This window comes from Saccopteryx bilineata, chromosome 3, assembly GCF_036850765.1.
Source record: "Saccopteryx bilineata isolate mSacBil1 chromosome 3, mSacBil1_pri_phased_curated, whole genome shotgun sequence".
Taxonomy (NCBI): Eukaryota; Metazoa; Chordata; class Mammalia; order Chiroptera; family Emballonuridae; genus Saccopteryx; species Saccopteryx bilineata.
In genome coordinates, this window is record NC_089492.1 from 44,074,653 (window position 1) to 44,218,831 (window position 144,179).

Consider the following 144,179-nt stretch of genomic DNA (forward strand, 5'->3'; position numbering starts at 1 on the left):
TTGCACAGTGATGGGATTCAAATAATTTAACAACCAGTTCTCTGCCCTATGACTGTTTTAAGTATAAAAAAAGATATACCAAAAGGTAGTTTACTATTTCATGTGTTTAATACTTAAATAAGAACAATAAAAGAGGTATACAAAGCTAGATTATGTTATAAGAAAGAGTTTTAAAATATTAATGAATAAATATTAAATAATACCTAACAAAAAACAATAGAACTGTTATTTAAGATATTTCCAATGACAGCTTGTCACCCCCAGGTTGTTTGGCACTTTTTCTCTTTACGTTATATTTTTGTTTACTAAAGTAACAAATGCAAAGGAATTAAAATGTAGTAATTCATCAGAGGTATAATGAGTTTTATAAAATGAATAAATAAATATTACAAGCCTAGTTCCATTGAATTTTTTTCTCCTGTGGATAGAATGAACATTACTATGAGCATTTAGAATATGCTGTTGCACAGATGAATGTTAAAAAAAGAGCAAGGAATGTAAATTTGTGATTCCCACATTGGGCGGCTGACCAGGCGCTCACCTTAGAGAGAACCCTGATTAAAAGTGCCCTTTTAACAACCGGTTTGCTGAATCGAACAAAAAATTAGGTATCAATTCTGCTGAACCAGGGTGAACTGGCTAAATCTCATTACTAGTTTTGTGGAATCCTTGCTGCCACTGGGAGGGGTGGTTTTACTGTTTGCTCACCTGTTGCCACGAGAAGAGATTTTCCCCTGCCTGTTTACTTACCCACTGTTGTGAAAGTTTAATAAATGGGAATGACCTGATGCTTTCCAACTCCGCAGTTCTCTGTTGTCTGCCCGAATCCAGTGCGATCCTGCTTGGCCTCCTTCACCAGCATTACATCTGGCGTAGTGGACAAGATTCCATTAGATCAGTATGGAGCCGCCAACATCCTTGAAGATTAGGATAGAGGAGTGGCCATTGTTCTTTAGCATGTGGTTCCCTCTGGTTATCCTGTTGGGGTCCATGGGCTGTGTGTGTGTTTTTTACAACCTTATGGGCAGAAACTGAAAGCTCTGTGGCAGAAGCCAAGCATCAGCAGTGTTAAGGAGCTGAAACAGTCGATGCAGAAGCAGCTACAAGTTCAAGAACTCCAGTACAAGCTGACAACAGCAGGAACTGGAATGACTGCATGAGAAGAAATTGTGGGTTCAAGAGATCCATTTTGCACTAGAAGCTAAATGCTGGCAGATGAAGTTGTTAGAGAAACAGTTGTGGGTTCAAGAGCTATAGTCTCAGCTTCAGGCTGAGAATCAGTAGCCACAAGAGCTTAAGTGGTTACTGAAGTAGAAGCTGCATTTGTGCCAGCGGAGTGACTCTGAGTCAGTGTTAGTAGTCATTTCTGACTCCTCCTCTGAGGAGAAGAAGGTTAGGGCTCAAACTGCTGTCAGCAGATTCAGAGCCTCGCCAGTGGTCACTCAGAATGTAAAAACCCAGCAGCCAAAAATGCCTCAGGGTCAGGCACAATTTCCTCAAGTGGTTGAGCACTCTGTGGTTTAGCCCTATACCCAGACAGAGTTGGTATACTTAGGGGCAAAATTCAGGCAGAAACCCACTGAGTCTCTGGCAACTTGATTGCTGCAGTTATGGGACATAGGGGTGAATGGCATCGTGCTCTCCAGGACAGACTCCTCCTTGAAGCAGCATCTTCAGAACTGCTATGACAATCCTGGAAATCATACCCTATTAGAATGAGTGATGACTGTCCCTTGTATGGTTTGACAGAATGCTGGAGACTTGCCAGTGGGAGTAAGTTGGTGGCAGTCATATACTGAGCTACAGCAGGTCCTCCGGGAACTAGGTGTGAGAAATGCTGCTTTCAACCTGAATGTCCATGGATCATAGGAGGAAGCATTTACAGCAGGGATGAGGGACCTTTTTCTCTGTAGCATCTTGTCAGCCCTTTTGGGGTCACTAGTGGTTATCTTGAGCACTTATGTGGGGCAACCCATCAATACTGTTACACAGATGGTGGCGGATTTGGGAAAGTTAGAAACAGCGTGGCCCCATGCTCTCCTCCCACCACCACCGACTAATAAGAAAATTATGCCTGTAAAAGTGACCCAAACACAAATGTGGGTAGATTTAGTCATGGCTGGGGCAGATAGAGAGAAATTAGATGGTGGGTCTACTAAAGTCCTGTTAAGGCTTTGGCAGCAGCTTCAACCGGAACAGAGGTTCCAGCTACTAAAAAACCAGGGAAAGTAGCTGGCCCCAGCAGCTACCAATAAAAAAAGTGGTTGGTGCTCAGGTTGAATGGAGACAGCTGAGGGAGAGGACGATCCCCAAGACCTGTTGTTCCAGTTTGAGGAGGGGGAAGGGTGAGGGACCTGTCTAATGGGGACCAGTGGGGGCTGGAGGGCGGCCCATGTATAATTGGCAATCAACTGGTCCCCTTCTAATATGCGGCAGGTGTTGGCCTTAGAAGATAAGTGCTTTTGCAGCAGCTAAGAGAACAGTCAAGGTGGCTCCTATGCCCTGTGAGCTGGCTGAGGGGTTTGCATGAGGCTTGTGGCAATAGACAGAGGACTAAAGGAAAGGCGCTGAGGTGCGTTATCAAAGAGTTGTTTGGCTAGTTGCCTGTAATGGATCTTAAGCTTGGTGATTTGCACAGACAGCTGCACTATCTATCAAGAACTGATTGTAATTATGGTGACCAAGGCCAGGCAGGTTCACATTGGATTCAGGCAGACAGTAGAAAAACTGTGGAGCCTGAAAGAGTTGGGCCATTCCATTTAATAAAGTCTCACAACAGCAGACAAGCACACAGGCAGGGGAAACTGCCTCTCAGGCAAACAGTAAAATAACCCCTCACAGTAACGGGCAGGCAATTTGCACATCCACAATCCCCCTGAGTGCAATTACCCATTGCCTTATATAAGCTATGCACACATGTCCTGGCCACATTCTCATGCACCACTCAGGCAAAGGGCTTGCAACCGGTAAACCAGTGAACAAGACTAACAGAGCTGCCCCACATTCTACCCCTTTAGGGTTGATTGCCTCACAATAGGTACATTACATACATACCAAAATGACAATTACAAAGGTACCCTTCACAATGTCTCCCTGAGCACTCTGCCCAGGTGTCACCTGGAGGCCCACCTCTAACTCCCTATCCCAGGGTAGATAGGAGGGCCTGTTATACTCCAGGGCTGTTTCCATGAAAACTGTAAGTGTTCTTGGTGCATCTCTGCAACTGGATGAGAACCAGTGCAGGAGGGCCTCCAGAGGTGCCGTGAGGCCTCCTCCCCCATCAGGGTGTCTCATAGTACTATCCACAAGCGATATATCCATCCATCAAGGGAGCCAGTGCCCCCCTCTGTTTGCAGTCCAAGAGTCAGTCCACGATAGACAGCCCAGCTGTCTGTGCAAGTCACCAAGGTAAAAGTCCACTACAGGCAACTAGCCATACAGCTCTTTATTAATGGATCTCAGTACCTTTTTGTAGTGTGCTGTCCATTGCCACTAGCCCCATCCAGACCCATCAACAAGCTCACAGGGCCTGGCAGGGTCAAATGCAAACACATTCAAGGTCTGTGTTGCCTTAACAGTTTTCTTAGCTGCTGCTGATGTTAAAAAAAAAAAAAAAAAAAAGCTCCTATTACCTTCTAATGCCAACATCTGCTGCACATTAGAAGGAGACCAGTGGATTGCCAATTTCACAGGGGGCCTCTGTCCCTCGCCATCACTGTTGGACAGGCCCCTACCCTTCCCCCTATTCAAACTGGGACAATTGGTCTTGGGAACCCATTTTTCTGGTAGATGGTGGGGCCACGCACTTCCTCCACTTTTTCAGTGTCTGAAACCTCAGTTCTGACTCAAGCTGCTGCCAAAGCTCCAACAAGACTTTATTAGGCTTGCCATCTTATTTCTCTCTATTTACCCCAGCTGCCATCAAATCTACCCACATCTATGTTTGTTTGGGTAACTTTCACAGGTCATTTCTCTTATTAGTTGGGGTCGAGGACAGTGCATGCAGCAGCCATCTGAGCCTTATGGTCCATCTCTGTTCCAGAGGGTATGATGCTATCCACCCCCTATGTCCCGCAGCCTCACCAAGCAGGCTGCCAGGGGTTCAGTGGGTTTCTGCCTTATTTTCACCCCCAACTCCATCAGCTCTGCCCAGGTGTACAGCAGGGCCACAGAGTGCTCCACTACCTGGGGAGGAGGCTGTGGCTGCCCCTGAGAGACTCTTGGCTGCTGGGTCTTACCTTCTTGGTGACCACTAGCTGGGCTCTGAGTCTGTGGACAGCAGTTGCAGCCTGGGCCTCCCCTTCATAGGAGGAGGAATCGGAAAAGCCTGCTTCTGCCTACTCAGAGCCACTCTGCTGGCAGAAATGCATATCCATCTTCCACGCCCACCTCAGCTCCTGTAGCTGTCAGCTCTCAGCCTGAAGCTGACTCTCGAGCTACTGAACCTACAGTTGTTTCTCCAACAGCTGTCTCTGCCAATGTTAAGCTTCCATGACAAACTGCAGCTTGTGAACCCATAACTCTTTGTCTAGAGACTGCTCCAGTTCCAGGCACCATTGGCGCTCAGCCTGCACCTCACACTGCAACTCAAGGACTGGTTGGCCTCCTTCTTCAGCACTCAGTCCAGTTCACACCATCATTGACGCTCAGTATGCAGCTCATCCTGAAGCTTTCGACCTTGCTCAGCTTCTCACACAGAGCTCTTAGTTTCTTCTCACAGGATTGTAAAATACACCCAGCCTATAGCCCCCAAAAGGACAGCTACTGGGAATCATATGCTGGAGAACAGTGACCACTTTTCTACCTCACCCTTCAAGGGTGTTGGCGTCTCTATACTCATCTGCTCTGAACCCTGCCCACTACACCAGATGTAATGTTGGTGGCCAAGGTCAGGCAGATACACATTGAATTCAGGCAGACAGTAGAAAAACTGTAGAGCTGGAAAGGGCTTGGGCTATTCCGTTTAATAAAGTCTCACAACAGTGGACAAGCACAGTCAGGGGAAACTGCCTTTCAGGAAAATAGCAAAACAGCCCCTCACAGTGGCGGGCAGGCAATCTGCACATCTGCAATCCCCTCAAGTGCAAGCACCCATAGCCTTATATAGGTTATGCACACATGCCTCTGCCAGGTGTTCATGCACCAATCAGGCAAAGGGTTTGCAGCCAGTAAACCAGTGAGCAAGCCTAACACAACTGCCTCACGTTGATTATTGAATGATATAATGAACTCTTGAGCAGAGACTGTGACAAGAGAGGGGCACCAGCTCCCTTGCTGGATGAACATACAGCTTATGGACAGTGCTACAAAAGACCCTGATGGGGGAGGGGAGCTGTGGCACCTGTGGATACCCTCTTGCACCAGGAAGCTGCTCCCATCCAGTTGCAGGTACTCACCAAGGACGCTTTACTCAAGCTGGGCTTTGGGCAGCAGGGCAACATGCTCCTGCCTGCCCCAATAGCCTTACTTAAATAAAGGCCAATGGCTTCAATGGACATGGCCCTCAACTGTACAAGCTCTCCACCTATGATGGGAGGCCTTGTTGGCACTGTAGGTTAGGGAGCTAGAGGTGGACCTCCAGTTAACCCCCTGGGCAACCAGCACCTGGCCACCTAAGGTAGAAATGTACTATCCCTTGAATGCTCTGGGAGACACTGTGAAGGACACCTTTGTAATTAGTATCATTTTTGGTATGGCCTGTGCTGTTGCTGTAGTCTCTACTGTTAATGTAATATACCTCACTTCTCAGACAGGGACCATCACAGAAGGTACCTGTAGTGTAGATTGTGAGGCAAGCAACCCTAAAGGGGGGCAATGTGGGGGAAACAACTGTGTTAGGCTGGCTTACTTGCACTGTGCTTAGGCTATGTGTGTGTGGCCTATATAAGGCTACAGGTACTGTCCCTCTGAGGGGTTTTGTGGATCGCTTGTGTGCCACCACAAGGGGTGGTTTCCCTGTTTGCTCGCCTGCCACTGCAAGAAGTGATTTTCCCGATTGTTTGTTCACCCACCATTCCAAAAATCTAATAAATGGAATGGCCCAATGCTTTTCAGCTCTGCAGTTTGTCCATGGTCTGCCCAAATCCTTGGGAACCTGCTTGGCCTCAACCACCAGCATTACACTGCCCCTCATGGTAACAGCTGAGAAAATCAGGGAATCTCCCCTCGTGGTCACAGGAGAGCGATTTGGAAAAATTGCCCTCCAGGAAACACACCCCTAGCCTTATAGAGGCTACACACATGTGGCTTTGTGCCACATGCTCATACACTAATCATGCAAAGTGCTTGCAGCTGGAACACAAGCACGCAAGCCAAAACACAGCTATTTTCACTACAATATTTTACGCATCCTAACTTGAATCTGATTTCTGGTGTTTGCCTTGCAGAATCTGTGAAATTAATAATATATTTCACATGAAAAGGAATTTAAATGGCTCTTTTCTAAACCTTTTTTTTTTTTGGTTGTGTGTATATGAGAGAGGAAGAGAAATACAAAGAACTTAAGAATATATTTGTGGGGCAGCTGTATTAGGCTTGCTTGCGGGTTTACCAGCTGCAAGCACTTTGCTTGATTAGTGTGTAAGCATGTGGCAGAGGCATGTATGTACAGCCTAGATAAGGCTATGGGTGCTTGTGCTTGAGAGAGATGAGAGATGAGGGATTGAGGATGACGAAGTCTGCCTGCCACTGTGAGGGGCCAAGGGACCATTTTGCTGTTTGTTTGCCTGAGAGGCAGTTTCCCCTGCCTGTGTGCTCATCCACTGTTGTGAGACTTTATTAAGTGGAATGGCCCAACGCTTTCCAACTCTTCCATTTTTCTACTCTTTGCCTGAATCCAATGTGCACCTACCAGGCCTCAGCCACTGGCATTACATCTGGCATAGTGGGCAGGGTTTGGAGCAGAAGAGTATGGAGCTGCTGACAACCTTGAAGGTGGGCTAGAGGAGTGGTTGCTGTTCTCCAGTGTATGGTTCTTTATGGATGTCCTTTTGGAAGCCATAGGCTGGGTACTTTTTACAGCTGTGTGAGAGGAAACCAAGAGCTCTGTGCTAGAGGTGGCCCAAGGTCGAAAGCTCCAGGGTGAGCTGCAGACCAAGTGACAACAATAGCACAAGCTGGAATGGTCACTGGAGAAAGAACTGCAGATCTGAGAATTGCAAGTCAGACTGCAGGCTGAGAACCAGCAATGGTGTGAACTGGAGCCAGCACTGGAGAAGGAGGCCAAATGAATCTGTGAGTTGCAGTTTTCCCTGGAAGTTGAACGTTGGCAGTGGCAGTTGTTGGAGGAAACACTGCAGGTTCAGCTTCAGGCCAAGAGCTAGCAGCCATAGGAGCCAAAGATGGAGCTATGCCAGCAGAGTGGCTCTAAATTGGTGGGAGTATGTGTTTACAGCTCCTCTTCTGAGGATGAGGAGGCTTGGGCTGAAGCTGCTGTCTGTACACTCAGAGCTTAGCCAGTGGTCATCCAGAAGGTAAAAACCCAGCAGCAAGAAGTACCTACTGAGCCCCTGGTAGGCTTGCTGTGATTGTGGGACGTAGGAGTGGATGACATCATGCTATCTGGAGCAGAGGTGGAGAAGTTGCCTGCTGTTGCCATACGCTCCTCCTTGGGACAGCATCTTCAAAGCTTCCATGATGGCAGGGATGAAGGGGGAAGCCTGAGGCACCATGTGAACCTAGTTGCCTGTAATGGACCTTTACGTTGGTGTTTGTGCAGAGAGCTGGGCTGTCTGTCATGGACTGACTCTTGGACTACAACTAGACTGGGGCTCCAGCTCCCTTATTGGATGGACATGCCACCTTTGGATAGTACAAGAGACTTGGATGGGGAAGACCATGGCACCTCTGGAAGCCTTCCTGCACCAGGAAGCTGCTCTCACCCAGTTTCAGAGATGCACCAAGGACACTTTTTGGTTTCAATGGACATGGCTCTGGACTATACAGGCCCCCACTTACAATGTGTGGCCTTGTTGGCACCGTGGGGTGGGAAGTTCAGTTAACTCCATGGGCAGAGTGCTCAGGGAGACATTGTGAAGAGTACCTTTGTAATTGTCATTTTTGGTATATATATGTAATGTACCTATTGTGAGGCAAGCAACCCTACAGGGGTGGAATGTGGGACAGCTGTGTTAGGCTTGCTCATGGGTTTACCAACTGCAAGCATTTTGCTTGATTAGTGCATGAGCATGTGGCAGAGGCATGTGTGCATAGCCTGGATAAGGCTATGAGTGCATGTACTTGAGAAAAGTAGGGGATTGCGGATGCATGGAATGGCTGCCGGCCTCTGTGAGGGGCCATTTTGCTGTTTGTTTGCCTGAGAGGCAGTTTCCCCTGCCTGTGTGCTCATCCACTGTTGTGAGACTTTATTAAACGGAATGGCCCAACCCTTTCTGGCTTTGCAATTTTTCTACTGTCGGCCCAAAGCCAATGTGCACCTGCCTGGCCTTGGCCACCGGCATTACAATATTTTAAAAATTATTTTTTGTTTTGTAAATAAATATAATGCAGACACAAAACAAAATTTTTAACTATTTTAATTGGTCAAGTTTACTTGAGCACAAATTCTGATTTAAAAAAATGACAGAAATATTCTTCTTCTTTTTCTCTTTCTGGTTTATGGTTCAGATCTGTACTTCCTCAGCACCTCCAAAGATGAAGGCAATGTGCCATAATGTTAGGGTTGTCACAGTAGCAAAGAGAAATACAGAATGCCCAGTTAAATTTGAATATTACATTTAAAAATGAATATTTTCTTAGCAGAAGTATGTCCTAGGCAGCATTTGAGACATACTAAAATTCTTTTTGTTGTTGTTTATGTAAAATTCAAAGTTAGCCAGGTGTTCTCTATTTTATCTGGCAACTCTATCTGGCCTCTGCCTGTGCTCTGTTTCTTTGAGCAGCTGATTTGACAGACAATGTTATCTATACTGCTTATCTACCTTGCTGGCCAGAGATCCAGTGTTTTTCAGACTCCTAGCCTCACCAGAGCCACCATGACCTTACATTTATCCAAGACATAAACCTACACGCTGTGTAAATAGAAGCAAGATATTGACTGAGTCTCATTCAGCATCATTACTTTCACATTGGAGATAATGACAGGTAATAATAATAGCTACCCCAGGAAGAAGATTAAATAACATGAAACATATAAAGTACTTAGCACAGTCATAGTGACAGCTATTTACCATTAGTACCATGACAATTATTACTATCACTAACATTATGTACAATCCATTGTGGCAGACAATATAAAGCACTTGTTAAAGAGCTCACAGGCTTTTTAGAAATATACCAATTCCTAAAGAAATAAATGACATACAAGCCAGCAGGTCCTAAGTACCGAATGAGGGTCACAGATGGGTAAACTATAGGAGCTTGGAAATGGAAAAGCCATTGGCCACATCCCTGGAAGCATATGTAGATAGAATAGTTGATCTACAATTTTCTCCTAGGTACTTTCTTCTTAATGGACATCTCCAAATGCAGATAACTGATTACTTATTATACTTTTACCAATTACCTCTATTTCTTCTAAGGAACAGAAGAAGTGTTCTCCCTAGAATCACCATGAACTTTCTCCGGGTTAAATTAAAAGGCTATTATTTATTTCTATATCCTTAAAAAAATTGTTTGACCATTGTCGATTAAACATCATTCTGAACATTCTTTCAAAAGTATACTATGTGTATTTCCCTGCTTGACTCTCCTTTTTCTACCCTTTGCTTTGGATGTCAGTTCCATGCCTTTTCTTTTTACTCTTTTCTATGCTTCGTACTTTTCTTTTTTAGCTCATTCATGCAAATGGTTATTGTTGCTTCTATAGAAATATCTTGTCCTTTCTAAAGCAACACTTTTCCACAAATCCCTAAAACAGTTCAGCCTCTATTATTGATAGTCATTATAATATTTGAAATGTACCTAGTAATGTGGCAAGGGAATATTGGCAAGATTATAATCATACACTAAGAATTAATTCATAATATTAATGTCAATATAAATTAACATTGTGCTGAAATTTATAAAGTTGACAGATGTTCACTTAACTGAATTAATATTTCTAACTTCATTGACGCATTTGGCAAATTTCCTGAGCTGACTGATGGTGTTCTCCATCCTATTCTGTACCAAAAACTATAGGAAGTCATTTTTTTAAATAAGACTAAAAACATCTACAATTGAAATACATCTTCATCATTTGAAGTGTCTTTATAGGCACAATGCTGGGGACAGGATCAGCTGTCAGAGGAAAAGGGTTTTGTAGGTCCTACCACCTTTAGGATCATCCACTTTTCATCTGTAAAAATGGGATGCTGATGACATTCAGGACTTAGAGTTTGCCTAATGCATTTGCCCATTAAAATTCACATTGGTGCCTGAGCAGGCGGTGGCGCAGTGGATAGAGCATCAGACTGAGATGTGAAAGGACCCAGGTTCGAGACCCCGAGGTCACCAGATTTAGCGCGGGCTCATCTGGTTTGACCAAAAGCTCACCAGCTTGGACCCAAGGTTGCTGGCTCGAGCAAGGGGTTACTTGGTCTGCTGTAGCCCCATGGTCAAGGCACATACGAGAAAGCAATCAATGAACAACTAAGGTGTCACAATGCACAATGAAAAACTAATGATTGATGCTTCTTATCTCTCCATTCCTGTCTGTCTGTCCCTGTCTAACCCTTTCTCTGACTCTCTCTCTGTCTCTGTAAAAGAAACAAATAAATAAATAAATAAAAATCACATCGGTACAAGGAATTAATACCACAACTATCCAAATTATATAAAAATAATTATTATAATAAAGTACGTATACTAACTTTGAAGTAAAAACCTAATGGTTTCTTCACATTTGTCTGTAATTCAGATACACCTGTCAATGTGTATGAAGGATTTATTAATTAATTACATACATGTACATGAGCATATTGAACATGGTAATCAATAAATATTTGCTAACAAATTATAAGATGATATTGATTAGTATTGAGATAAAGGTTTCATTAAATAACTGAAGTTTTCATGTGGGTAATATAAAACAAAAGCCCTTCTTAACATTGTTATCTAGATTACATGTGCTTTATTACTGTCATAAAAACAGACATATAAAGCAATAAAACAGAATAGAGAGCTCAGAAATAAACCCATACCTATATGAACAATTAATATTTGACAAAGAGGTCAGAACATACAATGGGAAATAGTCTATTCAGTAAATGATGCTGGAGCACTGGACAGATATTTGCAAGAAAAGGAAAGTAGACAGACTCCTTACACCAGGGGACCCCAAACTATGGCCTGCGGGCTGCATGCGGCCCCCTGAGGCCATTTATCCAGCCCCCCACCACACTTCCAGAAGGGGCACCTCTTTCATTGGTGGTCAGTGAGAGGAGCATAGTTCCCATTGAAATACTGGTCAGTTTATTGATTTAAATTTACTTGTTCTTTATTTTAAATATTGTATTTGTTCCCGTTTTGTTTTTTTATTTTAAAATAAGATATGTGCAGTGTGCATAGGAATATGTTCATAATTTTTTTATAGTCCAGCCCTCCAACGGTTTGAGGGACAGTGAACTGGCCCCCTGTGTAAAAAGTTTGGGGACCCCTGCCTTACACCATATACAAGAATAAACTTAATATGGATAGATTCAAAACCATAAAAACTCTAAAAGAAAAGAGAAAGTAAAATCTCAAACATTTCTCTCAACAATGTTTTTTCTGACATATCTATTCAGGCAAGGGTTACAAAAGAAAAAAATAATCAAATGAGATGTATGAAACTAAAAAGTTTTTGCACAGCAAAGGAAACCAAAAATGAAGAGACGTCCTACTAAATGGGAGAACATATTTGACAATGATACATCTGATAAGGGGTTAATATCCAAAACTATAAAGAACTCAATACTACTCAACACCAAAACAAAAAACAAACAAACAAATAAACCAATCCAATTAAGTGGACAGAAGACCTGAAAGACACTTATTCAAAGAGGACATAAAAAGTTTAATAGACATTTGAAAAGATGCCTACTCTCACTAATTGTCAGAAAAATGCAAATTAAAACCACAATGAGATATGTCATATGAGTCAGAATGCTATCATCAATAAATCAACAAATAACAATTATTGGTGGGAAGGCAGATTGGTTCAGCCACTATAGAAAACAGTATGGAGAGTTTCTTTAAAAAATTAAAAATAAAACTGCCTTTTAATGGAGGATTCCACTATGAAGATTTATTTGGAAAAAAAAATCAATACCTTAATTTGAAAGAATTATGTACCCCTATGTTCATTGCTGCATTATTTATAATAGCCAAGTTATGGAAGCAACCTAAGTGCCCATTAGTTGATGAGTGGATAAAACAGACAATAATAAAATATTATTTATCTTGATTTCTGAATTTTTGGTGTCCTATAAAATTTTACATCTGAAAAGAGTACCTTTTTGTTTGTTTGTTTGTATTTTTCTGAAGTTGGAAATGGAAAGGCAGTCAGACAGACTCCCACATGCGCCCGACCGGGATCCACCCAGCATGCTCACCAGGGGGCAATGCTCTGCCCATCCAGGGCGTTGCTCTGTTGCAACCAGAGCCATTCTAGCACCTGAGGCAGAGGCCATAGAGCCATCCCCAGCGCCCAGGCCAACTTTGCTCCAATGGAGCCTTGGCTGCGGGAGGGGAAGAGAGAGACAGAGAAGAAGGAGAAGGGGAGAGGTGGAGAAGCAGATGGGCGCTTCTCCTGTGTGCCTTGGCCAGGAATCAAACCCAGGATTCCTGCACACCAGGCCGATGCTCTACCACTGAGCCAACCAGCCAGGGTGAAAAGAGTACCTTTCTTGCCTCGCTCTAGTCCCAACCATAGAAGTCATATTGCATGAGGGTGAAATCAGAATTAATGGGGGCATAAGGAATCATCAGAAGTTTCTAAAGAGTACTCTACTTGCCAATAGTGATAAAATACTTTAAAATATTTAGGAAAATAAGAGAAGAAAGATAATGGAGGAGACCAGAAACCATGAAAGGTTCAAAAATAGTTTGGAGACATCAAGCTTGGGAACAGAATTTTTTACTTGTAGTCAGACACAAAGAACACAGATATTTTGCAAACGTGGATAGTTAGAGGAATAAAAGAACACAAGAATTTTGTTGTTGTTGTTCCCTTTCTGTCAATCCCTCTCTCCTGCCATGTATCTTGCCAGGAGAAATCTTAGTTTTCTAATATCTCCAGGTATTTTACACAGCAAATGATAATTGCACAGTGGCCAGTTGATTTCTGACTCACCCCTTTCATATCAGCCCTGCAACTTTGCATTCATTCAAAGCATCAAGCAGTTGAGCAGGGCAAGAGCATAGCCCACCTTCAACAATCAGATAATAAAGTCAACTCATGCAGTTTAAACTAAAATAATCAAGAAACAGATGGCAAAGGACAGAATGTAGTGTATTTAATCTGACCTTTTTTGCAAGGAAACTATTGTCTTCTTAGCTCCAGGAAACAGAGAAAGACACATATGACGCTGTTCATTTATTTATTTTAGTGAGACAGAAAGATAGAGACAAAGACAGAGAAAACAGAGACAGAAAGGGAGACAGATGAGAAGCATCAACTTTAGTTGTTCATTGATTGCTTATCTTATGCGCCTTGACTAGGGTGCCTCCAGCCCAGCCATTGACCTTTTGCTCTAGCAAGTGACCTTGGACTTCAAGCTAGCAACCTTTGGCCTCAAGCCAGTGACTATGAGATCATGTTGATGAGCCCACACTCAAACTGATAACTCCACACTCAATCTGGTGAGTCCTTGCTCAAGCAGGTGACATCAAGTTTTCAAACCTGGGACCTCAGCATCCCAAGTCAATGTTCTATGACACTGGTTTGTGTGTGTGTGTGTGTGTGTGTTTTGTATTTTGTTTTGTTTTATTTTTGCATTTTTATGAAGTGAGAAGCAGGGAGGCAGAGAGACAGACACCCTCATGCACCAGACTGGGATCCACTCAGTAAGCCCACTAGGGGGCAATGCTCTGCCCATCTGGGGCATTGCTCCATTGCAACCAGAGCTATTCTAGTGCCTGAGGTGGAGGCCATGGAGCCATCCTCAGTGCCTGGGCCAACTTTGCTCCAATAGAGCCTTGGCTGCAGGAGGAGAAGAGAGAGATAGAGAGAAAGAAGAGAAGGAGGGGTAGAGAAGCAGATGGGCGCTTCTCCTGTGTGCCCTGCAGGGAATCGAACCTGGGACTTCCATACACCAGGCTGATGCTCTACTACTGAGCAAACCGGCCAGGGCTCTATGACATTTTTATATAGGTAATTTGAAATTTGAAGTTATTTGGCCCTTATCTTGCTGATTTTTTTTTTGGGGGGGACCAAAAAACCAAGTTGGCTCACTTCTTAGGGTAGGCAATACATACAAAGGAGGGTTAGCAGTGGCCTGTTCAATAAACAATTCTGAAAAAAATAATCATACCCAAATGACTCCAATATTGAACCAAGAGAACCTCTCCTGACCTGGGGTGTTCATCTGTAATAACAGAGCTTCAGCACTAATGGGTAAGTGTAAAATAGGTCAGTGTAAATAATTAGGTAGCCACCACTATGATAGAAATTTTATTCCAATTGACTTATTTAGAATCACTGCTGTCCTGGAGAAAAGCTACAGAAAAAAAATGACCTTTCCATTTCTGAGAGGGCAGAGAAATCTGGCTTGAGCCTTTTGCCTGAAATTTATTCTTATTCCAGTACAGGTGGTGCTTGAGTATATTTTAATGATGTATCAATTAAGGCCCATTGCTGACTTCCAGAGTGGAAGCATCCAGTAGAAATCTGCAAGAATGAAGAAGAGCTGAGTAGCTAGAGAATATGAAATGCAATGAGGAAATGGAAATAGGAGTTAAAAAGAAAATAAGGTTCAGGCAGGTTAGTTATTTTTTCTATTAATCATATATAACAGGGGAAACATTAAAAACATTTGCATGCTTTAAAAAGAATTCATTTAAATAGAAAGAACCTGGGGTTTATAAAAAAGTAAACTGGCAGTAGGTCTGACTCTCTCCCCATTGTTCTGCATATACATCCTATAAATTCCAAAGGGGAAAATAGTACTATGGGACTTACGAATAGGTGAAAGCTTTCCCCTTATGCACATAAGCTGGGCTTCATGCTTTGTCTTCTAGTACTATGTATGCTCTCTGTTCTACTATGAGTCAGGAACTAAAAGAAGACAATAAAAAAACCATCTTCCCCTTCTTATTGTATATCTATTCTCAACCATTTTAAGACTTAATGAAGTCCAGTATACTACAATGCTTCCCTTTCTCCTCTGAGTTTCTATCCCAGAGAATATGTATCACACAGCTCAACAATCAGCTTTCTCATGTTTTTATTTACGTTGACTTCATTTGTTCATCCCCTTTGCTCAGTGGTGAGATTCAAATAATTTAACAACCAGTTATCTGACTAATGACTGTTTTAAGTATAAAAAAGATATATCAAAAGCTAGTTTATTATTTCATGCATTTAATACTTAAATAAGAACAATAAAAGAGGTTCACAAAACTGAATTATGTTATAAGAAAGAGCTTTAAAATATTAATGAAAAAATATTAAATAATACTCATGAAAAATCTAGGAGGAATTTTGGGCTTAACACAAAGCTGAAACAAATGACAGCTTCTCATCCCCTGGTTGTTTGGCACTTTTTCTCTTTATATTATATGTTTGTTTACTGAAGTAACAAACGGGAAGGAATTAAAATGTAGTATTTCATCAAAGGTATAATGAGTTTTATGAAATGAATAAATAAATATTACAAACATAATTCAATCAAATGTTTTCACCTGTGGTCGAAATAAACATTACCATGAATGCTTAGAATATATTATTGTGCAGATGAACATAAAAAAGAGTAAGGAATGTAAATTTGTGATTTTCACATTGGGTGACTGCTCAGATGCCAACCTTAGAGTGAATCTATTACAAGCACCATTTTAACAACTGGTTCACCGAACTCAACAAAAAATTAGGTATTGGTTCTGCTGAATAGGTGCAAAATGACTGAATCTTACCATGGCCTTTGCCTAACTGGATCTTAGCTCAAGGGGTAACATGGCAACAAAGATAGTCCTGGTTGCTCTTTTTATAGAACTTACCCTCAGGCCAGGGAGCAGATTTCAAACAAAAGTCCTTAAAAAGAAATATTCTCTTTGCATTCCAAGATTTTGCAAAGACCAAAAAGTATGTTTAAGTGGTTAATCTCTGGGCCCAGCTGGCAGGAAGCCAAGAGCACATTAATTGCCCCAAGTGCCGTTCTTTCTCCTTACAGCCAATCAGCAGGCAGAAGAGCACTACTGTCCACAAGATTTACTACAGGGAACTCATTCTACTTTTCTTTGCTCACATGTGCATGCCTGCAAGAAAGACTGTCCTTTCGGTGACCCTCTCTTATTTAAATGCTTAAAAACATACCACTGAGTATAGAGTTAATATGTTAATGATTCACGTGATGCATGAAGAAGCATGTAGTGCCACTGTGCAATAGCCAAAAAAAACCCCACTTCTACATGCTTAGACATCATTTTTCTCACCCAACTGCCTCTCAAATTCTCCCCAGCCTTTGTTCAAATAGCAGCCTGTTTCTTTTTTTTCTTGGTCCTGGTTCCATTGTATACAAGTTTAATAAAACTTTGCCTGAGCTTTTCTCTGGTGATCTCTTGATTACTATCCTGGGAGATCACAAGAACCCAGGGCACTGGTAACAATTTCTTCTAAAAGTAAGTAATCTCAGGGGTACACCGAGGATTAGCAGTATAGTGGTTCCTACAGTAGGCCTTCCTTCTAAAAATATAGAACACAGATATATAATTTTGATTATTTTCTTTTTTTCCCCATACATGCGAATGTTTAATTGAGGACCAAATCCTATGGCAGTGAACGTATAAGGGAGAAAGGAAGTAAGGAAGGGAAAGAAGCAAAATGGAAATAAGCTAGCAATAGCATTATAAGAAATATAGATTTTGGTCCCAAGAGATGTCTTTGAACAGGTTATACAGAATCACTGTGCCATAGATTAATCCATCAGGGTAGAAGATGGAGAATTTTTTTCTTGGCACCTTACTGTCTCCTATTATTCACTGTTAAAGCTTGAGCCATACGGGTTTTCTTTCCTTTTCTTTTCTCTTCTTTTCTTTTCTTTCTCTCTCTCTCTTTTTTTTTTTTTGCGAACTTGCTTATTGGCTAAGAACCCAAAGTGAGCTGATGCTAGTCATAGCTTCAAGTTCAGTGAAACATTTATTGTTCCCTCTGGTTGGTGTGACCTCCCTTGGAACTTAGTAGAATCCAGCATGTGGGGATAAAAGACACAAATCCACAATGGGTTAGGGAGTGTTGGTGATGGGTCCTCTCTTACTTTTATCACTTGGTTTCTTGTTTAATAGCTAAACCACCTCTTAAAAGGTAGTGTAAAATCCTGAAATAATTTTTTTAGTTTCTTTTTCTATCCTATTTTTTTTGCTTAATTTCTTTACCTTTTTTACAAAACCATCCAAACCCCCTCCCCTCTGACAACCATCAGTCTATTTTCTATATCGATGAGTCTGCTTCTATTATGTTTGTTAATTTTGCTCATTAAGTTTCACATATAAATGAAATTATATGGTACTTATCTTCCTTCCTCTGAGTGCTTTATTTCACTTAGCATAATACTCTCCAGGTCCATCCATGCCATTGCAAAAGGGAAGGTTTCCTTCTTCCTTCTCCTCCTCCTCCTCCTCCTTCCCCTCCTCCTCCTCTTTCTTCTTCTTCTTCTTCTTCTTCTTCTTCTTCTTCTTCTTCTTCTTCTTCTTCTTCTTCTTCTTCCTCCTCTCCTCCTCCTCCTCCTCCTCCTCCTCCTCCTCCTCCTCCTCCTCCCTCTTCCTTTTCTTCTTCTTTCTCCTTTCTTCTTCAACAGTTAAGTAATAGTTAAGTACATTTTCATTGTGTGAATGTACCACAGCTTTTTTTCATTCACTCATCTATTGCTGGGCACTTGATCTGCTTCCAAATCTTGGCTATTGTAAATAATACTGCAGTGGAAACAGTGATGCATGAAAAATATATGAGGCTTTTAAAAATAGGATTATTGTAAACTATAGTTATATCATGGACAGTAAGAAAAAATACTTTCTATGCTATAACAAAATTAGAGATTAGAACCTGTCACTGACTGTGGTTTCAAACATGTGGACAGAGAAAATAGAGAAGCTGATCAGCAGAAAAAGAAGAATGAAGCAGGCACTCAGAAAGGCACAGCAATGAGAGATGCTAACCAACTGTTTTGGTGTACCTGCACTAAAGGGTTTCCAAAGATACTGGATTTCCAGTACTAAAATCAAGAACACTTCAGGCAAGCTGGGATGAATTATTCACCTTACTAGAATTTCCTGGAACCAAGCTTTGTTCTTGAAATTGATTCTAACAGAGATTTATCTTTTTGCTTATAATTTTTCTAATTGTATTTTCGTCACTTACTTGCAAAACAAAATCCTACTAAAGATAATGTTTTATTTTCCACTTTATAAACAATTTTTTAGTCTTATAACAACTCTGAGACAAAGTAGAAAGTACCTCCCTTGTAGAGAGGAAAGAATGGATTTGAAATCTTGAGAACATTTATCAAGATCATATGGCTAATGGGTCATGTAGCAAAGCTGGGTCCTCTGTCTCCTATCAAAAGAGATTTTTAGCCTTGGCCAGTGGATCAGCAGTAGAGTGTCTCCCAGCATGTAGAAGTCTCAGGTTCAATTTCTGGTCAGGGCACACAAGAAAAGCGACCATCTGCTTCTCCACCCCTCCTCTTTTTCTCTCTCCTTTCCCCTCCTACAGCCATGACTCAAATGGTTTAAGCATGTTGTCCCTGGGCACTGAGCATGGCTCTATGGCCTCTCCTCAGGCACTAAAATAGCTCGGTTGCTGAGTAATGGAGCAGCAGCCCCAGAGGGGCAGAACACCAGTAGGGGGCTTGCTGGGTGGATCTTAGTTGGGGCCCATGTGGGAGTCTGTCTCTCTGCCTCCCTGCCTCTCACTTATTAAAAAAAAGAATCTTGTACTTCTGGGAAACCCTCTTCTTAGTGTGCAGGTTTTTTTAGCATCTTGCAGAAATGAGTTTTGTAATGCATGGGCAATCAATTAAAATAAAATCTGCACTTTTAAAGAGATTCTCATCCATACCTCTACCTTGCTATGTCTTGGGTTGCCAACTTCCTAATCCCTACACTGTTTTCAACTTTACCATTATCACCCCTCTTCCTATCTATGGTCTTCATTCAGCTTTACTACATCAAAAAGTGAGAAAGAAAGAATAACCAAAACTTAGATATTATCTTCCTCTGGGGCATAACATACATTATCTAATTGCATTTTCAAATCAATTGTGAAACTCACTATTTATTTTTTAAAATAAAGAATCTGGACCCTGGCTGGTTGGCTCAGTGGTAGAGCGTCGGCCTGGCGTGCAGAAGTCCCAGGTTCGATTCCTGGCCAGGGCACACAGGAGAAGCACCCATCTGCTTCTCCACCCTTCCCCCTCTCCTTCCTCTCTGTCTCTCTCTTCCCCTCCCACAGCCAAGGCTCCATTGGAGCAAAAGATGGCCCGGGCGCTGGGGATGGCTCCTTGGCCTCTGCCCCAGGTGCTAGAGTGGCTCTGGTCACGACAGAGCGACACCCCGGATGGGCAGAGCATCGCCCCCTGGTGGGCGTGCCGGGTGGATCTGGTTGGGCACATGCGGGAGTCTGTCTGACTGCCTCCCCGTTTCCAGCTTCAGAAAAATACAAAAGAAAGAAAGAAAGAAAGAAAGAAAGAAAGAAAGAAAGAAAGAAAGAAAGAAAGAAAGAAGGAAGGAAGGAAGGAAGGAAGGAAGGAAGGAAGGAAGGAAGGAAGGAGAGAAAGAAAGAAAGAAAGAAAGAAAAAAAGAAAGAAAGAAAAAAAGAAAGAAAGAAAAAAAGAAAGAAAGAAAGAGAGAAAGAATCTGAATCTCAAGGATGGTTCAATATCCACTGCCCACAGCAGGAGGTCCGTGCAGCTTGGCTAATGAGAAATGAACTGCCTGAAGTGATCTTTTAATGGCAACTGATTTTCCATATTTGATTCTCAGCTTAGCCAGCTATATTAATATCTAGTTCAAGCATGACAAGGCATTCACAGTTTCTTAGAAAGTTTTATCTGAGAAGACAAACAATATGTTCAGGACTCTTGTGACCATCTGAGGTCATGTCCTGGATTCTCCAGACCAAACTTTGATTAGCCAGGGTCATGGATCTTATAAAAACAAGTTTATGGATAAGTGTTTTCACATTGGACACTTTCTCTTTTTAATTCTATTTTTAGATAGGCTAGGGATGAAAATTATGGGGCAAGAAAAATTGTAAATGTCAAATAAATCTTTTCAGAGAGACCACACATTTACCTCTTTAAAATGGGTTATATCAATTCGTCCTTTTTACTCTTAATGCATTTAAGATATCTAATATGTATTAAGCTCTTCTATCCTTGCCTTAAACAAATCCTATTACTTTGTGAGTCTATCCCATTACACAGTGATTATTGAATAGAGCTCAACTTAATTGAATATATAGTCATGTTCTGGTATGTAGAATTATCATCCAGGAAGGTTAGTACTTATAGTTGTCACTAAATTTCTCTGTTTTTGCTATATTTCACATTTAATTTTCCCCCCTAAATCTACAGTTTTCATTAACATTTTTAAATACCTATAGTATGACCAAATTCAGGGGAGAGTATATCCAAGGGTCATTTGAGTACAAGTTTTGTAGGCAGAGAGGTAAGTATAAGGTAACCTAGCAAGCATTGGTGGGGCTTAAGTATAGGTGAATGTGTGTGTGCACATAGGTGTGAATATACATGCACACACACATAGTGAAACCTTTCATATCCCACCTCACACTCAGGACTTCTATTGCACATCACTGGTTACTGAAAGCCAGAATAATGAATATTTTTTATTTTGGCTTAGATTACTATTACCAATTCTGTGACAACCTCTTCACTTTATTTATACTTCAGTAAAAATGACAATCTCAATCAGGCCTGATATAGGGAACATTGTAATCCTCACAAAAGAAAAAATGTCAGGAGACTGTCTAGGAAAATGAGTGGCTGTAGTTCTCACTCTAAACTGACTGAAGTACAAATGTGTTTCTGTCAATGAGCTAATCCCTGTCTATTCATTACAGGGTATTAACTGTTTCACAAAACTAGACTCAAATGTTTTATCCCATCCCAGCCCTTTAAGAAGAAGTGAGATCACTGCTTTAGAGAAAGGTCAGTCCAGTTACTCCTTTGTCTTAATGTCTTTTCAAATATTCAGTAAACAGTTTATATAGTTTCAGACAAACTGTATCCATTGGCAGTGTGGTTTTCTAACATGAAAACCTTTGCTCTTCAAAATAAAACCTAAGAAATGCTATCATTTTTCTAGAATATCTTTATCTTGAAGTGTTACAAAACTACATCACTCAATGATTAAGAAAATAAGCTCTGGAGTTCCACTGATAAGGCTTTGAACCTCAACTCTGTCACATGTTTTTGCTATGACCTTGGACAAGTTATGTGCCCTTTTGAAGTCTCAGCTTTTCAATAAGTAAGAGGAAAAAAAATAACAGCCATCTCACAAAGCTGTCATGAGAAACAAATTATATAAAGTTTTTAAATGAGTGCTCGAAACATAGTAAGTTTTTATTAACTGTTATTACTGTATTATTATTACTATAATCATTTTATCTGTTTTCAAGACATAGTCAAATTAGCCATAATATATATTTAGGATATAGAATTTTAGATACTTGGTAAGGTCACATATTGAATCCTTAACATTCCATCTCAATTAGATGGTATTCTTACACCTAAGTCTGTCAGTAATACAATTGGATTGAAGATTTTAGAAAGACTCTACCTTTCCATTTCCTTGTTATTTGTTTCTTTTACTTTGTTATAGGTCAGATTCAAACAGGATTAAATTAACTGCAGTCTTTAAATCTTTCCATTTTTAGGTTATTGATAATATGGAATACAAGAATGGCTAAAAATATTATGGATTATTATAGAAAAGAGGATTGACATTAAATATTTTTAAAGGGTAAGAATAAACAATTGTGGACATTCATAGTTTATAGTGTCCAGTTATTCCTAGATAAAAATCTTGTTTTTTCCTTGCTACATTAATAAGATAACCATTTGTCTTGTGTGGTTTTTAAAAATTAGATCAATTAAAATTAAATAAAATGAAAAAATTAGTTTCTAAGTTTCACTATCCACAATTTATGTTTAGTAGCCATGTGTATCCACCATATTGAATAGTGCATATTATGGAACATTTCTATCATCACATAGAGTTCTACTGATTGATTTGTTTTAGAATGCAGGGAGAAATTGACCAGCTTCTGGATAGGTTGAGGCTTAAGTGCTAATCCTCTCCACAGTGCTATGGTAATCACACTATCTTGAAAATGTACTCACTCTTCAAATTTAGAACACTAATTTGGTTTTGACCCAATCCTTGGACCTTAGGCTAGCCTGAATGTACTTTGTGAAACTGGGAGAAAGTCAGGTAAAATGGCTTCAAGGGTAACTCTGTGAAGGATGATTTCAATTGAGTTGTGTCATCAGCTATCTAGTGGTGAGAGAGTGGGGCCCAGAATGTCAATCCTACCAGGTATAAGAAAGGACAGTATAGGATGACGCCATAGGATGGCGTCAGAGTAATGGCGTGGTAGGAAGCGATACCAATAAATCTCCCCCAAAACTCAACAAGATCTTCAACCAGAAACAGAAAAACCTATCCTTGGAGCCTCCAGATGTTTCGCAACACACCCAAAGGTATGGTTGAGTGAAAAATTGGATAAATATATAATCAAACCCCGAAGGAAATAGGGAGTAAGAAATGCTCCATCTTCCTCACTAACCTCAATAGGGCTGCTTTCACTGGGAACTGAGAATATAGAAACTGAGGAGGGCAAAGGGGGTGAATAGATCCAGGCCGCGGCACAAACGGCTGAACCAAGATCCAAGCCGAGGAAAAACTGTGCCTGTGGCAACCCAGTCAATACAAGCTAACATTTGTGCCAAACCCAGACAAAGAAAGACAAGCAGGGCAGCCATTTTCCCCGATCTCCTGGTCGGCGCATGCAGATAGTGGGCAAGAGATTCCTCCGGGTGCCTCAGCAGTGGGCGCTCGTGTTACCCCACAGAGAAGCAGAGTCAGGGGCCTTTGTGTGGGTCAAAAGCAGAATCTCCGGGCCGCCCCAGTGCCCTGAAAAAGCCGCACACGAGGAGGGAGCGAGAGCCAATTCCAACGCTGGAACTTTTCTGTGCGGGCGGGGGTTTCACTCAGAGGGTGAGGCAGCTGGCCTGATATCCTGGTTGGCGCACATGAAGAGTGGGCAAGAGATTCCTCCCAGAACCTCAGGAGTGGGAGCCCATGTTATCCCACCTAGGGACAGAGACAGGGGCCTTTGTGTGGGCCAAAAGCAGAATCTCCAGGCCGCCCCAGTGCCCTGAAAAAACCACGCATGAGGAGGGAGCGAGGGCCAATTCCAACGCTGGAATTTTTCCGGGTGGGTGGGGGTTTCACTCAGAGTGTGAGACTTCCAGCCTGATATCCTGGTCTGTGCACACATAGTGAGTGAGAGTTTCCTACAAGCGCCTCAGGAGTGGGTGCCCGCCCATGTTACTGGACAGAGTGGCAGAGCCAGAAGTCTTTGAGTGGGCAGAAGCCCCGCCTGATTATGCTAGCAGCTCTGACTGACTGAGCCTTACCCAGAGCCCTTTGCTGAGTGGGAATAGAGTGGGGAGTTGCCAGCTCTTTGAGCCTCTTACTATCCAGGCAGAGGCAGCACCAACCCCATAGCTGGATTATCAGGCTACTAATTGAGGAAGGAAAGACTAGGAGAGAGGCTCCAGGAACACACACTCTCTCACTGTCGGAGTCTATAAATGCTAATGAGCCTATATTGCCAACGGGACTGAAGCACAATACATGACATCGCCATAGAGACTTATCAACTGCAAACCTCTAACTGAGCGTGCCAAAGGGGCAGAACCTGGGCACAGAATAACAAACCAGGAAGAGGGAGAGAAAAGAAAAAGCAAGAAGATAACCTCTCAAAATCAAGAATAATCCGCAGTCTTTATAACCTATCCCATTTTATTATATTTCTTTGTTTGTTTCTCTTATCTTCATTCTTAATTTTTTTTTTCCTCCTCCAATTTGGTCGTTTAACTCTCTGCTGGTCTTACTCTCTCTTCTCCTTGAACTACACTACCCATAAGTGTTACATCTCCCATTATATTTTCTTTCCTCTTCCTTTCTCTCTATGAGGGTTGCACTCCAAAACCCTTAACTCTCTCTCTCTCTCTCATTCTCTCTCTCTCTCCTCTTTTTTCTATTTTCTTCTTTTAGTGGTACCCTCTTTTTTTCTCTCTCTCTTTCTTTTCTCCCTCTATATTAGTCTTCCTTTCTCCTTTACACCTTCTCTCATTCAAACCTCAATAGCAAACAAATTATCTTATCTGGGACTCAAAATTATGTTTGTGGCATTTTGGGGGGGTTTTACTTCACCTTTTTAACTCACTAGCAGTGCTCCCATCCCTGGCTCTCCATTTTATCTAGTTCTTGTTCCACTAAATACAATAGTAATTTTTTAATTTGTTGCCCCATTTTCCTGTTTCCCTCTTATTCTTCTCATCATAACTCTTAGTCAACCAACACCTAAAAGAAAATCATTTTATTCTTGACCCAATTTTTTTACTTATTTGCTTTTTGTAGGTCCACACACACTTTTTCTGTTTTTTTGTTTTTGTTTTTGTTTTTGCCCCTTTATAACTTCTCCCCAATTCAGGCTCTCCATTACAGGCATGGTTTGTTCTATTTAGTACAATATAATTAACAGTTCACCACAAAATTTTCTCAAGAAAGAGGGGAGAGAAGAGGAAAAAAGGAGGAGGGGGTATAATTTCCTTTTTTTAATATTTATTTTATTTTTCTTTATTTAATTATTAATTTAAAAAAAACCTCTTTTTTATTTTTTATTTTTATTTTTCTAACTTTTTATTCTTTACTAAATCTCATTAATACTATCAACAAAACCACCCTCAGATGCCATTAAGGAAGAGAAAATCAAATATCATGGATACAAAAGAAAGAGAGGTAACACAGATAGATGAGGAAAAATCTATGGAGAAAAAATTTCATATATTGGAAACCTTGGAGTTAAACGACAGAGAATTTAAAATAGAAATCCTAAAAATCCTCTGAGATATACATGAAAACACAGAAAGGCAATTTAGGGAGCTCAGAAAACAACTCAATGAACACAAAGAATATATTTCCAAGGAAATTGAAACTATAAAAACAAATCAAACAGAGATGAAAAACTCAATTCACGAGCTGAAAAACAAGGTAACAAGCTTAGCTAATAGAACAGGCCAGATAGAAGGTAGGATTAGTGAAAAAGAAGACAAGCAACTTGAGGCACAACAGAGAGAAGAAGAGAGAGACTCAAAAATTAAAAAAAATGAGATAGCCCTACAAGAATTATCTGACTCCATCAAAAAGAATAACATAAGAATAATAGGTATATCAGAGGGAGAAGAGAGAGAAAATGGAATGGAGAACATACTCAAACAAATAATAAATAAGAACTTCCCAAGCCTGTGGAAAGAACTAAAGCCTCAAATTCAAGAAGCAAACAGAACTCCGAGTTTTCTTAACCACAACAAACCTACTCCAAGGCACATCATAATGAAATTGGCACAAACCAATAGCAAAGAAAAAAATTCTCAAGGCAGCCAGGGAAAAGAAGAATACAACATATAAAGGAAGGCCCATTAGATTGTCATCAGATTTCTCAGCAGAAACTCTACAAGCTAGAAGAGAGTGGACCCCAATATTTAAAGTCCTGAAAGAGAGGAACTTTCAGCCACAAATACTATACCCATCAAAGCTATCCTTCAAATATGAAGGAGAAATAAAAACATTCACAGATACAGAAAAGATGAGGGAATTTATCATCAGAAAACCCCCACTCCAAGAACTACTAAAGGGGGTTCTCCAATCAGATACAAAGAACAACAAAAAAAAAACAAAGCCACAAGTAAAAGATCCAAGAAGAACACAATAATACCAAATTTAAACTGTGACAACAACAAAAAGAAAGAGGGGGAGAAGATGGAGATTAACAGTAGCAAAGGACGATGGAGTGCAAAAGTACTCACAAAATAGTGCACCACAATGAACAGAGTAGGAACCCTTTTCATTACTTAAAGGTAACCACCATTGAAAAAACCACCACAGAAGCACATGATTTTAAAAAGATAGCAACAGAGGAAAGATGTATGGAATACAACCAAATAAAAACAAAAGATAGAAAAATGAAAGAGACGGATCAAACAAGACACAAAACTAACAGAAAGCAATCTATAAAACGGTAATAGGGAACTCACAAGTATCAATAATTACACTAAATGTAAATGGATTAAACTCACCAATAAAAAGGCACAGAGTAGCAGAATGGATTAAAAAAGAAAATCCAACTGTATGCTGCCTACAGGAAACTCATCTAAGTAACAGGATAAAAACAAATTCAAAATGAAAGGCTGGAAAACAATACTCAAAGCAAACAACACCCAAAAAAAAGCAGGCGTAGCAATACTCATATCTGATAATGCTGATTACAAGACAGCAAAAGTACTCAGAGACAAAAATGGCCATTTCATAATGGCTAAGGGGACACTGAATCAAGAAGACATAAAAATTCTTAATATATATGCACCAAACCAAGGCGCATCAAAATATATAAGACAGCTACTTATTGACCTTAAAACAAAAACTGACAAAAATACAATCATACTTGGAGACCTCAATACACTGCTGATGGCTCTAGATCGGTCATCCAAACAGAGAATCAACAAAGATATAGTGGCCTTAAACAAAACACTAGAGCACTGGATATGATAGACATCTACAGGACATTTCATCCCAAAGTGACAGAGTATACATTTTTCTCCAGTGTACATGGATCATTCTCAAGAACTGACCATATGTTGGGCCACTAAAACAACATCGGCAAATTCAGAAAAATAAAAGTTGTACCAAGCATATTTTCTGATCATAAAACCTTGAAACTAGAATTCAACAGCAAAAAAGAGGAAAAAAACTCCACAAAAATGTGGAAACTAAACAACATACTTTAAAAAATGAATGGGTCAAAGAAAAAATAAGCACAGAGATCAAAAGATATATACAGACAAATGAAAATGACAATACAATATATCAGAATATATGGGATGCAGCAAAAGCAGTGATAAGAGGGAAGTTCATATCACTTCAGGCATATATGAACAAACAAGAGAGAGCCCAAGTGAACCACTTAACTTTACACCTTAAGGAACTAGAAAAAGAAGAACAAAGACAACCCAAAACCAGCCGAAGAAAGGAGATAATAAAAATCAGAGCAGAAATAAATGAAATAGAGACCAGAAAAACTATAGAAAAAATTAATAGAATGAGGAGCTGGTTCTTTGAAAAAATCAACAATGTTGACAAACCCTTGGCAAGACTTAAGAAAGAAAAAAGAGAAAGAACTCATATAAACAAAATCCAAAATGAAAGAGAAGAAATCACCATGGACACCGTAGATATACAAAGAATTATTGTAGAACACTATGAAAAACTATATGCCACTAAATTCAACAACCTAGAAGAAATGGATAAATTCCTAGAACAATACAACCTTCCTAGACTGAGTCACGAAGAAGCAGAAAGTCTAAACAGACCTATTAGTAGAGAAGAAATAGAAAAAAACATTAAAAATCTCCCCAAAAATAAAAGTCCAGGCCCAGACGGCTATATCAGCGAATATTATCAAACATTCAAAGAATACTTGGTTCCTATTCTACTCAAAGTCTTCCAAAAAATTGAGGAAGAACCAATACTTCCAAACACATTTTATGAGGCCAACATAACCCTCATACCAAAACCAGGCAAGGATGGCACAAAAAAAGAAAACTACAGACCAATATCTCTAATGAATACAGATGCTAAAATACTAAACAAAATACTAGCAAATGGAATACAACAACATATTAAAAAGATCAAGTGGGATTCATCCCAGAATCTCAAGGATGGTTCAACATACGTAAAAACGGTTAACGTAATACACCATATCAACAAAACAAAGAACAAAAACCACATGACCTTATCAATAGATGCAGAAAAGGCATTCGATAAAATGCAACACAACTTTATGTTTAAGACTCTCAAAAAAGTGGGTATAGAAGGAAAATATCTCAACATGATAAAGGCCATATATGATAAACCATCAGCTAACATCATATGAAATGGCACAAAACTGAAGGCTTTTTCTCTTAAATCAGGAACAAGACAGGGTTGTCCACTCTCTCCACTCTTATTTAATGTGGTACTAGAGGTTCTAGCCAGAGCAATCAGACAAGAGAAAGAAATAAAAGGCATCCATATCAGAAAAGAAGATGTAAAGGTATCACTTTTTGCAGATGATATGATCCTATACATCAGGGGTCCCCAAACTATGGCCCGCGGGCCACATGCGGCCCCCTGAGGCCATTTATCCAGACCCCGCCACACTTCCGGAAAGGGCACCTCTTTCATTGGTGGTCAGTGAGAGGAGCATAGTTCCCATTGAAATACTGGTCAGTTTGTTGATTTAAATTTACTTGTTCTTTATTTTAAATATTGTATTCATTCCCATTTTGTTTTTTTACTTTAAAATAAGATATGTGCAGTGTGCATAGTGATTTGTTCATAGTTTTTTTTTTTAGTCCGGCCCTCCAATGGTCTGAGGGACAGTGAACTGGCCCCCTGTGTAAAAAGTTTGGGGACCCCTGCTATACATCGAAAACCTCAAAGAATCTACAAAAAGACTACTAGAAACAATAAGCCATTACAGTAAGGTCGTAGGATACAAAATTAACATACAGAAGTCAATAGCCTTTCTATATGCCAACAATGAAACATTTGAGAATGAACTCAAAAGAATAATCCCTTTCAAGATTGCAAAAAAAAAATACCTAGGAATAAACATAACAAAGAATGTAAAGGACTTATATAATGAAAACTATAAACCATTGTTAAGGGAAATCGAAAAAGATATAATGAGATGGAAGAATATTCCTAGTTCTTGGCTAGGAAGAATAAATATAATCAAGATGGCCATATTAACCAAAGCAATATACAAATTTAATGCAATTCTCATCAAAATTCCAATGACATTTTTTAAAGAAATGGAGCAAAAAATCATCAGATTTATATGGAACTATAAAAAACCCTGAATAGCCAAAGCAATCCTAAAGAAAAAGAATGAAGCTGGGGCCATTACAATACCTGACTTCAAACTATATTATAGGGCCACGACAATCAAAACAGCATGGAATTGGCAGAAAAATAGACACTCAGACCAATGGAACAAAATAGAAAACCCAGAATTAAAACCACATATGTATAGTCAAATAATTTTTGATAAAGGGGCCAACAACACACAATGGAGAAAAGAAAGCCTCTTCAATAAATGGTGCTGGGAAAACTGGAAAGCCACATGCAAAAGAATGAAACTGGACTACAGTTTGTCCCCCTGTACTAAAATTAACTCAAAATGGATCAAAGATCTAAACATAAGACCTGAAACAATAAAGTACATAGAAGAAGACATAGGTACTCAACTCATGGACCTGGGTTTTAAAGAGCATTTTATGAATTTGACTCCAATAGCAAGAGAAGTGAAGGCAAAAATTAATGTATGGGACTACATCAGACTAAGAAGTTTTTGCTCAGCAAGAGAAACTGATAACAAAATAAACAGAAAGCCAACTAAATGGGAAATGATATTTTCAAACAACAGCTCAGATAAGGGCCTAATATCCAAAATATACAAAGAACTCATAAAACTCAACAACAAACAAACAAACAATCCAATAAAAAAATGGGAAGAGGACATGAACAGACACTTCTCCCAGGAGGAAGTACAAATGGCCAACAGATATATGAAAAGATGCTCATCTTCTTTAGTTATTAGAGAAATGCAAATCAAAACTGCAATGAGTTACCACCTCACACCTGTTAGATTAGCTATTATTAACAAGACAGGTAATAGCAAATGTTGGAGAGGCTGTGGAGAAAAAGGAACCCTCATCCACTGTTGGTGGGAATGTAAAGTAGTACAACCATTATGGAAGAAAGTATGGTGGTTCCTCAAAAAACTGAAAATAGAACTACCTTATGACCCAGCAATCCCTCTACTGGTATATACCCCTAAAACTCAGAAACATTGATACGTAAAGACACATGCAGCCCCATGTTCATTGCAGCATTGTTCACAGTGGCCAGGACATGGAAACAACCAAAAAGCCCATCAATAGATGACTGGATAAAGAAGATGTGGCACATATACACTATGGAATACTACTCAGCCATAAGAAATGATGACATCGGATCATTTACAGCAAAATGGTGGGATCTTGATAACATTATACGAAATGAAATAAGTAAATCAGAAAAAACCAGGAACTGCATTATTCCATATGTAGGTGGGACATAAAAGTGAGACTAAGAGACATTGATAAGAGTGTCGTGGTTACGGGGGGAGGGGGTAGAGGGAGAGAGAAAGGGGGAGGGGGAGGGGCACAAAGAAAACTAGATAGAAGGTGACAGAGGACAATGTGACTTTGGGTGATGGGTATGCAACATAATTGAATGACAAGATAACCTGGACATGTTATCTTTGAATATATGTATCCTGATTTATTGATGTCACCCCATTAAAAAAATAAAATTATTTTTTTCCTCATTTACACTATGTATAGTATTTTTATTTATTTTTTTTAAATAAATTTTTTATTTTAATGGGGTGACATCAATAAATCAGGGTACATACATTCAAAGAAAACATTTCCAGGTTATCTTGTCATTTAGTTCTGTTGCATACCCATCACCCGAAGAGAGATCATCTTCCGTCACCCTCCATCCAGTTCTCTCTGTACCCCTCCCCCTCCCCCTCTCCCTCCTTCCCTCCCCCCACCCCCCATAACCACCACACTCCCGTCCATGCCTCTTAGTCTCGCTTCGATGTCCCACCAATGTATGGAATCCTGCAGTTCCTGTTTTTTCCTGATTTGCCCATTTCATCCCACACAATGCTACCAAGACTCCACTATTCCGCTGCAAGTGATCCGATGTCATCATTTCTTCTAGCTGAATAGTATACCATGGTGTATATGTGCCCCATCTTCTTCATCCAGTCCTCTATTTTTTTTTTTTACACAGTGATTAAAAGCCTTTAAATAAACTCTTGGCCAATACAGCAAGAATCCCTAAAAGAGTAGTGTCCTTAACATGTTCACCAAGTCCAAGTTGGCCCCATCACCATGCCAAATTCCTGAAAAATGCAACCCAACCACAGTTCAGTCTGTTAGGAGCTGTCACAGGGAGCAAGAGTCCAGGAATGTTCCCCACAGGAAAAGTTCGCATGGCACTGGAATTGTTGTCACCATTCTATACTTTGCAGCTCATGTCCAAGTCCCAATGACCGCTGCTTCTAGCTGGTAATGATTTAGGTAGACTGGAAAAAGCCATTTGCAGCATGCATGAATATGGAGCTTATGTTCTCCTCTGCCTGGAGAGTTAAGACCAGGTTGCTTTTCCCTGGAGCTCTATGACTGTGGCCTGGTAAAGAGAACCTTGGGATACACTAAGCTGGGTGGCAAAGGTAAATTCATAATACAAGTTGGCAAAAGGAGGAAAGAGAGCTCTAAATTAGGAGTAGGTCCCAGCCTGAAATATGAGTGGGGCATTGAGGTAGGAGGGATAAAGGAAACACTATATATTAAGGAAAGCAGCAGAAAATAGGACTATCAACACCCACAACAGAGATCTTTGAGGGAAGAATAAAAAACCTGACTATTCAGGCAAAACATAGTTAAGTGGCCCTTGTGTGAATGAGATCAGTTTACCTGCTTCTTGGAAGAAATACTCTAGGCTCGTCCACAGTGTCGTAGATGGGGCTGCCGGCCCTGGGCACCTTCAGCATTCAGTGGCAAACCCCAGCTTTCTGGGCAAGGTTAGGTCATAGGTGGCTGGAGCAGGCTGGAAGAGACTGAACCCTACCTTAGAGGAGTGAGGGGGAAGCCCACCTTCCAGTGTCCCTGTTTCCTCACAGCAGAGGCGTGTAAGCCTGGCAGGCTTTAGCTCAATGACCTTCCTTTCCACTATTGAAGCAGGACCCAGATGGCATCTTATGAGACCCCTTTGGGGCGTTGGAGCCTTTAAAGGTGTATCCTAAAAGCTGATAGTTCCCCTGATCTCTATTGGGCTTTTTCTGCCTCTAGGTATCTTAACAGCCATTCCCAGAAGATCTCGCTGAGGGGTTTGAGGATCCCCATCCGCCTATATAAATCTTTTCCATATATCTGGAGCTATTTGGAAAAAAGACAGAACAGTGTTATTAACTAGAGCTAATAAAGAAGGTAGTAGTTTGCAGGCGAAAAAGATTTGGTGTCTCCTGTTTATCAGCATTCAAAAGAAATGTAAATTTTTTTTTTTTTTTTTAGTAAAAAGCATGATATGGTAGACCCGTAGGAGTCATTGGCCTGGTGTGCAGGATTCCCGGGTTTGATTCCTGGCCAGAGCACACAGGAGAAGCGTCCATCTACCTCTCCACCCCTCCACCTCTCCTTCCTCTTCGTCTCTCTCCTCCCACCTGCAGCCAAGGCTCCACTGGAGCAAAGCCACCCTGGGCACTAAGGATGGCGCCATGGCCTCTGCCCCAGTCACTAGAATGGCTCCGGTTGTAACAGAGCAACACCCCAGATGGGCAGAGCATTCCCCCCTGGTAGGCACGCCAGGTGGATCCCAGTCAGGCGCATGCAGGAGTCTGTCTGACTGCCTCCCCATCCCCATCCTCAGAAAAATACAAAAAATAAATAAATAAAAGAAAAAAATACTTAAAAAATAAGGGGGGAGAGGCATTCCCTTGTGCTAAAGCTCCAGGGAGCATGGAGTGAGCTTGAGTATGTCCTATGAAACATGGGGCTCTATGTTGACATATAAGTCTTTGAAGAAGGAGGAACTGCTGAAATAGTTTATCAGCATTTTTCCCTAAGACAGCAGTCTTTATAGTGGGAACACCATACATAAATATTTGCTGTCTGTCTATAGATTAAGGGGGGAATATGGCAAATGCTGAAAAGCCATAATCTTTGTGCCCCTCCCCTCCCCCAACCCCCTCCCTCTCCTCCCCCCACCCTGTAACCCCAACACTGTTGTTCATGTCTCTGAGTCTCCTCTTTATGTCCCACCTATGTATGGAAACATATAGTTCTTAGTTTTTTTCTGATTTACTTCTTTCACTCAGTATAATGTTATCAAGGCCCATCCATGTTGTTGTAAAAGATCCTATGTCATCATTTCTTATGGCTGAGTAGTATTCCATAGTATATATATACCAAAGTTTTTTAATCCACTCGTCCTCTGATGGACACTTGGGCTGTTTCCAAATCTTTGCTATTGTGAACAATGCTGCCATAAATATGGGGGTGCATTTCTTCTTCTCAAACAGTGCTATGGTGTTCTTGGGGTATATTCCTAACAGTGGTATAGCTGGGTCAAAAGGCAGTTCTATTTTTACTTTCTTGAGGAATCTCCATACTGTTTTCCACAGTGGCTGCACCAGTCTGCATTCCCACCAGCAGTGCAGGAGGGTTCCCTTTTCTCCACATCCTCGCCAGCACTTATTCTGTGTTGTTTTGTTGATGAGCGCCATTCTGACTGGTGCGAGGTGATATCTCATTGTGGTTTTAATTTGCATTTCTCTAATCATTAGTGATGTTGAACATTTTTTCATACGCCTGTTGGCCATCTGTGTGTCCTCTTTGGACAAGTGTCTATTCATTTCTTTTGCCCATTTTTGGATTGGATTGTTTGTCTTCCTGGTATTAAGTTTTACAAGTTCTTTATAAATTTTGGGTATTAACCCCTTATAGGACGCTATGTCAAATATATTCTCCCATTGTGTAGTTTGTCTTTTTATTCTGTTCTTATTGTCTTTAGCTGTGCAGAAGCTTTTTAGTTTGATAAAGTCCCATTTGTTGATCCTGTCTTTTATTTCACTTGCCTGTGGAGACAAATCAGCAAATATATTGCTGCGAGAGATGTCAGAGAGCTTACTGCCTATGTTTTCTTCTAAGATGCTTATGGTTTCACGGCTTACATTCAGGTCTTTTATCCATTTTGAGTTTATTTTTGTGAGTGGTGTAAGTTGGTGGTCTAGTTTCATTTTTTTGCAGGTAGCTGTCCAGATTTCCCAACACCATTTGTTGAAGAGGCTGTCTTTACTCCACTGTATTGTCTTACCTCCTTTGTCAAATATCAGTTGTCCATAGAGCTGTGGATTTATTTCTGAGTTCTCTGTTCTGTTCCATTGATCTATGTGCCTGTTCTTATGCCAGTACCATGCTGTTTTGAGTACAATGGCCTTATAATATAACTTGATATCTGGAAGTGTGATACCTCCTGCTTTTTTCTTCCTTTTCAGGATTGCTGAGGCTATTCGTGTTCTTTTTTGGTTCCATATAAATTTTTGGAATATGTGTTCTATGTCTTTGAAGTAAGTCATTGGTATTTTAATCGGTATTGCATTGAATTTATAAATTGCTTTGGGTAATATAGACATTTTAATGATGTTTATTCTTCCTAACCATGAGCATGGTATATGCCTCCACTTATTCGTATCTTCCCTGATTTCTTTTATCAATGTTTTATAATTTTCTGAGTACAAGTCTTTAATCTCCTTCATTAGATTTATTCCTAGGTACTTTATTTTTTTGGTTGCAATGGTAAAGTGGATTGATCCCCTGATTTCTCTTTCTGACAGTTCATTATTAGTATATAAAAATGCCTCCGATTTCTGACTATTGATTTTATATCCTGCCACCTTGCCAAATTCATTTATCAGGTCTAGTAGTTTTTTGACTGAAACTTTAGGGTTTTCTATATACAATATCATGTCATCTGCAAATAATGATAGTTTTACTTCTTCTTTTCCAATTTGGATGCCTTTTATTTCTTTTTCTTGTCTGATTGCTGTGGCTAGGACTTCTAGAACTATGTTGAATAAGAGTGGTGAAAGGGGGCACCCCTGCCTTGTTTCTGATCTTAAGGGGATTGCTTTTAATTTTTGCCCATTGAGTATGATGTTGGCTGTGGGTTTGTCATAGATGGCCTTTATCATGTTGAGGTATGTTCCCTGTATTTTCACTTTGCTGAGAGTTTTGGTCATGAATGGGTGCTGGACTTTATCAAATGCTTTTTCTGCATCTATTGAAATGATCATGTGGTTTTTCTCCTTTCTTTTGTTTATGTGATGAATCACATTGATTGATTTGCAAATATTGTACCAGCCTTGCCTCCCAAGAATAAATCCTTCTTGATCATGGTGTATGATTTTTTTCATATATTGCTGGATCCCATTTGCTAATATTTTGTTGAGGATTTTTGCATCTAAGTTCATCAGGGATATTGGCCTATAATTTTCTTTTTTTGTGTTGTCTTTCCCTGGTTTTGGTATCAGAATTATGCTCGCCTCATAATAGGAGCTTGGAAGTCTTCCTTCCTCTTGAATTTTTTGAAATAGCTTGAGAAGGATAAGTGTTAGTTCTTCTTTGAATATTTGGTAGAATTCACTTGTGAAGCCATCAGGCCCAGAACTTTTCTTTTTTGGGAGTTTTTGATAGCTGTTTCAATCTCATTTGTTGTAATTGGTCTGTTTAGGTTTTCTGATTCTTCCAGATTGATTTTTGGAAGATTATATGATTCAAGGAATTTGTCCATTTCATCTAGGTTGTCTAGTTTTTTGGCATACAGTTCTTCATAGTATTTTCTTACAATATTTTGTATTTCTGTTGTGTCAGTTGTTATTTTTCCACTCTCATTTCTAACTTTATTTATTTGAGTCCTCTCTCTTTTTTTCTTGGTGAGTCTTGTTAAAGGTTCATCGATCTTGTTTACCTTTTCAAAGAACCAGCTCATGGTTTCACTGATCCTCTGTATTGTTTCTTTAGCCTCTATGTCATTTATTTTTGCTCTGATCTTTATTATTTCCTTCCTTCTACTAGTTCTGGGCTTTACTTGCTGTTCTTTTTTTAGTTCTTTTAGATGCAGGGTTAAGTTGTTTATTTGAGCTTTTTCTAGCTTCTTGAGGTATGCCTGTAATGCTATAAACTTCCCTCTCAGGACTGCTTTTGCTGTGTCCCATAAATTTTGAGTTGATGTATGCTCATTATCATTTGTTTCTAGGAATTTTTTAAATTCTTCTTTGATCTCAATGTTAACCCATTCATTGTTTAATAATGTGCTATTTAGTTTCCAAGTGTTTGAATGTTTTTCAATTTTTCTATTGTGGTTGATTTCTAGTTTAATGCCATTGTGATCAGAGAAAGTGCTCGATATGATTTCAATCTTCTTAAATTTGTTGAGCCCTAACATGTGGTCTATTCTAGAGAATGTACCATGAGCGCTTGAAAAGAATGTATATTCTGCTGTTTTAGGGTGAAAGGTTCTGAAGATATCTATTAAATCGAGTTGATTTAGTGTTTTCTTTAAGTCTGCTGTTTCTTTGTTAATTTTCTTTCTTGAGGATCTATCTAATGATGTTAATGGGGTATTGAAGTCCCCTACTATTATAATATTGCTCTTGATCTCGCCCTTTAAGTCTATCAAAGTCTGCTTTATATATTTAGGTGCTCTTTATTAGGTGTGTAGATATTTATAATGGTTATATTTTCCTTTTGGATTGCTCCCTTTATCATTATGTAGTGACTTTCTTTATCTCTAACTATGGTTTTTGTTTTACAGTCCATTTTGTCTGATATAAGTATTGCTATCCAGCTTTTTTTTTCATTTCCATTTGCGTGAAATATTTTTTTCCATCTTTTTATCTTCAGTCTGTGTGCATCTTTTGATTTAAGGTGTGTTTCTTGTAGACAGCATATGTATGGGTCCTGTTTTCTTATCCACACAGCTACCCTATGTCTCTTGATCGGATCATTTAATCCATTAACATTTAAGGTTATTACTGATATGTAATTGTTTATTGCCATTTTTTTTCTTTAAAACTGTTTTTCTCTTTTGCTATATTCTTTTTTTCCTTTGATCTGTTTACAACAGATCCCTTAGCTTTCTTGCAGCCTTGGTTTGGTTGCAGTGAAATCCTTGAGTTTTTCTTTTGTCTGTAAAGCTTTTTATTTCTCCTTCAATTTTAAATGATAGCCTTGCTGGATAAAGTAGTCTTGGTTGTAGGTTCTTGTTTTGCATTACTTTGAATATTTCTTGCCATTCCCTTCTGGCCTCAAGTGTTTCTGTTGAGAAGTCAGAAGTCATCCTTATGGGGGCTCCTTTGTAGGTGATAGTCTTTTTTTCTCTAGCATCTTTTAATATTTTCTCTTTATCATTTAGCTCTGGTATTTTAATTATTATGTGTCTTGGTGTTGGTTTCTTTGGGTTTCTCCTTAATGGAGTTCTCTGTGCTTCTTGAACATGTGAAATGTTTTCCTGCCTTAATTGGGGGAAGTTTTCTGCTAGAATATGTTTGAACAAAGTCTCTATCCCTTGTTCTTTCTCTTCTTCTTCAGGAACCCCTATGATGCGGATGTTATTTCTCTTCATGTTGTCACAGAGCTCTCTTAGAGTTTCCTCAGACTTTCTGAGTCTCTTTTCTTTTTTCTGCTCTGCTTCCATGCCTTTATTTATTGTGTCCTCTAACTCACTGATTCGATTCTCTGCTTCATCCATCCTGCTTTTAATTCCTTCCATTGTATTCTTTATTTCAGATATTGTATTTGTCATTTCTTTCTGATTCTTTTTTATTATTTCAATGTCCTTTTTCATATTTGTTATCTCTTTATTTAGGTTTTTGTAATGGCCATCTATTGTTGTTCTAATATATTTGAGCATCCTAACAATCGTTATTTTAAACTCTGTATCTGGTAATTTGGTTTTATCTGATTCACTTAGGTCCTTTTCTGGGGATTTCTCTTGGTTTATTTGTGTTGTATTTCTCTGCCTCCGCATTTTCTCTTCACAGGAGTGGCTGTGATCCCGTGCTTGGGTGCACAAGGGTTGGTGGCCTTGGCCTTTGCCCCACCCCCGTGTGTGATGTTATGCTCGGTCCTGAGGGCACTGGCGAGCACCTTTGCTCAGCTGCGGGTCTCTGCCTGTTTCTGGGCTTTTGCCCTGCCTTTGCAGGATGATCCCACTCAAGGAGCAGCTGCTAGCCTTGGCTCTACCGCTGGGCAGGGCTGCGTGCCCAAGCTCAGCTCCGTAGCGGAACTCCGCCTCTTCAGGGCTTTTGGCTCCACCCCCGCGGGAGGAGCTGGCTACCAAGTCAGACTGCAAGCCTGGGTTGCACGGGCGGGGCAGGGCTGTGTTCCTCTGCCCTTGCTCCGGGGCTTGTTTCTACCCTTTCCGGGGTTCCCGCCCTTCTCCCGGAGGCTGGATTACAGGCTCCCGGCAGCTGAGCTTGACCGCTTTTACACACCCCCTTCTCCCCAGCCAGGCAAGATTGAGCTCACACCTGAGCCCAGTGGTGGCCAGCCGGCTTCTGCCCCTGCCAGCAGAACCGCGCTTTTGTCTCCCGCTGCCACCTGCTCTCCGGTGCGCCCTCAGCCGCGTGGGTGGGGCCGTTGCAGCTCGGACCCTAAGACTCACTACTGTAGACTCTAAAGCTCCCTCCTTCTATGCGACTCTGCTCTGAATGCTGCGAGGGAGCTTGTTTGGCTGCTCTCCTGCTTCCCTTTGCTGGTATTGCTGTTTCTGGGGGAAATATTCACTTCAGCTTTGGGGAGTGACTCATCCTAGGGGTTAGGGTGGCTATCTCCCAAAATGTTTCTCCCTATGCCTCCTAGATTGCACTCTCTTCCTGTTACTGTGGTTTTCTCCTCTCTCCCCCCGTTCCCAGGAGCCCCAGGTGATTGTTTTTGAGAGAGAGATGTTCTGCGCAGTCCCTTTAAGAAGGATCCTGGGTCTGAGAAATCAGACTCTCTCACAAACAGTATCCTGACTTGTTTCCAGCTAAATACTGTCTGTTGGGCAGATAAAATGTATTATGCTCACTTTGTAAAAGATAACGTTGCCCAGGTGATATTAATGTGTGTTGGGGGGCAGGCAGAATCCTTGTAGCCTTGGTTTTGGGATTAAGCCTGTCCCACCCTTTTTGGTGTGAGGTGGTACAATCCTATCATGCCTCAGAGAAGTGACTTTGTATTAGAGACTTCCCTATTATGTATATTGGATTAAGGGTTTGGATTTCTACACTATAAAATGGGGACGGAGGGGGAGTTTGGGCTCTTGGTTCCTGGGATGATGAGCAGAGAGCAGCAGAAGGAGGCCACATGGAGTAGGCCAGGAGAAGCAGCCAAGATGGCGGAGTGATGAGTGAGATGCCAGTTTGTGTAGAGTTTGTATCTGGGATAAGGAAGGAGATGGGGAACTGAGGAGAATAAGGCTGGTGAGCTAGAAACCTTTGATTCTAGGAAACTCGGATAAGTCAGTGGTTTTGTGAGCACTGAGTGTGAGTGGATTTTGGAGCCCAGTGTGTGTTTTTACTTGCCCGCTGGGTGCAAGCTAGGATTAAAGACTATGGCCTATCAGTTTTTGGCTCCGTTGTTTCTTTACTGACTGTCTGAATCCAATGCGAACCTGCATGGGCTGGGCGGCTGCTTTGATAGTGGCAGCCCTGGCTTCTGGCTTTACACTGTCCTTACGCCTCTTCTGCGGTCTGGGGCTGCAGGCTGGGGCTTTGTTCCTGGGGCTCAGGACCCTTTCCCCTCTGCTAAACTCACTTCCCGCCACTCGAGTCTCTCCCTGCTGCCATTCGCTCCGAGGAGCTGGGCAGCCCTCTCCGCGTTTCCGCGTTTCCGCTTTTCCTACCAGTCTCTGTGTGGCTTCTTCAGTGTTCCTTGGTTGAAGAGTCCTTTTAGTTTAGTCCAAAGTTGGTTTTTCCAGATGATAGTTCATAAAATTAGTTTGTAATCCACTTTGGTTCTGGGAGGTAGATGCTGGTACGTCCGCCTACTCCAGTGCCATCTTGTCTCTCCAAAAATAAAATTATTAAAAAAAAAAAAAAAAGAAGGGACAGTATGTTAAACAGACCAACACTAACAGATAAGCTACTCCCACTAGGGTTTATCTTGACCTGAAACAGAAATTACTATAATTTAGTATTGTGAGTTAGATTTTGTAATACACGATGCAGTAAATAATAATAATCAAATTTATTTTCTACATAAACAAAACTATTATCTTTATGTTGAAGAACTGTGATTTGGTATTTTTAAGGTACTTGCTTAAATTTGGATATCTGAAATTGATGTAGCTATATGGGCAAAAAAGAGGCCACATATTAAATCTTACAAACTAGGGGGGGAGCTGGATGGCAAGTCTTACAAATTAGGAGACCTAAAGTGACCACACAGAATGGTCTGAAATTAAAACTTTCTAACTAAAATCCAGTCATGATGGGTAGTCATGTCCTAGGTCAGTATTTTCCTTGACAAAGTCAGTCTTTATCTTAACAGAGCCTATCTGTTATCTTTTGGCATCTCTGATAATGTACCTTTGGAAATTCACAGTTAACTCCTTTTCCCAGACCTCTCAGGACACAATCTCCCACCAGAGCACAAGACCATAGAACCTCTTATTTGTATCTTGTTCTCCTGCATACTAACTATCTCTATGTGCTGTCAGTCACTCAATCAGTCCTCTGATTCACACTAGACTGTGTTGGTTCTTTTTGGTGTATTCTTCCTTTGAGATACTGCATTCTTCATTTCTGACTAGATTATTTTTTTATGGTTTATATGTGTTTTTTTTAAACTGAATATATTTTTGTTTAAGTTCTCACTGAGATCATCCATTCTTCCCCTAAGTTCCTTGAACATCGTTATTACCAATGTAAATTTTCTAAAAGTTATTGATTTTAGAGAGAGGAAGGGAGAGAGAAAGGGAGAAAGAAACATCAATTTGTTTTTCCACTCATTTATGTTTTCATAGGTAGCCCTGACCAGGGATCGAGCTTGCAAGTTCAGCTTACTGGTAGATGCTCTCACCCACTCAGCCACTAGGTCAAGGCATGACCTTGTTTTATTTATTTATTTATATTTATTTATTTATTTTTAAGTGAGAGGAGATAGAGAGAAAGACTCTTGCAAGCTCCTTGACCAGGATCCACCTGGCAAACCTTGTCTGGAGCTGATGCTCAAATCAACTGAACTATCCTCAGTACCTGGGCTAATGCTCAAACAAATCAAGCCACTGGCTGTGAGAGAGAAAAACAGAAGTGGGAGAGAAAGGGGAAGAGAAGAATGGTCACTTCGCCTGTGTACCCTGACAAGGGATTGAACCCAGGACATCCACATGCTGGGTTGATGCTCTATCAACTGAGCCAACTGGCCAGGGCTCATGACCCTTGTTTTAAACTTTGCATCTGGTATCTCAGTTGCTTCCATTTCATTTAATTCTTTTCCTTGGGATTTCTCTCTTTTTTTTTTTTTCATTTGGGGCATATTTCTTTGTTAGACTCTGTGTATTAGATAGATCTACTATGACCCCAAACTTGTTATGAAAGCTTTCTGATGTAGGTGCTTTGTGGGTCTCAGTAGCACAATATTCTAGATCATCTGAGCTAGGTGCTCCACAAATGTGTTTTGTTGTGGTTATGTGCCTCCTCCTATTGTAGTTGAGTCTTGAATGCTGTTGGCCTATTAACAATTAGAGTTATCCCTCAGGCTTGATGACTATAAATATAGGCCTCCTTCACCATGTAATAGTGATAGGGGAACCCAAAAGTTAGAACTTTGGCTTCATTAATAGTAACTTTAACTTTCCATGAATAGGAGATATGTAAGAGTTAGGCAATAATTTATCTGCTTGCTATTCTCTCCTAATGACTCCCTGGCCTTTACTTTGAAATGTAGCAGCAAGTTTACCTATGTAGAAATGTCAGGAAAAACTTATATTGGGAAGGGACCTGACAATTAGTGGAGTTTAAATCACAATATGTGTTTATAAAAGCCTAGCCACAGATTTACTGTGAAAAGTCAAGGCCTATAAATTAATTAGAACCTTAATTCACTAATCTTTAGTCTCTACTTTGTATCCTAAGAAAACAGGGAGTCTTTTCACAGACAATTGAGAAGTGCCAGGTCCCAGCTGTTCACCTGCCCCCGCTGCCTTAAAAATTTACCAGGGACACCAAATAGGACAGGGGTCCCCAAACTTTTTACACAGGGGGCCAGTTCACTGTCCCTCAGACCATTGGAGGGCCAGACTATAAAAAAAAACTATGAACAAATCCCTTTGCACACTGCACAGATCTTATTTTAAAGTAAAAAAAACAAAACGGGAACAAATACAATATTTAAAATAAAGAACAAATAAATTTAAATCAACCAACTGACCAGTATTTCAATGGGAACTATGCTCCTCTCACTGACCACCAATGAAAGAGGTGCCCCTTCCGGAAGTGCGGCGAGGGCCGGATAAATGGCTTCAGGGGGCCGCATGTGGCCCGCGGGCCGTAGTTTGGGGACCCCTGAGATAGGACCATGCTGACTAGGCCTGTGCTATATCAGAAGAACTTGCAGAGGAGACATTCCTGCAACTGAACCCCTACCTCCTGCACATTGTTATGTGACTAACTGCACAAACTTCACCTTTTTTTCTTTTTCCCCTGAACCCTACAAACGCTGCCAGCATTAGGAAAGTGTGAAGGCAGCTTTGTGGACAGAATTCCCTGCCTTCTCAGGGCTACCAGTTTCTCTGATAAAGACACACCTTGTGCCTCCTTGGTCCTTGTTTTTCTTTAAATTGGCAAAAAGGGTGATAGGTAACTGAGTCTAGCTCTATTTTCCAGTTATAATAGTTGCTGTTCAGCCCCTCTCCCCCAGATGGAGTTGTCCCCTGCAGACTGTTGCTTAAGTCTGAATTTGACTGCGTCATTTGTGTGGCTAGTTGGGTTGAGCTCTGATGAACATTGAAGCCCATCACTTATTGTGTTGGTTCTGGACACACATGGCCAATGTTCTGGTACAAGTTTACGTCAGACATTGTGTGTAACCAGCCCTGGGTTACCTGTTTAGTTATTCACTGATTGTGTCTACTGAGCCTGGGTGTGCATGGTAAGTGCCAAATTGTGTATAAGAGTCAGCTCCTGCATCTCTGAATTAGGAGCAGATCAAAAATGTGCAAGACTCACTGATGTAAGTGTCCATCTCTTGGCTACCTCACCACCCCCAAGGATGCCTGGACTTCCTCCGAAGTCTTTTGAAGAAGACTGTAGAATGGTTTCCGTTGGCTGCACCCACTGCCCCTTCCACATGGTATAATTTTGGTAAGGTGAGGCTACTGGGTCCCTGACTTGGGGGCAGTGTGTCAGGCACTTAATGTAGAGAATGTGACTGATAATTCAGAGCCACACCACTCAGTTTCTTTTAGAGTATCCCTTTATATCCCTGCCAGGTGGAGAGCACTACTCGTGTATCTTGGGTGCAGCCAGATGTTCCCACTGTAGGACCCAGCTTAGGAGAGTGGGACCATCAGGACTTGCAAAACCAGATCAAGACAATCCTCCCTTAGGAGTAGCATTGACCAAGCCCAAGGAGGGCCATGTGTTATGATAACCATGAGAACCTACTTATACCACGAGGATCCACTACTCTTCCTCATATTTTCCAATAAAGATAAAACCTTATTCACAGTTCCTCCAATGGTTACCTCTAGTTCTATCAATTGCTATAATTTTTAAGAGTATAACAATAAATTATTTAAATAATCAGCTGTGATAGGAAAACTTTTTCTCATTTGTATATATGGTTACCTTTTCTTTATTTGGTTTAGAATGAAACTTTATTTTTGGCAATTGCAACATTTCATAACTTTTGAAGTGTACCTATAATGTGACTAAACAAAATCAGTGCTTGATTAAAATGAGGGCTGGAATACAAAATTAAATAAAAAACTTAAATAATTTAAAATATTGAATTTCTAAATTTATTTTCAATTTGATCAATGAAGGTGCTATATATTACATTTTGATAGCTCAGAGAGTGATAGAGTGGTAAATTTATAGAATATCATTCCACTTAAACAGCAGAATGCATTTGCAGAAACAGATTAATATTTCTTGGAAACTTAAACACCTTCTTGTTTTTCTTAACTGCCATTGCTATGTGGATTTTATATCATATGTAAATTTCATTCTTATTTTTAAAAATAAAAGGTAGTGCAACTGAATGATCTGTTTTATGCATTAAAGCTAGTGATGAATGTACCATTATTAGAAAGAGTGATGGAGCATTTTGGAAATATGGGGCATTTTGAAGGAAGAACTCAAGAGAGTAGCAGAAAAGAGAACTGGCTGTTTCTCTTACTTGTTAAGTAGGGACATTACCAACATCTACTCAAAATCAAGAGGAGAATTGTCCTTTGGTGTTTGTGGTTTTCACAGGTGCTGGCAATCTAGTGTTCTATGATGTTCTAAAGTCAGTGTGATGAATGTGGGAGGGGACAATAAGAGTTTTTGGTCCCATACACTTAAATGACCCAGAACACCCCCCCACACACTACGTAATAGACTCCAGTGAACTCAGTCACCCATCTGACCCCTATATTGGACTTCAAGTTTTTGATGCCAGATGTACATCTGGAACACAGCTCCATGCCAGCTAACAGACTAATAAATGTTCTTTGCTTAGTCTCACAATCCTTAGCTCACTGTCCCACTATAAAGTTTTTAACCTCAAATCAAGGTCAGAATGTGCTTCAAAGTTATCATTGTTGTTTTTTTTGAAACCTTCCAGAGATAGGTTTACCATTTCATCCCTCCACATTTTATATTACCTCTGAATTTAACTGATCTTAAAATTAAATCAAACAAACAAACAATTTCTAATGGGAGATGCTCTTTAAAATTTGATTCTTAAAGATCTCATGTAATGTAAACTGTGTACTGTATAGGTTTATAGTTTTTTTGGAGCTGAGGGAGCTGTTTGACCTAAACCTGAACACATTATGTCATGTGGTACTAAATAAAATTAATGGCTATCAATTGCATAGAGACAACTGAAGACAGCTGACCTCTTTAGAGCTTCTATAATCCTATTTCATAATTAGTAGTTATTATACTCATAGGTTTGAATATGAAAAGAAAATTTTATATTTTTAACCACAAAGTTTGAAATGGATCAAAGGTCTAAAGCCTGAAAGGCACCATTGGTTGTTCAGAGCAGGCATTAGAGCTGAAAGCAAAATGAATCCAAGCAGACCAAATGCCAGATAAATCAAAAACACATGATCCGGGTAGTACAGGTAAATTCTCCCAGACGAAAATTGAGCATCCCAGTTAAAGTATAACTCTGATAGCCCTGCCCTGTGTGATCTTTGGGGCTTCAAAGCCATATCATGCCATCTCTTTCACTATCTTAACACTCACAAACATTCACTGAACATTCACAAAGGATTAAGTTCATATTTTTCCTTCTGCTAATTTCATTGGGTGGTCTATCCACCAAAAAAAATATAGCTGCTGATAGTCTATTATTATATCTGGTAAATAAGCTATGGGTCCAATTAAATGAGAAAAGTTTCAGTTAAATAATAAACCAGGTGATTTGCAGCTTTGATATTTCTCAGCATTGCTGGAAAACCTTGATTTGCAACTCTTCAAATCTGAGAGGGTCACCCATAAAACAGATCTTCAGTGAATATCACACACCAGTGATCAGGATCTTTCTGAAGTTCTCGCTTTAAAAACTGACAGCTGCTGTTATGTCCTGGAATTGCCTAATATCAAATTCATACTGAACATTTTCTATTGAGCATTCTTACACCTACAACATACTTCCTCTTTTTGTGTAATTCAGACCCAAAAACTTCTCTCAGTGAAGTCTAGTTAACATGTACTCATTTTAAAGTCAAATAAAATGATTTGAAGGAATATTAAACTTTAGCAAAATCTTGCTTTTAATATATGACTATTGACTGCAGTTATTAAATACCTATGATGAATAAGGCATTATGCTGGCTTTTAGGGAGACAGAAATACATAAGACATTGTTTGAACCAACAGAGTAACAAATCACTAACAAAAAATATTAAGAGCAGAATAAATGATAACTACAATAGGTGGTGTGATGAGCCAACCAGATTCTTCTTCAAGAATGAAGAACTGTTTTTTCAGTTGCTAGAACTGCTGTCTTTGTATATTAAAAACAACAACAACAAAACAAAAATACCTACTTCTGCCTGACCTGTGGTGGCACAGTGGATAAAACGTTGACCTGGAAATGCTGAGGTCGCCGGTTTGAAACCCTGGGCTTGCCTGGTCAAGGCACATATGGGAGTTGATGCTTCCAGCTCCTCCCCCCTTCTCTCTCTCCTCTCTCTCCCTTTCTGTCTCTCTCTCTCTCTCTCCTCTCTAAAAATGAATAAATAAAATAAAAATAAGAAAATTTATAAATATAAAAAAAACCTACTTCTAAGGGTATGCCAGCCCCCCAGAGATAGCCTGCATCTAGGAACTGATGAATTTATACTGGGGTATTAAATCTGGCCCTATTCCCAGCCTAGGCCTCCTCTAAAGAACCATACCAGCATCAGAACTCTTCAACTCCCTCATTGCAGCCCAACTCTTCCCTCTGCCAATTATGTTCTTCATCTTCCTTTCAAGGGTGCTGATAGTCTCAAAAACATGACTTAATAAATGTCTTGAATGTTCATCTCCAATTCAGAATCTGCTACAAAACCTGATACTGAAAAGACATATATTAATATGCTCAGAGACTTGAACAGAGAAAGACAAATACCATATGATTTCATTGTTAGGTACAATCTATAAAACAAAATAAACAAAGAAGAAATTGATAGTTACAGAGAAAAAATTGATGGTTGCCAGATAGAAGGGGATTTAGGGTAATGGATGAAAATGGGGAAAGATGAAGATGTACAAATGGTCAGTTATAAAAAACAGTCACGGGGATGTAAAATACAGCATAGGGAATATAGTTAAAAGTATTCTAATAACTATGCATGGTGTCAGATGGGTACTAAACTGTTCATAGTGATTAGTTCCTAAGGTCTGTAAATGTTCAATCACTGTATTTTATACCTGAAACTAATATTTTTAATATTATATGTCAACTTTAATTGAGAAATACTTAAAAAATTTAATGTATTCAGATGTTTGAAATATATATCTTCTAAAGATAAGATAAGGTTTCTCTCATTGCCAGAAACCATGATGTGTTGGTACATTATTTATCTTGAAGAATGAAGTGGTGTTTGGTAATTTAATGGACAAAAATGCTATGGAGCAATTCTTGATAGTTGTCAGTCCCAAGATAGATAATACCTTAAAAGTGTCAATTAAAACGTACCTGGTTTGGTTTGATGCAGAAATTAAGTGTGTTTCATTAATTTATATTACATTTAGATTACATGTATAACACAATGTATATAAATACTTTGAAATCCATCTATTAGGTTTTATTTATCTACCACAACTTATATCTTTAATATTTGACCAAGAAGCATGAAGCAACAAAGAAGAAATGTAATTTTTCTCCAGAAACTTAAATTTTAGAACAGATAATAAAGGTAAGTTTCTCTGGAGGAGATAGAGCAAGCATAAAGTATGACAGGACAGGTACAATTTAGAAAGACAAAAAGATGGGGTTTGCTAGAGCGTTGGGATAGAGCTGGAAATAAAGTATATATTTGTGGTTTAAAGGGGCTGCCTTGCTCACCCTATTATAATATTTCATTTTGGAATAGTGAAGGCCCTGATCTTCTGGAAATCTGTGTCCTAAGATATAATATGCGGAATCTATTTCCCACATTCCACATTTCTTCTATTCACAGCCAATCACGCTCACATGGATTCTGCTCTATCTTAACTGCCTTGGAAGTCCTTATATACACATTGGTGTCTGAGAATTAAATCAACTCCTAAACTCATTAGAATGAGTTCCTTTAGGCTTTTTTTGTTAAATTCCAATTATTGTCTCTGCATTACTTCTAGGTGTTTAAGGACAAAGATGCTGAATTTTATAGTCATGCACAAAAGATATTTCAAATAGAAGTGTTCAAGACTTGTGAATGAAAGGGGAAAAAGAAACATTAAGGTGAGCAAGAAAAGGAGCTATATTGAATTGATGTAAACTAAAAACAGTAATTAATTAATTCATATTATATTAATTAATTATTAATGATAGACATTTTTCTCACTTATTCTTTTGCATGGAAAGTTTGTTTAAATTTTATAAATATTTTTGCCTACACAGAAGCTGAAGTTATCAGTAACAAAATTATACACAGATGAGAGCTCTTGACTTCACTATACTCACATACTTCAAATTCTTTCATGTATGAAAATACTAATGTTACATAAAATGAAAAAATTTTCTTCAAAAATATATTTACTATCTACATAGTTTACCAAAAATATTCAATTATTCTAGAATGGGCATCTGGATGGCCTTCATGTACCAGTCCATCTGTATTTTATCCTACCCCTATAATTCTTTGAAAGGCTTCCTGATGACTTAAATACATGCCAGACATTCTACTCTCCCTCATGTGTCCAAACTTGTAGCAAACTGAGTATTCCCTGTGTTAATGTACATGTCCTGCTCCAGGGCATATGTTGATGCTATTGTTACAGCTTTCTGTGACTTCCCAGCCCACTTCAAAACCTAGTTTTCTTTCAAAGCTTTCGCTAAGTCTTCCTTTGCTGCCAACTAACAAAAAAAAATCTTGAAAATATTAAATGCATGGTAAATATTTCAGGAATTTATTGAATAATCTTAATACTAGTGAGCTTCCTCTTGTCTTAGTATAGTTATAGTGATGAAAATATTTTTCTCTATTTTGTATACTCTCCCTTATTATAATAATAGAATTAGTATTTATATTTTTAAATCACAGCATCAATAAAACTCATAATGAAATATTTTCTTCAAAAAGTTTCAGGTTCTGGCATGAAGTTTTGAGGAACCATTTAGAATCTAAAGATTATGTCACAATAATCACTTAGGAGACCAGTGCCTGGGTGTCATTTGAGGAAGGAATTAGGAAGGCTCATTTAGTTTGGAATACTGTAATATAATAGAAAAATAATATTAATATGTAATCATTCACATTATATTTTTTTCCTCAAATTCTAAGAACTTCATCTTTGCCAGGTTAACTTCCAAGGCTGTACTGGGTAGAATTTGGGTAATGCATAAAAGGCAGAATAAAGAGACCTAATCTGAGTGATGCATACCGGAAAGGGCAGATAATTTAAGATAAGACCATGAGATGGGAAATGAGTTATCAAGACAAGCAATATCCAGGATATGATGCATTTTAGGGAGACTTTAGGAGAGTTTTGAGAATAAGATAGAGAAATTTTTGGTTATCTGTCATTATTGTGATTTCAAAATATCCTGAAGATTGATGAAGGAATTTTTTTCTGTTTGTTACTAAGGAAAATCTACTTTGTTTTTTGTTAGTGACTGTGCTGTTTGAATTACTTTTGAAATTCTTTTGGATGCCAAAATTATCTTTTCTTTCTTGAATGTGACAGTAGATGTGCCACTTCCACAGGAGTTCCATTTATGCTGTGTTAGGGTTAAGGCGATGTATCAAAGTGGAAACATCTTACAGATATTGAAGGATATATCACAAGTTTAAATCAGAGGAGGCTGGGAGAGATTTATATTATTAGTATGGCTGTGCATCAGCAGAAGAAACAAGCTCTTTGAAGAATGCAGTGTAGGAGTGAGAAGCACAGGGGCTACAAGCCTAGAGAAACACAGTTATCTAAACCAAGACTTGGTAGGGCATATAGATGCTGACATTAACTATCGTATATTTGGGAATTAAAGAGGAATGAAAGAGTAAGCAGGGTGATTGGCTGAATAAGAATTTAAACAAAATAAGCTTAATAGGAGTGACTAAGAAATGCAATGTTACCAGAATAGCCTGAATATTTGAAATTTAATATAAAGGAAAAAGAGCATATAAGCAAAGAACCAGAAAAACCATAAACAAGAACTAATTGTCTCCTAAAAAAGTAAGCAATGTTGATAGAAAGTGGCAACCACCTCTTTATTTCAAAGACAGAACTTAGTATGAAGATATTTAATTGACAAGTTGTTGGGTGGAGTTAGGAAAAAAGGAAGCTATGTCAGGATCTGGACACATTACAAGGACATCAGCAGAAATTGCACATTAAGGACCTCTGAAAACCCACTTCTCCATAAAAGCAGTGAAAACAATGAAAAAATTGTCAAAACAACAATTTCACAACTCTGGAAATTAATCAAAGACTTGCAACAAGCCAGGGAGTTATTTATTTAAGGATCTGGGGAGCAGTTTAGGCCTTACTCGGTTCAGGAATTCTGAGTTTCTCTCTGAAAGCCCCAACACTATTCAGGGAAGTATAAGGGCCCTGCTCCACACATGGTAACACAAAAATCCCCTAATGCTCCAGCTACCTTTTTCTGAATCTCCCCCACTTAAGGGTTTTACCTGGGTTGAGTTAAGAGAGCACAGGATTCTGTGGAACTATGATAATAAAATCCAAGCTAAAGAAGTGGTGGAGTGAGGTGTGTGTATATCTGTACAGAATAAATAAAATATTTACAAGTTGAATGAAATCTATTCAGATAATTTATTTTAATGTTTCATTCTAATTTACTTCTATTCTGAGTTTTTTGAGGAATGTATGGAATAATCTGTGAAGAGACATTTAAACCTGAGGTTTTTGACTATTAAAATACCAGAATGCCATTAGATGTTAATATAATACTATTTTTTTCCTCAAACTTTCTAAGGTTATTTATATTTTTATAAAGGGTTTTTACATCTCATATTCTATAAGATAGTTCTGTAAGAAAGGTGACATGATTCTCATTGGACAGATGAGCAAAATGGTTCAAAGGAATAATGTAATTTTCCTAAGGTTAGCAAAAATGTGAATTGTAATCAACATCTGTTTCTCCCATTTTCTTCTCATTCTCCTTCTCTTCTTCCTTCTTTTAAAATCTACTGCTCACAAAAATTAGGGGATTAGAGAACATGCAGATACTCTAGTACTTTCAGCCTTTTGTATAGTGCATTTTCACCAATGAAATAAAAGTTGGTTTTGCATCTCATTTGCATAATCAAACAACTTTCTTTGACTTGGCATTTGCTTTTCTGATGTTCTTAATGAAAAAAAATCAAATTCTTCTTTTTTTTATTGTTTCATATTCATTTTGAAATGTTCCCTAATTTTTGTGAGCAATGTATTTTTAGGGTACAGTTTAAAAGCATAAAGCCATAAGCATTTTTAAGTAAAAAAATTATCACCAGAGCTTCAGAGGCCCTTTTGTGCCATCTCTCAATTGTTATCATCTCATTCCCCCTCTAAAAGAATTACTTTTTTTAAAGATGCAATATCTCCCTTACTTCCATTTTTACTCCCAAAGCACTTATCCCTAAAGACTATGACTGTGCTTGTACTTTTCATACATAATATATATATATGTATACCTGTATATGTATATAAACAAACACAAATACCCATATGCAAATGTCTGTGTATTCATACAAAAACATATAGTTTGAGTCTGATGTTTTTCACTCAAACTATGCTTTATCCATGAACAAGTGTAGCTGAACTTCATGTATGTTTCTTATTGTATACTACGTGGTGGTATGTGTAGTATATTAATCTACCACAATTGATGTATCCATTCCATTATTTTGGGGGGGGTCTTTTTTCAAAGTTAGAAGGGGGGATATATCAGACAGACTCCCACATGCACTCAACCAGGATCTATCTGGCATGCACACCAGGGGGCAATGCTCTGCCCATCTGGGGCATTTCTCCATTCCAGCTGGAGCCATTCTAGCACCTGAGGCTGAGGCCATGGAGCCATCCTCAGCACCTGGGCCAACTTTGCTCCAATGCAGCTTTGGCTGTGGGAGAGGAAGAGTGAGATAGAGAGAAAGGAGAGGGGGAAGAATGGAAAAGCAGATGGGTGCTTCTCCTGTGTACTCTGACCAGGAATCAAACCTGGGACTTCCACACACTGGGCCGACACTACCTCTGAGCCAACTGGCCAGGGCCTCCATTCCATTATTGATGAATATCAATGTTTTTAGTTTTTATCTATTCCAAATATTGTTGCTGTGAACATGCATGTATCTGTTTCATTGTGCACCTGTGCACACATTTTCAATGAGTAACTAGAAGTCATTAATTTTACACATCTTGAACTTTGGTAAAATATGTCAAACTGTTGGTACATCATCTTTTGTGAAGTGCTTGTTCAAGATGTTTGACCATTTTTCTTTTCTTTTTTTTTTTTTTTTTTTTTTTTTTTTCCATTTTTCTGAAGCTGGAAACAGGGAGAGACAGTCAGACAGACTCCCGCATGCACCCGACCGGGATCCACCCGGCACGCCCACCAGGGGCGACGCTCTGCCCATCCTGGGCGTCGCCATGTTGCGCGACCAGAGCTACTCTAGCGCCTGAGGCAGAGGCCACAGAGCCATCCCCAGCGCCCGGGCCATCTTTGCTCCAATGGAGCCTTGGCTGCGGGAGGGGAAGAGAGAGACAGAGAGGAAGGCGCGGCGGAGGGGTGGAGAAGCAAATGGGCGCTTCTCCTGTGTGCCCTGGCCAGGAATCGAACCCGGGTCTTCCGCACTTGACCATTTTTCTATTTGGTTTTCTTTTTCTTATTAACTTATGGTTTTTAAAAAATATTCTGGTTGTCAGCTCTTTCTTGGTTAAGTATAAAAAATATTTTATGCAATTCCTTGATCTTTTGTTTTATTCTACTGATGATGATACAGAGAAATTCTTAGTTTCCTTAATCTTTTTCTTTAGGTTATGTGTTCTATGTGTTATTCAAGAAATACTTTTCTATCTTGAGACTATTAAGATATTTTCTAAATTATCTCCTAAAAGTTTTATGATTTAGTTTTTCACATGTAGATGCAGAAATCCATCTAGAAATATAATTTTGTGGTTTATCACATGAGGTATGAGTTTCAATAGATATCCTGTTGTCAGGACATATTTATATGATTCTCCTGCACTATCTTTAACAAAAACTCAAGTGTTTGCATATATTTGAGCATGTTTCTAGATTTTCTATTATAATTCATTGGTTTGTTTATTTTTTTCTTACAATGGTACATCACTTTTAATTATTGTGATGGTATAGTCTTGATATCTGGTTTTATAGATCTTCTAACTTTGTTCTTCAGTATTGTTTTGGATATTCATATCCCTTAGCATACCCATATATATATTGGGGAATTCACTCCTCAATTTTTACAAACTGCACACACACACACACCACAAAAAAATAGAATTTTGTTTGGAATTACATTAAATGATTATGTCAGTTTGGGAAGAATTGGCATTTATATAATATTGAGTCTTCTCCATAAACAATAATATTTACTTCCATTTATTTAAGTCTACTTTTATTTTCCTTAATAATATTTCTCTATATATGTCTACACATTTTTAAAGGTCTTTTTTTCACACCAGGAATTTGATAACCTGATATTATTGTATGATATCAAAAATATGTATAATTACAAATTTTATTTTTCCAAATGTATATTGTTCTTTTGTAGAATTATAATTGATTTTTAAGTTTACTTTTTAAATTAAGCTTGACATTTCACATTAGTTTTATAAATGTTTCTGTCATTAGCCCTTCAAATATTGTATCTGCTTCACTGTCTCTTTCCTCTTCTTCTCGGACTCTGATTACCTATATAGCACTTTCTCCTTGTCTCCTCTATGTCTCATACCCTCTCTTTTCTGTTTTTTTTTTAAGTTTTTGTTACTCCATGCTTTATTTTGAATATTTTCTTCTGTTTTATCTGATTGTTCACTAGACCTCTCTTCTTAAGTATCAAATATATTGTTAAATCCATCGTAATTTAGATAATTTTAAATTTCAGTTCTAAAATCCTTCTTCAGTGTTTTTTTTAAACTTTTATATTCGTTTATAATAGAGTCCAATTTTCAGTTTTGTTCTTTAGTTTCAGATTTCAGATATTTTAGATTCCCCAGCTCTTCTTAAATATTAAAATCCAATAGTTAAACCAGATTTTAAAAGTATTTTGCCCCATTTTTTTTTTTTTTTGTATTTTTCTGAAGCTGGAAACGGGGAAAGACAGTCAGACAGACTCCCGCATGTGCCCAACCGGGATCCACCCAGCACGACCACCAGGGGGCCACGCTCTGCCCACCAGGGGGCGATGCTCTGCCCCTCCGGGGCGTCGCTCTGTCGCGACCAGAGCCACTCTAGCGCCTGGGGCAGAGGCCAAGGAGCCATCCCCAGTGCCCGGGCCATCTTTGCTCCAATGGAGCCTCGGCTGCGGGAGGAGAAAAGAGAAACAGAAAGGAAGGGGAGGGGGAGGGGTGGAGAAGCAGATGGGCGCTTCTCCTGTGTGCCCTGGCCGGGAATCGAACCCGGGACTTCTGCACGCCAGGCCGATGCTCTACCACTGAGCCAACCGGCCAGGGTTTTGGCCCCATTTTTATAGAATCTTTATTGAAAACAATGTTCTGAATTGTTTAGTACCCAGCCATCCAGGAGGTACTAAAATCAGAAGTCAGTCATTATAAGACTTTTTAATATTTTCACATCCGTCTCTTTTTAAACACAGTGTTTGCCATTATGGACCTTTAATATTATAAAGGGGGGTATGATACATACTAAGAAACCAGTTATAGATCAATACAAGACAATTAGTGATTAAATACAAATATGAGTGATATTGACATTAAATGTTTTAGAAATCAAGAGGAGGTAAAGCACTCTGTGATCCATCATATAGAAGAGAGTATATATAGAATTTAGAAAAGTACATAGGAGAAAAGGAGACTACCTAAGTGAAGATGTCTGTAAATATAAAGCTAAGGCTAATAAAAAGAATAAACATGGATGACTGCTGGACTAGGAAAGGTTTTGATTCTCTGCAAAGGTCATCTAAAGATTTTGATTATCCAGGGGAGCTAACTAATATAATTTTCAGTTAAAAAATAATATTAATGGAAATCTTAAAAGTTAGACAGAAAAGCCTGGGATTTTATTTTGAGAACATGGTAGGAGGCTATGGGGAGTTCTGAACCATTGACTGACACAGTAAAATAATTGCAAAGGTCTTCCTGAAAGGGGTGAATAAATTTAAGATGGAAGAAATTAGAAAAAAAAAGTCAGCTCAAAAGTCTTTGCTTGTCATGTTTTAGAGTACAGGGAAGATCATGCCTAATGACAGTACCAAGTGATAGCAAGAAAAGTGAAACACATATCCATGCAAAAACTCACACATGAATTTTAACAGCAGCATTATTCATAATAGCTAAAAAGTAAAAGAACTCAAATGTTTATTACCTGAAAAATGGATGAACAAAATGTGGTATATTCATGTAATGGAATATTAGTCTTAACTCACTCTGGTTCTTTTACTATTTAATGGAAGATAAGAAAAATCTCAAAGGTGTGATATTTTTAAACAATTTTTGAGTAGAGGCTTTGCCCCAGAACTAATTTAATTTTACAAATAAAACAATGTGTTACTAACTGCATCCAAATCTGTTAAGATAGAAGTATATACAAATTAAAAACATAGGACTAAGACTTTAAAAGCCTATTAAAACCAAATGAGCTTAAATAAAATAAGAAAATTATTTGTTCAAGGAAGGTTTTGAGCTTCAGGCCCAGCCAGAGCAGGAACTCAAATGATGTCAAGATTCAGCCTTTTTCCATGTCCCTTGACTTTGCTTTTCCCAGGCTTTCTATGCAAGTTATTCTCCAGAAGTTCTAAGTTTGCTTCCTGAATAATTCAAATAGGAAAAACAAGCTACTCTTTCCCCAAAGTTTCAGTAAACAGGTCAAGAAGTGCTCTTATTGGTCTGGTATGATGATAGACTAATCCCTAAATCAATCACTATGACCATGCTCTAATTGGCAAGTCTAGGTCACTGTGCTGTGCAGGAGGCATGGTACAGAGATGCAATTACTCACAAATGGATTTTAGGGGAAAAATTATTATAATTAGTAACAATTAAAAATAATCAAGACAAACCAAAAAGGCTTTGAACTTATGTAACCTAAATCAGAATAAAGAAAACAAATCAACATAACTAAGTTATACCACATCGCCAGATAAAGAAACATCATCCTGGGTTCTAGAGTAATAGCTAGTTAAAGCAATAGACTAAGAAAAAGAGAGTTATGAGGATGTACGAATCTCACCAAACTGGGGAGAAACACATCACCAGATAAGGAAGCCTCAGCCTGGGCAAAGTGTAGGCTAGAAAAAAAGCCAGTATATCCTTGGCCTTTGTGAAACTATTATACAAGGTATTGAAGAACCTCTTTAATGTAGTCAAGGGATAAACAAATATCCAACTGACAATATACCAAATTTGCAATCTTAATATTTAAAACATTTGGTGAAAACATAAATTATTTCCAAATTTGTCAGTTATTTTTATTCATCTACAATTCTTCTTCCTTAAATGTTAAAAAAAGAGAAAAAAAGGCTTTGTTTCTATAAAAGTGAATGGTCCAATAGGTTTCAATGGAAATAAAAAGTATCAATCCTCAAATTCCCATTTAACCAAAGAAATGAATTTACTCAAGACCCTGTATGGATAGTTCAGTTGGTTATGTTATTCTAACATGGCAAGGTTGCAGGTTCTATCCCTGATCAGGACACATTCAAGAATCAATCAATGATGGCATGGATAAGTGAAACAACAAATCAATGTTTATCTCTCTCTTTTCTTCTCTTTCTCTCTCTTCCTTTTTTTCTCTGTAAAAATCAATAAATAATAATTTTAAATAAGACAGACAAGTGGATTAAAAAACTGTGGTACATATACACAATGGAATGCTATGGGGCCAAGAAAAAGAAGGAAATCTTACCTTTTGCGACAACATGGATGGACCTGAAAACTATTATGTTAAGTGAAATAAGCCAGGCAGAGGAAGAAAAATATCATATGACCTCACTCAGTTGAGGAATCCAATAAACAATGTGAACTGAGGAACGGAATAGCGACAGAGGCGGGATCAAAGGGACCAGAAGGAAAGTGGACAGAGGGAAAGGGAATGAGAAGATGGAATCAGAGAAGGGAAAGAGATTGGTGAAATTATATACCCATAACACAGCATTATAGAGAGCAGAAAAGCAAATTCTGGAGAGAAAGAGGCAGTGTGTTGGAGGGAGGGGAGCAAGGGGGGTGTTGAAGGGAATACGGGAGAGAGGGAGATGCATTTGGGGCAACACTAGAATCTATGTAAACACAATAAATTAAATCAATAAAAAATTTTAAAAATTAAAAAAAAAGAAATAATTCACTTGAAGTTGAAAAAAATCACAGGTAAGTATAAATAAGTGTCAGCACTGAAAGCTCCTTCAGGTAGAAGTTAGTAGAGAATTTAGTCATTATGATCTCTTGAATCCAGAGTTTACCCTCAACTAACAAAACATAAAATTTCATTTAGACAACATATAATTTAACCTACAAAATTAAATTTCTGGTTCACATAATGACTGGAAAAGTAGAAGTTTGCAGATTTTCCAACCATAACACACTTGCACAAAGTGTTCCATAACAAAGACATTTTGCAGAGGGACAAAATATACTCAGTAGAAAATTTAAAAGATAAGTACCTATGTGTGTATATATATATATAAATTCATATAAAATATTTATCTTTTTTCCTATTGGAATATAAATGTAATTTTGAGAGATAATTTTACAAATTATAAAGCTTGTATTTGCCTAACTAAAAGAAAAAAACATTTTAACCAGGCTTCCTACCCTTTACCTGAGCCATCCCTGGATTGTCTCTGAATATCTACCTCTACCTCAAGCTGCAGGGTCTACCTCTCAGAAATCAACAGGAAGAGCTAAGAGAAGAGAAGAAGAGGCCCCATATTACTTCAAGGCATCTATTTTTCATCCCTAGAAGAACACAATGTTATTTACGGTTGCCAGTTTTCCATATATTATCCTCTCCCTCTTCTCTTTTCCTTTCTTCCTTTTTACATCTGTGTTTGTGAAACAACCTTAAGATATATTTAGCAAATCAAATCATAGCAGGTGGGGGTTGTTTGTTTCACATACCTTCTGGCAGTATCACTCCACAAATGTCCAATTTGCACTTCTGTCCTGCTGGTCCCAAGGGATTTTTGTGCTATTGGTGCCTTACTTGTGCACGTTTTTTTTTTTTTTTTTGCTGTGTATGAGTGTATTTTAAGGGAAGGTGTGCTTTGTGGGGAACAACATGCCTTTGGTTTTTGGGTTTAATATCATCATTTGTGATAGGGAGGCAGTTTACAGTGGTTCAGTGAAAAAACACCAGCCTTTCTAACAGGAGAAAAGATTGGTATGTATTAGAGACAGTTGTTTGCTACAGGGAAACAACCAAAACCTTATTTGCATGTGTGCATATCAACAATGTAATTAGGGCAAACTTCTTAGAGAATTAGATTGAGATGGTAATTAAAGAATTGTATAGTGCACTTTAATGTGATTTTTAGAGAAGTAAATTATTTGGTATTGCTATATTCTCCCACTTTAGAATAAAATGCCCTGGGACTTCTAAATAAAAATTCCCTCAAAATTTTACTGGTACCAAGAACTGATACAAACAGAAACAACTTACTTAAGATTTATGTAGTCCCAACGCTCACTATATTAAATTAAATTAATTTAAAGGTTAAAATTAATTTTTCCCACAATGGAGATTTTTCTTGTAGTTAGTGCTGGAATGCAGGATACACAATGAGATTTTTCCTGATGTATTAGAATTGTAGTTTACGCCCCCAAACCTGCAGAAACTAACCAAAAGTACTTCCACATTCTAAATAGCAGTGGTAGGCAGCCCCATCTTATATCTGCTAAAAAGTTATCAGAACTCATAATACATAATGAGTGCCCATCATTCCCACCCCCCACCTATATTCAAAAGGAGAATAAAAAAGCCCTTGAGTTTGAGCAGTATGGACCTAACAGTGGTGACTTTCCCCTTTATTTTAGCCAAACAAGAAAGAATAAGGAAAACTGCCTTAAGAGGGTCTACAAAAGGGAAGATGGAAACCCTGTGCCTGGCTAAGCCCTGTAGCTGCTTCCACGAGTCAGGAAGTAAGTACTGAGAGTGGCACATGTCCCTGGAACGCAGAGACTGGTGCTTGTTCTTTTGTTTTTGTTTTTTTCCAGGTAAATTCTCAAGTCTTTATATTGCCTGAAACTACTCACAAAAGCAGGAAAGCAGGAGTGCTATAGGGAGCATCCTGCACTTGTGTTATTTGGCTTGGTGGAACATGTCTGTCACATTGGTTCAACCCCTTGTGATTGAACCTTGCCCAAAGTGGAAGCCAAGAGGGATTAGCAGATACCAGCAGTAAGAGATTGAATAATGGGGAATCCCAAAAGTCATGCAAACCAGGGAGACCTAGGAGGAGGTCTCTGTGTGTTTTAAGGGCACCCAGAATTTGTTTTAACGAGGTAGGGCAAGACACATAGACATGGAAATGATTGTTTTAAAGAAAAGAGTTGCCCTGGCCGGTTGGCTCAGTGGTAGAGCGTCAGCCTGGTGTGCAGGAGTCCCAGGTTCGATTCCCGGCCAGGGCACATAGGAGAAGCACCCATCTGCTTCTCCACCCCTCCCCCTCTCCTTCCTATCTGTCTCTCTCTTCCCCTCCCGCAGCTGAGACTCCATTGGAGCAAAGTTGGCCCGGGCGCTGAGGATGGCTCTGTGGCCTCTCCCTCAGGCGCTAGAGTGGCTCTGGCTGCAACAGAGCGATACCCTGGATGGGCAAAGCATCGCCCCCTGGTGGGCATGCCAGGTGGATCCCGGTCTGGCGCATGCAGGAGTCTGTCTGACTGCCTCCCCGTTTCTGGCTTTGGAAAAATACAAAAAAATAAAAATAAATAAAAAATAAAAATACAAAAAGAAAAGAGTTTATTATACTCACAGATCCCCAGAAAGAAGAAGCATGCCACCCAAGAGGGCCACACAAGGAAGCACCGGGTTCAGTCAGGAGGCAGAAGGAGTGTGAGAAATGTGAGTAAGAGCCTTTATTGTGGTTTCAACAAGAAGGAAAGAGAAAGGTGGAATAAGCAGACTTAGGGCCTACTAGTTTGAATAATTTCACTGGGCTCTGGGGCCTCAGGGTAGTCCCTACTTGTCTGGTACCTAGCCTGGGGGAGATTGGGGCAGGTAGTTAATGTACCAGAGAGTAAAAATCAAATAAAAGGTGACGGAGTATGGGCTCTGGATTAGTTTACATTTATAAAGTGTGAAACTGTGTAAATTATTTACTCTCTCAAGCAATTAGCTAATTCTGGGAAGGGCAGTCCCTGCAGATTTAGAAAAACCCAGATATCAAAGCATCAGGGCAAAGAAAATAAAAGATATGAATAAAACACTGTAGGTGCCTAGAATGCCAGTGGTCAAGGCAAGGCTGGTTCACTTTGGATTAGGGCAGACAGGAGAGAGGTTGTGGAGCCAGAAAGCATCAGGCCATTCCCATTTATTGGAGGCTTGCAGAGAAGAGCGAGTGAATAAGCAAAGGAAAAATGCTTTTCACAGTGGAGGGCAAAGGGTCAGCTCTCCTCCTGGTGTGGTGGTTCCTGTGTGGAACACCACCCCTCACAGTAGAAGCTGAGAGAATCAGGAAACCACATCTCACAGTGATGGGAGAGCAATCTGGAAAAATTACCGCTGAGGGAAAGCACCCATAGCTTTTCATAGAAACACTTACATGGCTTTCTGCCACATGCTCACGCACTAATTGTGTGAAGTAATTGCAGCTGGGAAACCACCAAGTAAGGGTAACCACAGCTGTTTTTCCTACACTCCACCCCTTTCGGGTTGCTCATCTCACAATCTACGTGATAAGTATTGTCCACAATGGTCCCTGTGAGAGGAGTGAGGTAAATTACATCCAAATTTTACAGATATAGTAGAGACTACAGCAATAGAATTACAAAAGCACAAGCTATTCCAAAAATGACAAAAAAAAAAAAAAAATGGTGCACCAGCCTGCTGCTAAACATGCCCACCATTCTTGGAGGTAGTCCCCAATTTGACATTTTACTTTCTGGGTTTCCACCAGGGCATTCAAGGTCTGGCTAACAATGTCCAGTAAACTCTGGGTGAAAAGAGAGTTGCCAGTGGTACCAAGAGAGGCAAATATTTTCCTTCTGATATAATACAGGCCAGAGTATTGTCAGCAGACAATACAGTAGCAGGTACCAGAGGTCGCTCCTGGTCGCTGTACCAAATCTTACTGGCCTATACACCAGGATCTTCTGGTTATATATGAAACAAAATGGGAGAACTCATTTTAGGTTATAGAAAAATTACAAAGGTGCCCTCATAATAATGTCTTCCTGAGCACTCCAGGGATAATACACTTCTATCATAGGTGCCGGTTGCTCAGGGAGTAACTGGAGGCCCCCTTTCAGCCCCCTACCCCATGGTGACAACAAAGTTAGCCATCACAGGTGAGGGTCCTGAACAGTTTAGGACTATGCCCATTGAAGCCATTGGCCTTTGAAGAGGGCTGTTGGGGCAGGCAGGAGTACATTGCCCTGCACCCAATGCTTGGCTTTGGTACAATGTCCTTGGTGCATATCTGCCACTGGATGGGAATAGCTGCTGGGTGCAGGAGGGCCTCCACCACTGCGCCCCCTTTAAAGGTTTCTCATTAAAAATCTGGAGTGCTATCCACAAACAGTGTGTTTATCCAGCAAGGGAGCTAGTGTTCCCCTGTTGTCACAGGCCCTGTTTTAGGAGTCCATTGTATCACTCAGTGATACCAGCAGCCTGTAGGTGGCAGGGAATGTGGTACTTCCAATCCATCTGTGAGTACCATTATCATTTTCAAGAACCAGAGGCTGCTATAGGCAGCACTCAGATGGTTCAGAGCCTGTATGACTGCCTTCTTGTCTGGGTTATGGGCCCAGTAAGCAGCAAGCAGACTGGTGGCAGTATCTACACAGGTGACTGCATACTGATACCCGTCCAACTTTGTAAGAGTCTAATGATGTCTATCTGCCACCATGTCAGCAGAACATGATCTCTCTGGATCTCTCTAGGTGATTTAAATTGTCTTTTAAGAACACACTGCACAATTATTTCAAGCTGCAAGTAACTCTGAATAGGAAACAGGTAAGTTCCACACCTTAATCATAACTCAGATAGTCTTCTGCCCTATATGGAGCAGATGCCAGTGGAGCCACTGTGCCACATCACCTGTGATCATAATATCTAACCATTGCTTCCATGCCAACTTGTCTGTCCCATCATTCCCAGGATAGGAGAGGGGCATGCCCGTGGCATAATATACTCTCATTGACTGCTGGTCTCCTATTGCTCATAAGTCCTGCCACATGGCCTGACCCCATATTAAATGGTTTATTACAATCCACTGGTTAATGAGCCAAGTAGCTATCCAGAGGGTCAGTCCATGAGAGACAGCCCAGCTGTCAGTGCAAATCATCAGAGGTGAAGGTTTATTATGGGCAACTAGCCATACAATTCTTAATTCTGTCCATTTTCTACTTTGGCCCATACCTGTGTCCATCCAAATAGTCCCAGTGGCTGGATGGAAGACCATAGCTGTGTACCTGGCAGGTTGGCCCCTGCTAGAACTGTCAGTATACCAGGCATCCTTGGGAATGGGCATCTGCCCTACCTGGTAGGGACTGACTTCAGGTTCTGCGTCTTGAGCTCCAGCTGCACCTGACTCGAAGGTCAAGTAGGTGACTAGACCATAGACTTCCTGCAGTTCTTTCCTCAATAGGCTGGTGCTAAAAGCACAGCACTGTTGCAAGTGTGCACCCCACTTGGCCAGGGTGGAGGTTTAGGCGGTATCACTACATGGTTTTATTGCCCAGTCTCTCACCCATCCTGCAGTGGAGTACACTGTATTGACCATAACTGATGTTGTGGTCGTAATAGTCTCAGTGGCTAGGAAGAAGGTATACACAACTGCCAACTGTTTCTCCACTAATGAGTAATGGACTTTAGCACCTTTACACAATTGGGAACAAAACCCAGTGGGTTGCTATAAATGTTCTGTCGCCAGAAGTCCCATCCAAACCCCTTAGAGATTACAGAGACATCAAGCTCACAGGGCCTGGCGGGACCAAACACATTCAAGGCTTGAGTCACCTTGATAGCTCTCTTGGCTGCTGCAAAAACACCTTCTGTCTGCTCCGTCCAATCTCAGCGAACTCATTTCTGAATAAAGTTATATAGGGGGCACAATAACTGAGCTAAATAGGGTATAAATGCCTTTCCATACCCCTACAGACCTAGGAATTCCTATAACTGTTTTGCCATAGTGGGCACAGAGAACACCTGATTTTATCTATAACCACATCAGAGATGACTTTGTCTTACCTGATCAAACAACCCTCAAGAACTTTACAGATAATCCAGATCCTTGTAATTTACCCTTGTTGACCACTTAGCCACACACTTCCAAATGTGACAGCAGGGTAAAGACTACTTGTTTCAATTCTGAAAGAGAGTCATTGGCTAATATGGTATCATCAACGTAAAGGTACACACAACCTGCCCTTGGCTCTTTCCATTTAGCCAGGTCAGTAGCCACTAACCCACACAAAAAGTGGGGTTATACACATATTCCTGTGGTAATATTTTGAAGGTCTATTGCCACCCTTCTCAAGTGAAGGCAAATTGATCTTGACTCTCTGTAGCTATATCAATAGAGAAAAATGTATTAGTCAAATCTGCCACAAAGTGGCATGTCCCCAACTCATAACTTAGCCGATCCATCAAGTTAGCTATCAAGGGAATAGCAATGTGCAAAGGGGAAACAATTTTATTAAGTTCTCAGTAACCTACTGTCATTCACCAGGTTCCATCTGACTTGCACATATGTCACACTGGGAATTTGTAAAGGCTGTGCTCCAGCAAGATGATCCCCACCTTTTCTAGTTTGAGGATTGTCCCTGTGACTTCTTCATAACTGCCTAGTAGGCAGTACTGCTTTGTGCTAGTCAGATACTGAGGAATGGGTAACTGCAAGGGGGAATGTACTGTGTAAACTTGCAACACTGCCTTCATGACCTGGACCCATAGCTTGAGCTCCCCAGCTGTGCTTTTCAACCACAGTCCTTGTATGGCATTTATTCCTAAAATATATTCAGGGATAGGAGATACATATATCTTGTATGGTTTAGAAGGCAATCTTCCTATCCCTAATGGAATAGTTATTGGCTTTGCTTGAACAGTTTGGATTCCTTAACTGTCAATGGCCACCGGCTTTCCAGTGAACCACTTTGGGTTTTCATTAAGGAGAGAATATTCTGCACCTGTATCCACCAAGGTGAACACCTGTTGTACATTAGAAGGGGATCAGTGGATTGCCAATTCCACATGGGGCCTCCGGTCCCTCCTGTTCTTGTTAGATGGGCCCATTGGCCTTCTCCTATTCAAATCAGAACAATGGGTCATGGGAATCCTCCTCTCCACCATATAATCTTACAATAATACAACCCTAGCACAAAATATTTTATTGTTAGCTGCTGGGGTCATTCTTTTCAGTGGCTGGAACTTCTGTTCTGGTTTAATCTGCTGCCAAACTTCAAAAGAATTTTATTAAATTTTCTATCTAATTTCTCTCTATCTGCCTGAGCCACAATCAAATCTACCCACATCTGTGTTCAGGTAACCTTTACAGGCTCTTGTTAGTCTGGGTGGGGAACAGCAAAGGCACCAGTCCACACAGCCTTATGGTACCATGCTGCTTCTGCCTCCTTCAAATATTCCATTGTCTGTGTAACAGTATTGATGAGTTGCCTACATAAGAGCTCAAGATAGTCTCTAGTGACCCAAAAGGGGCTGACAGGGCACTACAAAGAAGAAGATCCATCATATTTACCATAAATACTTTCTCATCTGGCCCACAACACCTGAGGTTGAAAGCAGCATTCCTCATACCTAGTTCCCAGAGGACATGCTGCAACTCAATATATGACTGACACTGATTCACTGCCTCTGGAAAGTCTTCAGCATTCTTCCAGACCATATGAATGGCAGACATCACCCTCTCTAATAGAGTATGATTTCCTGGGATGTCATTGCTGTTCTGCGGATGTTACCTCAAGGAAGAGTGCATGGTAATGGCAGCTAATTTCTCCACCTCTGTTCTGGAGAGCACAATGACATCCACCCCTATGTCCTACAACCACAGCAACCAAGCTGCCAGAAACTTGGTGTGTTTATGCCTAGATTTCACCCCTAACTCCATCAACTGTGCCTGGGTGTAGGACCAGACCACAGAGTGCTCAACTACTTGTGGAGGGGGTGCTGCCTGAACCTAAGGCACATTTTGCTGCTGTGCTTTTATCTTCTGGGTGGCCACAAGCCAGGTTCTGAGTCTGCCAACAGCAGTTTCATTGGAAACAAAATGCTTGACTCAGAATCACACCCCTGGCACTCCTCCTTTAGCAACAACTTTGACTCTTACAGCTACCAGCTCTCAGCCTGAAGTTGAAACTGAAGCTCTTGAGCCCTCAACTGTTTCTCTAACAACTGCTGCTGCCAGTGTTTGGCTTCTAGTGAAAATTGAAACTCTTAAATCTGCAATTCCTTCTCAAGTGAACATTTCAATTCCAGGTGCTATTGGTGTTCAACCTGCGTTTCAAACTGAAACTTTCGAAAGTAGTCAGCATCCTCCAGTAATCATTCCAGTTCAAGCCATCTTTGGTTCTCAGCCTGTAACCTCAACTGGGATTCTCAAATTTACAACTTTTTCTCCAGTGACTGCTCCAGCTCTTGCCATTGTTGGCACTTGGTCTGCAGCTCATCCTGAAGCTTTTGACCTCACACAGCCTTTTACAGAGAGGTTTTGTTTTTTTTTCCCCCTCAGGGCTGTAAAAACACCCATCCCATAGTCACCAATAAAATGGCCTCAGGGAACCATATGCTGGAGAACAATAGCCACTCTTTTATCCCTTCAAAGGTATTGGCAGCTCCACACCAAACTGATCAAAATCCTGCCCACTATGCCATATGTAATGCCAGTGGTCAAGGTCAAGCAGTTTTACATTGGATTCAAGCAGATGGTAGAGAAACTGTGGAGTCAGAAAGTGTCAGGCCATTCTCACTTATAGGAGACTCTCAAAGATAGACAAGTGAATAAGCAAAATAACCTGCTTTTCACAGTAGAGGGCAAGAGATCAGAAACAGCACCCCTCATAGTGGCAGCTAGGCAGCTAAGGGAATCAAGAAACCATACCTTGTGGTAGCAGGAGAGCAATCCTGGAAAATTGTCACTGAAGGAAAGCACCCATACCTTTCAATAGAGACACACATGTGGCTTTCTTCCACATGCTCATGCAGTAATTGTGCAAAGTGGTTGCAGCCAGGAAACCAGCAAGCAAGCCTAACCACAGCTGTTTTCCCTATAGTGTCCCAAAAAGATCCATGTCTGAGCTTCATAAAAAAGTTGGCATTTTAACTCCTGCCATACTGGGGAGGCTCGATGGTGAACCAATATTACCCAAAAGAACTACAGCAGCACCAAGGATATAATTTTTGTCTTTTTTCCCTCTGGTCACTCTCCTGAGATGGAGAGAAGTCAACCAGCATGGCAGATGTGTGGTCTAACACTCTCAGGAAATGTAAGGACTCTGCCCTAGAAATTGCATTTTGAATGGCAATTTTCAAAATTACTGAGGTTTTTTTTTAAATTAAAATTGGATATATACTTAAAACTTTCCAGCCCCTAGATATTTTTATTTAAAGGCTTACTGAAAAAGTAAATAAATAAATGCTTACTGAGAGTTAACTATCATCCCAGATACCCAGTCTTTTTACTTTATCTTAATTCCTGTTATCTAGAGTCAAATTATGTCTTACAATATTTTTTTCCTTTGGTTATGATATAAACTTTTTTTTTCTGATTCCCTACATATTTGAATGTTTTTCTGTTGTCTTCACACATATAGTTTTGCTTGGGTTTTGAATTTGTGGCTAACTTTTAATGCAATTTGGTTCTGGAGAGAAAGAAGAATAGAAACTATTCCTAATATTTATTAATTTTTAGGTAATCTGAAAAATATCTTGATATATTATATATAGACCTGTTTTTTATCCTTTTGCTTCAAAATATTTTGTCATCTACATCCTGAAGTGAGTCAATATTTACTGATTTTACCTGCTACATGATGATACATTTTGATCAGATGGCTCCAATTATTTTCATTAGGCAAGTTTATTTTATTAAAATTTTGTTTGTTACTTTTATTTAATTTTCTCTAGTTTTTAATTGAAAAACTTCAAATATTCTTAAGTTGACCCTATTTTTGTTTACATATCTAACTTTCAGTCTTAAAATTAATTAGCCTTTATTGTCAGGAATATATTCAGATATAACTAACAATACAGAGCAACTATCAAGTAAACAATTAGGATAAACAAATAAAGCAGAGATAGACAGGCTGTGGCTATTTCAATGATTTCAATAAAATATATACCATTATAAAATAATGGTTATAAAATAATTTATAAAATAATATAATATCAATGTACTAAACTCATTCTATCTCTTTGTTCTTCCAACCTTAGTATGTGGGTTTAGTGCCTCTTAGTTTTAAAGTGGTTGCTGCAACTACAATCATCACAACAAATTCCATAGAAGAAACAAAATGAAGAAAATAAAGGCAAAACAGGCTTACTCTTGATGAGATTCTACCTTCTTATTTGGAGTGAATATAGTCCAAGACTACCTCTGTGCCCTACTGACTGGAACTGGTCTCTTGCCACTCTCAGCTGGTAGGTGGCTAAGAAGGGAGGCTGTGAATGGGATTGGTTAACCACAAGAAGAACCTGCTGCAATCTTCATGCTACCCTCTACATCCTCAGAAACTTTCAAGTTGCTTCTTTAGGTAACTAAGCTCATTTTCTAAAACCAAATCTGTTATTTTGTGTTTCTAATAAAGATTTTAATTTTGTGATCTTTCTTTTTGCTTTCTATCATTTTTAATTTTGATTTTTTAAAGTATCGTATTTCAAGCATTTTATTTTACTCTTCATGTAAATCTAATTTTAAAAATTAATTCTGATCTCTTTTATCATTTTCTATTTGTTATTTTTCTATGCAGACCATAATTTTACCTATGTTGTTGAAAACAAGCAGGCAGTTTTTTATTATTATTTTTTATAATAAACCATTTACTGTGCTACAATTTCCTCTGAGTCTTTTATATAATACCCTACTTTTCTAATGCCAAGACATTTTCCCCAAAGACCTCTGTAGGAAAAACAGCTGTGTTAGGCTTGCTTGCTTGCACTTGCATGATTAGTGTGTGAGCACATGGCAGAGCCATGTGTGTGTAGCCTACATAAAACTCTGGGTACTTTCCTTCAGTGAGAATCGCTTGCCCACTACTGTGAGAAATGATATTTCCCTGCCTGTTCGCTCACCTGCCACTGCAAGAATCTAATAAATGGAAATGGACCAATGTTTCCCAGCTTCTCAGTTCCTCTACAGTCTGCCCAAATCCAATATGAACCTGACTGGCCTCAACCACTGGCATTTCATCCCCATGTTATTGATTTGTATTTTTTAAACTCACCCTTTATAAAGGATGAACCTACATATATAAATCTACATATATACCTTATTTGTCTTTGCCCTTGTTTCTAATGTCCACTTCAATGCTTGTAGATTATTAGTTATATTCTAAGATTTTATGTTGTGGATGAGTTGATGATTGATTTCCCCAACACTCCAGTCCTATTTTCGCTATCCATTAGTGTTTATTTGTTTGTCTGAGGTAGGCACATCAGCATCTCTGCTCCTCAGTTTTCAAGGGTGAGAAAAATTTATGTTTATCCCAAAGAATACAACCAATGCCTAATACAGGGTTAATATTATATCACTATTATTATAATCATTATTAGAGAAAAGATTCATTAACCTCATACATGAGTATAAAATCCCACAATAAAATAAAAGGAAAAAATATCATATTATGAGAACATAGACCAAAGGATCTGATGTAGCTTGAAGGAAGGCAGAGGAAAGATGTGGTTATAGCGGTAACTGTGTTACAGAAGACTTACCTGAACAAGAATTGTTTTAGCTGAGCTGAGAGGAATGATGTGTCAACCAAAAGTTGGTATAATTCTGTGGTGGTATAATTTTTCAAAAGACTCTTTAAAATTCTCAGAGAGGCCAAAAGTAGGCCCAGACTCACTTTCTACCATGTTTGCTACTCTAACAAGAAGAAAGCATCTTATTCACAGTAATTTTTAGGTAAGTCTCAGAAATAAGTCCTGTGTACATACCTAGGTCACATACCCTTCTCTAAGTAAATTGCTGAGCCCAGAGGAATAAAATATCCTGAGTGTCCAGGTCAGGAGTTTTCTTACCTGGTGCTAGGCCTGAAGGAGTGGGAGAAAGAGCACACCAAAGAGAAAGTAAAAGAGCTATTACTAAGAAAGAAAATGGATTCTGGGCAAGGATGAAGAATAAGTATGAGATTATTAAGTCTGTATATTTTGAAAAACACTTCATGCAGAGGGAAAAGCACATGCAGAACAGCAGAGAACACTGTAGTCTCTGTTTTCCTCCCAACTCTCTGTGTTTCCCTTTGTTCTTGATATCTTCAGTGTAATGTCTATTTAAGGTTGCAGTTTTAGAATGGTTGTACATCAGCCATAAGAAATGATGACATGGTGACATTTACAACAACATGGTTGGACCTTGAGAACATTACAATGAGTGAGATAAGTAAATCAGAAAAAGATAATAACTGTATAATTTCACACATAGGTGGGATATAAAGCTGAGACTCATGGACATAAATAAAAGTGAAGTGGTGACCAGGGGGAAGGGGGTGTGGAGGAGGGGGTTGGTGGAAAGGGTGGGAGAAAGGGTTCAAAGAGAAACAAATATAAGGTGACAAAAAAATGATTTGACTTTGAGTGCTGGGTATACAACATAATCAACAGTTCAAATGTTATAGAAATGTTTACCTGAAACCTATGTACTCTTATTAATCAATGTCACCCTGTTAAAGTTAATTTTCTAAATAAAATCTAAAAATGAGAAAAAGCAAAAAAAAATGGGTATAGAAAAATTAGTACCAAATTTGAACACCCCTGAGCCAGTAATGTTTTGTAACTTAAGTATACCTTATGTCTCTAAGACAAGGTCAAAGAGTGAGGAGAAGCCTTATTCTCATTCTCAGGGTACCTGTTTCACTACATGGTTTTATTTCAGAGAATAATGTGTCTCTGAGACACTTATTATGTTCATCAGGTTTTAAAAAAGTAAAAGCTTTTAAAAAAGTAAAAGCAAACTAGTTAATTCTTTTACTAAAAAAAAATTTATTCAGAATGCAGTAAATTATAACTTCAGTTTTTAGCTTAATGAGGTTTCATCTTTTTTGTTCCATCATAAATTTCTTAATTTAGGGTTACAAGATTTTCTTTATCACAGCCTGTATAAAATAATCATACTGTTTTATCTCTGATGATTGTACAACATATATTAGAAAATTAGTCAACTCTTGGTGATCAATTGAATCTAGGGTTGTTGAGGGATATGCTTCTGGACTGGCACAATGCTAGCAGGCCCACTACTTTGTATAAGTTGGTAGAAGGAAAGTTAATCATTGAGTCAACCATTAAGTTAGATTTTGGTTTTTGATGACCTTCTCATCTTAAAATTCTTCATCAAAGACTCAATCAATGTTCATGGTGTTTTTTATAAAATATAAAATGGAGATATTTGACAGCAACAAAAAGACTCAGAGTATAATGAGTGAAGATGAAGCCATTGGTTCCAAATTTTAGATCTGCACGAGGAACAGTGCAAAAGCACCTTGTAAACTAAGTTTCTCTATATAATCCAATTATGTACAATAGTACATATCTGTTCCACCTGGTTAGTGAAGAACCCTGTGCTCTTTTCATTCTCTGAGGGTCAAAGAAACAGTGAAAGTTTATATCTCTTTTTTGTTTATAACTTTAAAAATTACCTTTGTAATGCAAACTAAGGAGGCACATTAACACTGAATATGAACACCTATCATGTGTTGAAGATTGGCCAAAAGAATATACATAATTACTCATTTAGTAATCACCCTACCCCCCCAAAATAGGGCAGAATCATTATTTCTGTTTTATAAAGGGAAGACTAAAAAACTCTTACATATCATTAATTTACCCTAAATAACATAGTAAACAGCAAGAATAAAAGGATGAGTTATTTTATGCCTGAAAAGTTAATTGGAAAATGAAATATAAAAGTTAGAACCAAGGAAACCAAGAAAAAACATGTTTTAAAATATTATTATGATACAGTATCTTAGGAACTCAGTGATCTAGAACCCAGAGAATATACAAAGATTTATTTCTAATTTTTAATTTATTGATTAATAGGTTTGCTGTTGACTATACATGATTCATTCCTGAAGACAGATGGATAAAAAAAAAAAAGAAATGTCAACCCTGGCTGGTTGAATCTGTGGTAGAGAGTTGGCCAGGCATGTGGATGTCCTGGATTTGATTCCTGATCAGAGCATACAGGAAAGGCACCCATCTGCTTCTCCACCCCTCTCTTTGTCACTTCTCTATCTCTCTTCCCTTCCTTCAGCCATGGCTTGATTGGAATGAGTTGGCCCCAGATGCTGAGGATGGCTCCATGGCCTCTGCCTCAGGCACTAAGAAAAGCTCAGTTGCTGAGCAACAGAGCAATGCCTCAGATGGGTAGAGCATTGCACCCTAGTGGGCTTGCCAGGTAGATCCCAATTGGGGTACATGTGAGAGTCTATCTCTTTGCCTTCTCTCCTCTCACTAAATTTAAAAAAAAAGATATGTCAGTAGGTACTTTGATCATTGTTGATGAGAATTAAGAGCTCCTATACTCAGCTGCAGAGTCAGAGCATGCTCCTTTATGTAATTCTGTCAGACCTAATTTTGTTTATCAATAGCAATATCTTGCTTCTTAAACATCAAATATACACAATATCCAAGAAGCAAATATCTGACAAAAAATTAATGCAGATAATTACTGAATCAAATATTCTTGGGAAGCAATTATTTTTTAACAGCCATAGCTATTTTGATTACATGGACATTTAGTTTCTCTGCCAGGTTTGACTTCAAAAGAGAGATGGTAAGATCAAAAGGAAAATGTACTATTGGTTTCATAGCAGTGTAAAAGATATTTTTACAATTCAGGACATAAAAAAAGACCACAATCACTTTAGGATCCTAGTCTTACCTGAAAGATATATAAAAATGCCATCACCTTTGTTTTTAATAATTGGTTTTGTTTTGCTTTGTTTTGTTTTCTGTGTGGTTTTGTTTTTGTTTTGTTTTGTTTTTGCAATGGGAAAATAGTTTTATAAGTTGTAAATAGTTTCAGTACCTGAAATGTACTTAAGCACTGATGAAACTTGTACTCTAAAGTCAGAAAACTTCTTTAACTATGTCTCAGTTTTTCTTCTATCTGTAAATGAATTCAACAGTTTTCTGTGTTCTGCAATCCAAGAATAACTTCTTGCACTATTCCAATCAGTATGGCATGATGAAGACTGGCTGAAAACACTATACCGATTAGATCGCACATCTAATATTTATGACAAAACTCTAAAACAGGTTTTTACTTTCTGAAACCTACTCTATGAATTCCCTATAGTATTCCCTAAGTTATTTATTGAATCATTCTTTATGTATCTCATTTCCTCTCTTTCCTTCTCTTTTATTACATATCACTTCCCACCACTTACTTTATCTCTCAATGTATCTTCTATATTCTTCTTTCTCCTTTTTATTTTTTCCCTTTTCCTCTTATTCTTTCACAATTTGTCTTTCACTCTATTGATCAAACCATTTCAAATAACTTATCTACATTGAAAATATTGGCATAGAATTCCGAGATGGTGGCAGAGTAGGCAGATGGCCCAACTCCCACCTCCCAGGACCAAATTGAAATTACAACTATATATATATTTTAAGTGAGATGAAGTGAGACAGAAAGACAGAGTCCCACATGCACCCTAACTAGGATCCACCTGGCAACCCCTTTTGGGGGCTGATGCTCAAATTAACCACGCTATCCTCAGTGCCTGAGGCCAATGTTCAGACCAACCAAACTATTCTCAGTGCAAGGGCTGATGCTCAAGCCATGTGAGCCACTGGCTGCAAGAGGGAAAGAAATAGAAGAGGAAAAGCAAAGGAAGAGAAGCAACTGGTCACTTCTCATGTATACCCTTACCAGGAATTGAACCTGAGACATCTGCACACTGAGTCAGTGCTCTATCCACTGAGTAAACCAGTCAGGGCACAACTAAATATAAGAACAATCATTTTGAAAAGCCAACTTTGGACTAAATGAAGAGGAATCTATAACCAAATAGTCACAGAAGAACCATATCAAGACTGGTAGAAAGGGCAGAGATGCAAAAAGGGTTGTCCCCACTTCCAGAAGTGAATGGCAGCTAGGGGTCCCAAGAGACATCTCAGCTGTTGGAGGTGTCCCCTGAAAAGTGTGGGTCCAAAGCCACAGCCTAGAGCACCAGAACCTAAAATAAGTGTCCATATAGCCTTTAGCAGTAAAAAGAGGCAAGGTTTCTGTCTGCAAGAAAGAGAAGGAAGCTCTTAGAAACACAGGCATTGTCTTAAAGGGCCAATGCAGAAAATATCAGTCACAGCCCTTACCCAAGACTCTGGAAGAGGGAGAATTGAGAGGACTAGAGTTGCATGAGAACAGTATGATGTTGGTGGCTTGGGAAGAGACGCTGTGGAAAATGACTATCAGAACACCTGGGTTGTTTCATTCTCTAATACTTCAGTCACCATCTTTCTTGAGTGAAGCAGTCACTCCCATGTGGCATCAACCTGGGGAAAGCAACTGCCTTACCCTCAGACATCTCTCTTGCCCCACCCTATGAAGATTGGGTTATTCTGAGAAGTAAACCAGGAAACAGTGGATGTGTCAGTGACTCAGTTTCCTGATATTGATGTCAGACTTTTTCCTCATATTCTCTTGAGGATATTACTGGTGCTTCTGCCTTACTGAAGCTTCAGTAGACACTGTCCAGACTGTGGGCAGACCAGATCTCTGAGTTTCAGAGGCCACACTCAAAGGACTCCAAGTGGCCACACCCTACTGAGGTCTGTGAAAAGAAGCAGGACAGACTGACACCTGGGGACATAGAATAAAAGCCACACCCACAACCTTTCCTAATCCCTAACTTTCCCAGGTTTTAGACTTTACCAGACATTTTTTCAGTAGGCCAAGCCCAATTATCAGCCAGCAGATAGAAGCAGCAAGAAGTAAATCCCAGGGAACCTTGGGCCTTTTGCTGACTTGCCCCCATGCCTAGTAAGAGCTAGCCTAGTTGTGTGGCTTAATTTCATGTGCACCTAAGCTCAGAGAGGTAGCCACAAATCTGGTTTGTTTGTAGTTCCAAGAAGGTTGCAAAAAGTCAGCCACAGGCAATGTCTAACACTGGTCTGCACCAGATTTCCTCCTATGAGGCCCAGAACCAACACATCCAAGGGCCATCTACAAGCAACATCAAAGAATGGTTCAACTAGCCTTTCTAGAATCATATCTGAAGGGAGAGCTCAGCTGGCACCAAAACAAAGTGAGGCAAATTCTGCTTTCTGTGGTGAGCACCTCCACAGCACCATGCATGCATTGAACATGGTGGAACCTCACAGTCAGCCAAGCCAAGTCCAGGATGTACAGCCACACTGAGCTATGTTCCACAGAAGGAAAGGAGAGAGGCTTAGAGCTGAGATTCAAAGTGTAAGTTCCTTGGAGTTGATTGTTAGAACCAGTAAAGAAGCTTAGCCACCTTCTGAGGAAAGGGTCACAATCAGTTGCAGTGAAAGACTATTTTAATCTTCTTCCCTGAGACCATGGGTTTCTTAGCTGAAAGAACTTCTATAAAGGGACAGTTGGCCCCACCACACCTGAACCTGCTGCTCACCTCTCGGGAGAAATAGAATTGGGATATCTAGCAGGCACTGAGGAATTAGACTTTAGAGTAGGGGTCACTTTCCCTGTACTGAGCTCCTGACCAAGAGATCTCTCAATTAGAGGGCCCCACTAACTTTGTCTTCCTGAACTCAGTTGTCCTAAACTAACAGGCCTGCAACCTGTGGAGGGGTTAGTGGGGTAAGGCCAGTCTGAGCCCACTCCACAGTTTTTCTACAGAAGACTCTGTGGGAAGACCAGGTAGCTATAAGAAGAAATGGAACAAGTGAAAAGTAGAGCTAAATATTACAGAGCTTGGGCCCTTTTATGAAGCTGTTGTCAGGTCTAAGTAGGAAGAAGTTGATCCTTATACACAGGTTGGCCCTTCTCACACATACCTAAGCAGAAAAAATGCAGACACAAACAGTGAACATAGTGGTAGCTACAGACAGGTAGCTCATGGTGGGTTACAAACAATGTCTGACATCAACCCGTACCTAAACCCCACTCAAGAGGACCCAGAACAAACACACCCAGTAGTGGGTTGGAGACTTTACCAATATTAGACCCCACTAGCCATATAAGTGGCATTTCGAAAGGAGGAGTCTTGCAGGCACCAGTCCCTGCTGAGAATAACTATACCTCATAGGATAGACTCTGCACAGCATCTAATATAGGTAGGTGATCAAGGTTGATGACAGAACCAGTCAGCCTGAAGGGTTAATCCCACCCACAAAAGCATTCAGGATTCACATACAACAGGAGGGTAAATATAACTCTCAAAAAACACTCCTAGAGTAGAGAACTCAGGAGACCTGGAGGTTAGTACCACTTACCCCCTTTTCTCATAAAGACATCACAACAAATTTTTGAGTCAGAGCAGAATGATTTAGTACACAAACAAAGTGGGCTGACAAAGAAATACAACCCAAATGAATCAACAAGAGAAATCCCTAGGAAAAGAATGAAATGAAATGGAAGCAACCAAACTAGCAGGCACATAGGTTAAAATGATAATTATTAAGATGCTCAAACATTTTAGAGTAAGACTGGATGAAATCAGTGAGATCTAAAACAACGAGATAGCAAACATTAAAAAAGGGAATTAAAACGATAAAAAGGAACCAGTCAAAAATGATGAATGCAATATTTGAAATGAATACTGCACTAGAAAGAATCAGTGGTGGAGGAGATTTCAAGACAGCATCAGAGTAGGCAGACACACAGACTGCCATGTCCAGGGACCAACCTTGATTACAAATTAAGAACAATCATCCTGAAAAACCAAATTTGGACTAAAAAAACAGGACTCAAAAAACAAGAAGATCTGAAGAAACCACACAGAGCCTGGTAGGAAGTGTGGGGATACTGGTAGGGGTTCCCCCACTCCCAGGAGTGAGGGGAGGCTGAGGGTCCAGAGGGTTTCTCATTGTGAGGAGAGAGACCTTGAGAAGTAGGGGTCCTCAGCCCCAGGACTGGAGCCCCAGCCTAGAAACCCAGAGGCTGAAGGAGACAGACTGACAGCATTGAGTAGGGAGAAGGGTGAGATTTCTGTCTGTGGGAAATGGCTGGCAAAGAAGTTGCAAGCTTAAGGGGCCAGCACAGAAAATATCACTCACAGCCACTTGCCTGGGGCTCCAAGGGAGAGGGTGGCTGAGAGGGCTGGTCTCGCATGAGGAGAGTGGGGAGATTGAGGCACAGGGCACAAATGGTGTGGGGAAGAAGAAAACCCTGAGCTGAGACAGTCTCCAGTGCCAAGGTGGCCATAGCTGGGGGGGTAGGGGGTATCAGTCCCTTCATCCAGCACAAACCTAGCTTGGAGCCAGTTTACCCACTTCCAAAAAGATCTCCAACTCCAATCAGCATGAAAGGCCATACAGAAAGAAAAAAGTAAAGGGTAGGGACAATAATTCAGGTTTCTGGGGAGACCTGAGCTACACCTCCCTCCTCTAATACAGAGAACAATCCCCACCCAGGGAAAGTAACAGGGCAGACCACACCTCCTGGTTCTCAGAGGTCACACTCACCACATTCCTGAATAAAATTTGAAATGAGACCAAAGAACAAGATACACCCACTATCTCCCACCTATCCTAAAGACAGAAGTTCCCTGCTGGGCTCAGCAAACAAACAGCAGGGAAAGTAAGACTTTTAAGTGGCTCTACTGGTTAAGAAGAATTTTAAAATCTGAGCAACCAGCAGAGGCTGAGGGATAAAGACCTGGAGGAAAAGACACATTCTATATACCAACTTCAGATCCACAACCATAACAAGCTTGCAAAATGCACACAGAAAAAATGAAAAGACAGAAGAATGTAATCCATATGAATCAACAAGAGAAATCTCCAGAAAAAGAACTTAATGAGATTGAGTAACCAAGTTACTGGATGAAAAGTTTAAAATAATGATTGTTAGGATGCTTAAGGATCTCAGAGCTACAATGGATGGACTTAATGAGCACCTAAATAATGAAATTGCAAGCATCAAAAAGGACACTGAAATTATTTTTAAAAAATCAAATAGAAATGACAATTATAATATCAGAAATGAAGAATACACTAGAAGAAGTCAATAGTAGGCTGGATGAAGCAGAGGATTGAATTAGCAAATTAGAGGACAAGATAAATAAAAACACAGAAACAAAGCAGCAAAAAGAAAAGAGGATTAAAAAGTCTGAGGAAACTATAAGAGAACTCTGTGACAATATGAAGATTAATAACATCTGCATAATAGGGGTTCCTGAAAAAGAAGAGAAAGAACAAGGGATAGAGAACCTGTTTGAAGAAATCATAGATAAAAACTTTCCTAAGTTGATGAAGAAAAAAGTCACACAAGTTCAAAAAACACAGAGTCCCGGTAAAGAGAAACCCAATGAAGCTTAGATCAGGACACATCATAATTAAAATACCAAAGTTAACGATAAAGAAAAAAATACTAAAAGCAGCAAGAGAAAAGAATTAACTCTAAAGGAGCCCCCATAATGATGACACCCGATTTTTCAACAGAAACATTTCAGGCCAGAAGGGAATGGCAATAAATATTCAAAGTAATGCAAAACAAGAGCCTACAACCAAGACTTTTTATCCAGCAAGATGATAATTTAAAATTGAAGGAGAAATAAAAAACTTCTCAGACAAAAAAAAAAAAAACCCTCAAGGAATTCATTACAACCAAACCAGTACTGCAATAATTGTTAAGGGGCTTGCTGTAAAAACAGCAAGGGAAAAAAGAAATTGAGAAAAAGAGGATTATTGATTTAAAAAATAAAATGGCAATAAACAACTACAAATCAATAATAACCTTAAATGTAAACAAATTAAATGCTCCAATCAAAAGACATAGGGTAGCTGCATGGATAAGAAAACAGAACCCATAAATATGCTGTCTACCAGAAACCCACCTCAAAACAAAAGATACACATAGACTGAAAGTAAGGGAATGGAAAAAAATTTTTCACGCAAATGGAAAGGAAAAAATAATCTGGGGTAGCAATACTAATATCTGACAAAATAAACTTTAAAACAAAGGCTATAGTAAGAAACAAATAAGGTCACTACACAATGATAAAAGGAGCATTAAAACAGGAAGATATAACTATTATAAATATATATGCACCTAATATAGGAGCACCTAAATATCTAAAACGGATTTTGATGGACAAACAAGGTCAAGATGAACAATAATATTATAATAGTAGGGAATTTTAATACCCCACTAACATCAATGGACAGGACCTCCAGAAAGAAAATTAATAACGAAACAGTGGCCTTAAATGACACACTAGATCAACTGGATTTAATAAATATCTTCAGAACTTTTAACCCCAAAGCAGCTGAATATACAAAAGAACTCATGTGCTCATGGCACATTCTCTAGGATAGACCACATATTAGGACACAAAACAAGTCTCAATAAATTTAAGAAGATTGAAATCATATCAAGCATCTTCTCTGATCACAATGTCAGGAAAGTAGAAATAAACTACAATAAAAAACTGAAAAACATTCAAACACTTGGAGACTAAATAGCATGCTATTAAATAATGAATGGGTTGACAATGAGATCAAGGAATAAATAAAAAAATTTCCTGAAACAAATGAAAATGAACATACAACAACTTAACATTTATGGGACATAGCAAAAACAGTCCTGAGAGAGAAGTTAATAGCATTACAGGCATACCTTAAAAAGCAAGAAAAAGCTCAAATTAACAACTTAACTCTGCACCTAAAGAACTAGAAAAAAAACAGCAAGTAAAGCCCAGGGGAAGTGAAAGGAAGGTAATAATAAAGATCAGAGCTGAAATAAATGACATAGAGGAAAAAATAAAAAAATACAGAATATCAATGAAACCAAGAGCTGGTTCTTTGAAAAGGTAAACAAATTGAAGAACCTTTAACCAGACTCACCAAGAAAAAAAGAGAGAGGGCTAAAATAAATAAAATTAGAAATGAGAGTGGAAAAGTAACAACTGATATAGCAGAAATTCAAAGGATTGTAAGAAAATACTATAAAGAACGGAATGCCCCAAAATGGGACAACTAAGATGAAATGGATAAATTCTCTGAAATATATAATCATTCAAAAATCAATCAGGAAGAATTAGAAAACCTAAACAGACTGATTGCACCAAAAGAGATTGAAATAGTTATCAAAAAACTCCCAACAAACAAAAGTCCTGGGCCTGATGGCTTCACAGGCGAATTTTACCAAATATTCAAAGAAAAACTGACTCCTATCCTTCTCAAGCTTTCAAAAAATTCAAGAGGAGGGAAAACTTCCAAACTCCTTTTATGAAGTGAACATAATCCTCATTCCAAAATCAGGTAAAGACACTACAAAGAAAAAAAAACTATAGGTTAATATCCCTGATAAACTTAGATGCTAAAATTTTCAACAAAATATTAGCAAATCAGATCCAACAATACATGAAAAAAATCATACATCATGATCAAGTGGCATTTATTCTGGAGAGGCAAGGCTGGTACAATATTTACAAATCAATCAACATGATTCATCACATAAACAAAAGGAAGGAGAAAAACCACATGATAATTCCAATAGAGGCATAAAAAGCATTTGATAAAATCCAGCACCCATTTATGATCAAAACTCTCAGCAAAGTGGGAATACAGGGAACATACCTCAACATGATAAAGGCCACAGCCAACACCATACTTAATGGACAAAAATTAAAAGCAATCTCCTTAAGATCAGGAACAAGGCAGGGTTGCCCCCTTTCACCACTCTTATTCAACGTAGTTCTGGAAGTCCTAGCCACAGCAATCAGACAAGAAGAAGAAATAAAAGACATACAAATTGGAAAAGAAGTAAAACTTTCATTATTTGCTGATGACTTGATACTGTACATAGAATACCCTAAAGTCTCAGTCAAAAAACTGGAGACCTGATAAATGAATTCAGCAAGGTGGCAGGATATAAAATGAATATTCAGAAATCAGTAGCATTTATATACACCAACAGTGAACTGTCAGAAAGAGAAGTTAAGGAAACAATCTCCTTCACTATTGCAAGAAAAGAAATAAAGTACCTAGGAGTAAATGTAACCAAGGAGTTTAAGACCTGTACTTGGAAAATTATAAAACATTGATAAAAGAAATCAAGGAAGATACAAACAAGTGGAAGCATATACTGTGTTCATGAATAGGAAGAATAAATATCATTAAAATGTCTATATTTCCCAAAGCAATCTATATATTCAATGCAATTCCTATTAAAATACCGATGTTATACTTCAAAGATATAGAACAAATATTCTAAAAATTTATATGGAACAACAACAAAAAAACCCCCACAAATAGCCTCAGCAATCTTGAAAAAGAAGAATAAAATGGGTGGTATCATACTTCCTGATATCAAATTATACTACCTGATATCAAATTATACTACAAGGTTGTTGCACTCAAAACATCCTGGTACTGGCATAAGAACAGGCATATAGATCAATGAATCCAGAACAGAGAATCCAGAAATAAACCCACGCCTTCATGGTCAATTGATATTTGACAAAGGAGGCAAGAGTATACAATGGAGTAAAGACAGTCTTTTTAATAAATGGTGTTGGGAAAATTGGACAGGTATATGAAAAAAATGAAACTAGATTACCAACTTATACCATTCTCAAAAATAAACTCAAAATGGATAAAAGACTTAAATGTAATTCATAAAACCATAAAAATTCTAGAAAAAAACATAGGCAGTAGAATCTTTGACCTTTCTTGAAGCAATGTTTTTGTTAATATATCTCTGTGGACAAGTGAAACAAAGAACAAAATAAACATATGGGATTATATTAAAGCTTATGCACAGCAAAAGACATAGTTAACAAAATAAAAAAAACAACTCACTGTTTGTGAGAACATATTCACCAATACATCTGATAAGAAATAAAATTTATAAAGAACTTTTGAAACTCAATACTAGGAAGATAACGATTCTAATTTAAAAATGAGCAAATGAATTGAATAGACACTTCTCTAAAGAGGACATACTGATGGCCAATTGGCTTATGAAAAAATGTTCAACGTCACTAATCATTAGAGAAATGCAAATGAAAACCACAATAGGATATCACTTCACAGCTACCAGAGTAGCTTTCACTAACAAGTCAACAAAGAGCAAGTGCTGGCAAGGGTGTGGCAAAAAGGGAACCCTCTTTCACTGCTGGTGGGAATGAAGACGTGCAGCCACTGTGGAAAACAGTATGGTGCTTCCTCAAAAAATTAAAAATAGAACTGCCTTATGACCTAGATACCCCACTTCTAGAAATATATCTTAAGAATTCCAAAACACTAAATCAAAAGAAATTGTGCGCCCCCATGTTCATTACAGCATTGTTTAGAATAACCAAGTTCTGAAAACAGCCCTAGTGTCCATCAGTGAATGAGTCGATAAAAATGCTATGATACATTTACACAATGAAATACTATGTGGTTATAAAAAGGGAGGAAATCTTACTTTTGGCAACAGTATAGATGGACCTGGAGATTATTTTGCTAAGTGAAATAAGGCAGGCAAAGAAAGAAAATACCATATGATCTCACTTATATGTTGAATCTAATGAACAAAATAAACTGAGGAACTAAATAGAAACAGAGGCAGAGTAACAGGTAACAGATGGACAGCTGTCAGACAGAAGAGAGAAGAAGAGATGGATCAAAAAACGTGAAGAAATTATTCAAAATCATATATACATAACACATAGATACAGAAAACAGAGTAGCAATAGTCAGAGGTAAAGGAGGGTGAAGAGATAGGGGAGGAGGGGCGAAGGGGAGAAATTGGGGTAGAAAGAGACTTTTCAATGGGCATGGAAGTCACGATGTGGTATATAGAGGATGAAATATTGAATAGGACACTTGAAACCATGTCAATATAATAAATTAAAAATTAAAATATAATGCCTTATACATTTGGTTAACTTTCAAATATGGTAAATTTTAAATTTATGTTTTAATGCAAAAGCAATTATATTACAACTAATGAGAATAAGTTCATTCTTTTCAGTAAAAAAATATATAAATATTATATATAATTTTGTATATTTAAAACTTTTATACAACAAATATGGCATTTCACATTAAGTAGAAACTAATCTCTAATATATTACAATAGTAAATATTTTTGATAAATATATTTCATATGATATGACTGATACATAACTACTTCTAGTTATGGTAACAATGAACTACCCAGAGATCAGACTACATGCTCTGAGTGTCCGAGGGGAAGCAACAGCCCTGGTCAGCAGAATAAAGGACTGAAGCCCTGTCCCCAGCCTTACTCAGATATTTATTAGCCAGTACCAATAACCCAAGGAAGCAGACAGAAGTTTCCAGGGGCTGAAATAAAGGACAGGGATCATGCTAATTTCTGATCTCTGTTCTGAGAGCTTAAACATTTTTTTTTTACTGAATCTTATTCTGCTGTTTTGCTATTTTCAGTATGCACTGTTTCCAATATGGGTCAGAGAGGCCCTTGGACTCTCGTCCATTCAGGGCTTTCGCCCTAGGGTGCTTTGCTGTTTCTGATTGTCATCCTAACTCTGCATATTTTCATAGCATATTCCTACAAGTTCCTAACAAATCATGATGTATCTTACATATTTTGACAACTATCTCAATTGTATTAAATGCAAAATAAAACGAGAGATACACTGGAAAGGAAGATTACTTCCAGTATTTTATGTTAACTTATGTCCTTCCAGTATTTTATGTTAATTTATGTAGTAAATGAAATTGTTAGTTAATTCAGATGTATAAAATTTGATAAAAGTCAGTTCCTTTTTTGCAGAAAACTTCCAAGTGTGGCATATGCATTGGAACTTTTGATTCATTTATGATGATCCCTCTTTGCAATGTGTAGATGTGCCGTCAAACTTCTCAGTGTTCCAGGCTTTCTTTTTATGTTAGCCGAGTCAATGGTGTGCTATTCTCAATCCAAGTGAATATTTAGGTAGGAAAAACAAGTCATACAAATGTGACCCAGTGTAAACCATGAATCAGCATGTCTAATCCTACCTATAAAAATAAGAGTCCATCTCCTTGCTACTTGTCTCTTACTGATCTTGACTAAATTGTTTCAAGGGGCCACCATTATCACCTTCTTTGTTACTCAGTACTCTGCTCCCTCCTTATTTATTCCATCATGTCCTTCTGGTGTTACCAATAAAATTTTTACCTAAATACTTTTAAATAAATGGATCCATACCCTGTCCCAGCTTCATTCATCCCCCAGCAGAATGTCTATTATAATTGTGGTAGTTAACACAAGTGGGGAGCTTATGCTATGCCAATTTCTGAGTGATGTGTGCCATTATGAGGTAGGGGAATTTGCTATTTCTCTTTTACAATCAATTCCACTAAAGTGTTGAAATTCATTTGATTTGTTAGCAGCAGAACTAGGATTCAAACCCAGAAGTAACATATCTCTATTTTGTTAAATTATTTTATTAACTAAACTGTTCACTGCAACCAACTAAATATATTGTTTTTATTAAACTTTATGTTAGTGATAATAATAATTAAGGTAGGAAAATGGTGGTGAAAGGTCTTTGTGAGTACTATAAAATATTTTACCAACGCAGTGTCTAAGAAAATAAAAATATAATTTTCAAACCCTTTTATATCATTTCATTTAATTTCTTGTCAGAAAATTATGCTGATTATCTAATAATCTGATTAATTTATAGCCTTCTATATGAACATTCTATACAAATTGGGCTATTAATTTCAAAGAGTTAGAAAAAACTAAAAGTTTATTCCAGGTCTGGGATAATTTAATATGATTTCCTCTTTCCTTAATGAATAAAGAACTCCCAGAAATTTAGGGTCATGCACTTTGAATTTACTTAATTACACTATTGTACAGTAAATATTCATTAATCAAGCAGCCCCCAAAGTCAACATAAAAGAATAACAACAAGCTTTTAGCATTAAAACATTACTATTGTTTTCTATAAACATCAAAATAATATTCCTTCTAAGCTCATAACATAAGTAATAATAACCATTTATTTAATTAATACTGAGTCACAGTGAAAAACTCAATCTGAAAACTTATAACACTCCAATTAATATTAAGAAGTTTCATTAGAACTTATACAAAAATAAGCCTTGGCCATTTGGCTCAGTGGTAGAGTGTCAGTCTGGCATGTGGAAGTCCTAGGCTGGATTCCCAGGCAGGGCACACAGGAGAAGTGACCAACTGCTTCTCCACTCCTCCCCCTGCCCTTCCTCTCTCTCTCTCTCTCTCTCTCTCTCTCTCTCTTTCTCTTTCTGTCCTCCCATCCAGCAACCATGGATTGAATGGTTTGAGCAATATGGCCCCGGTCACTGAGAGTGGCCCATGGCCTCAGGCACTGAAATAGCTTAGTTGCAGAGCAATGAATGGAGCAGCTGCCCCAGATGGGCAGAACATCTCCTTGTAGGGGGTTTGCCGGGTAGATCCTACTCAGGGCACATGAGGGGAGTTTGTTTCTGCCTGCCTGCTTCCCACCTTTCACTTAATAATAATAATAAAAAAGAATTTATACCACAATAAATATATAAAATGAATTAGTAAGGGTCACACCATTATTTTAAAGCATTCCTGTTTGTACTCTCATATTTACTATTAATCACCATTACTTCAAATAGCAATTAAAATCTGGATGGGACATATTTACTTAGGAAAAACAAGGTATATAAATGTGATCCAGGGCAAACCATATATATTATATCTGTACTTATGCATTGACGTATTGAATAGTTTAAGAGGTTACTAAAGTGACATTTTCTCGATAGTATTGCTGAAGAAAACAAAATCATTCTATAATTTGATTTTCACCTTGGTTCTAAACTGTTCATTTCTGCTCAATAGCCACATGCTAATTTAAGATGTTAGCATAGTGCTTGGCAAATAGTAGAAACACCATAAATATTTGTTGAATAATTTCTGTGCCTCCTTAATACATACTCATTTGGATACACTTGGGTGTTTCATTTTAAGGTTGATTACAAAGAATCTGCCACTAAGTACTAATAGATACAGTCGATACTGAGCAGAAGTTATTTAGTAAGGGGAGGAAAAAGAGAGGAAATAAATTTCTCTGTTTCTATCAGCTACCCATACTGAACTGAGAGAAGGAAAATAATAATTGTGTTGTGTTTTGTTTTTTTTTCGAAATGGGTGGGTAGGGAAGAAATTAAGACAAGAAACTATGACACACTTACATTTTCTCAATTTCCATTTATTTTAAGATTGAACCATGATCTTTCAGGATGTTATGAAGTTATTTACCTCGCTATGAGCAACTCTGTAAAAGAAAGCAAAATGAAAAAGAGAGGACAGCAACAAAACTATCCTCTTTTTTTTAAATTCCTTGCTAATGATGAACATTTACACATTTGCTCTTGTAGAATCTTAAGTCCTGATCATATTTGAGATGAAGAAAGCAAAGTAGAATTCAAAGTAGTTGGTGCTATTAATTCCAAACATTATCTGTATTCACTCTTTAGCATTGGGTAGACAGAAATCTGTTGTTACATGAATTATTGACAGTGTATAAAAAGAGAAATTCCTGCAAAAGAATGTCACAAAAGCCTTCACAAGTTGGTGTGTTTTTGATGAGTAGGAGAAGATGCTTTTCTTTGAAAATCTGATGCTATTTGAGGTTCACACAGTGTTTGATGAGTTCTTTGATAGTTGCTCCTTATATTATCTGTCCTCGCTTTCAGTTGCTTTAATTTTTTGTTTTCTTTATTTATGGGACCATTTGTCCAGCAGACAGGCTAGGAATTTGCTGACTGTGAGGAGATTAACTGTGTTTCAAGATACTAAGAATCCTGAAAACCAGAAAAGCAATGAGGAAGCTAGCATTTATTTGAAAGGTAAATACTAAATCCATGTAGAGAAGCAGAACACAATTTATTTTCTTATTGATCATTAAGACACCAATGCTGTTGCCTTACCTAAAGGCATTTATCCCATAAGTTTTGTACACAGCAAACAACAGTCTGTAACCCACTTACAGGATTGTCACTCATACAATGTAAACAGCACACTATATGAGACTTGGAAATAGTATTCTGGATAAAGAAGTTCATACAGTTCACAACCTGGCATAAAACCACATCAGCTTGAGGCTATTCACTACCATTGAAAGAGAAAGGAGATAGAACATTATTAGTAGGGAAGAAGAAGATTCAGAGTGTTTCTCCTTTTCCATTCTTAGTTTATACTGCCAGGCCACCACTCCAGTCTGACCTGAGAAGAACCGCCATTTTTGAGCACCTACTTTATATCAGAAACTTTAAATATATTTGTTGTTTAATATTTACAACAACTTAACATATTAGTATGCTCATTTATAGATGAGATTCTATGTAAAAAATTCAATAAACAGATTATGCATTACAAAGATAAAATAACTTTAAAATATCACCATCACAACAAAATGCTTTTTCTATTTAGTCATATAGCTTCATAACTAAAAGAAGTTCCCTAACTAAATATTAGGTAAATATCAAAGGTGGTAACACACACCGTCTCCACTAAACTTATAGAGTCATTGCTATAGGTACCTGTGGGAGGTTATTTGTTATTACCTTGTATCCTAACTGTGCATGTGTTTGTGTGAAGTGGGTGGACTCTTCTCACCATTCATGTCAAAAACATTTTATTAAAAAATACAATTCACAATACATAATGGTGTGAATTGTAGGTTTTAAAGCTTTAACTCTAATACATGAAAACACAAGCCTCTTACTCATGTTGGATGGTGCTCTTGCTTCTTTTCAACTGGTGTATTAGCTTTTGAGAGCATTCTTGGAGATCATAAAAGTATCTGGACACTCTCCCATTATCTCTTTAGTTTGTATGATGGTGGAAAGGAAGGTAAAAACAAGGCAAGTGGATAGACAAGAATCTAAACAGATGATGTTACAGTCAGATTAGGGAGAAAGAATATAAAAATAAATCAAAGGAAATGGAAGGTTAATAATAATAATAATAATAATAATTATATTTAATCTTTATCAGAGCTTACCATGTACTAGCACAGTGCTAAGTGCTTTATGCACCTTATCTAATCAAATCCTCACACTAACCCTTTCATTTAGAAACTATTACTATCTTCAGATTACCAATGAGAAAGTTGAGAGTTAAAGTAGAGTTACTATCTAGCTGAAACTAGCTAATAAGTGGCAAAGTCTGGATTCAAACCCAAGTATGCCCCAGTGTTTGCATACTTCATCATTTGTCAGGAAACAGGAGAAAAACAGAACCTGCGATTACCTCATGGAAAGAGCACATATGAACGTATAATAATGCTATTGGTATGATACAGAGCCAAAAGCCAATATTCAGGCCTAGCTTGATTCCCTGACGTGAGTGGTCACAAGCGAGGGTTTTCTCTGTTGTTATTTTGAGCCACAGTGGTTGACTCTCCTTATCTTTGTCTTTCTCTCTTGAGTTGGTAATACATATTAGTGGGGAAATGATGAGCTATGCAATAAATAGCTTTGGAGAAAAATTATTTTTCAGCAAACATTTTATTGAAATAATAACATACATACAGAAAAGCAAACAAATCATAGGCGTTTAGTTCAATGAATTTTCACAAAGTGAACACACACACTATGAAACCACCCTATGTAACAGATGTGTAACATTTGTAACAAAAGACAAAATAGTATAAGCTTCCCACTAGTTGTCTTTCTCTTCAGCCACTAATTTTCTTAAAATGTTACCATTAATATGAATTTAAAACTATAGATTAGTTTTTTCCATTTTTGAACTTTATAAAAATTACTTGAGAGAGTATTCAAGATTGCAGTGGAATAGATGCATGTTACACTTACTTCCTCCCAGGTGTGAACTGGAATTACAACTAAATTATAGAAAAATCAACCCGAAAGGCCAAATGAAGACCAAATGAACAGACATCTTATAATCAAGGATTTATAGACAAAGCTATATCAACATTGATATATAGGGCAGAGACATGAAAAAGGCTGGTCCTACACATGTGCAGTGACTGCAAAACTGAGGGATATCTCACTTGCAAAGGACCTCTCATAGAAACAAGGGTCTCAATCTCAAGCCAGGTTCTCCTGCACAGAGCACTGGAGTCAGGAAGAGGAGTCCACAAAACATCTGGCTATAATAGTCAATGGGGATTCTGTATGCTAGGAAGACATAGGAGTCTGCTTGAAAATAGGCATCCTCATAAAGGGCCAGCATACATCATCTTGTTCCTGGGCTCCAGCAGAGGGAGAATAGCTCAGAGTAGACTAGAGGCATGCAAAGACAGACTGGCTTGTGTGGCTCCCAGGAAAGAACTTGAAAAACGACTATCCTCATTCCTGTGCTGGAGTCTTTCTCCTGCACTGCCCACAGATGCCATTTTTCTGAGGTTGAACCCTCCCTTCAATACAGCATCAACCAGAAAAAATGCACTAGCTCCACACTCAGAACTTACTATCCTCATAACCTACAGAGCTTATATCCTATGGAGGAGTCAGGTCCCTGAGCCTATAGTGTAGACTTTCTTAAAGGGCTCTTGAGAACAAATTCAGGGGATGTCAAAAACTAAGTTCTATGGCTGTGGGGGTCATTTTTCACCTTTTTCCCTTGTGCCAGCATTGTGACACCTCATACACTGGCACCCTGTGACTTGCACCCAATGTGACAGAGCAGTGCTGACTCCAGTGGGAGATCCACTAACCCCATTATGGGAGAGTCACTATATCTACTCTGCCAACTCCTAGTGAACCTGCCTTACTGACATTCCACTCTGCAATATTGTCAGCTAACTGTGGCCATCCTAGGCCTATGGTGCAAAATCTTTAGGAGGACCAGTCAGAGGTTCTGTGAAAACTCTGGAACAGATTGAGTTGTGTGGCTTTTGGGCAGGGCCAATTTTCCCTTGCACACCCTATTAATGCTACCATTTATAAACAGAGCCTTCCTTCCACATGGTCAAGTCTTGGTCTCTTTCAGCTTGATGAACTCTATTGGCCTCATCTTAAAGACTCCTTGAGATACTGCCTCACCACAAGGTCTTTGGACACCTGATGAGTGGCAGCTGACTTTGTGTAATTTGAGACTATTGTTGGATGGCCTCAGACCCAACACTGGTGCTGAGTTTGAATCTGTATCAATCCTGTGAACACCACTCACCTCTAACTGATTACTTCCAGAGAACCTGCCTTATGCAACTTTCATACCACAGAGGTTCTTTCAGTAACTACATCTATCAGGTAGTTAGCAGGAAGAAGCAGGTCTTAAGGTGCCTTGGGCTTTTTGCTGACCTGTCCCCCAGCTTATAACTGGAGGAAATAGGCCTTAGTGTGCAGCTTGGCCACTCCTCCACACACCCAGGCCCAGCAGAGGAAGCCACAATTTTGGATCACTTCGTAGATCCAAACAAGTAGCTTAGCACCAATTATAGGTAGCATATAAAACTGACCTGCACCAGAGTCCCTCCCAAGTGGCCTCAGAACCAATACAACCACAATGGTGGGATTAAGACCACATCAGAGCATGACCCAATTAACTTCACAAGATGCACAATAAAAGGGAGACCTCACCAGACACCGGACACCATTAGTATGAATTTCACTCCGTGTGATCAGACCCGCAAAGCAGCTCAAACATTGTGGTTTGGGTTGATCCTCATTGTCAGCTAGCTCAAAAGGCAATCCAACAACAGACAAGCCAACAACAATCAAGATTCAACTACAACATGAGGGTTCACATAATACACACAAGTGATATTCCTGGAGTACCCAGCTCAAGTAATTAGGGAGACTGCACCACTGAGCCCCATAAGACATCTACTACATAAGACCACCATACCAAGATTTGGAAACAAAACAGATCTACTTAATACACAGAAACAAATACAGAGAGGCAGTAAAAATGGGGAGGAAAAGAATCATGATACAAATATAAGAACAGGAAAAGTCTCCAGAAATAGAACTAAATGAAATAGAGGTAAACATGTTACTAAATATAGAGCTCAAAATAATGATAATAAGGTTGCTCAAGTTACTAAAGGGAATAATGAATGAACTCAATGAGAATTTAAGAAAGAGATAGTAAACTTTAAAAAAAATTTAGAAACCACAAAGAAAAACCACTCTGAAATGAAGAGTACAATATCTAAAATGAAGAATGCACTAGAAGGAATCAATAGCAGCTTAGATGAAGCTGAGAATCATATCAACAATTTGGAAGACAAGGTGGCATAAAACAATTAGAGCAGAAAAAAAGAGAATTATAAAAATGAGGATAGTCAGTGAAAGCAACCTCTAGGACAACATGAAGCATAACAGCTGCATTATAAGGTCACTAGAAAGAGAAGAAAGGGATAAAGCATCTATCTGAACAAATAATGACTCAAAACTTCCTTAATCTGATAAAAGAAGATAAATCCAGTAAGTGCAGAAAGTCCTAAACAAGATGAACTCAAAGAGGCCAACATCAAAACACATCACAAATAAAATGTCAAAAGTTAAAGACAATGAGAGAATCTTAAAAGCAGCAAAAGAAAGACAGTTACCTACAAGGGAGCTCTCACAAAACAATCAGCTTATTTCTCAACAGAAATATTCCAGGCCAAGAGGGACTAGCAATAAATATTCTAAATGGTGAAAAGCAAGGACTTACAACCAAAAATACCCAGCAAGGTTATTATTTAAAATTGAAGGTGAAATAAAAAGCTTCCTAGAAAAGAAAAGATTAAGTTGTTTTTTTTTTTTCCACCAAACCGGTATTATAAGAAACAGTAAAGGGACTTCTCTAAAAAAAGGAAAGAAAATAAATATAAACAGTAATATAAAAATAAATAAATACATAACTACAACAATCACTTTAAATGTAAGTGGATTAAATATTTCAATCAAGAGACATAGAGTAGTTGAATGGATAAGAAAATAGGATCCATATATATGGTATTTTTAAGAGACCCACTTCAGAATAAAAAATATACAAACACTGAAAGTAAAAAAATATATAAAAAGATATTGCATGCAGATGTAAACAACAACAACAACAAAGCTGGAGTAGCAATACTTTTATCAGACAAATTTGGATTTGAAACACAGACTATAATAAGAGACAAGAATGTTACATAATGATAAAAGAATCAACCCAAGAAGAGAATATAAACCTTACAAACATTTATGTAACCATCATAGGAACACCTAAATACATAAAGCAAATCTTGATGGATATAAAGAGAGAGATTAGCAGTAAGATGGTCATAGAAGGAAATTATAATAACCTAGTGACATCAATAGCTGGATCTTCCAAACAAAAAACCAACAAGAAAACAGTGGCCTTTAATGACACATTAAACCAGATAGATTTAATTTATATTTTCAGAGCATTTTACTCCAAAGCAGCAGAATACAGTATACATTCTTTTCAAGTGCACATGAATAATTTTTCTAGAGTAAGCCACAAGTTAGAAAACAAAACAAGTCCCAATAAATTTAAGAATCTTCTTCAATTACAATGATAAAATTACAAATTAATACAAGAAAAAACAAGAAAACACATGAATGCTAAATAACATGTTACTAGAATATGAATGGGTTAACAATGAGATTAAGGGGGAAAACATCAACTGTTACCTTGAGACAAATAAAAATAAAACCACAACACAAAATATACAGGACACAGTGAAAGCAATGCTAAAAAGGAAATTAATAGCAATATAGGCCTCCTTCAAAAAGCAAGAAAAATCTTAAGTAAACAATCTAACTTTACACCTAAAGAAATTCACAAAAAGACAGCAATCAAAGCCCAAAATTAGCATAAAAATGGAAATAATAAATATCAGAGCAAAAAATAAAAAAATACAATCTTAAGCAATATAAAACTTAATGAAACCATTAACTGGTTCTTTGAAAATATAAACAAGATTATAAAACAGTTAATCAGACTCATTATGAAAAGAAGAGAAAGGACCCAAATAAATAAAATCAGAAATGAGAGAAGTGACAGCTAACACCACAGAAAAGCCAAGATTTATAAAAAAAATACTATGAAAAATTATATGCCAACAAATTAGACAATCAGGTAGAAATAGATAAATTTTTGGAAACAAACAATTTGCCAAAACTGAATCACGAAGAAACATAAAATATGAACAGAGTAGTTGCAACTAATGAAATTGAAGCACTAATCAAACAACTCCCAGCAAACAAATCTTGGACCAGATGGCTTCAAAGGTAAATTTCACCAAACGTTCAAAAAAAAAAAAAAAGGAGATCATCTATCCTTCTCAGACTATTTCAAAAATTTGAAAAGAAAAAAATTCGATGAATCCAGCATTATCTTAATTTAAAAACCAAATATGGGCATCACACACACACAAAAGCAACGTTATAAGCCAGTATCCCTAATGAATAGAGATGTAAAAATTCTTATTAAAATATTAGTAAACCAAATACAGTAATACAATAAAATGATCATACACTATGATTAAGTGCAGCTTATTACCAGGTAGCAAGGTTGGTACAATATCTATAAAGCAATTAATGTGATATACCAGTTAAACAAAATGAAGCAAAAACATCATATGATCTTATTGATAGATATAGAAAAAACATTTGACAAAAGCAGCATCCATTTGTGATAAAAATTCTTAGCAAAATAGGAATAAAAGAAACATAGCTCAACCTAATAAAGGCAATATATGACAAGCCCACAGCCAACATACTCAATGGAAAAAAAGAAAACAATTTTTCTTAAGATCGAAAACAAAACAGGGATGTCTGCTTTCACCACTCTTATTTAACATAGTACTGGAAAGTTCTAGCTACAGGAATCAGACAAGAAAAAAATGTCATCAGAATTGGAAAGAAAAAAGTAAATTGTCATTATTTACAGATGATACAATATTGTATATAGAGAAATCTGAAGAGTTCACCAAAGAAAATCTTATACTAATAAATGATTTTTTAAAGTAGTAAGACACAAAATAAATACTCAGAAAGCCATGGCATTTTTATAAACCAATAACAAACTATCAGAAAAAAAATTAAGAATACATCCCCACTTACAATTACATCCTCCCCCTCCAAGAAACAAAACCAAAACCAAAACCTGAGAATACATATATAACCAAAAGGTAAAATAGATACACTGAACAAACCATAAGACATTGAAAAAGAAATTAAAGAAGATATAATATAAATATCTGAAAGCACATGAATAGCTACAATGAACAAATTGATAGTTTCCAGATAAGAGGATGTTTGAAGAGATGAGTGAAATGGGGAAGAGATTAAGATGTTTAATTGCCGGTTATTAAAACAGTCATGGAGATGTAAAGTCAAGCATAGGGAGTATAGACTGTTGTAATAACTGTGTATTATGTCAAATGGGCACCAGACTTATTGCTGTGATCACTTTGTAAGTTAAATAAATATCCAATCTGTGTGTTGTACACCTGAAACTAATATAATATTGTATATCAACTGTAATTAAAAATAGAAAAATTTTTTTAAAAATCCATGAAATATAGGTCACAAATAGCAGCAAGAACAATTTTTAAAAGCTTAGATTTTTCAAAGTCTAAATTATAATAATAAAAAAGAAAACTCTATTTTTAATTTTATTTATAAAATTAAATTTAATCAGATGACATTGATCAAAAAGAGTACATAGGTTTCAGGAAAATATTTCTGTAGCATTTGTATCGTGGATGGTGTTCTGTGCCCATCATCCAAAGTCAAATCATTTTTCATCATCATATATTTGTCTCTTCTTATCCTCTCCCCCTCACTCCCCTACCTCAGTACCCCTTCCCCTGGTAACCATTTAACTTTTATCTATGTCCATGAGTCTTAGTTCCATATCCCACCTATGTGTAAAATGATAGTTCTTAGCTTTTTCTGATTTACTTATTTCATTTAGTATAATGTTCTCAAGGTTCATTCATGTTGTCATAAATGGCAACGTCATAATTTCTTATGGCTGAGTAATATTCCATTGTATATATGTACTACATCTTCTTTATCTGATCCTCTATTAAGGGATATTTTGATTGTTTCCATGTCTTGGCCACTGTAAATAATGCTGTGATGAATGTGGGATTGCAGGTGTCTTTGCATATCAATGCTTTTGAATATTTTTGGTAGATACCCAGTAGAGGGATTGCTGGGTCACATATTTTTTGAGGAACCACCATACCTTCTTCTTCCCTAATGGCTGTATCAGTTTATACTCCCACCAGCAGTGAGTGAGGGTTCCTTTTTCTCTACAGCTTCTCCAACACTTGTTATTACCTTTCTTGTTGATAATAGCCAATCTTACAGGTATCTCATTGTAGTTTTGATTTGCATTTCTCAAATAGCTACTGAAGATGAGCATCTTTTCATATATCTGTGGGACATTTGTATGTCTTCTTGGGAGAGGTGTCTGTTTAGGTCTTCTCCCCATTTTTTAATTAGATTGTTTGCTTATTTTATGCTGTGAGCTTTGAGAGTTCTTTATATATTTTGGATATTAAATCCTTATTGGAGCTGCTGTTTGTGAATATCATTTCCCATTTAATTACCTGCATTTTTGTTTTGTTGTTGATTTTTTTTTTGCTAAAAACATAGATCTTAAATTTAATAAATAGGTTAAAAAATAAAGATTCAACAGAGCTGAAGAGTTATTTTTAAGTAAGTTTATTTAACTGAATATATTACGTAAATTTTAACAAAGCAAGTGAAAGTGATGGAAATATAAAAGAGATACTAAGAGACATAAAGCATAAAACTTCTAACATGTCCAGTTGGGAAACCAATGCAAATGGTTGTCATGCAATCTTTTGAGGGCCTGAAGAAAACAAAAATGCTGAGGAAGGCTGAATTTGCTCTCTGCTTGATCAGGGTCATCCATCTTTTTCTGCCCATGGACATTGGTGTGCCTGGTCATCAGTCCTTTGAACACAACAGACCAGAACTTTCACCATCAGATCCCTAGTCTTAGGCATTTGGTCTGAAAGTGGAATTAACATTATTGGCTCCCTTGGTTACTAGGCCCTCAGGTTGGAACAGGTGTTCAGCTCTGGCTTTCCTGAGCCTCCAGTTTACAAAAGGCAGATTGTGTTACTCTCATTCTTCCTAACCATGTGAGCCAATTCCTCAGAATTAATCTCTTCAGTCATATCTATATATATCCAATTGGTTCTGCTTCTCTGAAGAATGCAAACAGAAATATATTTACATTTATATAATTATAAATAAATACATAATATGAATGCATCTCAAAAACAACACTACAGAAAAAATAGTATGTATATATAGTGATATAATTTATATAAAACTCAAAAATTGGTTGAATTAAACAGTATTTTGCTTTGGATACATGCACACATACATGGAAATTTTAAAAAACAAAGCAGGAAGTTATTTATAAAAAATGTTCCTGAAAGGAAAAAAATATAAACAATAAGGCAAATAATTAAAAAATAAAATTGTATGTGTGTGAGAGAGTACTTCAAAAACACTAGGAGCATTTTTTTATAAGTGAGGTAATGGGTACCTGGATGTAAGCTTTATTATTCTTTAAATTGCATATATGAAAAGTTCATACTTTTTTATACTTTAGAATTTCAAAAAATGATTTTGTGGAATGGAGCAATAAAATTAAATGAAAATGAGAATTATGTGTGAACAAATACTACATAAATAAGAGGCATAGTGTGAATGTGAAAATTATTATTAAACTAATCTTTGTAAAAGAAAGTTTTCAAAAGACTTTTCTATCTGTGAACATTAAAGACACAAATAAAGAAAATGAAGAAATAAGAGAAGTAGAGTTATTTTGACCTTCTAAAAGCATAGCAACTTATAAATTACTGATAGAATTATTTTTAGATGAATAACTTGATTATACTTTTAAAAAAGATACATGTTTATGATTAAAAATACCAATAAACTATAAACCACAAACTAAAAATTGTGAAGAATTATACAAAATTTCACACCCCAGAAATGATTGGTAACATTGGATGACCGCATGTTCCAAAGGAATAATGTGAAATTAGAAGAAACCATTTTTTTGTTTGTTTGTATTTTTCTGAAATTGGAAATGGGGAGGCAGTCAGACAGACTCCCTCATGCGCCCGACTGGGATCCACCCAGCATGCCCACCAGGGGGCGATGCTTTGCCCATCTGGGGCACTGTTCCGTTGCAACCAGAGCCATTCTAGCGCTTGAGGCAGAGGCCATAAAGCCATCCTCAGTGCCAGGGCCAACCCTGCTCCAAAGGAGCCCTGGCTGCAGGAGGGGAAGAGACAGAGAGGAAGGAGAGGGGGAGGGGTAGAGAAGCCAATGAGCACCTATTCTGTGTGCCCTGGCCTATAATCGAACCTGGGACTCATGCACGCCAGATCGATGCTCTACCACTGAGCCAACCAGCCAGGGCAAAAGAAACCTCTTTTATAAAATGAGATAAAATTACATATACTTCATTTAAGTTAAAATTATTGAAATTTATTTTATGTGAGTTTAATAACAAAATCAAGCTAAAGTGAATATTAAAATAATGCTGAAATTAGATAAGAAAATTTTAATCACAAGGGAAACTGCTTTCTGGAAGTTCCTGTGTGATCTACAAAAACAAACAAACAAACAAAAAACCAGAAAAGATTATGAAACTCATCAACCTTTTGAGATATTTTGTCTTCTTACTTGCAAATTAAATTTTAGCTTTTCATCATGATGTTTGTGAAGTTAACAACCCTAGACTTTCTTCCTGCTTTACCATTTTCTAATTTTGGATAAATGTAATTTTATATATTACTAATAATTTTATACTTTAATAATTTTAACAACTAATAATTCTATTTTATTACAAATGTTATTTGAGGTTGTTTTAATAATTTATACTTGGATTTTAATAATTATTACACAGTAATAGTTTCTTTTAATCAGTTTTAAACATTCATGATTTTTGTCTTAATCATTTATGTGGCTTGAATATATAGTTTTTTGGTTTGTTTTTGTTTTTGTTTTTTTTGTTCAAGAGTAGCTTCCTTGCAGAGGATCTGCCTTTTGCCTTTATTCTCACATTATATCTTTGTTAGTATTTCTTAATCACACCTTATTTTGGGAGTGATTTTTAAACATTACTCTATCACAATCTAGCATTGACTAAAAATTAATTAATTTTAATGGATTCCTGCAATATTATTTTCTATTTTTATCATTCATTTTAATTAACCACAATGTGGTTTTGTGTGTTTTCAGTTTCTGAGATACAGAGAAGTTTTCACTCTGTAGAGTCAATGTACCTCTTTATCTTCAGAAAAGTGTCCTTCATTTTAATTTTGTATACTTTTTTTCTGCTTAAATAATTGGGTCTTACATTCTGAAAATAACAGTGATATGTTGAATTCTCTCTTCCTATCATATGTACTGTAAATAACTTATTCCCTCTGTGTTTTTTTGAGTATTCACTATTACCTTGAAACTTAATGGTAGTAAATTGATTTTTTTCTCATGAATCAATTTAATCCTTCCTTCCTTCCTTCCTTCCTTCCTTCCTTCCTTCCTTCCTTCCTTCCTTCCTTCCTTCCTTCCTTCCTTCCTTCCTTCCCACTCTCTTACCTCATTCCCCCTCTCTCCTTTTTTTTTCTTTTCTCTTTAGTTTTGCATTTTGGTTCACAATTTGTTTTATTGCTTCTTCAGTTTTCTTCTCATCTCATCCTATTGTCTTACTCATTTTGTCTTTGAACTCCATTTGTATTTTATAGGCTGAGGCATATTATGCTCCTTTTACATTTTTTCCATAACTGATATTATAATATTGCAAGTCCTTTATACACTTATTATGTTCTTTCCATGATTAATGTAACAAAGCATACTGACTCTAAAAGTAAGAGATCCTTTGTAGGGCTTATATAGGGAGCTAAAAGTCTAGAAAATACAAATTGTACTTTTTCAATAAACTACTTATTTCCAGACATTTTTGACAGCATTTATTTGCTATGAAAAAGTGTGATAGACTCTCCACAATTTCTTTCTTATCATTCCCTACTTAGCTTTTTATCTTTTCTCCTTCATTTCAGGTTGAGGAGTAAGCCTTATGCTTGATGTAATAAGAGGTCGTGCTGTATGCCTGCCTGGTTGTTTCTGTGTTGTCTGTGTGTGTTTGTGTGTGTGCGTTTTAAAGTGGAGGGGGAGAATGATAGAAAATTTTCTCTCTTTTTCTCTCCCTTTCTCTGTCATCAAATGGCTTATACTAAGATTGACTTCATATAGTATGAATGTAACCAATCCTAAAGAGAGAGTACTTTAGAGATTGTCATATGAAGATTTTCTTTTGTAAGATCTTGACTAAAAACAATATTGGCAGACTATTTTATACTAAATTTCACATTAAACTCATATGTTCTTTCTCAGGCATGAAAATTTATTTTTAACTAAGAGTTTCTTGAAATCCTAAGAACAAATGGAAGCAGTATTCTAAACATGAGTGTGAAATTACTAATATAGAGTAATTTTTCCTAAAGAGTGAGACTAATTCTTTTTTATAGACATTGATAAGTTTTATTTATTTATTTTTATTTTCTTTTTTTATTCATAAATTAAATTTGATGGGGTAAAATTTTTCAATAAGGGTACACAGGTTTTAGGAAAACATTTCTATAGCATTTAGACTATTGATTGCATTGTGTGCCCATCACCCAAAGTCAAATCATTTTCCATCACTGTATATTTGAAGGTATTTAGGATGGCTTATAAGTGCCATATTTCTTTAGCTTAAGAGCTGATACTCAAAATACTGGTTTCTATAAATAAAGTTAGAATTTTTTCTGTAAATGAAGTTAGAATTATATACATATACCATATTTTTCATTTACAGAGATTCAAGTATTTTTTTAGATGCAGCGATAAAATAATGGCACGCTTTCTGTTGCTCCCATAGTCCAGTGGGGAAGACAAATAAGTGTAAGTTTTAGAGGTAGAAGGTATCTGGTACAAGTGAGTATGGAATGAGGAACTGGCTACATGAGGCAGGAGGGTTAAGCTGACTGGAGAAATTATTATTAGCTAATGCATGATATTAGAGTAGAATTTCACTTAAGTAATTAAATAAACAAAAATAAGGGTGGGGTTTAGGTGCATGTAAGAACAATTGAGGCAGAGAAAAAAAAGTATTCCTGCAGCTAAAATGGCACAGCACATTTGAGAATTTGAGAAAAGGCTAGTGTGGCTAAGGCTAAAAAGAAAGTGCAAGTAAGACAAAACATAGTCTGGAAAGAGAGGCAGGGACAAGAAAATGCAGTTAGAATACTGGCCCTGGCCAGTTGGCTTGGTTGGCTCAGTGGGAGAGTGTCGGCCTGGTGTGTGGAAGTCCCAGGTTCAATTCCCTACCAGGGCACACAGAAGAAGTCCTCATGTGCTTCTCCACCCTTTCTCCTCTCCTTGCTCTCTATCTCTCTCTTCCCCTCTCGCAGCCAAGGCTCCACTGGAGCACAGTTGGCCCAGACACTGAAGATGGCTCCTTGGCCTCCATGTCGGGCACTAGAATGGCTCTAGTTGCATCAGAGCAACACTCCAGATGGGCAAAGTATCTCCCCCTAGTAGGCTTGCAAGGTAGATCCTGGTGAGGCACATGCAGGAGTCTGTTTCTCTGCCTCCCCTTTTCTCACTTCAGAGAAAAAAAATGCAGATTTAGAATAGAATGACATAAGACCACTAAATCTAAGACAGTTTAAACTTATGCTGACTGCCCAGTGTAATTAATAATAATATAGCCATTCACTCTTAAGTGCATTCTAGTGTGCTGAAGAAATTATATGATCACCTTACTTAAAGGCCATATTAAGGATTTTAGTATTTTCCTAACAATAGGCACATGATTACATTTTATGTTTAAAAAGATCATTATCTTTGACACTGGGATTATCTGCCTTTTGCTTTGATATCTTTTCTAAAACTGCAGAAGCAAGTTGGGTCACTTCTCCTCCTCCCAGGCTGTTCACTTACCATCTGTCAATGTTGAAAAAATATAAACCACACTGTATAATTATGTTTCCTATGAAAAACATGAATACAAACTTTTTTAGAGCTAAAACTTTCTTAAAGTGGCATAATCAGCTGAAAATTCTGATTCTAAAATAGCTATGTAATATTTTCTGGATCTCTTAAATACTTATTTATACTAACAGTACCTTATAAAGAACAAAGTAATATACATTTATATAGTAAAGTACTTTTTTTAATGAGTGAAACAAATCTTAGAAGAAAATGTTAAACTACTCAGTAAATATTTACAATGATAATTATTACGTATAGAAGTAGTTACAAAGGTAATAGAAGGAATAGAATAAGAATGACATACTTTTGATTATATTTTTAATATAGTTTTAACATTGGAGCCACATAAATATTTTAAATTGAAAAGATTAAATCAGAAAGAATATAAAAACTTAGCTGTAAAATTAAATGCAAACAGAAACAAATAAACCCCACTTTTAAATTTACAGCATAACCACACACACACACAAAATAATCAAAATATGTTAGTTGTAAACACAGCACCTTTCTTATATATTCTTGGTAGATGCAATTTAAAAAAATAAAAAGCAGCAGAGAAATTTAAGCTACATAGTGGGTTTGCTACTGACAGTACTGTTAAAGTAACAACCAAAAATACGTATTACCATAAAACACATGAGTAAATAAAATTATACATAGTACTTTGGAATCAGGGTTCTCATTATGAGAAAAAAAATAAATGTAGAATAGCAATATTAAGAATAATTTATTTTAAAGGGACCCATATGAGCTTACAATATCCTTAAAGATATGTATCCCAACTGTCCATTGATAAAATCTAGAGAAAAATTACGACTCAATAACAATGAGCTCATGTAGTTCCAATGTCTTGGTTTCTAAGTACTATTTTTTCCTACAGGAAAAGAAAACTGCTTGGAGAGATGGCTCTTTCCAAGGAGAGGCAGTGAAAATGCAAATAAGCCTGGAAAATCTCACACTGAAGTACTCAAAGAATGATAGAGATGTCCAAAAGACACCAAAGTCAGTCTGATGAGCTTCTACTGGCTGAACTGCTTATAATTTGAGCATCAAAACAATAATAATGATGTTATAGATTAAAACATACTGAATTTAAAAAATCATGAAAATGTAATAATATTCCAAAAAAATCAGGGAGACAGAGGTAAATCTTTTATTTAAATAAGGATAACAACAAATAATTGTGAAAGGAATAAAAAAATTTAAAAATCATCCTTTTGTTACACCAAAATTGCTACATTATTGAAGGACAGGATATTTACATCTTTTCAAAGTATGATACCACAGAGCACGTCCTGGTTGCAAAGAGAGAACTCTGAGATGTGCCTTAGCCAAATCATCTAAGACTTAGATTCTAAGTTAATATCAGTAATGAGACAGACATCCAGTGCCTCCTGATGTGATGAAATGTAATGTCCAAGAAAGCAAATATGTAATATTCTTGCTGAAATGTTTAATTTGAATCCGGTAATAAGGAAACTATTTAGCTAATCTGGATTTGAAAACATTTTACACATCAATTAATCTGTATTCTTAAAAATATTCTGTCATAAAAAAACAAAGAAACAAAAGGCAATGGGGGCATTTATATTAAAGAAGACTAAAGATACATGGCAAACAAATGCCAAATGTAATTCTTTTATTTTATTATTTTTTTACAGAGACAGAGACAGAGTCAGAGAGAGGGATCGATAGGGACAGATAAACAGGAACGGAGAGAGATGAGAAGCATCATTCATCAGTTTTTCATTGCGACACCTTAGTTGTTCATTGATTGCTTTCTCATATGTGCCTTGACCGTGGGGCTACAACAGACTGAGTAACCCCTTGCTTAAGCCAGCGACCTTGGGTCCAAGCTGGCGACCTTGGGGTCTCGAACCTGGGTCCTCTGCATCTCAGTCCAATGCTCTATCCACTGCGCCACAGCCTGGTCAGGCCCAAATGTAATTCTTAACTGAAGGATGGGGAGTGGAGGTGGGAGAGCTGAAAGACATTTTGGACAGCTTTATACTAAATAATATTATTCTATCACTATTATTTTGAAACTATGACAATGCTTTTGTGTTAATTTAAGATAATGTCCGTGTTCTAAGGAAACAAATATAAAGAGGTCAAATGCCGTGTCTGCAATGTACTTTCAAATATTTCAGCAAAGTAAATATAAGTGAAAGAGAGCAAGTAAATGTGACAAAATGTTAACAGTTGGTGAATTCAGGTGAATATTATATGTATATTTATTGTATTTTTCCATTTGTTTAAAGTTTTTGAAAATATAAAGTTTGAAAAAAATGTAAAGGGAAGGTAAAAATAAGATAAAAGATAAAGATAAAATTTAAAATTTTGAAAATGAAAAGATAGAAAGACCCAGGTGTTTGGTGGATGATGACAATGCATTAGAAGTGTTGTAAAATAATTCTGCGAGTTACATAGAGACAGCAAGGCAGGTTACAGAAGAAATTTTAGAAGGCTTATTATTAAGCCAGAGATATGCACGGGACATCATCAAACCCAAATCGTGCAGTCTAGAATATAGCTCTGAGGCTGGTTATATAGATATGATCACATACTGGTTTACTGGTTGGGGGGAAAAGAAGTGGGAGCATGGTACAAAAGTCATTTACTAACAAGCTTATTGAGTTTTTGCTGTCTTGTTACAATGTTTATCTATGGGATCTATCAAGAGAAAAAAACATTCCTACACATTAAGACCATAAGATAACACAGTAGTGATGAATGTTTTACACATCTGACAAATACATTCCCAAACCTTCTAGGATTTACAACCTATCCCTGTCACCACAATAGTGGGAAATGTTTAGTTTAGGATAAGGAGAAAAGCTAAATAAAGTTACTGTTGCTAAGAGGTTTGGGGCTAGCTTATTAGGAAACCTTGCTTGCTTAGTTTACAAGTTTTGTACATATAAAGAATTTCAGAAGGATGATTATTAGAGCATGTATAAAATGTTAAAGAACACAGGTTTTTCAAGCAAGTGGAGTGGGCTCATGATCCCTTCGTATACGTCACTCTTATGACTTCAGGAGGGGAGAGTTAGGATTAGTGTAAGAATTTTTAATTAAGGTACATAAATATTGTTTCTTAAAGGCTTTTAGGAAAGGAGAAGAAAAAGGGGTTTTCAGATAGGTTCTATCGCCTTTGCTCTGTCTAGCTAGTGGCATCAGTCCTTCCAGAGAACTATAAGAAATAGTTAAACTATGAGTAGTTGATTTTTGCCCCTGCAACCTCCTCTTCTTGTTTTCTCTTCTTCAGAAAGGAGGGGTAAGGGGACCTGACTCTTCCTTTAAAATATTCATGTTAACAATTTTGCAGTTCCTTGGCACCTTATCACAGAGGGATCAGATGAAGAAAATTACCTTTCATACTATTATTATTATGCTACAGCTAAATATTATATATAACTAATTTCTACATGAAATTATTCTTTAATTTTAATAAATACAAGGAATAAAGCCCTGAAGCGTACTATCTAAACCACCAATAAGTAATGGAGAGAAAGAGAAAGAGTTTATATGTGGAGTGAATACAGAATTTTTCTACCATCTTGCAAAATATGGATCAAGTTAAATATGGTTCCTCAGCTAAGTCATACATTGTTTTTAAAAATTAAATATACTTTAAACTTTTAGTTAGAATTAAAAAAAAATAATAGAAAGAATTAACCAGAATAGTATGCTCAAGGCTTAGCTTTTCCAGACATTGCTTCATCAAATAAAGACCATATAGGTTGGCTTTCTAAAAGGAGAAAAGACATACATAAAATAAGCATATAAATAAACAAAAAAACTAGAATATTTTTTTAAATTATTATATTAGGGTAGATAAGCAATGTATTTGATAAGTCTATTTTTTTTAAATATTACCCAGTGCTTATAAAAAACATAAGCTTACTTTTCCAGGAATAATAGAACACATTTGCTGAATCATTTGCTAATTCCACTGGCGCCTCCAGAGAAATGCCTCAAGTATTTGTGAGTTTTCTAAATTTGGGTTCAGAAAGGTTAAGTAGCTTGCCAAGCAGCATAGCACAGTACAGCTCAGCTAATTACCAGAAAGAAAAAAAGAGGAAGCTCTGTGCTTGAATTTTGGTTGAACCTACAGAGAAAACAGTCAAGAATTTTCTCTGGAACTTTATATGAACTAGAGCTTTTTGTATGTTAGAAGTGAATGGAAAACACTAGTTATTACCTGGAAAATGGGTGTTACTACATGACTTTATAGGACTAGCTTTATCCACTTTAAGAAGGTGACTTAACCCTCCTGTATGTAAATCTTGAATTTAAAAAGATGTTAGGACTCAAGTCAAGGAAATTAAAGTTTTTCTGTTCTTGTAATGCAGTGCATTGTTGCTTTTATCATAACTAACCAACAGATTCTTTCTTGTCACTATTAGAAATTTATGGTATTTATTATTATTATTATTATTATTATTATTACACAGAGACAGAGAGAGAGTCAGAGAGAGGGATAGACAGGGACAGACAGACAGGAACGGAGAGATGAGAAGCATCAATCATTAGTATTTTTTGTTGCGCGTTGCAACACCTTAGTTGTTGATTGATTACTTTCTCATATGTATCTTGACCGCCAGCCTTCAGCAGACCAAGTAACCCCTTGCTCGAGCCAGAGACCTTGGGTCCAAGCTGGTGAGCTTTTGCTCAAACCAGATGAGCCCGTGCTCAAGCTGGCGACCTTGGGGTCTTGAACTTGGATCCTCCACATCCCAGTCTGACACTCTATCCAGTGCGCCACCGCCTGGTCAGGTGAAATTTATGTTTTAAAGAAAAAAAAAAACCTTGAAGTGAGCAGACTTGAATCTGTTTCCCTACTTACCTTGGGTGAACAGAAATGGAAGTGTTGGCATTGATCAATGTCTTACTGACTTCCTCCATGCATACAGCTCTCATTCCTGGCAAACACAGGAAAGAAAAAAAATCAAGAACTTTTCTTCTTCGTTTTTTGTGTGTGTGTGTGTGTGTGTGTGAGAGAGAGAGAGAGAGAGAGAGAGAGAGAGAGAGAGAGAGAGAGAGAGAGCTTTAGCCTTTTCTTATAGGGAGTTCTGGAACATGAATACATGAATTGTACTCTACAACTTGTCCTGCTCAGACACAAGACAGCAAGTCAGTCATTAAATATAGGCTCTCTCTGGTGAGAAGGCATACCCTTTAGAAGGTCCAATCAAGGTGGTCTGTACAGGGTGAGGTTGCTTCCGTTAGTCAATGGCAATCCTCTAGGCAAATGTAAGCTATTATCAGCAACTGAAGTACAGTTGCACTCTCTTGGTGAAGGAGGTCTGTTCAAGGCACCAATAACATCTATAGCAAATAGCCAATAAATATGTAAAAGTATGTTTCTGCTCATTAGTTACAAAAATGGAAATTAAAACACAGTGAAATACCACATTCCATATGAATTTGAAAAGGATGTACATTCTGCAGAAAACAATCTACTATACTTGTTCTATCAATTCCTGAGAAAAACTTATTAACATCTTCAGTTATGATTGGGTACTTTCTCCATTTGGATTTTTATATCTATCATTTTGGCCTCATGTACTTGAAGTTCTGTTGAGATGCATATACATTTAGACAATAACACATTCTTAGGGAATTGATCACTTTATCATTGTGACTTTTTTATCTCTAAATATACTCCTTGTTTTGAAATTTATCTTTTGTGACATTGATTAATCATGTTTTCATACTTTTATTTAAAAAAATGAAATCCTTTGGCTTTTTCTTCATGTGTATTGGCTACCTAGTACAAATCACTGTTTTCAATGTTTTACTCGAAGAAGCTCAGAGGTATTAAATAATAACCATAAGTTCACTTTCTAAAAACCACAGTACATGTGCTCACTTAGAGTGAGTCTATTCCGTTCTTTTTATGTATAAAGCATCCCACAGTTTACTTATTTTTCTCAACTTACACTGGATCATGATTAACCTTCATCTAAATACACAGTCTCAAAATTTATGATTTAAAATAAGACAGTAGTAGGATTAGCATTTCTTTCTTTTAGAAAACTAAGCTTTTGGTGGAAGAAGGATAAGGGTGGGCAGGTTGCATTTCAGGTATATCTTACAGAGTACAAACAAATGTGTTTCTGGTGAGTTATATTCATTTTGTTCTATATTGTTTTATAAAAAGCTTGATAATATCCAAATCTGCTATACTGGTCAGACACATTTCCAAGTGTTTTAATGACAAGGTATGTGTCCCCTTTTTTTCGGTACTTTGTAGTTGTTATAAAACTATATTATAATAGAGAATTGGGTTTTTTTTTGTATTTTTCTGAAGCTGGAAATGGGGAGAGACAGTCAGACAGACTCCCGCATGCGCCTGACCGGGATCCACCCGGCACGCCCACCAGGGGCAACGCTCTGCCCACCAGGGGGCGATGCTCTGCCCCTCCGGGGCGTCACTCTGCCGAGACCAGAGCCACTCACTCTAGCGTCTGGGGCAAAGGCCAAGGAGCCATCCCCAGCGCCCGGGGCCATCTTTGCTCCAATGGAGCCTCGGCTGCGGGAGGGGAAGAAAGAGACAGAGAGGAAGGAGGGGGGCGCTTCTCCTATGCCCTGGCCGGGAATCGAACCCGGGTCCCCCGCACGCCAGGCCGACGCTCTACCGCTGAGCCAACCGACCAGGGCCCTATAATAGAGAATTTTTAAAAGCAAATTTATATGCTACAATAACTTCAGAGTGTGTTTTTTAAAAAAAAAAAAATAATGTTGCTTTGATAGTATTTTATTGCTGTTTTTGCTCGAACAAATTTATTTACAATAGATTCAACTTTGTACATCTTTTTATGTATCAAAATCAAGCTCTGAATCAGAACCTAAGTTTATCTGGGTTTCTCCAAAACTAACTTAGACACATTTCTCATTAGGCAACTGTTTATTCCAAAACATACAAATACATATGGGATAGAATTAGATATCACTTTTTTGGCTTACTGAACAGGTTAGACTTAGTAAATATGGTACTTTTTAACTGATTCTGCCATCTGTCAGCAAACCAACTGATAAGGGTTTTTCTAGTAATAATTTATGTTGTTTTTCTTTCTTTGTTCTTTTCATGAAAATATATGTCTTTAAAATTTAAGGGTAAATAACATGAAATAAATTCATCCACACAGCAGAAACAACAGACACCAAATGGCTATTGAAGAGCTGAAAAATAAAAGCATAAAGTTTAATCACAGATGTTTTTGGGTTTTTTTTTTTCTTTTCTTATGGGGATGGAAGGAGAGTGAGTCTCAACATTTTGCAGGTGATTTCTCAGTCACAGTCCCAATTGGGAGGCATCTGTATAAGAGAAACAACAAAGTATAAAGAATTTATTTCTCAGGAAAATAATGCAAAACAAAAGACACAAGGCAGGAAGAATTTCCAATAAAGCCATCTTGTACAGATTTTTCTCCACTATCCAAAAGTAGAGAGTTTCTATGAAAACTTTTCTAAGTCATTCATTTATATGGAAATTTTACTGTTCCCATACCCACCAAATCATACCAAATACATTTAATTATGTTCCGTTTTAAGCTAAATGTAACACCCTTATGAGCTTTTCTAAGCTGTTCTGATGCCTTAAGACATATCTTGCTAACAGATACACACACAAAAATTGAGATAAAACTCAGATGCTCACAGACACAGTTGAAGGTTCCAGGGGACTGTAGTTCCTGGGGAGGGGGCTTGGCGGTGCCACTCACCATGGTGGTGCTGTTGCCACCTCTACGTGACTCACTGCAAAACAGACACTAAACACAATTTTTCACTTTTTGGCTTTTTTAAAAAAGTGATAATACTTTTTGGATTTATTTTGATTAATGGAAACAGGTACTGATTTAGGTCTTTCTTAAAAACAAAGTGGTGTAAAGAAGCAGTGATTTGTCTGCTGTCATGATCACAACAGCCAACTTCTTCATAATGCTTGCTCTATATCTTCTACTAGTACAGTTTATTATACTTTATGTCTGCTACTGCCTAACTGAATGCCCTCGAGAAGTTACTTAGCATCTCTAAGCTTCAGTTTTCCTGAAAAACAAGTAAATTAACATGGTGTGTTTAGTATGGTTACTGGCACTCATTGATTGACAGCCAGGTTTTACATATATATATATATATATATATATATATATATATATATTAAAGTGAGTTCCTTGTACAAAAGACTATGCATTCTTCACTTTTTTTTTAGTATACACTTTTTCTGATGCCCAGAATATAACAGACAGTTTATAAATGTTTGTATAATAAATGGATGGGCAAATAAGAAGAAAAATACATAAATAAATTGATCATATTATTTTTCTTTGAGTCTCAAAAAGCCCTATAAATTATTATTACATCTCACATTGTATAGTAAATTAAAGCTCTTAAAAGATTTGTGACTTGGACAAGCATACCTAATTAATAAGTGAATTGAGACTCAAAGCCAAGTCCAATCATTATTCTTGTTACTAAAGGGGAATTCTTGAAATGGTATCAAGAGTTAACATTCAATACTTTTTGTTTGTTTGTATGCAAAATTTTAAACATTTGTTCATACATTAATACCTTTATAATTTGTAAAATAATTTAGGTTTTATATATACTGCTCACAAACATTAAGGGATATTTTGTCACTTCATTTTTGAAATATCCCCTAATGTTTATGAGCAGTATTTATGCCTTGGGAAATGTACATTATTGTTTCAGATGCAGGGAGAAAAATAACATTTTTAGAAATAGGTATTTTCTCCTTTTAATTACTTCAAATTTGAAATATAGTCAGAGAAACTAAAATTTTTCTCTCTTTTATCTTTAAGAATTCCACAAGTAAAACTGTTACTATTTATTAATTGCTTACAAGAATAATATATATTTTATTTCTATTCCCTATAATGTAGGTATTATTACTCTCATTTCATAAGTGAGTAAAGAAATGCACAAAGTTCAAATCACTTAAAGTTTGCCTAAGGAGCTCAAGAGCTGAACTTGATCCGAATTGTAAAGATGCTTTCCAAGAGAAAAAGAAAAAAGATCATTTCCTCTACGTCAGCTTCTTCAAATTGTAATATACATACAACTATTTTTTAAAATGCAGTTTCTGATTGTGTGGGTGTGAGGTAAAACCAAAGATTCTGCATTTCAAATAAGTACCTAGCTGACATCAAGACTGCTGGTTCACAGACCACATTTTGATGAGTAAGGCTCTTTGCCCCAATACCTTCTCAAAGTCAGAGAACCAGTCTTTGACCTTTATTATTATGACCAGAGCTCTGTTTAAAAGAATTACATTTTACTTTCTTCTATCTTGTACATAGAATACCATAGTATAGAGCCACGGTAATCAAAACAGCATGGTATTGCAGAAAAACAGACACAACAAACCAATAGAACAAAATCAAGAGCCCCAAAATAAAACCACATATATATAGACAAATAATCTTCAACAATGGAGCCAAAACCACACAATGGGGAAAAGAAAGTCTATTTAATAATTGGTGCTGGGAAAATTGGAAAGCCACATGCGAAAGAATAAAACTTGACTACAGTTTGTCCTCCTGCATGCACAAAGATTAATTCAAAATGGATCAAAGACCTAAATATAAGACCTGAAACAATAAATTACATAGAAGAAAACAGAGGTACTAAACTCATGAAACTTGGCCATAGAGTACAATTTATGAATTTGATCCCCAAAACTAGGATATTAAAGGCAAAAATAAATGAATAGGACTCTATCAAACTAAAAAGCTTCATCACAGCAAAAGAAACTGACAACAAAACAAATAGGCAGCCAACTAAATGGGAGATGATATTTTAAAACAATAGCTTTGATAAGGGGTTAATATCCAAAATATAAAAAGAACTCACAAAGCTCAGCAACAAACAAGCAAACAATCCAATTAAATATGGGGAGAGGACCTGAACAGACACTCTCCCAAGAGGACATGCAAATGGTCAACAGATATATAAAATGTTTCTCATCTTAACTAGCTATTCGAGAAGTGCAAATTAAAACTACAATGAGATACCGACTCACACCTGTTAGGTTAGCTATCATTAACAAGACATGTAATAACAAGTGTTGAAGATGCTGTGGAGAAAAAGGAACCCTCTTTCATTGCTGGTGGAAATGCAAATTAGTACAACCATTATGGAAGAAATTATAGAAGTTTGTCAAAAAATTAAGAATAGAATTACCTTATGACCCTGTAACCCTCTACTGGCTATCTACCCCCAAAACTCAAAAACATTGATTCGTAAGGACACATGAAACCCCATGTTCATTGCAGCATTATATACAGTGGCCAAGACATGGAAACAACCAAAGTGTCACTTGATAGAGAATTAGATAAAAAAGAATTGATAAATATATACAATTGATTCTACTCAGCCATAGGAAATGATAATATAGTGCCATTTATGACAACATGGATGAACCTTAAGAACATTATACTGAGTGAATTAAGTAAAACAAAGAAAGCTAAGAACTGTATGATTTCACACATAGGTGGGATATAAAACTGGGACTCATGGACATAGATAAAAGTGCAGTGGCTACCAAGGGAAGAGGGATGTAGGGGAAGAGAGGAGGCAAAGGGAGTAAGAGGAACAAATATATGGTGATTTTGGGTGATGGGTATACAATATAATCAACAGTTCAAATACTATAACAATGTTTATCTGAAGCCTATGTACTCTTATTGATCAATGTCATCCTGTTAAATTTAATTTCTAAGTAAAATTTTAAAAAATACCATAATGGCCCATGATATAACATCTAATTAATGACATCTCTCCTTTCTCTTCATTCTTGCCACAATGTAGCATAAACTATGGAGTATCTGCAGTTAAAGACATCTTCATCAGTTTCCTTAAATCAGACGACTGTATGAAGAATCAGCAATTGTGTTTGTTAGTGAGTGAAAGGAGGGAGGAAGTGAGAAAAGCAGTAGTTAACATAAACAGAGTGTGGGTGGAGCGCAGAGTGCATTCCTAGCAGCTGTGGCTGATGTAATGCTGTGAGAATACTCCAGCTCCCAGAAGCCTCCTGGGCATACCCAGGAAGGAAGCTCACCCGCTATAAGAAAGTGACTTAGCGCCAACCACACAGCTCCCTGATCTTTTCAGCCATTGGCTATGAAGGACACACTGTAACATCCTATTGGCTGAACCCATGTATATAAGCTAGCTTACTTTCTGAATAAAGTGGATCTGCATCACTGAACCTGGTCCTCGTAGTCAGGTCTTTGCTTCTCCATCATCCTCACCCCCGGTAGGACTTGTCCACAACTGGCGCCCAATGTGGGGCAGGGACCTAACCGGCATCCAAGGAATGGGTGACTGACCCTCTGCAATGGGAAACCTTCTCCCCCACTCTCGAGCCCCGCAGGCTCGAGCCCTGCACGCCCTATTGCAGAGTAGGCGAGTTGAAGTTTGTGAAAAGGATCTCTGTACTTACTGGGAGACTCTCTCTTGTTTCAACCCTTGGCTCCGGGACATGCCCTTCTGGGACCTGGATACTTGGGCCTGAGCTTTCCGGAGCATCTGTTCAGCCTAAGTACATGGGGGACAAACCTTCCCTCTCGGCCTCATTTCTGCCCTGCTAGCAATACATGCCTGCCTGACCAGTGCTCCTGCTGGGGACCCTCTGCCAGTGCCGAAGATATTGCAGGCTGCCTCTCTCTCTGGGGAACCCCTACCTTCCTATTTGCCCCCCTCCACTGAGGAAGAAAGTAGTTTAGCCTCCAAATTTGACAAAATCACGGCCGAGTGTGCAGAAACAAAACTAGATACATTAGAAACTGCGCCATTAGCTCTGCCACCCGAAGAAGCAGAAGTCACTACTTCTGCATTCCCTGCTGGGGCTCAATGCCCCACCCCGGCCTCTCAGATGCCATTTTCTACCCCAGCGTTAACTCCAACACGTGTTCCTGCTGCAGACCCATGGGCCAGCTTATATGCCCCCATGTGTCTTTTTTTCTTTCTGTCTTGTCTGTTTTTCTGTATCTCTTGCTCTCTCTGAAATGACGCTGGAAGGACCCAGCCATGGTGCAGTGACAGGGATCACACCCTCTTCTAATACAAGAGAGAGGTTATGCTTGTGTTTTTCAGCCAATTTGAATCCCAGGAACACCCCAACCTGCTTAACAGGGTTTCTTGGGCACCCACTAAATGGTTCAGTCTTCACCCATCCAAAGCCACAGCCCTGGCCTTCTCCACACCGACTACGCCTGAGGGGAGGAGGTCCTCAGCACTCCAGAAGAAGACCTTGCGGCCGATGTGCACACCCCATCACCTTGGGGGATGTGGAGGCTTTGGTGGGAAGGGCCCAGAGAATTGCCCCTGACAGGTCCCCAGGCCCTGGTACTCTGTTCTTGCTTATGTGTGCTATAGTACCCACTGACTCCCAGATGCAGGCGGCAGCAGCCTGGCGCTCGAGCCCGGCAGCACAAGCTGGTGTTTTCAGTTCATCTTTGGAGGATGAGGAGAACTGGGCCAGAGTTGCAATTCACAGACTCCAGAAAGTAAATGGCGGCAGCTGTGGCTGGAGGATGACTGGAAGCCAGGCTTGCATCGCAGAGTGGCTGCTGGAACAGCAGGGAGTGCCTGCTAGGCTGCTGGTGGGTTCGCTGCTGGTGGCTATCATCATGCTCTCCAGAGCAGAGATGGAAATGCTGACTGCCATTGCCACGTGCTCCTCCTTGGGACAGTGTGAGACCTGCCAGGATGGCAGGAATGAGGGGGGTGGCTGACACCCCATGGGTGTGGACTGATTTCCTGGACTACGACCAAGTGAGCATAGGCTCCTTTGTTGGATGGACTTACAAATTTTGGACAATGTGAAATACCCTGATGGGGGTGGGGAGTGACTTTGCTGCAGGCCCTTCCCCTGCCTCGGGAAGCTTTTCCCATGGCTAGAAAGAAGGCCGAGGACATTTTGTGCTTTTGAAATAGTGCTCAGAGACTGGTGAAATGTACCTTTGTAATTATTGAAATTGTATAATTTGTCATGTTGTTGTAATTTGTGTAATGTGCCTTGCAATCATATGCAGTACGCAGCCCATGGCAAGCCATCAGTTTCATGTTTGGACACTGGGACTTTTGTGGGAAGGGGGCATGCATGAACCTACATCCATTTTTTACAATCAAAATGGAACTGTGTTTAATGGCACCTAGAAGGTCTCTGTAACACAATGGGAGGGAAATGACATCCCGACCCCTAGGAGGAATCCCCTGTTTAAGATCCCCATTCTATTTCCTAACTAGTCAAACATTACAGAAGCTTGCCTCATTGTTTAATCCAGCTAATCTATTAGCATATTAGTATAATAGGTATTTCTACTAGGGTTCTGTTGCATAATGCATAGCATTCAGAAGCTACAACAAAAGCAAGCTATTGGCCTTAATTAAAAGAGAAGGAGAAGATATGGGTGGAGCACTGAGTGCATTCCTAGCAGCTCTGGCTGATGCAATGCTGTGAGAATACTCCAGCTCCCAGAAGCCTCCTGGGCATACCCAGGAAGGAAGCTCGCTCACTATAAGGAAGTGACTTAGCGCCAACCACACAACTCCCTGATCTTTTCAGCCATTGGCTATGAAGGACACGCTGTAACATCCTAGTGGTTGAACCCATGTATATAAGCTAGCTTACTTTCTGAATAAAGTGGATCTTCGTCACTGAACCTGGTCCCCAGAGTAGGGTCTTTGCGTCTTCATCATCCTCACCCCTGGCAGGACTTGTCCACAACAGAGGATTAAGAAAAAAATACTAACTAGTGAAATAGAAAGCCTAAGGGGGAGAACAAATAGAGGCCGATCTTAAAAAGTCACTGCAGGGTTATTTCTCAGAAAATTGTGTGCAAGAGCGAAGAAGCACAACAAGGAAAAAGAGAGATATAAACATAAAAAGGTATTTGACAACAGAGTGTTAACTAAACCATTATGTGCATGTGGAAATCAATAGAGGCAAAATATTTAAGCCTAATGACTGCTAAAAGTGATCAAAGAGAATGGAAGGCATAACTATACATCTCATTGAAGCCACTGAAAGAAATGATATAGGAGATACTGGAAAAATAACAAATGAGTTCAAAGTTATCATGGAATGAAATAAAAAAAGATAAAAGATAAATAAAAAAGACTCATGAATCAAATTTTAGCCTAGATCATGAACCAAAGATCTAATAAAACAAATAATCCAGGAACCAATAACGGTTATCGGCATAGTGCAGAGTGGGCTAGAGAAAAAATGGAAAGAAAATATAGACCAAAAACAGAAATAAAATTATGACAGGGAGAATAGAGTTTAAATCAAACACAGAAAACAAGGAGATTTATGTCTTTTCATTTTACCAATAAATACTTGAGGCGAAGTGGTAAAATTATCTTAAATATTAAGTGTTTGCTCAGAAAAGAACCATAAGCATAGTCTTGGGTGGGATTAAAATTATTAAGAAAGTAAAATAACCATGGTGACCAAAGTGCCTAATGTCTAGAGGAAATATCTCTGCAGCCTGTCTTCTACCATTCTCCTTTCCCTTTCCTCCCCAATTCTCTGATGGTTTTCTTTTTTTTTAAATTTTATTTTATTAATTTTTAGAGAGGAGAAAGAGAGAGAGAGAGAGAGAGAGAGAGAGAATGGGGAGGGAGGAGCAGGAAGCATCAACTCCCATATATGCCTTGACCAGGCAAGCCCAGGGTTTTGAACCGGCGACCTCAGCATTCCAGGTCGACACTTTATCCACTGAGCCACCACAGGTCAGGCTGATGGTTTTTTTTTTTAATGGGAACCTATGAAATAAAGAAATGTTTTGGTTGCAGCATTTGTTCACTGATGTTACAAACCAAAAAAGGGATGCAGTTTAGTAAACAAGGCAGAACTGAACAGAAGCATGGATGAATGCAAATTTTACCAACCAAATTTAGTTTTATTAGTTGTAAGAATGCAGGTAAAATTTGGGTTATATGTCTTATATTTGAGCTGAACTGTTCATATGTTTTTCAGATTGAGTTTAATATGGAAAAATAATAAACTCATATTTTATTGAAAGTTTGTTATGTGCTACTCAATACTATTAAGTCTTTCATATCATTTAATCATCACATAAACCCTAAGAGATAGACATTATTATCTCCCTATTGCACATGAAGAACAAGAAGTTTTAAGATGATAAATAAAATTATGTTGAGTCCACAGTGTATTTTGTCCTTAAAAGAGGTGTATAGTACCCTTGTTTTTATAGAGTCAATAATGGCTTCGAAGAGGCTGGATATTCAGGGCAAATACTGTCATTTTTCTTTTTCTGAGGCGGATATGTTCCAAGACCCCCAGTGGATGTCTAAAACCATGAGTAGCACCAAAGTCTATATATACTATGTTTTTCCCTATGCATGAATACCCTTTCATTTAAATGAAGCAATTTATGGCTTCTCTTTGTCATCTCCAAACTGACAACATCACTACTCTTGGGCTTTATGGTTTTTGTTACATAAAATAGAGGTTATTTCTATGATATCACAACAGTCAATCTGATAACCAAGATGTTGTAAGCAGCATGGATACATTGGACAAAGGGATGATGCACATCCTAAGCAGGATGGAGCAAATGGTACAAGATTTCATCATGCTACTCAGAATGGCATATGATTTAAAACTTATGAATTTTTTTTTCTGGAAATTCCCATTTAATTTTGGTTGGTAGTTGACCAAAGTAACTGAGGCTGCAAAAAGGAAACTATGAATAAATGAATCTACTGTCATGAGCAATGGTCATCTTAAGGCAGGATTTGCCTTTAGAGCTACATCCAGTCTCCTTTTCTACCTCAGTGACACTATCACCAGCCCTTTTAAGTAACAAGTTTTTAAAGGTACCTACCACTATCTAAACAGGGACAGACCTGATATTGTCAAGAATGATCAGAGAACTTACCTGATTGCCTGGAGACACTCAATTTGGCAGAATAAAAAGTTAGATATCCTCATTTCCAGATATGTTTTCTTTCTATCAGACATAGCTATATATTCTAAGGTGGATCACTCAAACCCAATCCAACTATGAAAGTGTATAGGTATTTTCTAAGTGCCTACCAACTACTGGCACTTTTGATAGTTGCTGGGGATGAGTAAGAATAAGTAAATCTTCAGGGAATGCAGCCTTTTCTGCCACAAAGAAATGCAGACGTTGATCACAATATTGAGTGATGAGTTTAATAATGAAATAGACCAAAGGAAATGTGAGTTTTTGAAACTTAAATTAGAAAAGTAAATACTTCAAGTTAGAAAATAAAAAAAAGATTTCAAGTAGCATTTGAGAGTAGGTAGAGAACAGCATTTAAGGTGACATTCTAGGTAAAGGAAAAAGTAGGAGCAAAGTATGAAAAGTTGCACATATGTTTTGTAAAGAAGAGTGGTTCAATTTCATTGCTGAATAGGGTGCATGTAAGATAACAGCAATGCTAGAATAAAGAATTGAGATATACTTTTGCCTCCATGACAGTTTGAAGAACTTACGATTCATTCTATATGCTTTTGTTTCCTAGAGCACAAGGCCAGAGTGACTAGTATTTAAAAATATGTTTATAAAACACAATTTTAATTATGTATAACATTAAATCATAAAGAGAGAACTCTATTTCCATCATTGAAATCACATTAAAGAGAAAGTTTCTGTTAGGCACTAAGAGTTGGAACAACTGTATAAAAATCATCAACCTCCTTCTGAAAAAAAAAGTGAGGACTTCAGATTCAAAGGTTTCAGCAGATACATGTCTAGAATTTAAAATTTTGTATTGTTCAAATCCTATTTATATATTTTAATTTCTTTTTTAGTGAGAGAGACAAACAGACAGAGAGAGATTTGAGAAGCCTTACCTCATAGTTGCAGCATGTCGGTTGTTCATTGATTGCTTTTTCTTATGTGCTTTGACCAGGGGTTCCAGCCAAGCCAGTGACCCCTTGCTCAATCCATTGTCTTTGGGCTCAAGTCAGCGACTTTTTGGGCTCAAGCAAGTGACCATGGGGTCATGTCTCCATGATCCCATGTTCAAGCCAGTAATCCTGTGCTGAAGCTGGTGAGCCCACACTCAAGCTGGGTTTCAAACTGGGAAACTTAGGGTTTCAAACTTGGCTCTTCAGATTCCCAGGCCAATGCTCTATCTACTGCACAACTGCTGGGTCAAGCCAATCCTATTTATATTAATAGTAATCTTTTGTTTATGTCAGTTGAAATGGGTTTTTCTGCTATAGTATCAGCACTGTTTATTTCTTTTGACTATTAAATAGATATAGTTTAGTTTTTTTAAAAGTGTGTAAAGATAACTATAGGTTAGATCAGGGGTAGTTAACCTTTTTATACCTACCGTCCACTTTTATATCTCTGTTAGTAGTAAAATTTTCTAACCACTCACTGGTTCCACAGTAATGGTGATTTATAAAGTAGGGAAGTAACTTTACTTTATAAAATTTATAAGGCAGAGTTACAGCAAGTTAAAGCATATAATAATAATTACTTACCAAGTACTTTATGTCGGATTTTCGCTGTTTGGCAGAATAAATCTTTATAAAACAACTTACTATCATTAAATCTATTGTTTTATTTATATACATACTTTGGTTGCTCCGCTACTGCCCATCATGAAAGCTGTAATGACCACTAGTGAGCGGTAGGGACCAGGTTGACTACCACTGGGTTAGATCACAGTATAGACAGAATGCAAAAATGGAAAAAAAAATTCCAGTGATATGTGAACAGCCCAACATTGGCGACTAGACTACAGTCCCACTGTGCCACATTGAGAAAACTCACCTTAGAGAGTATTTCAAGAAGTAAATGTACAATTATGTCATATGATCTTTAAGGCAAAGAGGATTTGATTATTTGAAGTGACTTCTGTAAGCCTTCTATAGTAGATTTAATTAGAAACCAGACTAAGCAAGGATTAAATTGGTAGTGAGTTGAATGACCCAGATAGATAACCAACAAACACATTTGGAAGTTGTAGGGGAACTCACTCAAAACATGCAGCATGGCTCTAGCAGCAAAACTGTTTGGGAAGTGGGGCCCTGCCTGTGAGTGCTGAACTCTACATGATGCTCTGCAATCTTCCACTTGGCAGACCACTCAGAAAGTTGGATGACACCCACAAACAAATATCATGCCCCAGGAGGGAGCTTAATAAACATATAGAGTATAATTACTGACTCCTGATGTTATCTTTTAACTTAGAAATACATTGTTCTTTCTGGTGGTCTGCATGACTACCTGCATATAGTTTTGCTATTAACCTCCTTTATGCTATTAACCCCCTATAAAAAGGGACCCTGTTCTATGCAGGGTGTGGATTTTTTCTGACCCATCACCACTGGAAGCAACTTCTTTCTCTGTGTATGTGAGTTTCTCTTATTTAAGCTCTTATGAATTTGAATAAGGCTTCATGTAAGTTCTTCTGAATCAGTCCTAAATTTAGACTTTTTGGGGCTTTCCCCCCAAAATTGGTGCTTTGAAAGAGATTCCAACGAACCCACAAAAGCCAGGGATAAAATGAGATAAAAATGGGCTCCATAGGGGAAATCCCAGGTTGGCCAAGTAATTATACTTTGGGCCAGATGGCACAAGCATTGGAGACTTAGGGAGCAGTGTGAGTACAGTTATGCTCTGAAAATACTTTGAAGAGTCATGGAACTATGGAAGGGGATGACAATAGATAAGAAAAAGAAAGATGTTAAGGCTTCTGTGTCTGCAATTAGCCGGACCCCTCCTTTGTCCTTGGAGGTTCTCATAAGAAGAGGCACTAGTGTTGCACACTAGAAACTGCTGTTTGGAGGAGGACTTCCAGTTAGAAAGGGAAGAAAGGGAAGCCTGCCTAGCACAGGTGGCTACTAATGAAGGGCTTTCACAACATCTGTGGGGTAGTGATGAGAAGGTAGAAAACTTAGCCTGCTGGGTAATGAAACTGAAAGGAAAGTGAGTGCCTGCCTGCACTGCTGATTTTGGGCAGTCATGTTTGAGGTAAATTAGGATCCCAAAGCTTGGGGCCCCCTGGAGGATTCATTAATCTCTTCCTCCTCAAGGAAGAAGGGGAGACATAATAGAAATTCCAGACTTATAAGCACAACCGATAATAACAAAAATTAAGACAGAACAGCCAGGGCTGCAGGAGGTGAAACTGATGGGCCTTTCTGCACCAGAGGGCATTAGTTCACTTCCATGAGGGGATATATCTTGGCTGAGTTTGGAGAGTTAGGAAATAGGTACAAGCAGAAAGAAAAGGAATCTGTAGCGAGGTGGATTCTTTGCTTGTGGGATTGAGGTGCTGAAGGCATCCTCTTGATGGGGAGAAATGTCAAAATTAGCCTTGGTAACTACACAACCAATACTGAGACAGTGCCTCTATAGAACTGTGAACAAAGAGAGGGTGGTCTCCTTGCTGACATAGATACAGGGGGGCATGCTAAAGAGCTTGGCCAAATGTGGATGACCTGCCCTCTTTCCCACTCTGATGGCAGACCATAGAGAACTACAGAAATTGATCAGAAAGTTAGGAATGAGGAATGCCATTTATGCACAGCATATCCAGGGACCTGAGATTGAGCTCTACTATAGGTATGAAAGACATTATTCTGCAGTCCTCCCCTAATCCATAGTATGAACCTCTGGTGTTGATCCTCAACCCTATGGTTAGATGGCTGGTGAATCAAGCAGCCCAAGCTCTTGCAGATTTAGGAGAAACTGAAAAAGATAGAAAACAAGATAATATTTGGGCAACTGGCAAGAAGGGTTGAAAGTGCAAAGAGAAGAGCCCAGTCAGGGTCTCCCATAGACAATTATACTGCAATTTAATGAAAGCAGGCATACCATTAGAGAGAACTGACAAACAGTCAAACATTGTTTTGGTACAACTGTGGCAGAAGCTAACACCTCAGCAGCAATTTCAGAAGCTGCTCTTTAAGAAGGGACCTTGCTCAGATGGGAATCAGGAGGTACCATCTGCTGGTGTGTCTGCTCCCTGTTAAAGGGAGAACCCTGAGCAGCTGGGACTAGGAAAATGTCCAATGTCCCTCAGTAAGGACGATGCAAGGGGACATAGAATTAACCATCCATTGGACACCCTGAAATAAATATCAGGTCTTGCCTCTATTAGATACTGGAGCAGAATGCTATGTAGTCTATGGTAATATGCATAAGCTTATGGGCTATGTTACAGCTATAGATGGTTATGGAGGTAGTTCCATAAGGGTGAAGCAAGTCTCACTCTACATGCAAATTGGTCAGTTGCCCCAAGGTCCTGTCAGGTGTTCATTTTGCCCCTATCTAAATATAGGGGCAAAATTGGGCATCAACATCTTAGCTCAATTAAGCCAAATATCCACAATAATGGAAGAGTTCTGTTTGCAGATATGAGCAATCAAGCCCATCTTCAAAGGAAAGGAAAAATGGATACCTGTGAAGCTCCTACCCCTGAGGTGGGTGCTATCAGTAAAATGGTGTCAATTATCTGGGGAGGGGGACATGCAGAGATCACCAATATGGTTAAAGAACTGTACAGATTTGGCATAATCTTCTCTACCTATGCTCCTTTTAACAATCTGGTTTGGTCAGTCTGTAAACCAGATGGATCATAGAGACTGACGGTGGACTATAAGGAGTTTAATAAAGTATTTCCTTCAATCCATGTCACTGTACTGAACATTGTCTGGTTACTAAATGAAGTCAGTAAGTCTCTGGAAACATAAATTTTGTATTAGATCTTGCAAATGCCTTCTTCAGTAATTCTTCAGACCTTTAAAGTCAAAACCAATTCACCTTCAGCTAGAACAGAAACACTGGACATTTCAGATGTTACTGCAAGGCTATCTGCATAGCCCTATTGTCTGTCATGGGTTAGGAGCAAAAGATATATCTGTGTAAACCATTGGAAGGGAGTAGCATTACATAATTACATTGATAATATTATGCTGTTAATGACCTAACTATTTTACATAGGATATTAGAGAGTCTAATGGAGTACCTAGAATTACAGGGGTGGGCCATAAACTGCAACAAGGTGCAAGGGCCTGGTCTTCTGTCAAATTTTTGGAGGTTGTTTGGTCTCATTGAGGAAGGAGCAAGCCTCCCTTCTCCCTTGAGAGGGGAGAAGCTAGAAGAATACAATGGAAAGGAGCGAGCAGGGATAACTGAGTCAGCCAGTTATAAATTAAGTACATCTCATAGTTCTCTAAATGGTTGCTTAGAGACGCTTGCAGCACAAAGCAAGAAAAGCAGGATCTGTATGTAGTTACAACCAGTGATCTGGAAACCCCTTCCTCCTTGCTGACCCCATCAAAACTCCCCCACCCCTTTCCTTGACTCCTGGGAAACCTTAAAGAAAGGAATCACATGCCCATTGTTTAGATACTGTAAAGTTATATAACCTGTAAGAAAATTTAATTTAGGGAGCTAGTGCTTTGGTGCTACTAACTTCACATGCTCTTCCTGCTACTAATAAATTCTTCCTCTATTAATTAAGTTGTCTGAGTGTCTCCTCCATTGGGGTCATTTTCCTGCAACATGGTAAGACAAGTTACATCAGCTGCTATGCTGGTAAAGATTCAAAATTATCTATTCCAGAATTAGTGAAACAATTGCAAACACTTTGGGGATTGCTCAGATATTGGAGGCCTTTTATTTCTCATTTGGTGCAGCTTTTGCATCCATTGTGTAGATTAGTAAAAAAGGAGCATCTTGAGTTTGGATACAAGAGAACACTGATGCCTTTACCAGTGTGAAGGTGGCAGTGAAACAAATGCAGAACTCAGGGTAGTTGATGCAACCAATCCTTGTGAACTTGATGTCTTGGTCTATCAAGAGGCCTTTTGGTGAGACTTATGGAAAAATCAGAATGGGAGGAAGGTGCCCCTAAGTTTCTGGTCCCCGTTATAGAAGGGAACTGAACAGAGGTATATAGTCCTATGAAGAAACAACTTTTGTCAGTGTATCTCAGTTTATGGCATGTAGAGAGGGTCACAAAAGCCCTGTCAATAACACTAAAGATGCAATACCCTATTGCCAGATGGGTCCAGGGGTTTGTCAAACCTCACTTAGAGGTGGCCCAGTTCACTCTCCTTCACAATTGGTATGCCTTACAGCAATGATGTGCTTTATTGATTAGTCCACTTAATGCTGAGTTACGTGCTATCCTGTGTCCAGCCGCACATATTAGTGAACTGCCTGTAGACACTAAGATGGGCCTATAGACAACTCCCATACTAAATTCATATATTAAAAAAGGTTCAGGAACCAATCCCTGAGACTGACTAGTATATCTATGGGTCCATTAAGGGCAATGTGCCTTTCTGGACCACAGTGACAATACAGCCAAGTACAGATACTATATGGCTGGATGGAGACAGCAAGCAAAGCAGTTGATAAGCAGAACCGTGAAGAGCTTTGATAGTGCTGATGCATGAGCTAGGCCATACCGCTCTGAAGACTAACAGTTGGGCTGTCTACCAAGGTCTTACTTTGAATGGGACAATAGAAAGAGGGCAAGTGGAATGTTCAGAACTGCCCACTTTAGGGAGCTGAAATGTGAAATAAGATCTGGCAAAGGTAAGAGCCTTGGAAGTCACAGTGTGTCACATGCCAGCCCATAGTATTACATCTCCAAGGACTCAAAAGGAAGATTGGTTGGCCCAAGTCCAATACATAAAGGAAGGCAATAACTCTTAAGAAATGCCCCAATGGCTACATAAAGTGACAGAACACAAGTGGGTACATATTTTTTGAAAAATCAGCTAACAAATGTGCATGAACCTCTTACCCTTGCCAATATTAAGAAGGCCTATCAGGAATGTATCCTGTGCCCTCTCAATTGCAAGAGACAATTACCATGGTATTTTGGACAGAATGCAAGGGCAGGAGCACTAGCCATGAAATAGCAGGTTGATTACATTGGGCCTTTCTTGCTGTCTCAGAACTACAGATACACCTTGATGTGCATTGACTATGCCACTAGTCTATTAAAGACATACCCTGGCAAGAAATTGATCCAGAAGGCTGCCATACAGAGACTTAGACAACTGTGTGCTAAGTATGAACAGTGACCAAGGGACTCAATTCATGGTTTACCAGGTACAGAAATGGGCCAACAACAACAATATAATATAGTACTTCTATCTGCCTAATACTCCTAAAGCTACTGGTTTGATTGATAAGATGAATAAATTGTTGAAACAGGCTCTGCAAAGAGAAATCCACTCTTTAAAGCAGTGGACATACAGGTCACTCAACAGCTACACCAGACAAGCATGTCTTAGTGCATACCACCTCTTATCCAGTGGACCACTGACAGCAATGAGGATTCAGCTGAAGAGCTTGGCTGCTGAATGGACTCCACACTGAAAGGATGCCATGTTATTGACAGTTCCACACAACATAGGACCAGGGACTAGTCATCTGTAGGCACCTTGGGTATGGCTGGTTCCACCTGATGGTCTGGGCTCATCAAAGCCTACAAGGAGGGACAAAATCTTAACTCCTTGGTTGTTTCCAACATCCCCTCTTTGGCTGGTGGTGCAGAACCCACTACCAAACATTAACTAACAGCATGTCTTCTGTGGTCATTTTGGAGTACATTATCATTCTTTTCTGTACATTAGTGCTCCAAACTGCTTTATTCCAAGCTGGGAACTTGGTGTGATAGTCTTTCCCTGGAATAATTCTAAGGCTATATAGTGAAGGCTGTCAATTCAGCCTTTTGTTCTGGGGTTCCTACAGCAAGGGTCTGGGCTTCTGTTACCTTGTCTACGGTGACTATCTTGTACCTGGCTTGTCATTGACCATTCTCCACGAAACTGCTCTTATCCATATATAATTCCCAGTTAGGTTCTCTCAGCAGGTGATCCCATAGATATGTTCTGCTGTATAAACTTTGTTAATGATTTCTAACCAACAATGTTGGAGGTCTGAGCTTCCCTCTGAGTCCAGTAGTAGGGTGGTCTGGTTTAAGGTAGTGGTGATTTGTAAGGTAATATTTGGGTTGTCAGTAAAATGACCTGATATTTTTCTATGTGCCCTGCTTTCAGCCATTATCCTCCTTTCTGTTCTAATAGGGTTAGGACTTGGTATGGTACAAATACTGTAGAACAGGGGTAGTCAACCTTTTTATACCTACCATCCACTTTTGTATCTCTGTTAGTAGTAAAACTTTCTAACCACTCACCGGCTCCACAGTCATGGTGATTTATAAAGTAGGGAAGTAACTTTACTTTATAAAATTTATAAAGCAGAGTTACAGCAAATTAAAGCATATAATAATAATTACTTACCAAGTACCTTATGTCAGATTTTTGCTGTTTGGCAGAATAAATCTTTATAAAACAACTTACTATTAAAGCATATAATAATAATTACTTACCAAGTACTTTATGTTAGATTTTTGCTAAGTTTGGCAGAATAAATCTTTATAAAACAACTTACTATAGTTAAATGTATCTTTTTATTTATACTTTGGTTGCTCCACTAACACCTACCATGAAAGTTGGGACACTCATTAGTTGGTGGTAGAGACCAGTTTGACCACCACTGCAGTGTAGAAGGTTGCCCCAGTGTGAATTTCTCTGCTTCCTGTCACAATTAACTGCTATTGCCTGAAGGCATGGTGGCCATCTTTTTTGTCATGCGATCTAGTTTCTTTGAGGGATAGGCAATGAGTTGAGGGATATTTTTTAGGGTCTGGGTTAGTATCCCAAGTCCAATTCCTTGCCTTTCATGACTGTATAATTTGAAAAGTTTTTGTAACCAAATGTGGTTGGGGAATTCTTAAATCCTATGGCAACACATTGAAGTGTAGCTTTAATTTCTGTGTCCTGCCATTCAAATGCAAATAATAGTTGAACCTGTTTATTTATTGGGATGCAGAAATAAGTATTCTTCAAGTCTAATCCATTTGCTATCACTGGGTACCATGGCCAATTAGGTATAAGATTTAAGCATTGTAAGATAAATGTCCTGAACAATGTCATTTATGACCTTAAGTTTCTGTACAAATCAGTATTCATCAGAGTGAAGCTTTTTGACTGTCAAAATTGGGTGTTATACGAAGACTGACATGACTGAATTAATCTTGATTTTATTTCTGCTAATGGTTGAATTTCCTCTAAAGCTTCCTTTTTCAGGGGATATTGTTTCTGTTGGATCCATGCCCTCTATTTAGGTTAATTTTTATGGGTTGATGTTAACCAATCTACTTGGAGTTTTGTCATTCCAAATGGCTTGATCAACTTGCTCATACATCTTGGGTGAGAAGAGTATAAATCCAGGCCCTTCAGGGCAAGTTAGAAGCACCTGGAGCTGGAAATCATGTTCCAGTGGAACTCTTAAACATGATTGCTGCTTCTCAGGGGGAAAAGATATTTGTGCACACAAATTGCAAAATAAATTTTGGCCTCAAAATGAAATAGAGAAGTCTGGCATGTAGAGAAAACTATGCTTAAGTTTTTGATCCCCAAGGCATTCAAGAGGTTCAAGAAATGCCTGTTTTTTAATTGTCCAGTCATTTCAGTAACCAACAGTGCAGCTAAATTTTTCTCAGTTAGATTAGCATTTCGTGCTAAATATGTAGCTCTAGAATCTACAAGGAAGTCAATTAGCTTGTTATCCATTGTCAATTATACCTGAAGCTTCTGTGGAAAAATATTAGTGATAGGTCAGGAGGTATCCAGGAGAGACCCTTGGCCTCCTCATTCATGATCAATTTGCCATTCCTTTTTAACATTTCTCAGCAAGGGTTTCTATCCTTTTTATTTTTCTTTTTGTGTTCAGGAAGTCCATTCTCCAATGGCCTTGCTCTTTGCAATAGGCACACCAATTGGTGCCTAGCTGGTATTTCCCTTTTCCTTTCAGGCCCTGCCTCCCCTTTGGTTTCCACACACTCTTTCGAAGAAAAGAATGGTTTGCTTTAGTTGTCTTAGTTCCTGGCTATGGTAAACTTTAAAGGCTACGTTCACCAACTGGGAGGGATTTTTTCCAAATGTCCCATCTAAATAAACACTGGAGCTTCCTTCTGATATTTTGAACACTTTTTGAATAAAAATAATGTTTACTATTGAGACATTTTCTGGTGTCTATGGGTCAACATCAGTGTGCTTTGATAGGCCTGATGAATTCTTTTCTAAAAATTCATAAGGATCTCTGTTTGGTTTCTGTTCAATGGCCTGTATCATATTCAAGCTTTTTTGTTTAAGCAACCCTTTCTTAAGTCCTTTCAATATGCACCTTTTGTGAAATTCTAGAGAGGGTAGGTCCCTACCATTTAGGTCCCAATTGGGCTCTGTCAAGGGAATCATTCCAGTTAGGTTGAGGTCCTACTGGGCTTCTCTTGATAGCGGTTTTGAGCCTGTTCACTAGCCTTACCTATAACTAGTCACCTTTCATCTACTATTATCAGGATGTTAAGGAAAGCCTGTACATCTTCCCAGTTTAGATGGTGAATGATAAAAATACACATGATAAGATCTTCCATTTCTGAGGATCTTCCCTATATGAGAGGTTGGAATTCTTCCAATTCAGAAAATCTGAAGTGGAAAATAAAGTATGGGCTCAGTAGTGGGCAATGGTCTAGACTTCACACTTTATTCCTCCTTCAGAGTATTATTTCAAAAGGAATTGTTCCAGTCCTTATTGAGATGCTCACTGGCCAATTTGGCTACTCTGCTGAGTTTTTGAGGGAGAGACCACCCTTCATTATACAGGGGTGGGACTGTTGCCCTGCTTGGCCCTATTTCAGGGCCTATTCTGTATCTAGCAGCTGAGGTTGTGGCAGGGGAAATATTTTGCTGCTATTCCTGGGTTCTCCAAGATTAGGACATTAAAGAGACTTATCTCCTCATTTTACTTTTCTTTCTGTGTCTGATTATCAGGGAGGGGCTTTAAAGTCATATTGCCTTCTCTGCATCATTAGTTCCTTTCTTTTTAACAAATTCTTACTGTGTAAAGACATAAAAACCTGGACAGAAGGGGTTTTGTCCCATTTCCTTTAACCTTGGCAAATCAATTCTAATTGTGTGATGGTGTAGTAATTTAGGAAACCATTTAGAAATCATTTTCCCCATAGTTTCAAGTGTAGGCCAAGCAGGGCTACAGTAAAAACAAATTCCTTTTTAGTCATTGGACAATATTTCTTCATTGACCAATCTGCTAAAAATCAGCCCAATGGACTCCTTTCAGGAGTTAAAACAGAACAATCCCTGATGGCATAAAAGTACAAACCCAAAACCAAAATCATACACATACCCCAAGTAGGGACATATGAACAAAACTTGGATCTATGATTCCATTAGTCGAAATGAGTACCCACAAGCAAGTCCTAGCAATTTATCTACTGCAAACCAATACCACAAGTGGTTTTGACTGGACTCAAATGGCACATAGCCCAAGTAGCACAGAGAACCAGTGGCACAGAGCCCAAACAGCCTGCTATATGTGCCAGAGTGACTTACTCAGCCTTACAGTCCCCAGAAATCCACTTACTTTCACTAGCCAAGAGTTTCAGATGCCTGACACCTTGAGAAGGAGATCAAGAAAATTCCTTGAGAAAAAGCTCTTGGCCGTCCTGCTCCCAGGTTCAACTTGCCAGAGGTATCTGAGACCTCAGCCCAGGCCCTTCTGGACTTACCAATGCCCATGTTGTCTCACAAAGTTGCCAAAAACAATAACCAAAATGCAGGTTGGACTGCCTGCCACAACAAAGCCAATCTCATGAGACAAATGTTGGTACAGAAGAAAGAAGTTGGCCCTGGCCAGTTGGCTCAGTGGTAGAGCATCAGCCTGGCATGCAGAAGTCCCGGGTTCGATTCCCTGCTAGGGCACACAGGAGAAGCACCCATCTGCTTCTCCACCCCTCCCCCTCTCCTTCCTCTCTGTCTCTCTCTTCCCCTTCCACAGCGAGGCTCCATTAGAGCAAAGATGGCCCGGGCGCTGGGGATGGCTCCTTGGCCTCTGCCCCAGGTGCTAGAGTGGCTCTGGTTGCAACAGAGCGACACCCCGGAGGGGCAGAGCATCGCCCCCTGGTGGGCAGAGCGTCGCCCCCTGGTGGGCGTGCCGGGTGGATCCCGGTTGGGCGCATGCGGGAGTCTGTTTGTCTCTCCCCATTTCCAGCTTCAGAAAAATACAAAAAAAAAAAAAAGAAAGAAAGAAGTTTATTCAGATGCCACAATCTAGAAGAATGGGTAGATTATTATCCCCACGCCACCCCACCCACTTTCTGCTCAAGCCCGTGGTTCTTATAAAAATAAGGAGGAGAGGGCTTTTTCTTTTTCTATTTATTTATTTGTCTATGCTGAGGTTCTGCCTTTCTAGGTTTTGGTGCATTTGATGTAAGAATCATTCTCCTGCACAATGTTGGCAAAGGGAGAGACTCATAAGTGCTCCCTGACTGTCTATGATAACACTTATAGTCCATACAACAAACAAAGAATCTTTTTAAACCATAAGGCTCATGATGTCATTTCCAGTAAATTCTCATTATAATCAGTAAAATCCAACTCCTTGTGAGGGCCTCTCATGATATGACTTCTCACTGTCCCCCTTCCTAATCTCTTAGTATCTCCTCTCCCTTCTGTATTTCAGCTATACGTTTTGTTTTTCACCCTCTCTCATCGATTTTTATTCTCCAACTAGGCCTTTGTTCTTTTTCTATTTCTTATTTATTTCATATTAGCATCTGAAATAAATTGATTGATCATAGAGATGATGAGGAAAGAGCTCTTGTCTGACTTGTTCAAAAGTAACAATCACAAAGTGCCAGGTACACATCCAGATACTTTATACAAATTGATCTATGTAATTTCATGTACCTTGCCTGAGGTAACCACCTAGTAAGTAACAGCTGAATTTTACCTGGAGCCTGTGCATTTCACTACTTACCTAAACTATTACTTGAAGAGAATAAGTAGTCCCACCACTTCACTGTTTTAAACTAAGCTTTATCTCTGTCATCACTCTGACACACAGCTCCCTGACCAAAGCAATACTGCCCATAGTTAAACTCTTATTTAACAGAGACATGCTTTGATGAAGGTGTGTACTTTGCCCACCTGTTCCAGTCTCATCTCCAAAGAAATAAAATTAAATCCAGGCAACAAAACTAATTAGAAACTTCAGAATAAAAAACCAGCATGCTCTTAAAATAAAAAAAAAAATTTTCAGAGACTGCAAATTTATAATTACTCTTTATTTGATGGTAATCATGGGTGGGAAGGTAAAGGGAAAGAGGAGATGGACTGTTAGAGGACTCCACATGATCTCAGTGGAAATACTTCATAATAAACATTCCGAATCAACTGAAGTAGAAGCCTATTAATCAAGATGAAGCAGCAGGTGGCCAAACAATAATTTTTTTTTCCCTTCCAGACATCTCATTGGTTTGAAGGTCAAGTATCTATTCTTTATCTAGTATAAAAACCTGTCACTTGGGGGAGGTTCTATATTTTATTATTGTTTTGCTTTAGTACATCTGTCATTTCTGAGAATAAATATTTCTGTTCTGTGGTTCTTAATATGCTTTTCAAAGTGTTTTTCCTGGCATTATGAAAAAATCATTTGAATAATAAAAGCTCATATTTATAATTACATTGAATTAAATAGATTTGTTTAGCTTAGCGAGGGGTTATTTATAAACAGATGTGAGGGTCCATAAAACCTCTATAACTTCAATAATCTCACAGCTTTGGGGTTGTCAAAGAACTTAGAAGCTTGAATGTGACTTAAAGAAATTTTCCTCGATTTCCTGAATAATTACCAAGATACCTCCATCTGAGTCTACTTCTCACAGCCCACTACTATTTATGTTTACTAGTCATTTGTCTTACTAGAATGAAGGCAATAAATGAGCCTGACACTAAATTGGTGACATTCACTCCCTAAGCATTCAGAGAGAAGCCTTTTATAAAATGGTAGGCTCTGTTCTCAGAATATGCTGATGACCCAAAGCTACTATCCAATTTGAAGATTCTGGTTTCAAAATAGTGATGAAAAAAGAGGTCAGCCATGCAAGCAAATGTGGCTTCTCTCTCTCTTCTCCTTCTTCTCTGGTCTTTTCAAAACTTTCTGGTGTGAAAATCTCTCCATCATCAAACATTAGCAAAACAATGGCCCTTCCTAAGCAGGAAGGTAATTTGCAATTTCACATATTACATATACCTGGCACTGCCCAGCCCCCAATGCAAACTATAAGTGAGCAAACACAAAAAACATGTTTTACAAACTTATTTGACCAACAATGTCCTGACACAATGAAAAACCATTCATTTTGTATTGGGCACTTAAAAATATATAAAAAAATAGATGAGAACTGTAAGGTATTTTTCCCCACCAAGAAGGAAGGAAGGGGCCGGAGCCACGAAGTGTGGAATAATTAAAGGCTTTATTTAGTACAGAGCGCTTCCCATCTGACGAGGTTCCCTGGCCCCAAGGGGACATGGAGGCCAAGGAAGTCGCGTGGGGTGACCCGTGTGAGAGATATTTAAAGGGTCTCTAGGGTGGTAGAGCTAATATGACGTGGTGAAATCTCACTGGCTGATGGACAGTCGCTTTTTTCCAAAGGGCTCCTGGGAAGTTTCTTTTGGCATGCCCGAGTGTGGGCGGCCCTAGCCAAAATTCCCAGGTCTGGGCTCCCCATGTGACCGTCCCCCATTGCCCACCACCCTGCAGGAACTGGTAAAGTATTTCATATAATTTAGATAAAGCTTATTTTAAGAATATTACTTTTTAATATTTATTGCTATGACTTCTAAAATTATGCATCATATTGCCACCTTGTTTTTTAATTTTTTAAGCCATGATTATCAAGTATTTTGGCCATGTTTTATGAGAACACTTGTCATTTATTTTGAACATAGTTTTATTCTAGTACAGTATACCTAATGACTAAATTTTTACTTAATGAATATCCCTGAAGAGTTTTTTAAATGTAATGAAGAAACTACTTTCCCTGTAATTTTTTGCATATATTTATATACTCAACTGTAGTTTGATCAAACTCCTTTGCCTTGTGTGGTATAATAGCAATATCTAATGAAAACATAAAGTATGTGTTTTATAATTACTCTAGACAGCTCATTTCAGTTTGCTTCCTACTTAATCCCAAAATTCCTATCTTCAGACATGGTAAACATTTTCCTTCCCTTCTCATCAATCTCAGTTATGTAAATGAAGCAGGGATAGTGGCACAATTATTTTTTTCTGGATGTTATCAAAAGCCCTATTCTTTAAGAAACAGATGACAAGGGCACCCGCTCAAAGTGATTCATTTTTTTGCTTGAAAGGATCAGCAGACCTAAAGTAGAGGGAATTTTACACATTCTACCAGAGTAGCACTGCTAGGGCCAGTGGATGCTGGCGTGCATGTGTAGCAGAAACCAACCTCATGCTGGCAGACCTAGTGATGGTTGTGACCATAGCTCAGTAGTATACTTCCTACAAGGAACATTTGGAGAAAAGTTATTTTAGTAAAATTAAATTGATGCAATATAAATAAATCTCTGATTGAGTCCAGAGTGTCAACATTGTGAATGGTCCCTTTATCTTTGCAGAAATAAGCACACTATCCATCAGAGGACCTTAAACTCCCTGCTGCATACAAGTTTATCCTCTGTGGAGATATAGATTCAATGCTAATTTTCAATTCATGGTGAAGGCAGGGGCTAAAGCAGCAGGGCAGCAGGAAAAGTAATACCTGCCTTTAGACTTTCAGTGCTAATTTAAATGTCTTTTACCTTTTTTCTTTTTATAAGGATGGTTCCTTTTCTGTCGATTTCTTCTAAAGGGGAAAATAATATTTTGCATTCTCTACTTTCACTGTTCTAGAGACTATGAGAAAACAGACAAGTCATGTTAATAGAGAAACCATGGAAAAACATAGTAATAGTTGAAGTATCTACTGACTGATTTCATGTAATTTAAACAACCTGTAAAACTTCATTTTTCTCATCTGAAAAAAAAATGAGGCCGATTATCACTTCAGGGTGCTGTGAGCATAAAAAAAGCATGGCATGATGCTAAGAATTCCAATGTTTTTTCTACTTTTTTAAAGACATTTTATTTCTATCAGGTGAGATATTAATTTATTTAATAAATATGCATGGAACACTGTAGGGCCAATGGTCGCCACCGTCGTGGCCATTCACATACAGGTTCTAAATGGATTCAGACAGACAGTAAAGAAATGGTGGAGCCAGAAAATGGGGGGCCATTCCTTTATTCAAGTCTCACACTAGCCGACAAGCAATACAAAGGGAATACACTTCCCTTTCACTCATTCAGAGCGCTTAAAGCCCTGACACATTCTCCAGTTCCACAACCAGGGGAATCTTCTCCGGTTTCTCCTAGAATCAAGGGCCTTACCAATCTCAGCAAATTTCCCAAAGCCCCTCACCCCTGGTTCTTTATCTGCACACCTTCTCTCATTCAGCAAACATGACTTCTTTCTCCTTCTTCTTCTCTCTCTGGAAAACTCTCTGGCATGATAACCTCTCCCCCAGCAAACATTAGCAAGACAATAGCCCTTCCCAAGCAGAAAGGAGTTTGTAATTTCACAGACCACATATACCTGGCACTGCCCAGCTTCCAATGCAAACTATAAGCGAGCAAATATAAAAATCCTATTTTATAAACTTATTTGACCAAAAAACACATTATATAACAGGCACTGTGCTGGAATCTGAGGATAAAACTTTGGCCACATGAGTCTGTCTAGCAGGGAGGGTCGATATTACACAATTAATTACATACAAATTCTGTTTGCAACTGTATGCAAAAGGAAAAGCACAAGTTATGCTAGTATCATTAACTAGATGAAAAGAGCCACAGGAAAGGAGAAAGCATTCCTCACAGAAAGGTTGGTCAGCATAGGAAGGTCTACTAGAGGATAATGGAAGCAGAATTTGAAATGCTGAAATACATCTCCTAAATCTCTAAGACAGGAAAATTTTCAGGCTTCTTATTAAGATCTCAAAGGAAAGATTTGCATACTTTCCCTTGACAGTTGAATCTAGTGGGATTTTTTTTTTGAGGGGGCTGGGACAAATGGTGGGCACAAGTAGGTAAAAAAGCTCTTTGCCAATGTGTGCTTGATTATAACCAGTAGACTACAAAAATGTGTAAATAATAAAGGCCAGCTCTTATGAGAGTGTACTTGGTGTACTGTGCCATTGTGACATTCTTTTGAGTTAATAAAGCTATTTTAATAATCATAAACTGCATGTCTTTCCCCATACAAACAACTGTAAATCTACTTTTGTCAACTCTAGTATTTGCTGGAAACTTGTAACTGTTTCTAGAGTATATTCCATAGTAATATGTGGCATTTTGACTTAAATAATTAATTTGTGTTCTGTTTTCATTGCATTTTTTCCTTTCCTATTGAATGAAGTCACAAGGTCTTTACCTTCTCTTATTGCAGTGAAGGTCTTTATCTTAAAGTGTAATAAAAATTTACTGGATGTAAACTTTAAAACACTAAACAATTTGAAGGGGCTATGGTTCCAAAAAGAGAGAGAGAAAAAAACTTATGGACATGGACAACAGATTGGTGATTGCTAGGCTTGGAGGTTGAGGAGAGGTGAAGGAAGGTATGGGAGAATAAATGGTGATAGACAGAGACTTTACTTGCAGTGGTGAACATACTATACAGTGTATAAGTGATGTGTTGTAGAATTGTGAACCTGGAACCTGAATAACTTTGTTAACCAGCTTCACCTCAATAAATTTTTAAAAAGGTAAAAAGAAGATAAAAATAAATGTAGAAGAAAAATCATGAAAAGAGAGAGAATGAGAAGAAATAATCTTGCTAATGTCTAAATTACATTCTCTGTCATCATCAAAAAATTAATTTGATTCAAAGAAAACAGGAAGTGATAGTTGTATTTTCAGGTTTATAGAGTAAGATTCACAAATTTTACATACTATAATAAAAAAAATTATTGTTTAAATGAAGATCTTTTAACATCTACAACTTATTCTATAACAGCAAATTTCAACCAGTGTGCCACAAGAATTTTTAAAACATGCAATACCTGGCTATTTACTCAGAGGCACTGACCTCTTTTCTCTTAGATTATCAAATAAAAAAATTCAAAACAGCCAGCACAACAATTGCCATTCAATGTACATGAGTCAAAATTATACCTATTTTTTTTTATCAGATTGGCAAAAAATATACTTTTTAGTGTGCCACAGAATTTTAGTAATTGGTTTATGTGTGCCATGAGATAAAAAGATTGAAAATCACTGCCCTATGATATACCACATGGACCCTGTATTATGCTAAAATAATCACTAGGGCTATGATAAAATTCTATCTCTAGAGTTAAGATTTATGCAACGGTTAGTGCCAGCTCTCTCTTCTGTCCTCAGTCCCTACTGGATACTTCACACTCACATTCTTGTCTTTTTTTATAGGGACATGCCATTACATAACTTGTGGACAACTTAATACAATATAACACAGGGGTCCCCAAACTATAGCCCATGGGCCACATGCAGCCCCCTGAGGCCATTTATCTGGCCCCCGCCGCACGCACTTCTGGAAGGGCACCTCTTTCATTGGTGGTCAGTGAGAGGAGCATAGTTCCCATTGAAATATTGGTCAGTTTCTTGATTTAAATTTACTTGTTCTTTATTTTAAATATTGTATTTGTTCCCGTTTTGTTTTTTTACTTTAAAATAAGATATGTGCAGTGTGCCTAGGAATTTGTTCATAGTTTTTTTTATAGTCCGGCCCTCCAACGGTCTGAGGGACAGTGAACTGGCCCCCTGTGTAAAAAGTTTGGGGACCCCTGATATAACATATACAATCCACAATCCTTGTACCTGAAGGTCCATTCTCTTTGAAATATAAAAATTCACTTTTCTGTGTTCTGTTATGTAATATGGTCAGCTGTGACCACAACAGAAGACTCAGGAAAAGTTCAAGAAAACAAAATTTATTATACTCCCAGGTCCTGAAAGAGGAATCCTGACATGCCAGGGGAAGTACCAGGTTTTGATCAGGGGGCAGAAGCAAGGGGAAAGCCAAAGCTTGAGTTTTACTGGGGTTTCTGTGAGAAAGACAAGGTAGAGCAGGATAAATCGTCTTAAATTCTCTAGTTTGAATAATCTCAGTAGGCATTAAAAGACTGGTCCCTAATAGCCTGGTACCTGGCCCTGCTATGATTAAAGCAGATAAATATTTCCTCCTAGAGTTGTATGGACCAAGAGAAAATACACAAATATGTATACTTATATACACAACACGTTCTCTGTGTACATGTAAAACTCATTTTACTAGACGTTTTCATGTTACTGAACTAATGTTTACTCCATCATCACTACAGTCATTCCTCGCCATATCGTAGTTCACTTTTTGCAGTCTCACTGTATTGTGGATTTTTAAATTGTATATATCTAATTTTGTATTGTGGATATTTACTACATTATGGGATTTTGCAGTATATAAGTATTTACCATTATGTATTTATTATTTTAATTATTTTTGTGGTAAAATAAGCATTATCTAGCCTAAAAAATTGAAAACAATATAAAAATATTAATTAAAACATATTAGTATTCACTGGTGAGTACCCATATAGAATTTTCTATGTTGTTAAAATTACCTAGATTTAAGAGTGTAGAAAGTGTTTAAGAGCATGGAAAGTATTTATGAGTGTGGGTAAGGTTTATAAGAGTGTGGGGTGGGTTTATAAAGCTTTAAAATATATATAAATAATAAAATAAATATAAGGTCACTACTTTGTGGATTTTCGCCTATCGCAGGGGGTTCTGGAACCTAACACCCACGATAGACGACAGACAAGGGACCACTGTATTCATAATTTTGTGAATGATATTTTGAGAGATGCTTGACTTTTCTGATTTTCTTTTCTGAGATAAATATGTATTATTCTGAACCTCCCAATATCCATTCACCTTTTTTCTTGGATTTTTCATAGTTCAGGTACTGGTATCTCACCTGATACTTATACCTATACCTATACCTATAGTCTCTGCACTTCATCCCCACTTCCATGCATGAATCCTGATTGGCTCAGCCAATCAACATTTAGCTTCCATCAACTTGACTATGTGATTGGTTTATAAAACATGATCAATCAGACCAATGAGACACTCAGATACATTTACTAGGAGCTTATGTTAAGAAGTTTGCTTGATCCTCCAAGATAACTATCAAAAAACAAGGTGTCTTTTCCTACTAGATATGAATAAGAAAAAAAGCAGTTCCCACTTTAGAAAGCTAGTTTATGATGCCAGGGAAAACCCAGAGGAGAGAAGAAAAAGAATGGGTTTTTGAGAGACATTGTCAATCATGGGATTAATCTTCTCCTGGCTACTTTGGACTTTTTAGTTATGTAAACCTCCTCTCTTTCCTGCTTTCTAGAAACTCAATGGGACTCAAGTATTCAATACTTAGAATTAAAAAAATTCTGACACAAGTTTCTTGTTTTCTTTCCAAAGTCACTTTGTTTTGATTCTGGTACTAAAGTAGGAACTCAATTTTCTTTTTTCTGTGTTATAGTAAACAAAATAGGTGAATTAAAAATATAAATTTCAGTTTTACTAGGCAATGAATTTTGAATAACATAATAGTAGCTTTCAAGAAGAAAATTTGTAGAAATGTATAATTATTTTATATGAACAAAAATACACAATCACATAATTTTATATATCTCTTCCCAATTTTCTGACTTTATTCCTTCTGTTTTTGCCTATGCAAAGGTTCCCTGAGCTTCTAGGATAATAGTTACCACCTCAGGCTCTTTGATGGAGTATAACATTCTGATCTGCTGTAGAGTTGAAAACCTGGAAGCCTATCAGGTCTTCTCAGCACTCAGATCATGGGTTTTCTAATTCCCTGTTCATAAAAGGGAAAAGCAGAGACACACATGTTGCAGAGAGTGAGAAATAAAATAATACACAACTAGCTAAGTTAAAATATATACACACACACAACACACACACACACAAAAGGTCAAAGAAAAAAATTTTTTTTCACACTACATCCTTTTGTCCTTTCACATTCTCAATCCTGTATAACTAGTGAGAAACAATGACAATTAAGTGCATTAGATAAACCACTTTGGTTGGACTCAGTCTTGAGTTGAGGCAGCTGAACTGAGAATGAATCTTCCCTGAGATTACCTTCTACACTTAAAATGGCCAGAAACCTGTGAGGCTAGTGGGTAATAGAAAAGATAATAATTGGGCTCTCATTTTTTATAATTATGTGTGTTTCAAGTTGATGTGTTTGGTGGGGTGGAAGAAAACTACATAGAAGGAGAAAATTCTGATGTTAATACTCAGTCTTTAATTCTAGTATTCAAAAAGAAAGAAGATAACATTTTTAACAAGTAAAAGACTTGAGAAACAGAGACCTAAAATAATAAAATTAAAACTATTGTTTGTTTATTTCATATCTTAAACCATCTTCATAATACAAAATAATTACTATAGATATTGACTAGAAATATAGTGAACTATTTTATCTCTTTTATATACAAAAGCCTCTGAAGTCTCAGAACAAGTTAACAGTTTCTTCGTTCTTACATTTAAATTTGGAAGTGAAAATGAAAAGTAAATGAGACTACTTCAATGTGTTATTTATGTGTTGCTGGATCATGAACAAACTTTAATAAAATATCAAATAGTATAGAAATCTTTTCCTTTTTGAATTTAGAACTTTCTCCAAAAGTCTGTTCCTATGATGTTTACTCTTATCTCTTAGATCTGGGTTTCTAAACATAGTATAAATAAATTTATCAATTATTTTTTGATATTTTGTCTGCAATTAGAATACACATCTACTAATCTATAGTGAAAGGTTGGGTTTAATTAGGTAGGACTTTGAGGTCCAGGTAGCATTTCTACCTTTTATTAAAAGGAAAAAATTACTGTCTACTTTCCCAACATAACCAGTAACTAGGAGTAATTTTAATTAAAGACACATTAATAAATCAAGGGTTTTTTTCAAAAAAAGAATAGTTCTAAAACTGTAATCTCCATGGTTCATCATTGGACACCCAACACCCAAGACAGAGACTTGCCTATGTCATTAATTCTTCATATGTCATCATGTATTTGCTGAATAAATGTATAAATGTATTTCTTTTATATCTCATTCTCACTAAAATTTAACTACAGGCAATCCCTGTTTAATTTTTCTCTATCCATTGCTTTCCATCAGGCTAGTTATAGGATGATTATGTCATCTCATCATGTATGTGTGTCTAGATATGACTCTGTTAACATAGGTAGGTAGCTAAATATATAATAAAGAAAGGGAGCAAAGGGAATTAAACACTATATTAAATAAAACTGGAAAGCTTGATTCAGTAAGAAGCTATAGCATCCCTTTTACTAGGAAGCTATAACATTTATAAGCTCAGTAGGTCATTGGGCCCTCAGGACTTAATCTGTCCTCTCCTCAGCCAGTTAGAAAGAACCAGTATTTTTAGCTCCCTGGGGTACAACCAATCAATACCTAGGCTATGGGGGGAGGTGCTTCTGAGCTTCCACTTTAAGGCATGCTCAGTGGAAGTCAAAATAGTGGCCATAGCAGTTGTTAGTTGAGCCTAGAAAAAAGATCTGATTGGTTATTGGGAGAAACCTATGCAAGGAAGCAAAATATTAAGAAACGCATTGATTGGCTTAAGGAAAAGTTAGTCCTTCCCAGACCAGCAATATAAACACAGGCCTAACAAAGCTCCAACCCTTCTCTTTGCTTTCCCTCACTCACTTGGGAACATGTGCTCATAAGCAGCCATGTTGTATGGGCTGGCAGGCACATATATCCTAGAAGTCATGCAGTTCCCCAATGTTGGGCAAATGCGTTTGTAAAATCTTTATTTTCTAAGTTTGCTCACTTTTATTGTTAAAAATGGCCGCTGCTCAGGTGAACCGAACCAGTCTGAGGTTGCTGATTGCATTCCTGCTTGAGAAGGCCCACTGTTATGCTACTGTGTACTGGAGGATGTGTCTTTGTGGACCCAGGTAGATTTTTAAGAAAGAAGAAGCCTTTTTTTTTTTTTTTTTTTTTTCAGAAAAAGCCAAGATGGCAGGAAAAGAGAAAGCAGCCAGTTTGTGCAGAGAGTAAGAAGCTATGTTGGCAGATGGGAAACCAGAGGTGACTAAGACTGGTGGGAGCCTTTGATTCTAGGAAAATCCAGAGAAGATTGTTGGTTGTGGAACCAGAGAATGTGTTAGTGGCTTTGGGAGCCCTGTGTATGTTTACTTGCTGGCCAGAGTGAGGCTAGAATAGAGGAATATCCAACCATTTTTTGGCTCCACTCTTTCTCTACGGTCTGTCTGAATCTAATGGGAACTTGAACCTGCATGGACATGACAGAGGGGACTACTGGCCTTACATTTGGTATAGTTTGAGGCAGGATTCAGATCAGATTGGTATGGAGCCAAAACCTCCCTCAAGGGGTGGAGTAGAGGACTGGCTTTTGTTATGGTTCCCCATAGCTGTCCTTTTGGGGACTGTGGGCTGGCTGATTTTTACAGCTCTGTGTGAGAAAACTGAAAGGGCTATGGAAGAGGCCTCTCAAGGCCTGCAAACCGAGCAGTGGAAGGAATTAGAATGGCTATAGGAGAAAGAGATGCAGATTGAGAACTAGAGCAAGTGCTGAAGAAGGAGGTCGACTAGGTTCAAGAGTTTCATCTGGAAATGGAGCTGTCTCTGGAGAAGTAATTACAGGTTCATGAGCTGCAGTTTGCCCTGGAAGTTGCCAAGAACCAGCAGCCACAAGAGCCTAAGATGTAGCTGTGTCAGTGGAGTGGATCTGAGTCAGTGGGAGCAGGAGTTTCCAGCTCCTCTTCTGAGGATGAGGAGAATCTGGCTGAACTTGCTGTTCACAGACTCCAGAAGGTAGGGGTCCAGCAGTGGGGAGTGCCTACTAGGCCCATTGTAGGTTTGCTGCAATTATGGACATAGGGGTGGATGGCTCTGGGGCAGAGGTGAAAATGTAGGACATTGTTGCCATGTGCTCCCCTCAGGAACAGTGTCTTAAGAGCTGTGAAGACAGCAGGAATGAGTGGGGAGGCCTGAGGCCCCATATGCATGGAGTGACTCTTGGACTATGACCAGAGGGGGCACTAGCTTCCTTATTGAATGGACTTGTGGCTTTTGGACAATGTGAGAGACCCTGATGGGGGGGCAGCTCTGGTGAAGAGCACCTTTGTAATTGTTGAAATTGTATGAATTGTGCTGTGCTGTAATTTGTTTGTGTGATATGCCTAATTCCCTGCACAGGAATGCCTGTGGTGTGGATTGTGGATTGCAAAGTGTGCAAAAGGGGTGGAATGTTGGACAAATGAGTTTGTAAAATCTGTATTTTCTAAGTTTGCTCACTTTTATTGTTAAAAATGGCAACTGTCCAAGTGAATGGTGCTGGTCTGAGGTTGCTGATTGCATTTCTGCTTGAGAAGGGCCATTGTTATGCTAATGTGTGCTGAAGGAGGGGTTTTTGCACCAAGAAAAGTTGGTAAGGAAGAAGAAAAAGAAAAAAAAAGCCAAGATGGCAGGGTGCTGAAGTAGAAGACAGTTTGTCTAGAAATGAGAAGAGAGAAGGTGTGCAGATGGGAAGCCAGAGGTGACTGAGCTGGTGGAGGTCTTTGATTCTAGAAAACCCAAATGTGTCAGTAGCTTCTGAGCTCTGAATGAGTGGCTTTGGGAGACCTGAACGGAAAGGGAAGTGTTTTCCCTTTATGTTACTCACCTGCCAGGTATGAGGCTAGAATAAAGGAATGGCTCACCAGTTTTTGGCTCTGCAGTTTCTTTACCATCTGTCTGAATCTAATGGGAACCTGCAAGAGAATGCAGCGATGGCTGCGGCCCCTGGCCTTACTCCCAAATACAGGATTTGAGCAGCACCTGGACTGAACTAAACTTTGATGCGAACTAAGCCATGGCACAAAATGACTGGATTTTGGTCTTTGTACTGGTCTTAATGAAGACAAGAGTAGACTTTTTCCATTGTGGGACAGACAAAAATGAGATACTGGAAACCTATGAGCAGTCTCCTATTGCAACCCCAAATAAATTCTGCAAAAAGGCTAATATCCAGATGTGAGGCCTGGAAAATGCTTTCTCTGTGAGAACCCATTTCTACTGGAAACATTTGGAGGTAGGTGTAAATACTGCTAGAATTACAGCTCCGTTGGCAAAAAATAATAATTTTTTTTAAATGCTCTTTTACTCTTTCTTCTCTTACAGATTGCTACTTCCTAGCTAAAAAAAAAGAAAAAAGAAAAAAAAAAGGAAAAAGAAAAAAGAAAAAAAAACCTCTCATCCCTCCTTACAGTTGTTACCCAGTGGGAAGAAATGCCTTAATTATTCTTATAAGTCCTGGGACTAAGACTTTATTTTCTCTTCTGGCTTAACAACAAACAAAATGTAAAAGGAAAAGAAAAAAAAACCTCAACAGAGCAATAATGCTATTCTGTGTAAAACAAAATAAAAACTAATTTTCTTTCTACCAAATATTGATATAAATTTTCTTCCATTTGGTCAAAATTTTGAGTTTTTATATATTGCTTAGATTTACAAATAAGACTCTATTAGCATACTATGTCTCCTTATTACAGAAGAGTTTTTTGAGGGAATCATACCATCTTCAGTTTCAAAGTGCTGTCTAGTCCTAGAATTTAATTTTAAACATTTAAATAAATATACAGCATATACTCTGTATTTCTTCATATTCTTTCTCAGGGACTACTTTTTCTGTTTTGAAATCAGATTTTTTTTTTTACTTTTTTCTCTCTTTGTCTTGCTTTGTTTCTTCTTCCACTTTCCCCTTAAACCTCTTTGAATTTTTTTTTTTTTCCATTTTTCTGAAGCTGGAAACAGGGAGAGACAGTCAGACAGACTCCCGCATGCGCCCGACCGGGATCCACCCGGCACGCCCACCAGGGGCGACGCTCTGCCCACCAGGGGGCGATGCTCTGCCCATCCTGGGCGTCGCCATGTTGCGACCAGAGCCACTCTAGCGCCTGAGGCAGAGGCCACAGAGCCATCCCCAGCGCCCGGGCCATCTTTGCTCCAATGGAGCCTTGGCTGCGGGAGGGGAAGAGAGAGACAGAGAGGAAAGCGCGGCGGAGGGGTGGAGAAGCAAATGTGCGCTTCTCCTGTGTGCCCTGGCCGGGAATCGAACCCGGGTCCTCCGCACGCTAGGCTGACGCTCTACCGCTGAGCCAACCGGCCAGGGCTCTTGAATTTATTTTTTGTATTCTACTCACCTTTTTCTATTTTTCTATGCATTAGCATCCACAAGTTCCCACTTCTCTCTCCAAATTAACCTCACTGTTTTTATACCATTAACTATTTCCCTTTTGAAGAATAAAGAAGTTAGAGAGGGAGATATATACTTTCTGTTTTTCCTTTCTCCTGAGAAGTAGCTTCCTTAAAGATCTATCAGTGGAGCAGATTTATGCTATTAGAGAATAATGATGTAAACTTGACACACTTAAATTTATACAAAAAAGTACAAACATTTCTATCTTCTCTGTTGAACTAAACACATAAAAAACCTTAAATTCAAACTTCACAGCTATTATTCCAGTTTTCTTAAACTTTATTGAAAAAATGATCATGAATTAGCAAAATAGATATATAAATTTGTCTCAAATCCATTCAAATATGTAAAATTTACATACCTACATAAGAAATTCTCAAAGGTGTTTGACAGTCAATAAACTAAATATTCAGTGAATCACTGGCTGAAGCATGGAAGACAAATTGAAGATTGAGCAAGCTGGAGCTGCTAAGTGAGAGATGTTTAATGATATTGAGGGGCAAATGATGAGGGTCTAGAAAGGTAGCGGAAATGAAAGGCAGGGTTAGACATATTTTAAAGATAGAGAAAAAGTAAAATATCTAGAGCTTGTTTTTTAGTGAGTTTAGGGCTAACATCCAGAGGATGACAGAGTCAGGCAAACCTGGGTACCAGGTGCTGGTATTCACTTAAAATACTGAACATTTCAACAAATCATGCAAGTATCGATAGGGCAAACGTGGACATTTATGAATTTGTAAGACTTAGAAGGTACAAGTACTGACTGTTACTAAACTATCTGTTTTTTCAAGTGTCCTTCTACATAATGACAGGCATAAACTTTTCTGTGTCTTTTTTTTTTTCTCCTGTTAAATTAGTTAAACAAAGAGGCCATTAGACTGAGATAGCTTTCGTATTTTAGGACCATATGTAAGCAAACAAAAACCTAAGCTTGTAATGTCTCAAGGTTAAGAAATTAAACTGTAAGAACTACCAATAAGAAACAACCTACTAGACTTTCCCAAATAAGGTGTCCACTTAAGCTATAACTAATCAAGTAATTTTTTTTTTTTTTTGCTTTACTTCTGCCTCTTTCCCTTACCTCCTGCAGTCTAGCTCTCCTAACCACTTTCGGTTTGGTGCTGCCAATTTGATTCAATTTTTGCTTAAATAAATATATTGATAATTTTAATAGGTCT